We start from the raw sequence: 127,943 nt of genomic DNA, 5'->3' as shown, positions 1-127,943 counted from the left end.
GGGGCATTTTTGTCCCATTTAAGTGTTAGAATCTTTCCCCCCAAGTTATTTATCCACCTAGGAGGATACACAGGAAAATAAATTTTTCCTGGTCTTCACATTAATCTGAAAAACGAACATGGTATTCTTGGTCAATGGGAACCAAAATCCCATTGACCAACTTCCCCCCTCTCAAAATCTAAAAAAGAACGCCCCCTTAGTCCTAGAAACAACCACAGTTATGCTTGTTAGTTGGTTTAATTCAGCTCATTCATCTTTAGAAGCTATTTTGGTATTCAGTAATGTTTGGAGTTTGGACATCAGGTTGGAATCTTTGGCTCGAGTTTTGTTTATGTGGATGTGGTGGGGCACAACACTAAAATCTTGTGATTACTGATGAGTTGGTGTATTCTCCTTTCATGTTTTGGCGTCAACTTTACACTCTACATGTAAACTGCTTGTTTTTTTTTTTTTTTTTTTTCAAGTTTACATCCATAATGTGATCCAGTAGAGATTCATCAGAATACAAATAAAACTGAATAGGGTAGTCAAGATTTGCACCGCAACCAAATGCAGCCAAGGCTGTTAAACCTTTAACACAAGATGACATATCATGAACCAACTAGTAAAGGCAGCTGCATGTACATTATACACACACCCTCGAAAAGGAGAAAAAAAAAAATGAAGAAAATCAAGTCAAAGTAAACGCTCTCCGTCCCATCCCAAATCTGAGGCCCCACGGCCGAAAAAACTTAACATGCACAGAAGCTCTCATTGGTTGTACATGTCCAAGCACCTTAGGGACAAAGCCAAGGGCACTCCAACTGGATTCCTGTAACTCAAGAAACCATTCACTTTAGCTAAATTAGCCCTTCCAAACGTGACAGATGAACTGCAGCTTTTTGTAGTGTCCGTCCCTTTCAATTCAATTTCAATGGTTCCTTTCTTCCTTTCATTGATCATTTGGTTGGACACCAAAACTTTTTTTCATTTGCTCTAATGCAGAGAGAAGTCATGCAGAATAATGTAAACCCCCTTTGGTGGGCAACGCATGCAAGGGTTTGAGATTTGGATCCTAACCACTAAGCAGGCGCCGCACGTACCCTGGGATAGATGTTGGCCTTTTTGTTATTGGGAAATAAGAAAAAGAAAAGGAGATGAACCTTCCCATTTAAATCTTGAGATATAGAGAATTGAAGATTTATGTGTGAGAGAGAGAGAGAGAGAGATGCACCAAGCAACTAGGGCTGCAAGTTGGGCCGAGTTAGGTCAGGTTGAGGCCAACCCTAGTCCAACTCTAATCCCCCAACTCTAACCCTAAACCTAACTAAATTCCTTCAACCCTAATCCAATCCAGCCCAATCCGAAAGTCAATTTAGGGTTGGTTGGCCCAACCCAAGCTTCTTCCCATCCCTTAAAACCTCATAAAATTTCTCGATATTAGATGTTAAGTCAACTTTCAGTACATATATTAATCCTATGTTTCATTAGTCTTTGTTTGTTGATTTTTTTTTTGTTCTTTTGGAACAAAATTCAGAAAAACAAGTATTAGAAATGACTATAGTTTATTATGAGTTGTGACTTGCGATAGATCTTTTATGGGTGGCAAACAACAGAGAGGAGATGAAGAATAAAATTTTCAAAAAAACATAAAATAATGTTATTAAGGTTTTAATCTTTCTGATTAGGATTAAGTGAAGTGATTATCTTAAAAGAAATACATGATACTGTGTGGTGAGGGCTATACAAATATCATGCATCTAAACCAATCAATGTATGCTATATATTACATATAACACATATTTATATATGACATGTACTATAAAGTTGGGATTGGGTTGGGTTGGGTCGGGTTGCCTAAGGGGTCAACCCTAATTCAATACGAACTAAAGTTGAATTCATAAATTTCAACTCTAACCTTAACCCGAGCATCAACCTGACCCAACCCAAATTTTTCGGATTGGGTTCGGGCCAACCCGGCCCAAGTTGCAGCCTTACAAGCAACAAGTGGATTTCTATTTCAGTCTTTAGATTAGTATACCTATCGATCAGGCAACTTAAAAGTTCACTGGGTCATGTTCTTTATTTATTTATTTCTTCTATCTTAATCATCTAATTATCGTTCAGTTCCAGATAATAACACTTGGAGATTAAAGCCTCTATCCAATATACATTTTTGGCTTAATATTAAAGATTAGATATATTAGATTATCATTCAAAGAACCATCAAATAATTGTGAGTTCAACTGTTCAATCAAAACTGATTTAAAGCCTCAAGCTCACACCAGCTTAAATCTATAGGGTTCTAGGTAGGCATGAACAAACCCTAGTCTCCACCATACCATACCAAACTAAAAGCTCCAAAGGAAACCAAATGGATAGGGATTCCTTTGTAAACAGAAAGCTTGACCTTACGTTTGCGTGTAGCCCACTTGTGACTTTGTGAGCATTTATATACCAATCCACGCCGAGATAATTGACTGGAATGTGGAACTTTATGAAGGAATTTTGACGTTACGGCCTACAAGACACAAGAACTCATGTGGCGGCCCACGGCCCACCAGCTCAACTGGTACGTACTGAAAAGAATCCCACACCAGCTACAACCTCAGCCATGGAAAATGAGTGATTTTTCAAAGTTGAAGTTAGATCATCACTTGGGCCTGGTACACATAGTGTTGCAATTTATAATGCTTAGGCTTCGTTTGTTTGGTTAAAAATTCTGAACCAGATGCAAATTTTGCACTGGGTTCAGCTTTGCATTCATTTGTTTGTGATTATGATTTCACTTCTGTCTGTTGCAAAATTTGTTCTTTACATCTCATTTGTACTCATTGGTCGTGCAATACTCTGCATCTAAAATATTAATGCAAAATTTTCCATCACTTTCCTCCTACCTAAATTCTCTATCACATCGTTTTGTCTCTTACCTTACTCTTCCCAAACAAATAGCCTTCCTAACTTCCTTCCTGCTCTTATTCTTTTTCACATAAAGAGGGGACCACATCATTTTATTTCTCACAAACCAAAATTTCGAAATTTCCCACATTTACATTATGTAAATGAAATTCGTATTGCAGTTTATTTTGACTTTTCAAAATGTGTAGACTAGTGCACAAAGCTTGGTCCATTTGAAATGACATTTTATATATGAATCCTTACTGTCTTTATCGTGAGATATAGGAAATTTCTATGAACATTCCTTTTTCAATTTCAATATAGAATTACATGTGAAACTCTCTATTACATCAGGAATTTCGATAAGACAAAAACAGGTATGTAAGATAGACTATATCCTTAGGCCCATTTAGCTAAGACAGACATACAACCAGCCCCTAGGAGAAGTGAAGCATTGGCCAATATTTGAAGCTTTCCATTGCTTTGCATCCTAGGGTTCATGAAATCTGCTGCAAGCAGATCAACAAGCGCCATGTAAATCAGGATCCCAGCTGCGGCAGAGTCAAAAATCCCTTCAACAATGAGAGCAGTGGGGCTGTTCTCGTTATAAACATTTGTTATTCCCATACCAATCGCAATCCCAACTGGGGTAGTGAGGGAGAAAAAAAGTATCATAATCGCAGTGGCTCGGTTCTTAAATTTTGCCTGTATCATTTCAGCCATGGAACAAGAAAATTTTTGTCAGTGTCTAACAATTTAATAATATATGCCCCAGATGTTAGCTTTGAGCATTGAATTCATTAATTCAAAGCCCGACCCACCCTCAAATGCTAATTGAAAGAAAATTTAAGTTTATCAAAGGCAAACTTTTAATATATTTATTAAGAGTGCAAATAGCCTGTTTGTACAAAAAATAACAAACAGGGAGTAGGAGGTGCTCGAGTCAAAACGAAGAAACCAATATTTCAGAAATAAAATAGATCCAGGAATCAATTTATTATAATTAATTTGTAACAGAGACACCCCAAGAGGGAGAAAGCCACTGAATAGGTCCTAGATGTTGAAGTGAAGCATACGATGATGCTCCGAGGATTTATTTAATACTCAAACTGATGCATCCACCAAGGGAAAGATAACTGAAGTAATCAACTTCCATTAATTTGATACCTGAGTAATGCATCCACCAAGCCCCATGCCCTCAAAGAACTGATGGAAAGTCAGAGCTGCAACCAAAGGCCTTATTGTGGAAGGGTCTTCCGAAGTCCCCACGGAAATCCCAATGATCACAGAGTGTACCACAATTCCCAACTCCAAAACCTATTCATAACCAAGAAAATGTTACAAAAAGTAAGTTGACAGAGAGAAAATGAAACAGAGGAACATCTCAACTCAAACTAAAGGAAGCTTTTCTTTTTCTTGTTTACCTTCAGCAGAAAGAGTGAAGAAGAAAAGAATATGATCAAACTGATTAATCAAAACTCAAGCTTACCTGTGAGATGACTCGATGTCTCAGAAGCTCTGAGGAGGTAGAATCAGAGCCATGGGCATGACCATGTGTGGCATGGGTATGGACATGGACGTGACCCACATGCTCATCTGTCCTTTCTTCATCTCCATTCATCAGCTGAGACTTGTTAAAGTGAGACCTGTTATAGTAACTGGTGGCTGTAGTGTCTATCATCAATGTTCCGATTGCAGACATCATTGCAACAAAACCAGTGAACGGAAATTTCTCCCACGCCTTGCCTTTAAGGCACGGCGACGTTAACTGCTCAAAGGCATCAGGAAGTATATGAATAAACCCAGTAGCCAGAATAACTCCCGCTGCAAACGCCTTGATGATAAAGAAGATATTTCTCTCTGGATGCAATGCTGGAATCGTTTTCCCCAGTACCGGAATACACACACCGATTGCACTAGCAGTCAGGATGGATGCAATTGCTGCAATTTTGTACTTGAGGGCTTTACTTTTGTCATGTCCGGTGTTTTCTTCAGGGTCGCATGTACACTCACCGGAGGCTACGATGGGGGCGAGGAATAGTAGCAGCAGGGTGAAGACTGAGAAGAACTGTGATGAAAAGGGTTTGAGCTTATTCATGGAGGTGAGATGATAAAAGACAGAAGAGAAGACAAGAGAATGAAAATGCTGTGTGGCACGAAGTAACTACTGACCATTGGTTATATACTTATATATCTATCTATATATATATAGTAAAACAAGTAGGTATAGAAATTTTCTCTCTTTTTGATTTTTTGATTTTTTCAATTTCATGTTATTTTTGAAACAACGACATGCATTTTTTTTTAAATTATCTCTAATTTCTATTTATTTTTAAAATTATCTCTAATTTAGTAAAGAATTTCTCTCCTAAATTATCTCTAACTCTTAATTATCCTCTCTCTTACAATTTATCTATATCTATATAAAGATTTGGACTAAAGAATTTAACAATTATTTAAATATTTTAACAAAATTATATAATAACTTTAAAATATTTATTAAAAATACAAAAGATAATTTTATATTTTTAGAAAATATATCACAGAATTATGTACTAACAATTTAAATTACGTCTTTCCGAATTATCAATTTAAATATTTAATAATATGTAAAAACTTTAAATAAATAAAATTCAAATAACAAAAAAATTCAATAAAATATTAATTATAAGATAGATTTTAATAAATCAATAAAACTATAAGAGATATTTTAGTAAATAATCATTTTTATTATTTAACTTTTGCTTAATAAGTCAAGGGTCTGTGCTAGTTATATATAGAGAGAAAGATTAGAATGTAGAGTTCAGGTGTGAAAGAAACAAATGTCTTATTGACTACCAGAACGGATTGTTATGCATCTAAAAACCGAATCTTTAGTTTCTTTTATAAGAAAATGGCTATTGCTTTTTTTTTTTTTTTTTTGTTAAGGCTGCTTGCATTAAACACACGCAGCTGTTATATCTCTGCATACGTTGTCATCTAGAGTTCCGGGCCTTCTGGCAACCGTTCAAAAATGGTCATGTGGCATGAGAACTGGTTTACTTACAGAAACATTTTATTTGAATTCTCACATTTTTACTCTCTTTTTTTTTAAGGTTGTATTTGGATCGAAGGAAAATCTACTTTTTCCTTCAAACCAAACATAGCCTTAAATTGCATGACTTATTTTTAGAGTCAACTTCCCAATGTCAACATTCTCTAAGTCTTTTTCTCGGTCTACTCTTGTTTGTTTTTATTCATTCATTTATTGATACGCGGGTGTTATATTTTCTTGACGTGTGGACCTTATCTTTTCAGATTAATCGTTCCCATCTTGTTCCTTTCGTACCGTTTTCTTTGAATTATAAATATGCATACAATTACAAACAACTCCCTGAATTCAGCGAGAGAGAGAAGTGTCTATCTTTACAGATGAATAGTTATTTTAGGGATTTTAACTGTTCAATCCATTCCTAAAAATCTTATAAGATTTCTGAGTGGGAGTATAGTTTACTTATCCCTTACTTTTATACCGTAATGATAATAATATATCTAAGTTTTTATAAAACTTATACATTTTTTATTTTTTTAATTATTTAATTATACTAACATGAGTTTAATCTATTTGACGGGGTGGTTGAATCACTTACTTGCTACATGGACAGAAGATGGTTTTATTTTTGGGTCATTTTTTAAGTATGGATTTAAAAGTATTGAATATAGATCTAATTAATTAATAAAATTTATTTATGAGAAAATACTTTAATAGAGAGGAAAGATGATTTAATATCTTATATGGCAAGCTAGAAATGATATTGCTTTTAAAAATATTCAAAGAAATGTTCATTGGGTTCTAAGAAAAATTAATGGAGCAGTGAATATATGCAATCCTAATATAAATGTCAATGGTGACATAATTGTGTATGACATATTAAACCTTCCACCCTTGCTACATTATAGTGCTTTTATAAAGTGGAATCGAAATGGTACTTGAAATGACTTCCTGAGCTTATGGGCGTGCTTCTAGTTGATCCTTGATCCTTCAATGTCAAGGAAAATTTAAAACTGCTAATGGGGGTGAGTGGAGTGGGGCCAGTTTGATGCTTAAGACTTAAAGCTTGGAGATTTCTTATGACAAAACGCAAATGAGAACCTTATAGAGGTTGATTAGGTCCCTTTTATAGGTGCAATAGGGAATAAAAGGTCATATACTCATCCAATCACAAGGCTTGGGTTTCAAGAGAGTATTTTTATGAAAAAGGTAAGAGTTTTTCAAGTGGAGAGGATTTATAGTCAACTTTCTTTAAAGATGTAACATTTTCCCTCAATTTGGGGTTGATTTTAAGGGGTTGTGTGCATCTAATGAGATTCTAGGGCATGCTTGACATAACGCAGTCAAATTTATGGTTCCCAATGGCAAAAAATATAAATTTTAGTCAATCATAAATGGTATTTGGGGGTTTTTTATTTTTTAAGTCCAGTAGGCTCAATTTTTTTTATCAAGGTATTTTAATAGGTCAAATATAGGGATAACATCAGCCCCACCCTCTTTAAATCTCATGTTGAGATAGATGAAGGTGTGGTTTAATTTATCACATTGAAATAGAACCTTTCTATTTTAGTGGTAAAACAAGTGAGTTAGGTTGTTAAATTTGACATAGTGGGTTTTTTTTTTTTGGTCTTTGAACATGATGGTGAGATCTAATTGGTCATATGAGATTTTGATGATGGAGATCTACAATTAATAAGCTTTAATCATTGAGTTTTGTTGAAATAAAATCTTTACTTGATAGTGAATCAAATGAGAAAATCTTGGGATGAAATTTGGTGGGTGGGCATTTTTTACTATCTTGAATCTGATGAAAGAAATATATATTTAATAAAAAATGTAGATTGAAATACTTGGTTAAGATTAAGGTTTTAGCTTATGGATTATCAATTAATGAGAAGGCTTGCAATAGAACTTTGCTTTTTTTTTTAGGGGTGCGGGAGGGGGAGAAAGTTATGAAATTTAAGACTAAAATTGGACACCTGGGTTATTTTGAAAATTTTGGAGTTAATGAGAGGGGTTTGGTTGATTGGTTTATAATTTCTTTTGTTATTTAATCATAAACATCAAATTAGAATCTTAGTTGATTGGGTGGTTAAACAAAGAAAAATTAAGTTGAAATTTGGTGTGTATAGTGATTGTGCACGATCTGTAAGCTCCTAGCTGGAAGATGACATGGACCTTAGTCGTGTAGCGAGCTGGACTAAGCTGCAAGACAGAGGATCAAAGAACTCGGGGTAGCTAACCCGGCGATGTCGCTCCGATGCTTAAGTCAGTTCTGGTTGTGCGAGCTAAAAGTTTGTATGCTAGTAAGCTAGTGAGCAATTAATCGCGCATACTTGAGTCTTGGGGGTTGGTGCCCTTATATAGCTGGGATGTCGTAGGCCTCTCGAAATGTCCCCGAAATCTTCAGCCCATGATGTTGGGATCCGTTCCGCTTTGGCAGGAGAGTAATGCATCAATTAATGAGATTTATCGTTTCCCTCCGATTCGAGCGGGGAGAAGATAAGGCCTACGGTTACGCGACGTGATCCCAAGTAGTTCGGAGTCCGTTGAGAAGCTTCTAGAGTCGATTGCGTAGCACCTCAGCGTATACGGGTACCAAAGTGATTTTGGCTCCAAGGTGACCGAGTACCCGAGCTCCCTAATCTGCCGACATGGCACTTCACGCTGAGTTTTCATCTTGGTCGCAGGCCGCGCCCACATGTCCTTCACTTACTAGGTTGGGCCTAATCACCCCTCATCAATTGCCCTCCACACCCTGTGCCGGGGATCCTGACCCAGTGCAGGGAGTTCATGACGAACCTAGGTGAATTTGGCACGATTTCCAGATGGTACCGAGGGTGACTATTTGGTCGGACCTATGCGGTTGCATGGCTCAACCAGGAAATGACCCAGATCGCATACTGGGTACGCGCGGACGTCATGCCCTTTATAAACTCTACGAACGTCAAAATGTGCACTCAATTGGTTTTGACCTTGGGTGGCGTGCAGCTGATTTTAGTGGGAGTCGTTGGATCGTGCAAATCTCAACCATTGAACCCCGGTTGCGGTGGCTATAAATAGGGGCCAAAGTGGCCCATTTTTCTCATCGTAAACTGTGTGCTCGAGTTTGTTGAGGTCGCGCTCAAGTCTCCCAGATCGGTGTTAGTTGTTCTTGCATCTGGGGTCATATCGCTTCCTTCGATCTTCTTGGTGTGTTCGTCTTTCTCTGCTTTTGTTTCTTGATGTCTATTTTTTTTTCTCTAGTTCGGTATGTCTAGCTTTAGTGTAGAAAGCCTTCTTGATGGGAACGAAGAGTCCACCGAGGCCGAGGTGGGCACCTCAGCCTATGTTGAGGAGTTCAGTCCTACCGGGGCAAATGCTTCGGTTGAGGGTTTGGACTTTACTTTGGATAGGGTGGACGCGTAGCCGGAAGCCAGATCATTTCGGCCCTTCCACTATGATGTTGAACAACTGCAGTCTTTAGCTTCCTACTATTGGTTCCCCGATAACCATGTGTATAGCATTCCCTTGGGTCAGTACCCCTAGGATCACGAACTAGATGAGATCGCTGTTTACGAGGAGCAGCTCGTAGCAAGACTCTGTTTTCCAGTTCACCCTTTTATTATTGACGTCCTTCAATTTTTCAATGTTACCATAGACCATCTTCACCCGAACTCCATTCAGTCCATCGTCGGCATCATCTCTCTGTTCCACGTGTACAATAAGCCCTTAACTCTTAAGGTGTTTAGCTCGTTGTGTGCCATTAAGAAGAACTCGGCATGCGTCTTTAAAGATGAGAAGTGCAACTATTATATTTATCCCCGACTTGGGTACAAAGTCTTGCATGGCTTCCCCAATAAAGTGTCGGCCTGGAAAAAGTGGTACTTTATAGTCTTCATAGCTGGGGCGGGGGTGGCCATTCTCGACGAAGTGGAGGATGACCATTATTGACCCCGGAGTCCAACTAAATAGTGAAACTTCGGCGATGATCCGATCTTGGGTCAATCTCAACTTGCAACTGAAGGATTTCTTGTCCGAAGAGAAGCTCATAAAAGTCGGGTTGAGTCCTCCGAGTAGGTCATCACCTCGGTACACACACGTATTTTCTTCTTTGTAGTTCGCCTTTAAATTTGCAACTAACTTGTTCGTTACCTGTTGTAGGAGTCATGGTTGACATCCTTGCTGTGGAGCTCTTCAGTAGCATGAAGAGGGGGAAGAAGAGGAAGGCCTCCAAGAAGGCCCGTCTTCATGAGGTCCTCTAGCATCGACAATGCTGCCCCCCAGCATCCTCTGGTTGCCGAGCATCCTCCGGTTATCAACTTGGTCAAGGAAGACCAAGGTAGGGCTTCTCTGTCTCACCTACCCAAGGAGGCCCCAGTGTCCGAGCCCCAACCCACTTAGGCGGCCACCCCTTCGAGAGATGACACTTCCCAGGTAGCTCGGAGCATTTTGACTCCGAAGTTCGGTCTCCTCAAGAGTAAGGATGCAGTCTTCACCGAGGAGGTCGGGCATTGGGTCGATCTGTCAGTGGCTCAACTCAAGGCCAGACCTGTGACTCACTGCATGGTGGTGCGTACCTAATCTTTGGACTGTACTCTCTATTGCTCTTTCTTGGTACTTAGATTTTGTTTCTTCCTTGGCAGGTGAACTCCGCAATCCATGCTCTTGCTTATCAATCTAAGGTGTAGTTGAAGCAGGCCCTCCAGGATGAAGAAACCTCCCGAAGTGTTCAACGCGAGTTGGACTTAGCTCGCGGTGAGATTCATAAGTTGGAGAAGGATGTGCGACCTCAAAAGGAGCAGATCATATTATTGAGGGAGGAGAAGAAAAAGCACAAGAAGGAAAGGGAGGCCCTCCAGAGGGAAAAGGAGAATCTCGAGGAGCTCGTAAAGGAGCGCACAGAGATCTTTGATGATGCAATCAAGGACACTAAGGTTCAGGCCGTCGAGGAGTACAAATCTTCGAAGGAGCAGTCCAAATGACTGATTGAGACCAACACAGTTGCCTATCACAAGGGCTTCAAGCTCAGCAAGTGGTGGATGCGGCGTGAGTTTCCCAAGCTCAACCTCAACGCTAGCACCACGTCTAGAGTCACCAAGGAGATGGCCGGGGATGCTGCCATGGACCTAGACTCCGAAGAGGAGAGTGACGACGACCTCCTCAATGAGGAGACAGTGGAGGAGGGAGATGGTGCTGCCAAGGACCGCATAGAGACCAACCCACCTGCTAGAGCTACTATTGGGGACGAGGAGCCTCATGTCGACTGATGTCTATCCGCCTCTTTTCTCCGACCCCCAATACATACTTAATGTCCCGAGCCTCCTAGCTCGGTTGAGTAGTTGTAGTCTCCTTTTTTTTATGTACTTCGAACTTTCTTTTATTAATACAATGCAGTAGTTTCAAAATACCTTGTTGTGCAAAATTTTCTAAGTATAGATTACTCCTGAAGTGCCGAGTTGACGAGCTAGGCCCCAGTAGGAATAACCCGATCTCGCTGTACGCTGAAGTGAACAAACACCGTAGGGTATACGCCTGACCTGTTTGCGCATGAGCTACTTTATTTACCCATGCTGAAGCGACTGGATTTTATGTTGCCCATGCCGAAGAGGCAACTAGGTCATAGCACGCCTATGCCAAAGAGGCGACTAGGACTTATCTGCCTATGTCGAAGAGGCGACTGGGTCTTATATTGTGCCCAGGTCTTTTGTCAGCTCGACATCGTATCCCTTAGGCTCTGGGAGTGACTTACGGTCCTCTCTCCAGCTCGACATCCTTTTAACCAGCTCGGTGGTCTTGTGAACTTAGTAAATTTTTTGGTTACGTTGGAGTTGGAGTCGCGAACTCATAGATGATATCGCCTTATCGACTACCTTCCACTACTCCGAGGTGAAGTTGCATTTTCTTTGTCTAATTGGCATGACTAAAGGATCCACATTTAACTTGTGAGTAATTACACTAGAGTTGATGCCGGGCATTTCTGTCGCGGACCAGGCAAAAACATCTAAATTATTAAGTAGGAAACTTAGTAGTTGTGTTCAAAGCGGTTCACTTATCAAGGCATCGATCTGGAGAGTCTTCGCCGGCTCGGTCTTGGAAACCAGTATGTGAATTGTTTCCTTCATCGGGGCAACTCACTCCTTGGTGTAGTCTGTTGGTTGTTCTAGCTCAACATCTTTCGCTAGTTCTGCCTTTCCTTTTAGTGCAGCCACGTAGCACTTGCGAGACTCGAGCTGATCACCTCGTACAACCCCTACTCCATAATCTGTCGGGAACTTCATCGCTGGGTAGTATGTCGATACTATTGCATGCAAGACGTGTTGGATGGGCCGACCCACGACCGCGTTGTAGGGGGACGAAGTTGCGACCACTAGAAAGGTATGCTCGAATCGCACTATGTTCAGCCACGTTCCTGACTCTACTGGTACCGTGACCAGACCAAGGAGTCAAACTTCTTCGCTGCTGAATCCCACCAAGGGCGTGTCTACAGGCTCCAAGTCGCTTTGCTTTAGCTGCAACCTGTTGAAAGTTCCTTTAAATAGGATGTCAGCCGAACTACTTGAGTCCACCAGAATTCGTTTCACTTCAAAGTCATTAATGACGAGCTTCACCACAAGCGCATCGTCATGAGGGTACTATATCCCACACATGTCATCCTTGGTAAAATAGATAGGGTCCTTTACCTGAGGTCGTTTCGATGGGTTTTCTGCTTCGTGCTTCAGTTCTCTGACTGAGGTCTTCCCTACTGTTGTAGTACACCCTGCTATAATGGATCTGCCGGTGATCATGTTGATCACCCCATAGATTGATCTATCTTCTGGTAGCTGCCAAGGTGTCTGCTCGTTCTGTCTGCTTGACTCTGGAGCGTCTCCCCTCCAGTCTCCCTATGGGTCTCCTTGTGCTTTCTCTTTGCGTAAGATGTAGTTCTTTAGGTATCCACGACGAATGAGTTCTTTGATCTTGTCATGGAGGTTCCGACAGTTCTCTGCGCTGTGACCATGGTCCCGATGAAGGTGATAGTAGATGTTCGGGTTCCTAGTTGTTGGGTTTCTCCGTAGCCTGGGTGGACATTTGATGAAGGAGGAGTTCTTTATTGCCATCAGGATCTCTCCACGCTTTGCATTGAGGGGAGTATAGTTGGTTCTCTCTACAGGGGGGTCCTGGATCGCTGACCCGACCTGTAGTTTCAGGAGGGGGACTTACTCCTTGAGCGAGGTGACTTGCTCTTCTTCCTTTTGTGTTTGTCGACCTGTAGCTTGTACCTTCTTCTTCTCTCTTCCTCTTCTCGCCTTGTTGGCTTTCTAGTTTCTAGTTGAGCTCTTCTTCGATGCTTATGAGTTTCTCGATTAACGTGAGAAACTTTGTAATAGTCTTTGGCCGATTCACTCCGACGTACCACCTAAACTCCTTTCCGAGCTGCGGTGAGGTATACTGTCTAGTCGAGCTCCAATATTTGTAAGCATATTTCATTGAAACGCTTGACGTAGATCTGGATCGAATCGTCTTTCGTCTGCACTAGATTTAGAAGGCGTTCTTGTGACTTCGGGCACTTCTTACTATTGATGAAGTGGGCTGTGAACATATCCACAAACTGTCCCCAACTTCTGATGGATCCCAGCGTGAGGTTCTTGTACCAAGCCCGGGCTAGTCCCTTGAAAGCGGCGGAGAAAGCCACACACGTACATGCTTCATCTACCCCGACGAGATGCATTTGAGACTAGAATGCATCTACATGGTCGTTGGGGTCGTAGGACCCGTCGTACTTGTCCAATGAAGGTACCTTGAAGTCTTTCGGTATTGGGACAGCTAGTAGCTTAGGTGACAAGGAAGATGGCTGGCTCAACAAAGCCGGAGCTGCTCATGTAGCCACCGAGCTTACCTCTTCCCTTTCCTTGCTCTGCTCCAACGGTTGGCTATTCTTCGCTAGCGGGTCGTTCCTGGCCGAGGAACGACGAGTCTTGCGACGCCGCTGTTGCTGCTTCTTTACTGGCTCGGCATTGGTGCTGCTAACTTCTATATGGTTAAGCACTTTCATTCTGGTTTGCTCTCGCTCCGGAACACTGTTGCGAGGTGGATTAGGGTTCCTTGCTGTTGTTTCTTCTTGGTCTCGAGACCAGCATTGGATGTTGTGGGGTGCCGAAGGGTCTTGTCTTGAGCCTGCAACTCGAGCCCCAAGCTAGTGAACATCGCATCATGATCCATTGTTCTTCGGCTGTGAAAGTTGATGCTGACTGTTCCTCTCGAGCGGGCTGACTTCGGGCCTATCCTTCGGGTTCCCCCTTTGAGAGACTAGGGGAGTGTGATGCCCGTCTGTCCTACCCCGAGGTGGGGTCTGACCCTTGGGAGGGACCGATACCTGCGAGATTCTCTCACCTCGATGGGGAGACCCGCGGACATTCTAGTGGGCCTTGTGCTGATTCTGGTTTTGGTTCTGTGCTTGATACTGACCTATTCGTTATGGTGGAAACTGTTGATGGTATTGCTGGTAGAAATAGTACTGTTGGAATTGTTGAAGTTGATGAATCTGTTGCATCTGGATCTGCATAGTCCTAACACTCTAAACGAGTTCGTCGAACTGAGAATGCCCGACCCCAGGAGGGGTCACAGAAGGCTCTAAAAAGGTGGTGTTCACCTAGTGTGATGGGACATTTATCTGCTGAGTTGTTTGTGGAACTAATGGAGAGTGGATCCCCGAAGCAGTCAAGGAGATGATGAACTACCCGATGGTCACTGAGAGGCCTTGAGGGAGTGACATTTGGTGATCTTACCCTTCAGTGATGTTCATGCCAATGCCCTTACCAGTGTTGCTGGAAAATGCCATTGAGAAAGAATGCAATGGTTGATGAGATGTAGTACTTGACCTTTCAATCATTTCCCACAGACGGCACCAATTGATTGTGCACGAGCTGTAAGCTCCTAGTTGGAAGATGACCTGATCCTTAGTCGTTTAGCGAGCTGGACCAAGCTGCAAGATAGAGGATTAGAGAACCCGGGGTAGCTAACCCGGCGAGGTCGCTCCGATGCTTAAGTCAGTTCTGGTTGTGCGAGCTAAAAGTTTGTTTGATAGTAAGCTAGTGAGCGAATAATCGCGCATACCTGAGTCTTGGGGGTTGGTGCCCTTATATAGCTGGCATGGATTAAGATGAAGAGTCGCATGGAATGTTCAATTTGAGAAAGAATGTGTTGATCTTATTTGTCTAGTTTTATTCATCCAAGATTATCAAAATGGAATCTTGGCATTTTTATGGTTAATCGTCATAGATTTAAGGTGCAATTTGGGGGTTTATTTTATTTTAGTATCCTTGAGGCAATGGATGTGTCAAATTTGAATTTGTGAAGTCAAGGTTCGAACATTATGTAGATCGGGACCTTGAAAAGAAAATTGGTATGATGAGCGATGGATCTTTGGAATTTGGTTATGAAATTCAATGAATGTGCAACTAATTTTTAATTTCCTAAGTTTAAGCATTGTGTTTGATCAAGCTATTAAAACCTATGTAGTGTTAGATGCTGATCTCAATGTTATTGTTAATTAGAGGTTGAGTTTATTGGTGTAGTTTAGTCAGGTGTTCAACATATGAGTTGTATCGAAAAGAGGGAATTTTAGATTTTGGTAAGTCTTAGGTTGATCTGGTTATGTTTTCAAGTTTTAGGGTCTCAAAATAAGGTATAAAGAGATAGGGTGAAGGAACTGAGAAAAAATGGGTGCTTATGTTAACGATAGGGCAATTTTATGATTCATGTTCACTAATGTTGCATATTACATGAATAGTCTAAAGTATATGTTGAAATCATGTATTCCTAAGTGTGCTGAGAATTTAAGATATGTTTATCTTGGTACAAGATATTTAAACAGTTCTTGGTTAGAGGGTTATCAATAAGGCTTAATGATTCAAATAGACTAGCACATATTATATTCGCATTTGAGGTAATGAATCTCAAGTCACTTGTGTGGAGACACTAAAGCAAATATGTGGGTGTTTGCTAGAGAACAAGTTTATTGAACATGGCCTATTAATAGGACAATTACATGGAGTTTTGCCAATAATTGATTCTATCATCACAATTGTATAGATAACCTTTTGACTTAAGGCTTCATAGATACCTTGTGTATAAGCCTCAATAGTTTGGTAGCATGGAACATGAGGTTACATGGAGTTTTGCCAAAAATTGATTCTATCATCACAGTTGTGTAGATAACCCTTAGACCTAAGGCATCATATATAGATACCTTGTGCATGAGCCTCTATAGTTTGACAACATGGGATATTGATGCTTATACATGTTGGCTATGGTGACTTATACATGAAAGTTTGTGAATGCACAACATGGGATTTATTTCTCTCCACGAGGAGAGAGAATGTCCTATATTGGATTTAATGTAACCCGGAAGTCCTTAGGTAAGGCAACATGGTTTATGGAAAGAGTTACAAGTGTCACAATATGAGTCATCATCAATCCAATGGCATATATGATTATGCTATATAGGGTTTGACATGATAGTCACCATGACCCTCTACTCTTTCAAGACAAGGTAATGTAGAAGGAGTCTACTACATGGTAACTATAGATCAAAAAGTTCAAATTTATCGAATTCATGCTATTAGATTAGTCATGGCATACTACTAGCTGTCACTCATGACTTGTGGAACCTTGTGAATGACAACTTATTATTCACATTCAAGAGAGAACTAAAAGGGTTTTTAACTCAATTTAGTTGGAAGGATTTCCATCTAGGGTGTTGAAGTAGTTTGGCATCATTTGCTACTACCTAATAGGGTTGAACCTAAAAGAAAGTATGAGGGAGGGTGAGACTATATGAATACCCTTTATATGCGCAAGCGTATTATGACCTGATGGGCCAGGTCAACTAAACTTACACCCCACTAAGTCTGACTCTATAAGGGTGAACCAAATTGAATTTATCATTTAATTTGATCCATTAACATCCCTATGTGAGATTAACCACTCTCACTAGGGTTTCAATTTGGATTTTGGTTACGCCTCGATAAAAAATGTCATGAGGCTATTTCACTTCAGTTTTGCCCCATTAGTACCCTACAAATTAAAGAAAATGCAGACCTTCTCATTCTCCTGCAACGTGTACTATTTAATGTCATTCCCTTGTACAATCCTGCATTTTTCTCCCTGACAACAAATTTTGGCCACAAATTTTGGTTGGTTTATTTATTGCTGACAACAAATTTTGCAAAAACCCATACATGTAACAATGAGCTCAGCTTTGTATATTTTGCTTACCTATTGCTGGCGTAATATATATGTAGGACCCATCCCTATGTGGACTGATGTAATATACTAGGATTTAGGATTTATTCTTTGATGTGTTCATACTTCATAATAACTGAGTTGGACAAGAAAACCCTACCCAAGCTGGTTCTCCCTTTTATTTTTTTTTGTCTCCTTCGCCACCTCAAACCGACGTAGGGTAAATCTCTTAAATTGTTACTATTGTTCACGAAATTGAAAAACTGTATTTTTACTGTTTATATATTGTCTTAATCTATCCTTAAGTTTTCTGACAATTGTCAAAATCCTCCCTTATCGTTAGTCGATTGTTGGGTTTCATTTATAATGTGACACCACGTGATTGATAATATTGTATATAATTCCTAAAATATTCTTTTAATTTCAGTTTGGACTCGTCAGCTTGGTGAGCACCGGACGGTTTCTTATAGTAGGGCTCTTCACCGACGACCTCTTACAATAGCCGGTCTGGCTACTCGGAGTTTGCAGCAACAAAATGACTGGTTCCTTCTCTGCTCAAACGATGATAGTGCCTCTTAGAACAGCTTTCGGGCGAGTGAATAATAAGATCGATTTGTGCCTTTAATCGATCTCTCATTAAGGGAAGGATAAGAAAGAAATTTGAATAATAAGAGCGATTTGTGTGAAACTTAACAGAAGGATAAAAATGTAAAATCAACATTTCTGTCCCGTTAAAAAGCTTAAAAGGTAGCTTAAGACAATATGTAAATAGTAAGGATACAATTTGTTAATTTCGTGAACAGTAGGAATCATTTAAGAGATTATGCAAATGCACTCTTCTATTAGTCATCTGGATCCAGAAACTGTGAAACATCTGAAATTGCAAAGCCCATAACATCTTTAGTCCAGTTTGAAGCTTTTGCAGTGTGGTGTTGGAGGCAATTAATCTGACTCACAGAGATTGCATCTTTCAAAGATGGAAATTGAGAGTGATTATAGTCAGTAATCTCCTGATTGTCTAAGCCTGGGAAGATTGCCCTATGGAGATTTTCTTCTGTGTTCAAGACGCTCTCCACCTTACTAAAAACCTGGAGAGATCACTTGCAGTAAAGTTAACAGAGATTTTAATAGAATAGCTCACAGCGCAGCAAGGTCTATGGGAGAAAATGCTGTTTCGTTGGGTGAAGCTCCAGCTTGGTTAGGTGAATTATTGAGAGAAGATCTTCTAGGATTGGCAGATTTTATCTCCTGATCTGTTACTCTGTTGTGTCTCTGCGTTTAGTAGTTTGTTCTGGTTTGCTCTGTCTGGTATTCTGTGTCCAGTTGTTCTTTATCTAATTGTTCCGGTGTCTTCTCTGCTTGGTTTCCTTGGTGGATGTTTGCTTGTTATTGTTGTTTGTTTTCTTTCTGTCGTTAACCTTACTTGTTTCTGCTGTTTGTAAAGGTATTCCTACTCCCTTCCTTTTCCTACCCATTCCTTCAGACCAAACATAATATTAATGAAATACTTAAAAGAAAAAAAAAAAATCAACTTGGCCTTTGTTGTAGTGAACAATGAAACGTTAACAAAGGATGTACTTGGATGTTTACTTAAAAATGTGAAGGGAGGTTTTTGTGGAATTGGGATTTGCTCCTCACACTGACATAACAGCTACATCCCATCGTGTATTGAGAATATTTCCTATGAATAATAACATACAAGCATAGGAGATGTTCCTGATGTATGGTTGGGACATGCTGTGAGGTCGGTATAAGGAGCTCTCTATAAAGAGAAGATCCGGACTTGTTTTTGTGGGGTCAAAGCACAGGGGAGGTTAAGTTTTTTGTCAGGAAACACAAGGGAGGTTCAAATAGACCTGTTCAGGTGCTGGGCCGGCTTGGGCTTTGCCTCTATATTAACATATTATATTCAGGCCCAAGCCTGAGCCCGGCCCTCATATAAAGCCCAAAGTTCAGGCCCGAATCCAAGCCCGGTTTAAAATTTGGAAAAAGATTTTTTCCTTTTTAATTCAATTAAAAGTTGTTTTGTTTATATTAAAAGACCTCATCTCCTCAAAACCTAAAAAATAATGCAAAATCTCATTATTACTTGAAAAAAGAGAAGAAAAATATTATATATATATATATATATGATTTTTTATTATATCAAATATATTTTTATTAATATAATACATCATGAAGTTGGGCTCGGACTTGGGCCGGGCTTTTTTGAAAAATCCCAAGCCCGGCTTGAAAAAGGTCGGGCCCAATATTTTAAGTCCGAGCCCGTGGGTTTGAAATTTTGTCCAAGCCCGACTTAGATCGAGACGGGCCGGGATGGCCCATCGGGCTACTCGGCCCATGAACAGGTCTAGGTTCAAATAATTTTTTTTCCAAAATAAGGGAAAAGCAAAAGAAAACAAATCAAGTTACTGGAAAGTTGAGACAAAAAGCCTTGGTTTTGGAAAAACTATTCTCGATAGAATTCAACTTCGGTTAGGGCAAAGCCCATTCAAACAGCATTTACAGTCTTGCATCGAGAATATCTTCCTGCTTATGTACTTTATTTCATGGGAGAAATTCCCAATGTAAGGTTGCAAAAGGCGGTTGGAATGGTGTTGGCACAGGCTTGCCCTGACAGAACCAATCTCTTCTCGAAACTGCTTGAGATTAATTTCACTTCCTTGTCTATTGATGGTTTTCTCATCCAAGGTTCCAAAAACAAAATACTTGTCTATTTATTGATAAGCCTGTATTGTTTCCCCTCTCCAAGAGATAGAATTAGAGATGGGAACTACAACTAGAGCTTGGATTGTTGTTGCAAGCGACCTAGCGGTTCAGGTGTTGAAAGATCAAAGCAAAGAATTATAGATCGAAGGAGGAGTGGAGTTTAAGATGGGGAAGAGAAACAAAGCCTAAGTCCTCCTATGGTATGGTAGAGAATGGAAAGAGAAGAAGTGGTTTTGGGCCTTTTGATTGCTTCACTAGATTGGGGAAAGATCTGTTCATGGGCCGGATAAATCTGGTGGGCTTGCCTTGCCCAGCCCAGTTTCGGCCCTTTTTGAGGCCTCTACGCTCCCGTTGTAAGTATTTAGCCTAGTTATGTTTTGGTTGGGCTTAGGCTTTTTAAATAAGCCCATTCCAACCCCAATTGCAGACCAAATATATTATAAATAATAACAAATATACATTATAATGGGTATTAGATAATAACTTGTATTTTGTGTGTGTTTTGTTTGAACTTTTGGTGTACAATTTAACTTGGGTATGTGTAAAATGTGTGGTTGGATGGGAATAAGTTAATATATATATATATATATATATATATATATATATAGAATTAGAAGATAAAACTAAAATATTGAATTAAGTACACTGGGCTTTGGGCTTTATATTAGGCCAGGCTCAAGCTCAAGAATAGGCCCAATAACTGGATCGAACTCAGACTCGGGCCTAGACGATTTCTATTAGTGATAAGTAGTAAAGCTTGGATCAAGCCCAACCTGTGTGAACAAGACTATTGCGGAATAAACAACCACCCTATAAAGGGGTGCTAACACTTGACCCTCGAATTTTGTTTTATGGCCAAAAAGCCCCCAAACATCTAGATTTCATCATCTTACCTCTAATCCACTAATGGGGTTGATGGTTGTAGGCACCCCAACCTCATTTTTACACACTTTTCTTAAATCCAGGCCTCCATCAATCAACTTGTGGTGTTTTAGCGACGTCAACTTTCAATGGCATTTTAGTCATTAATTTATTCTCAATCTTTATGTCTTCCACACCTCCTTGAGGAAAACCCAGTCATTCCAGACCCCTGAACTGGATCTTGGTTCAATGACTTGATCCAGAAAAAACTCCCTATTGGACGAGAAAAACCCACCCACCCTTTTGAAAGGAAGCCAAGTTGGAAGAAACCCTAAGATTATATTTGGTTTGAAGGAAAAGGTAGGGAAAACCTATACAAAGTTTGTAAAAGTTTCCTATTGTTATATTGATACAGTACTATTGTTATATATTCACCATATTAAACAAATATAAATGTGAAAATAAGAATTAATTTTGTCGATGATGAAAATGAAATACATGATTTAAAATTAACCGAAAAAGCAAAATTGTTTTTCCATCCAAGCGATGGGTTTGTGGTTAAACTATCCATGTCAAATGGATGTTATTATTAAATAATAAAATACATAAAATTCTAGAAAATGTAGAAATTTGTTTACGAGTACATTCTACAATATTATATATTCATCATATAAAAAAGTGTGATTAATGCAAATTATTTTCATTAATGATAGAAATGAGATAAAACTTAAGATAAAAAATAAAGAGCATTAATGTTTAACACATGACCCGACTAACCATGTCAAATGGTTTAATAATTTAATTAGTTACGTCATCGTAAGCAAGTGGTTTGGTAGGGATGCAAACAAATCAAATTATATTTGAATTAGGGTATATTCAAATATGATATAATCTAAAGATTTGATTGGATCTCAAAAATATTGATTTGAATCTGAATCCGATCAAGATGTGAAATATTCGAATATGATATGATCCGATTTAAATTTCTCAAAAAGTAATAAATTATTAAAAGAAAAAGAAAAGCATAACAGTTGAAATAAAAAAAAATATATAAGTATTTTTCAAATATTTCCATCATATAAAAAGTTTACAAAAATGCAATATAAATAACATATTTATAAATAAATAATAAAAACATATATTATATATAAATAATATATATATATAATTGATTTGACCACAATATTGAAAACCAATATTCAAACAATATATTGGAATTGCATTTCCTCTTGGTAAATAAGTATTTTTATTATCTCATAAATTAAATAATAAAAATAAAAATATAGAATTTTTTATAAATTTTATAGAAAATTTTGAACATGCATTAATATTATATATTCTTCATGTTAAATAAAAATATGTTTGAAAAATGAGAATTATTGTTAGTAAAGATAGAAACGACTAAAATACAAAGAAAAAAATGAATTAATATCTTAATCATAGTCCATTTTCTTGGTTAAATAGGCTATTGGTTCAACCAGTAAGGTCATTTGGATGCTGACTATTATCATCGTCATCATTTGATATTTCCACGTGCAAAGCACATACACTTTTACTAATATATATATATGCATGGGTCATGGCATACCATGGACCTGAAACCCTAAGCTCGGCATAGCCCAATTTATACCTCTAGTTATAGGAAAATAAATGTGAAGATTTTATGTGTATCTAAAGACACTATTTTTATAACATTATTTGCCCCTACTTAATAAATTGAGTTTGTTGTTGGGTTGCAGGAAAATTTGTTTCCATAATATAAATACAATAAATCCCCGATGAGAAATTTCTACCAACAAAGAAGAACTTCCAAGAAAGCCTTTTGGATTGAGAGAGACAAGTGTAGAGAAAATTCTATGTAGGTACATTAAAATTTCTTGCCTTACACCCTTTTTATAGATTATGGGGAGCCACCTTGAAAAGTTTTTAAGATCTCTATAAAGAACTTTGTATTGTCATGAATTTACAATAAGTATCCATTGTTTGTTAGTTAGTTGTTCTAATAGTTAATAATTTTTAAAAAGAAAATTAAAATGTGTGTCTTGATCACACCCTCGATCGAAGTCTTGATAGTTGAATTAAAAGATTAAATATCAATGGTCCTCCTTACTGGCATGGTAGCATATGTACATATGTATATACTCTCCACTCTTTTTTATGGTATGTAAGAAAGTTCCTATTAATAAGTTCAGGAGAACTCTTGTAATTTTCCAATGTGAAACTGGGTAAAAAACAAAGAAACAAAAGCTTTGGTAGGAAAATTCAAAATTTATAAAGCTAATTTTTCTAAACCAAAATGTGCAATTGTCCAAGTGTCCATCCATGTAATTAATCAACATTTGAACCTACAATTTTGCAGATCTGATCCTATATAGGGGTAGCAATTGGGCAGGTTGGGTTGGGTTTGGGTTAAGCTTCAACCCAACCCATCTGACCCACTAATCCGATAATGACCCAGTTAAGAAATTTTAATGGGTTGGGTTCAACCCAAAAACCACCTTAACCCAACCCAACCCATCCAAGCCATTAATCCTACATACATAAATTATATAAAAATATAATATAATTATAGAAAATATAACAAAAATTATAAAAAATTAAAAATAAAATTTACAAGAAAATATAATGAAAGTTATAAATAAGCATAGAAAATAAAAAGTAACAAAATTTATAAAAAATATAGCAAAGATTATAAACAAACGTAGAAAATAAAAATAACAAAAATTACAAGAAAATATTATAAAAATTATAAACAAACATATAAAATAAAATAAAAAATTGCAAAACTGTAAAATGATGAAGTTGAAGAAGAGCATGAGCAAGAAATGAATCTATAGGGGTTATCATTCTTGGCCAGCCCAAAAACCCAGTCTGGCCCAACCACAAATTTCAAGGCTCGGGCCCAAGTTTTTGTGTGCAAGCCTGACCTGACCTAGGCTTGAGCCTACAGTCCAAAAAAATAGGTCGGGTTTGGCCCCAATTCCTAAGCTTATCTTGTAATATAAAATAATATATGTTTTTAAATATACAATATATATGATATGCATATTTTGATATATTATAAAATATGTATTATATTTTATATGCCATATAGGCACAAGTATATTTTATTTTATATTAAATGTTTATTATTTTATATAAAAGTTTTAAGTTTTATTTTAACATATAAATACGTATTTATGGATTAACATGTGTCAACACATATGTTCATACTTAGGCCCTGTTTCAATAAGTACTTAAAAGAAGTGTTGAGACCACACAATAAGTGGAAAATAAGCCCTCATTCTTATTTGGTAAATAAGTCAGGAATAAATGCTTATTTCGAAAAGAAACACTTAAAAAAGTAACTTGGGAGTGGCTTTTTTAAGCACTTGTTCAACACATTTTTATTCACAATTTTTGGGACGGTCCAGAGCCTAAACTATTTTGATAATACCTAAACTACCCCCACAATGGAGAAAACCCTTCTTATTCTCCATTTGCACAAACCGAGTAAAGCAGTTGTGACATCTAGCAGAGGGGTGACTGGTGATCACTGAAACGGAAAAAAAACTGACCGGTGATCAGGTCATTTTCGGCTTTCAAACCTCTTTCATCCTAAACTCCATTCTTTGTTTTTTTAAAGAATTTAACACCTGGAACATTGTGTGCATTTTTTTCTCAGATCTGATTTTTAGGACCAAAAACCCACCAGAGACTCATCAGCGACCACTGGTAAGGCATCCTAATCCTATCACTTCGATTGTTTTGGGGTTATTTACCTTTTTTTGAATATTTTTCTGAAAATCGATTTTTTTTATTTGAAAAGATAAAAAAACAAAAATGATGCAATGGTTGTATGTGTGCTTGGTTGTGTAATTGTTTGTATGAATAACTACTATTTTTTTATCGTTTTTGTTGAATATTATACAAATAATAGGTACTTGCTGAATTTTTGTTGTTATTTATTTGCATATTCCGAATTTTGCTTCATTTTTTTAAAATCAATACGAATAATTAGTGATATCCTATTTTTATATAATTCTTATTGAATATTTGTGATGCTCTTTTTTTTTTTTGCTTTTTGCATAATGCATATATGTAATTTGGAATAATCATTATTATTATCATCATCATTGTTGTTGCTATTGTTATTATTATTAATTTTTGTATTAATGCCATGTATGAGCCCATGTGGCACTCCACGTGTAACCTCCATGTGTGTTGTACAATATATAAATCTATTTTTGTTTTGTTATTTACTAGAAAATTTTCAATAATTATGGGAGTTTAAACTATTGTTATTTAGCTTTTTAAATTTAATTTATTGTATATTTTTGCTATAAATTATTAATAATTGTTGGAGATTAAACTATTGTTCACGGGTTGGTTTGGTTCAGTTGTAGGTTGTTTGGCCAACCAAATTGACCTGGTCAGGTTGGGGGTTGGTCACTCAAGTTATATTGGTTTTGGTCAATTTTCAGTTTGGTTGATTGGTTCAAAATATTTAAACTTAAAAAATTACAATGGCATTATTAAAAAAATAAATTTATGATATAAACTATTTTAGCCCAAGAAATATTGGAATTTTCTCACTTTTTTGTATTAAAAATGTATGTTTAAAATATAAAATATTAATATATATCTATGGGCGAGTCGTTCAATTTTAGTCAATTTACAAATGTCTAAAGCAAAACTAATCCAATCTAATCAGATTGAGAAATTGTTGAACCAAAGCAGACTGGAAATACTAGAAATTGGGTTGGTTAGTTTCATTAGTTTGATTCTGAATTGGAATAGGGCAAGGCGAGAACGAGGAGCCTTTTCTCATCCCCGTCCCCATGGAAATCCCCATCCCCGCTAATAGGGACAAATTTATCCCCACCCCCGTCTCCACCAAGATCTCCACTCCTTGTGTTATAAGGTCAAGCATTATGTTTTTGTCTTTATTTTATTTAAAAAATAAAGATAAAATAATTAAAATTTACAATCCTATTAGAAAAGATTCAAACATATTCAACCATATTTTTAAAAATATTAACGTATAGATGTATGTATACATATATACATATATAAATGTATGCATATATTAGTGGTGATCCCATGGGGTGGGGATTGGGATCCACGCTGGGTAGGGAGTGTTCTCCCCATCCCCACACAATCCCCACCAATGGGGATGAAAATTTCCCCATCTCCGTCCCCATGGGGGAAAACCATCCCCTTCCCTACCCCATTTGGAGCAAATCACTTGAACTTGGTATACATATTGTTGCGATTTATAATGCTTTGGCTTTGTTTGTTTGGAATGCAAATCTGAACCAGATACAAATTTTGCACTGGGCTCAGCATTCCGTCGATTTCTTTGTGACTATGATGCCATATCTATCTAATGCAAAATTTGTACTTTTTGTCTCATTTCCACATATTTTTGGTGCAATTCTTTGCATCTTAGGCTCAGTTTGGAAGGAGTACAAATGCAAATATATAGAGTGCAAAACCTTATATTTTGTATTATTTTATATATATTTTGTTGTATATATTTGTATTTATACTCTTTCCAAACTGAGCCTTGAAAATTAATGTAGAATTTGCATTACTTTCGTCCTACCTAAATTCCGTCATATAAAATGGGGATAACATAGTTTTGCTATTCATCCCAAACAAATAACCTTCTTAACTTCATTCCTAGCTTCATTTTTTTCACATACAGAAGGAACAACATCATTTTATTTCTCCCAAACAAACAAGACAATGTTAAGTAGAAGCAAAAGTAAACCAAATTTTGCACTTTCCCACATTTACACTAGTGCAAATGAAATTCAAATTGCAAATAAACCGAGCCTTGGGGAATTGAAAGGGATGAATACAAATTGTTTTGACTTTTCAAAATGTGTATCCTAGTGCACAAAACTTGTCCATTTGAGGTGGCATTTTATGTATGAATCCTCATCGTCTTAATGGTGAGACATTTTCTGTCTTAGTTATATGGGCTTAAGTATGTAGTCTTACATACTTTTTTTTATGGAAATTCCTAATGTAATAGAAAGTTTCACATGTAATTCTATAATATTAAAATTGAAAAAAGAGTGTTCAGATCTTCTACCCATGGGTGATGGGACACTACAGCTGTATAAACCACTTTAGACATAGTTTGGGAAGAGTACAAATACAAATATGTACAGTACAAATACATTTAAAATAATACAAAATGTAAGGTTTTGCATTCTACAAATTTGTATTTGTACTATTTCCAAACAGAGCTTTAATGACACTCTTGATTTCGCATTGATGAAAGTGCCAAACATCCACAAAAATTGTATTGTTCTTTGCATCATTCAAAACAAATGAGCTGAGTGCAAATTGGGCATGGAAATCTTGAACCACTTTGCACTCACATGAACCGGACATTAATGTTTTGTAGCATACATTTTTATTTTTTTGTATTTGTATTCCTTCCAAACGTAGCCTTAGGAATTTTCATAAAAAAGTATGTAAGATAGACTACATCCTTAAGCCCATTTAGTTAAGACAGACATACAACCAGCCCCTAGGAGAAGTGAAGCATTGGCCAATATTTGAAGCTTTCCATTGCTTTGCATCCTAGGGTTCATGAAATCTGCTGCAAGCAGATCAACAAGTGCCATGTAAATCAGGATCCCAGCTGCGGCAGAGTCAAAAATCCCTTCAACAATGAGAGCAGTGGGGCTGTTCTCGTTATAAACATTTGTTATTCCTATATCATTTGCAATCCCAACTGGGGTGGTGATGAGGGAGAAAAGAAGTTATCATGATCGCAGTGGCTCGACTCTTAAAATTTGCCTGTATCAGTTCAGTCATAGAACAAGAAAAGTTTTATTAGTGTCTCACAATAATTTAGTAATATATACCCCAGAATCATTCTATATAAATCTATACATTGAATTCATTAATTCAAAGCCTGACCCACCCCCGATTCTCCAAATGCTAATTGAAAGACTAACTGAGGATTTAATGCTCAAACTGATGCATCTACCAAGGGAAAGACAAACTGAAGTAATCAACTTCCGTTAATTTGATACCTGAGTAATGCATCCACCAAGCCCCATGCCCTCAAAGAACTGATGGAAAGTCAGAGCTGCAACCAAAGGTCTTATTGTTGAAAGGTCTTCCGAAGTCCCCAAGGAAATCCCAATGATCACAGAGTGTACCACAATTCCCAACTCCAAAACCTATCATAACCAAAAAAATGGAGAACCCATGTTACAAAAAGTAAGTTGACAGAGAGAAAATGAAACAAAGGAACATCTCAGACGAAAGGAACAGAAAGAAAGAAGAAGAAAAGAATATGATAAAAACAAATCAAAACTCAAGCTTACCTGTGAGATGGGTCGATGTCTCAGAAACTCTGAGGAGGTAGAATCTGAGCCATGGGCATGACCATGTGTGGCATGGGTGTGAACATGGACGTGACCCCACATGCTCACCTGTCCTTTCTTCATATCCATTCAAGGGGTGAGACTTGTTAAAGTGAGACCTCTTATAATAACTAGTGGCTGAAGTGTCTATCATCTTTGCAACAAAGCCAGTGAATGGAAGCTCCCATGCCTTGCCTTCAAGCCACGGCGAGGTTAACAGGTCAAAGGCATCAAGATGTAAATGAGTAAACCCAGTTGCTAGAATAACGTCTGCTGCAAATGCCTTGATCATAAAGAAGATATTCCTCTCTGGATGCAAAACCGGAATGGCTTTCCCCAGTACTGGAATAGACACTCCAATTGTACTAGCAGCCAGAATGGGTTCTACTGCTGCGATTTTGTACCGGAATGCCTTGCCTTCAAGCCACGGCGAGGTTAACAGCTCAAAGGCATCAGGATGTAAATGAGTAAACCCAGTTGCTAGAACAACAACTGCTGCAAACGCCTTGATCATAAAGAAGATATTCCTCTCTGGATGCAAAACCGGAATGGCTTTCCCCAGTACTGGAATACACACCCCAATTGCACTAGCAGTCAGAATCGATGCTACTGCTGCAATTTTGTACCGTGCGTATTTGGATTCGTACTCTTTCCAAACTGAGCCTAATAAGGGCTTTACCTTTTGTCATGTCCGGTGTCTTCTTCAGGGTCGCATGTACACTCACTACTGAAGGCTAAGATAAGATGGGAAGGAGGAACAGTAGGAGTAGGGTGAAGACTGTGAAGAACTTGGATGAAAAGGGTCGTCGGAGCTTATTCAGGGTGAGATGAGAAAAGAGAGATAAGAAGATGCTGGTGGCTAGTGGCACCAATCTGAGAAGTGACCCACTTATACAGAGAGAGAGGGCGAATTAGTTTCTCTGGTGTGAAAAAATGAAAATGTTTGGAAGGAGTGCAAATACAAATTTGTAGAGTAGAGCCTAATGGATTAGCCGGTTAGGAATTGATGAGTAGAGTTAGCCAAATATTGTAGAAACATGAGTATGGTGTGGGTTAGGGTTATTACTTGTAGCTGTTTCTGTTTTGGGAGCATCTACACGTGACAGCTTAGCTAATTTCCGTTCTCATTTATCTTTTCAACTAAAAATATTGAGTATAAATACTATTTTAGCCACACTTCTTATGAGATTTCATTCATAGCAGGCTCTTAATCTCTTTTTCTTACAAACAGCCAAAGTGTTTCCGGTTTTAGTATTTGCCACAATGGTCAGAACTAAAGGGATAGGAAATACATCACATGGACGCCCAAAGATTGCAGAATAAAGGGGCGAATTTCAAAAAATTTTCTCTCCCTTCAATTGGAAATCGAATTCCCCATTTAGAAAATCATATTTTCAAGGATCATTCTTGAACCATAAATTGAACCAGATCTGAACCAAATGGAGTAGGGAGAGATAATACCTGATACAGAGAAGCAGTATCTCCCAATGGAGGTGTTCACGCCCAAAGAAGGATCCAAAATATGCTCCCACTGATGATGGCGCAGTGCAGGGTGGAGAAGAATCAACGATGTCCTTCCAAAAGAACTTGACCCTTCACAAGAATCAACTGGACGGCTTGTGAATACAACTCCCACCAATCTTTTCTCCAAAAGATTGGTATCAAGATCAAATCTTGATTTCTCCCAAGAACTGGAGATCGAATTGCTGTAGGCGGCAGCTGCAGGAAGGAGGCGGCAAGAGAATATTTGTAGGGTGCAGAATTCTCTCTTCTGGTAATCTCAGCTCTGAAGACAAGAGTGTGTAGTTTGCATGTCTAAAAGTTGCCGCCCTCTTCTCCTTTTATAATCTTAAAGGGATCAGCTCCTAATCCCATTAGGAGTTGCTAACCCAAATCATATTTGGATTAGAAGTTCCTTTAAGATAAGGGTTATCTCTTATCTTATCTACAGATTAGATCAGCCATCTCCTAATCTAATTAGGAGGTTTTCATATCTAAATCTCATTTAGATCTTAGACTCTCTAAGTGGATAGGGTCTGGGCCCAATCCTATCAGTTGATTCATCTCAGAATTCGTCCCTTAAGTGACTAATTAAATTAGCCCGGTTCGAAATGGGCTTAAGGCCCATTTAAGGTTATGTATTCATTTAGCCTTCCAAACTACTGCCCAGTTGGGCTTCCTTGTATGGCGTGGGACCCAAACATTGATCTACACATCAGCCACATTGGTTTGGCCCAGCCTTTGTTACAAGGCCTGGCTGAATACACTGTTATGGATAGTGCAGCCCCTGAAACCCATCAGATGGGCTTTATGGGCCCAACACTTACCCTAAGTGGTCCCTGGGCCAAGCCACCTAGGGACTGTGGGTAGATGCAAGATTAGCCCATCAGGTATTATCCTCAATGATCTTACACTTAACCTCTCAGCCCATAATGATCATACACTGCCCGACAAGAGAGGACCTCTCCCTCGGCTGCAAGGAACAGTGTTACACTCTCTGCTTATATGGATCCCGGGAATTAAAACCTTTTGCAAATCATTTTGAAACCATAATTTATATACTTTTATATCTCATATAAAATATATTTTGCAAAACAAATCTCAACTATTGAAATCGACTTCCGGCAGTCTTGGTTTCCATTAGTGAGAGTGCATCCCCGATCATTACCTTTGTCCGACAAAAGGGCTGATCCTGTCACTATGATCATCCACTCAGATGAATTCTCAGACTGTCCCAATATACCCAGGTTTTGACCCCCGCTAAGGATCTCACTGATTGGTACATCAAAGACAACCCAATTTGACACTTAGTGCAGTATCATAATCGAGTCTAGGGGTTGGGTGTAACTTTTTAGTTTTGCCCATCAATCTCCAATGTCCAGGGCAATACTGGAAATCTGGTCCAATTCAAAGATTCAATTAATCATACACTGTATGTGCCTAGGGTCTCACCCCGGTAGCTGAGACAAGCCACCCCAACCAACTTGGTGGCACCACAGTGTCAGCCTTGTCAGGATAGGTCTCCCCAGACCGACCCACTGGCTGTGAACATTCTAAACTAACATGAGTCTCATTAAGTGTCTAGTTTAAGGGTATTACACAGAAACATACCAAGGGAACATGAATCAAATATGCACTTTTATTCATTTACAATAAACTCATAAAGTACATCATTTTGATTAAAGCTAAGGGCATACAAAACTGTCTAACAAGAACCAGTTGCTCTTTTATTTGATTTTAACTTTCTGTTGGACTTTTTACTGCTTTCCTTTTTCTTTTGGACAAATTTCCAAAACCACCCCTAAAATTTTGGACCGCTGCTGAAACTTCCCCAGAAATTTGTTAATGGCAATTACCTCTCCTGAATTTTCTGACACAGTTACTATTGAGGTTGGTTTCTATAAAAAATAATATCAATTTTATGAAAAATAAAAAAAGAGTTTAAAGTTGTAATTTTACCTTCGTGTGATTGATACTAACGCTGGTTGCGGTATAATTTTATTTGCATTAGAACAAATTCCAGGGAGTACAAATGCAAAAAAAAAATGCAAATTCTATTTTAATTTTGTTTTGGGTTTTATTCTATGTTGCTTCAGGTCTTATTTTACTTCCTTTTTACTATAATCAAATAAAATAAGGTAAATTTTAAAATAAAAATGAATCAAAATTTGCACCCAAATCATTTACACTACCATAGGTTTTCATTGCAACCAAACACAGCTTAAGGGAAATTTTGAAAAATAAATCAATTTTGAAAAAGAAAATAGATATAAAGAAAAAAAATGGAAATAAATATGCTGTTCAAAAATAATTGTATGATTGATTATTTTTATACCTCTTTTTAGAGGATTATAAGAGAGGGGATTTACTTGGAATGTGTCAGAAAGTTTTGAGGGGAGGTAATTATAATTAATTAACTTTAGAAAAGGTTACAGCAATTTGCCCTTTTCCCTTTTATTCGGTGATGATGCATCGCATGACATAATGTCGACATTCTGTGATTATTGTTGGGGTTGGCCCTACCCCTTGATATGCATATCTTTGACATAATTGGCTCAAGTTTTAAAGGGAACCCAAAGGGGTAAAGCTAATTTCAATCTGAAATCAAAATGCAGACCTAAAACCCACCTAACCAATGACCTCATAGTTGAATTGTAGTCGGCTGGCATCTGCAAGTACTATATGGTATGACCCGTCAAAGAACTTTTGCTCCTATTATATCATTAGAAAAGAAAAAGGAAATGATCTGATTCATGGTGTGGTGGATGACAAGTGGTGAATTAGACCCTTTCCACTTTTATATTAGAAGCAAAACTCAGCTCATGGCTGGAGCCTCGTGATCCTCATCTGTACCCTGAGAGTTTTAAAATACAAAGTTGCATCTCAAAGGTTGATTTCATAATCCAAAAGCACTAAATGATTCTCCTTCCATTTTTCTACATTATGACCATTTTCTGTTTTATGCATTGGCCACAACATAAGGTGCAATTTTGGCTTTAAAAGTTAAAACAAGTTGCATCTCTTTCCCCAAAAAAGGGTAAATTGATAAAACTTCTCATGAAGTTTTTGATTATTGTTGAAACTTCTCTTGAAGTTTTGGTCATTGCAATTATCTCCTTTAAACATTTTAATACAATTGTAATTAGATCCCCATTTATTAGAATAATCTAAAAAGAGGCACAAAAGTGTCCAATATACCCATGCAATTATCAATGTAGTTGTTGATAAATTATTCAGTATTTTGTGTTCTTTAGGTCAGGCCTCCCAATAATGTAGTTGGGTTTTGATTTTTACTTTTGAGAAATTTAAAAAATTCTTACTTTTGTTTGCCAGAATACTTCTCAGCATTCTAAGGATTTTCCATTTATTCGTGGTAATTTGTAACCTTGTTTTTTCTCATATATTCTTGTTAGGTTTATGTATTATAAATAGGTTTCCAAATTAAACAAAATTTTCTGTTTTGGTTTGTCAACAATGTAGTTGGGTTTTGATTTTTAATTTTTAGCAACAAGTGAGAAAATTAAATAATTCTTACTTTTTGTTTGCCGGAATACTTCTTAACAGTCTCAAGATTTTCCCCATCGCAGTGGTAATTTCTAACATTCATTTTTTCTCATATATCTTTTTAGGTTTAGGTTTTATAAATAGGTTTCTAAATTAAATAAAATTTTCTGTTTTGGTATATCAACAATGTAGTTGCAGATAAAATTTTCAATATTTCGGGTTTTTTAGCTCAGGTCTCCGAACAATGCAATTGGGTTTTGATTTTTACTTTTTAGCAGCAAGCGAGAAATTTCATAAATTCTTACTTTTTGTTTTGATTTGTCTCCTCTATAACTTAGGTTTCTTATGTTTCTTTTTAATTTTTCTCTTGTGAAAATCTAAAAATTTTGAGATTTCAGAAACTTTTTCTAGAACATGGGAGTGATTGGCCTTCCATGCAGAAAACAACTCCATAACCCACTGCAAGGCCTATTTAGGCATGCTTGGGGGTAGAAATACAGAAAGGAAAGGTGTTAGGCACTCCTCTCCGTTAAACAATACGTAGGACCATTCCCTTATAAAACAAAATCATTAATCAATTAAGACATAAAATTGCAGAAATTTAATCCCCACTTGCTAGAACATTCTACATTGTGAAGATGTCAGGTTTTGGGGAAGTTTACCCCATTAACCCTTTTCAATCTCATTACTTTCATCAAGACGTTGCATAAATATCCTATTGGCGCCCTGCCATTACTGTCATTGACTATCCATAATGCAATGTCCTGCATCTTTACACACTCATCATCCCTATCGGCCCACTCTAACAAACAAGCCCGTTTTAGATATTGAATGATATCATATCCTTCATTAATTGCATCTCTCATTTCTGTAAATCCAGTTCTTATAAATTCTTCCCCAATCCAATATTCTATGACTTGTTTGGTGGGAATAGAAAAATCTTTGAGAAACAATATAGGAAGCAAATTCTAACATTGTCATTTGGCAAGGCATCATGGCTGAACTTCGAAATTGGAAACACTTCATCCTCCATACCTATAATTTTTTTCCAGAGAGCTCCTCAACATTGTAATCGCATGTTCCCATTCTTGTGGAGGTTTCTTCATAGTCATTGCCCAGCCAAGGGCAAGCCATGACACTCCTTGACAACAACCTCAGCTCGCCGAGCTATGTGTGGATGACTCTTCAGGGTCTCCTCTCCCACCTTCTCTATAAATAGATTCCATGATCCACCAACTCTGAAATTTTTTCTTGGCCTTCATGAGTCTACATACTCTTTCAGATCTAGTTGTGAATATCACCTTCGATGACCTATCTATTGATCCTATGGGGTCAAGAATTCCAATGCGAACCAATTCGACTTTTTTCCATATATCATTAAAGAGGAGCAAGAACTTTTTTCCAAATAAAATTCTTGTGGATATCAGCAGCTCTTGCAACCTGATTTGCATTTTCTTTTGGTGTCAACCCCATAGCACCACCGACTGACTTATGAATCCTTTCCTCATTCACCGCCTTGGACACGGTAACCCAAACCACAACATCAAAATCATTATTTATTTTTCTCAAAATAGTTGTCTTTCCAACTCCCCTTGTGCCATATGGCCCAATAATTCCAGCTTCATCATTTTCTCTAATGCAATCACAAACCATCCCAAATATCATGTCCAAGCCCACAGCCTTATCGCACTTGAGTTCCTAGAACATAAGCGACTTCACTGAAATTGTAGCCCCTATCTTTTAATCCAACCACGTCTTTTAGCATTAGATCTAGTGCTTGCTGATCCTATGGTTGGCGGAGAAGTTCTTGGGACCGTAATCTCCAGGGCAATTACACTCATTTTCTATCCATCAATACCTTCTTTTCCACTGGGCCTTCCAATGTTTCAACAGGTTTACCGAAATACCGATTTATACCCAGACGGGGTGCACTCCCATTCAAATTTTAACACGTCATTCATGTACGAATCCCGATATTACATGTATGAATGCACTAAACGGCATAATTGTATTCTTTTTTTTTTTTTCATTTTGAAATAAGATAAAACCAAAATTAAAAAATAAATAAGACTTAACCGCTCAATTCGATGGTGTGGAGAAATAAAATAGAAAAAATCATCCAAATAAAAATCCTTACCCTTTCTAAGTAGTGTTCACGGTTAGGTTACCGTGGGGCTTTTTTTTTGAACCGAACCGGTACCATTAGTTTTTGGAAAACTAGTAACCGTAACCGAATTGAAGCTAGTCGGTTGACCGGTTTGGTTAACCATTGATTCGTTTTGTCGATTTTTTTCAGCTTTTAAATTTTTACAATATACATTATGAAAATATATATAAATAAATAATAACAATTTATAAATATATAAAAGACTATATTTTAAATAATACACAATATATCATATATTATAAATATATAATGCATATTTATTAATTTATAGTATATAAAATATATGTATACCTATCGGTTCGGTTAACCACCAGTTTTCTATATTGGTTAACCGATACCTTTCATTTTTTAAAAACACCGAACCGACCGATTTGGTTAACCGATTTTTCGGTTCATTTTTGAACGGTTCTATGGTCGGTTCAGTGTTTCAATTTTTTTGCTCACCCCCAAGGTTCAAAGTATCAAAAACGTAAGGCGTATTAGAAAGACATTTTTAAGAGACATATCGTGCAAGTTTCAAAATATCGGTCCATATCGGCCAATAGGTATCGTTTCGACAATATCCTAATACGCAGAACATGTACAAATCATCTGTTCCAAAGTGTATCCCGATACATCTCTTAAGATTGCCTTTCTAATACACATTACATTTCCAATACTTTGAACCTTTGTATAGGGATACACTTTGGATATGTATGGATGCGGACGAAAAATCAATATATGCAAAAAATATGATAGAAAATTCAAATAAATCCTAAAAAATATATTACTAACTATATTTATAAATTTTATACAATTGTAAATAAGTCATTTAAATGTAAAAAACCATAATTTAATGGTTTATATAATGTGTGAGATATCGAGACACAATTTGTAACTGTTGAAAAATGATGGAATAACTAAAATGTAAAATCTTACCATAAAAAAGAGAAATGGACAAATCGTCCATCACCCAAATACCCAGACTTTATAGTTCAAATCCTACCCCTCCCTGATATTTTAATTCCAATTCTATCCCCTCTCCCCTCTTAAAATGACTGAAGTGAATGAATTGTCCATCGTCCAAATACCCTGATTTTATAGTTCAAATCCTACCCCTTCCTGACTTTTTATTTCCAATTCTTTTCCCTCTCCCCTCTTAAAATGACTAAAGCGAATGGGACTAATAGATTTTGGGCATCCTACCCCTCCCTGATTTCTTATTTCCAATCCTATCCTCTATTATAATGACTGAAGCGAAGGGGACAAGTAGATTTTGGGGACAAGCGAAGGTGACTAAAGCATATGTTTCTCCCCTTCTCACCCCTGCGACAATGCAAATACCAGCTGTCCTCTTTGGCAGACACCCTCTAATTGGCATTTGAAAACAGAAAGTTTCTCTTCTGCATTTCACGAATCATTTTTGTCCTAAAAGGCAAACATGAGAAAGGTAGCGGAGCATGTTTCGGCATTGACAGTTGTCACGTATGGAACTCTTGGTGTTTATTTTCTTTGATTTCCAAGTTAATCAGACTTATTGTGCTAAGGCGAAGAAGATTGAACCGGAATGCATGTTGGAATACTTCTCAGCCGTGTCAATAATTTCTAACCTTTGTTTTTCCTCATTTATCTTTTTAGGTTTAGGTTTTATAAATAGGTTTCCAAATTCAATAAAATTTTCTGTTTTGGTTTATCAACACTATAGTTGTTGATAAAATTTTCAGTATTTCGGGCTTTTTAGCTCAGGCCTCCCAACAATGTAGTTGGGTTTTGATTTTTACTTTTGAGAAATTTAAAAAATTCTTACTTTTTGTTTGCCAGAATACTTAGCAGTCTCAGGATTTTCCCCATGTCAGAGGTAATTTCTAACCTTGTTTTTTCTCATATATCCTTTTAGGTTTAGGTTTTAAAAATAGGTTTTCAAATAAAATAAAATTTTCTGCCTTGGTTTATCAATATTGTAGTTGGGTTTTGATTTTTACTTTTTAGCAACAAGTGAGAAATTTAAAAAATTCTTACTTTTTGTCTGTTGGAATACTTCTTAGTAGTCTTAGGATTTTCCCCATCTAAGTGGTAATTTCTAACCTTTGTTTTTTCTCATATATCTTTTTAGGTTTTGGTTTTATAAATAAGTTTCTAAATTAAATAAAAGTTTCTGTTTTGATTTATCAACAATGTAGTTGCTAATAAATTTTTCAGTATTCCGGGTTTTTTAGCTCATGTCTCCCAACAATGTAGTTGGGCTTTGATTTTTACTTTTTAGCAATAAGTGAGAAATTTCAAAAATTCTTACTTTTTGTTTTGATTTTTCTCCACTATAACTTCGGTTTCTTATGTTTCTTTTTCTTTTTCTCTTGTGAAAATCTGAAAATTTGGAGATTTCATAAACTTTTCCTGAACATCAAGACACTTTGTAGAACTTTGACTGAAATAACAAGTATAGTTATAAGTCATTCTCATATATCTTTTATGTTTTTAACGAATGTAACTGCATTATTCAATTGATTTCAATTAGGTTTTATAAATAAATTTCTCGTTTTTGTGTTTTTTGTTCCTATTTTATGTGATCAAATTAAAGAATTTTTCTGTTTTGGTTTATGAGCAATAGATTACTAAATCATGAATCAGGAATGAAATTTTTATTGTTTTGGTTTAACAATAGATTTTTATTGATTAGGTTTTTTAGTTCATCAACCCCAAAGCATATTCAAAGAGGGTTAATATCAATATCGGTTTGTGTTCTATTTCTTGATTTTGTTGCATTATAACTAGCATCATTAATGATATGCCAACTGATGAAGGAAGATTTGGCCCGACCGCGCAAATCACACCACGTGGCGAAAAACAAGTAGCTCGGCACTTAAAATAGCGTACCGAGGGTACAAACGCCACAGGGAAGAGACCAGCGGTCCGAACTCCCTACTTAGAGCTCGAACTCCCCACGAAGAAACCAGCGTCCGAACTCCCTACAAGGAGCCTGAACTCCCTACTTAGAGCTCGAACTCCTCACGAGGAGCCTGAACTCCCTGCAAAGTGCCCAAACTACCTACTTGGAGTTCAAACTCCCTGCACACAAAGCAAAGACCCGAACTGGCCCGTCTTATGACAGTTCGGAACCTCCCCCCTTATCTGAACTCAAGACCGCCTCACACCGCTCCAGGCACTTCGCTTCCAGAGCATTGAACTGGATGAACCACACTGTACCTGACACCGAAGGAGTCCGTATCCAGGGGCGGCGCACTTGACTGACTTGGGATCTGACGCTTGACAGCCGCACTACAAATGGCCACCTGCCACCGTCACCTGTCACCGCTACCTCCAGTTACAGAGGCGGATCCGACAAAAAGAGCAGTGACGGTTCTGCCCCAACAGAGGTGAGGACGCCCGAACCGGCAAATGCACGGAAATACTCATTCCCGACCTGACAGGAGTCTAGAAGTGAGTGCGCAAGGTGGTTATAAAAGGCTTTCCACTCCCCTAAAGAGGAGGTATGCAAACTTTGCGCTATCTGGTTTTATCTTGCCTTTGAAGGATCCTAACTTAAGTTTCGGAGCCTTTACACCGGGTTCCCCCCGGAGCTTCCTCACCCCCTCCGTTTTAGGTTCCCTGCCACTCAGTTCAGAGGCAAGGTCATTGACAGCTAAGACCGTCCGGATTGCGCATCATCAATTGGCACCGTCTGTGGGAACCGCTTCAAAAAGCTTCCCTCCAAACTCCCATAACCCCTTTTCTTCAAAAAACCCAACACTCATGGCCTCCTCCAGCAACGCCGGACGTGGCACGGAGACAAACACCACCGGGGAACAACTTCAAGTCCCCGTAGTGTGCGTTGGACAGTTCACCATCCCCCTTTCGGTGGATGGGATCCCCAGCTTGAATGCGCCACAAGCAGTGGTGCCCGTAAACCTTCCTGCCACAAGCATCCCCTTTCCTCCCCCTATTGAAACAACCTTTACCGAACCGACTGTCGTCCCCCTGGCAGCCAGCCAAAACCGGTTGGACGACCTGATGCAGTGCATGCAGGCAATGCAAGCCCAAATGCACAGTTCCAGCAGCACCGGCTTCACCAGCACCAAGTGCTGCACAACATCTCCCAGTATCACTATCAACAGCAGTTCCCCCAACTGCCACTGAACCAACCACTATTTCCACCTCGCCACCCCACTCCGAGGCCTGTCAAGGCCTCCCCGCAGGATGGACGCCCCCGCCAACGAAAGGCCTCCCGGCCCCAGAACCCCCCTAACAGCCAGGTCCCGTCCCTAGGCCGAAGAGAGAAAAAAGTCATCTCCGCCTCGTAGCTCGCAGGCGGGTCGGGAACCTCGCCCGCGAGATCGGCACCTTGGCGCTCCAAGCCCGAGTTCCCGCTCACGGAAAACCGATTCGACGCCCTAGCGACAGACTACCAGCATTTCGGGCCCATCGAGCTTGGCAACACGGAGGCCAGCAGCGCCACTACAAGACACACTCAACAACGAAGGCGCCGGCGAAGTCGCCGAACCGCCACCCGTGTCTTGTCGGAGCTCAGAGGCCAAGAGACAAGCTCGGACGAGGTGGGAGCTGCCCCGATTCTCTCGGTTCCTTCCCCCCTCGCATCAGAACTCCTGGCGGTCCCGTTACCCAGAAATTTCAAGCTCCCACCTTTGGACAAGTACGACGGGTCCTTCGACCCCAACGACCACGTTGATTCTTTCTAGTCCCAAATGCACATCGCTAGGGCCAGCGAATCGTGCATGTGCGTGGCCTTCACCACCACGTTCAGGGGGGTAGCCTGCACTTGGTACAGGAACCTGGCCCCCGGGTCGATAAAGTGTTGGGCCCAGTTCGTGCAGGTCTACACCGCACACTTTGTCACCAGCAAACGGTGCCCCATAACAGAGGAAAGCATCTTCGGAGTAGTCCAGTGAAGCATGCTTGCAGATATCGCGGTTGGACCCCGCGGTGCAGCTCGCGGCAGCCAAAAGAGGGGTAGCGCACAAAGAATTCAAATGGCACATGGTAGCTAACCAGCCCGCAACCGTGGCCGAATTCCTCAAGCTCGCGGACAATTTCATGAGGACAGAGGAAGAAATCAACCAATGAACCGAAGGCGGGAACGAGAAAAGAAAGAGGGAAGGCGAGCCCTCCAACCCAGTCGACAGAAAAAACCCGGCCCGGGAGCCAAAGCCGAACCAGTCGCTCCGAGCTCCCCTAGCAGTTCGGACGGATTACACGCCGTTAAACACAAGGCGGACCGAGATCTTAATGACGATCAAGGACGCCCCATACGTGAAGTGGCCACCTCGCCTAAAGGGAAATCCAAACGAGAGAAATAAGAATTTGTATTGTAGTTTCCATAGAGACCATGGTCATAGTACCGAGCAGTGTAATAATCTCTGGGACGAGATAGAGGGGCTCATCCGTCGTGGATACTTGAGAAACTTTGTACAGCACAACAATAATAAAAGTAAGACAGGTCGGCAAGGGGAACACGAAAAGGATGCCCCTGAATCTAGCAGCAGACCTGCCAAACCGTTGCAGCGACAACCTTTGGAAGAGAGGCCAGTTCGGGGAACCATCCATGTAATTGTGGGAGGTTCGGTGGTAGCAGGGTGTACCTCGGCAGCAGCCCGGACTTTAGTTCGTGAAGCGGCCCTCGAGGAACGGAACCCCCCGAAGAGACCAAAGACCAAAGAACCAATCTTCTTCACGGAGGACGACGCGCGAGGGGTCCACTACCCCCACGATGACGCGCTTGTCATTAAACTAAGGATCAACGACTTCGAGGTCAGACGCGTACTCGTAGATTCGGGCAGCTCAGCGGACATCCTCTTTAAATCAGCGTTTGACCAGCTACAGTTACAGAGGAGCGAGCTGAAGCCCGCGAACACTCCCCCGGTGGGTTTCAGCGGAGAGGAAGTCAGGCCCCTCGGAAAAATAACAGTACCTGTGGAAGTCGGCACATGGCCTTGTGCGGTCAGACTCAACCATGATTTCCTGGTGGTCGCGACCCCCTTCCCATACAATGCCATAATAGGGTGGCCGATCACGCATATCCTACGGGCGGGGGTCTCCACTTACTATTTGGCCATGAAGTTCCCTACGGACTTCGGTGTGGGGGTAGCGCGGGGCAACCAACTCGAGTCCCGCAAGTGTTATGTTGCCGCCCTGAAGGGAAAAACCAAGGTGGTCGACGACCTCGAACTAGAGCGGCCTGCGGAGCAAGGTGGGGAACGAGCTTCACCCACAGAGGAAACGGTCGCAATCCCGACTTCGGCTACGGACCCAGCTCACACACTTCAGATCGGCGCTTCCGTCGAGGAACCCCTGTGAACCGAGCTGGTGAGTTTTTTACTTCGAAATTTAGATAATTTTGCCTGGTCCGCGGCCGACATGCCCGGCATTAGCCCTGACCTGATAACTCACAAACTTAATACTGACCCTGTAGTCAGACCCGTTAGACAGAAGAAACGCAACTTAGCCCCAGAACACTGGAGGGCGGTCGACGAGGAGGTCGAGAAGCTCCTCGCAGCAGACTTCATAAGGGAAGTCCATTACCCGAGTTGGGTGGCCAACCCGGTGCTGGTAAAAAAGGCGAACGGCAAGTGGCGCATTTGCGTCGACTACACCGACCTGAATCGAGTTTGCCCGAAAGATTGCTTCCCCCTCCCCATAATTGACCACCTAGTAGACGCGACCTCGGGACATGAGTTGCTAAGCTTCCTGGACGCCTACTCGGGCTACAACCAAATCCGGATGGACCAGTTCGATGAGGAAAAAACCAGCTTCATAACCGAGTTCGGCCTATATTGCTACAAGGTCATGCCCTTCGGATTAAAAAATGCCGGGGCGACCTTCCGAAGACTTGTAAATAGGCTGTTTCAGCCCCTAATTGGCACGAAGATAGAGTGTTATGTAGACGACATGGTCGTCATGACACAGTTTTCACAAAAATTAGTACAAGACTTAGATTCTGTCTTCCAAATCCTGCGCCAATTTAGCATCAAATTGAACCCCAACAAATGTGTCTTCGGCGTCACCTCGGGCAAATTCCTAGGCTACATTGTCAATCGGCGCGGTATTGAGGCCAACCCGGACAAGATAAAAGCCATTCTAGATATGAGACCACCTCGGAAAGTAAAAGAAGTTCAGAGGCTAAACGGCCGCATAGCCGCTCTAAGCCGCTTCATGTCCAAATCAGCAGACCACTGCCTACCTATCTTCAAAGCAGTCAAAGGCAAAGGGTTCGAGTGGACCCAAGACTGCCAGCTCGCGTTTGATGAGCTAAAAGGTTACCTCGCTAGTGTGCCAACCTTAGCCCGGCCTGAGGAGGGCGAGGTCTTAGAACTGTAACTCTCGGTAGGCGACGAGGTGGTCAGTTCAGTGCTAATAAAAGAAACAGACCGGGTCCAGCGACCCATCTATATGGTTAGTAAAATTTTGTAGGGAGCAGAGACAAGGTACCCACAGATAGAAAAGCTAGTATACGCCAAGTACGACCTCCAGTACAAGCCAAGCACTGCTATTAAGGCCCAAGCCTTGGCAGATTTTATCGCCAAGTGCACGTTTAGCCTCGAAGCCCCTGAGCCGGTCGAGCCTGAGATCCCAGTTCGGGCGAGCTCGGAGTTCCCAAGCCAATAGTCTGAACCCCGTGAAGTAGCAGCCAGTGTAGCATCTCTCCTGGTTAGATCAAGCGCGAACTGGGATGAGGAGCCCTGGATCCTTCACATAGATGGCTCCTCGAACCAGCAGGGCAGCGGGGCTAGAATAGTGCTACGCGGCCCGAGCAGAACAAAGTTGGAATACGCACTACGCTTTGAGTTCACGGCATCCAACAACGAGGCGGAGTACGAGGCACTGATAGCCAGGCTGAACCTAGCACACAAGGTCGGAGCAAGGCACGTAGTTATCTGCAGTGATTCTCAGCTCGTGGTCAACCAAGTTACATGCGAGTACGAAGCACGCGAGCTCACTATGATTGCATACTTGGCAAAAGTAAAGGAGGCTCTGCTCAACTTCTAGTCACACTTCATCAAGCAAATCCCGAGGTCAGAGAACACTGAGGCCGACGCCCTGTCACGACTAGCCAGCACGAGTCACAACGCCATGAGAACCGTGTACACAGAGGACTTACTTCGGCCCAGTATTCTCGGTGGGGCAGAAGAGGTCGCTCCCGTCTCTGAAGCAGAGCCGAGCTGGATCGACCCACTCACGAGCTTCCTGCTAGACGGAACCCTCCCTGCGGACCGCAATGCAGCCAAGAGGGTGCAGCGCCAGGCAGCCAAGTATGTCATAATAGACGAATGGTTGTACCAACGATCCTACATGCTCCCCTACCTGCGATGCTTGCGACCAGCCAAAGCCGAGCTCGTCCTCCGTGACACTCATGAAGGCTTGTGCGGCAGACATCTGGGGGGCAGAACCCTCGCTCAAAAGGCACTTCGACAAGGATACTACTGGCCAACGATGAAGACGGAGGTCGTCGAGCTCGTCAGAAAATGCGACAAGTGTCGGAAGCATGCCAATATCCACCATCAGCCTGCTTCCGACCTCAAGTACCTCACCAGTCCATGTCCCTTTGCACAATAGGGCATCGACCTTCTGGGGCCATTCCCACCAGCAACAGGTGGGAGAAAATTCCTAGTGGTGGCAGTAGATTACTTCACAAAGTGGATAGAAGCGGAACCTCTAGCAATGGTTACAGCCCGAAACATACAGAACTTCTTTTGGAAGAACATAGTATGTCACTTCGGGCTACCTCGGGTACTGATCTCCGACAACGGAAAACAGTTCGAGGATATCAAGTTCCAAGAATGGTGCCAAAGTATGGGAATTAGTTAGAACTTCACGTCAGTCGCACACCCGCAGGCAAACGGCCAAACAAAAGTAATGAACAGAGCCATCCTCCGTGGACTGAAAGCACGACTAGACCGAGCTAAAGGGTTGTGGGCGGACGAACTACCAAGTGTTCTATGGCTCACCGAACCATGGAAAAAACCGCCACAGGGGAGACCCCCTTTAACCTTGCCTACGACACCGAAGTGGTAATCCCGGCGGAAATCGAAGTACCTACGCTGCGACTAGAAGCATACGACGAGCAGACAAACGAAGACGAGTTACGCACCAACCTCGACCTACTGGACGAGGTGAGAGACCTCGCACGCATCCGAACTGCGGCCTACCAGCAAAAGGTAGCTCGGTACTATAACGCCAGAGTAAAGAAGAGGAACTTCCGTGTCGGCGACCTGGTTCTCCGTAAGGACATGGTACCCGAACCCAGCGTAGGAAAACTCATACCAAATTGGGAAGGACCCTACAGAGTAAAGAAAGCACTCGGGGGGGCATACGAGCTCGAAACCCTAGAGGAAAAACAAGTACCCCGAGCATGGAACATTGTCAACCTAAGGCGATACTACCTATAGACCGCCAAGCAGTGGATAAAATCACCACCAAAGCCTACGGGCTAAGATGCCAAACTAACGAAGAAACCTCAACACAGGCAAGCAAAGCCAAAGGCAAAACGGAGACAACGAAATAATAGGGACATCAGCATCTCAGAGCACCAAACACAGGCCGCGCGTGCGGTAACCCGGGCAGAATAGACCGGACGTATAGTCAGTTCGGCAAAAATGCTCAGTTCGGGAGAAAGAATAACCAGCACTTAAACAAGTCATTCCATTTCAAAAGTAAGGTAGTACAAAAAAAAATTTACAAGCCCAGAGCTATTTCTTCATCATCAGAAGGCACTTCAACAAAACCCGAAGGCTCCGCCTCGCCCTCGGAGTCTGGCTCGGCGTCAGCAGCATTAGCCATCTCCTGAGTTATGCGCGAAGTGGATATGGCGCTAACATCGAGCTCAGGGTACATATTCCGGATCATCCACCGGCTTAGTTTAAAACCCCTCCTATATGAATCCACCATCAGATCATCAAAGCCCGGCGAAGCAATATACTCATCGACGGCCTTCTTGGCATCTTCGATATCTTGAGAAAAGATTTGCGTCCTCTCCCTGATGTCCTCCTGTAGATACTCGACCTGATGCTGCAAATCCAGCCTCAAGTCCGCCATGTGCTTCACCACCACTCCCATGGCCTCGGCATCTCTCTGAGACGTCGCCTGCCTGATCCGTGAAAAACGAGCACTCTCTTCGGCAGCACGAGCAGCCTCCTCGGCAACACGAGCAGCCGGCCTCGGCAACACGAGCAGCCGCCTCGGTAGCGCGACGAGCCTCTTCAGTAGCTTACGCCTGCCTCGAGCTCCTCTCCACCTGAGCCGACAAGGCGTGAATAGAAGAATTCACCTACCAAGAGAGACCGAATGATCAAAAAGGAACCAACAAAACAAAAGCCAAAGAGCTCTAAAAAAGGAAAACACTTACCACCATGGCATGGGTAACGGCATGGTAGGCCACTTGGTGCAGAGGGAGATCAGTCCACGCCACGACCTCCTCGGGGAAGATAGCCTCTTTACTCTTTTGAAGAGCATGGGTTGGCATCAGTACACTCCTGAAATCCCCCGGGGCCCCCGAGCCCGAGGGCCTAGCTCGCGTAGGAGCAGACCCGGAGTAAGCAGGAGCCCCAGAGTACATAGGAGCCCCTGTGTATGTAGTCTCAGCATAAGGGCCCCCTGCCGGCTCCTGCATCGAAGGGACCATCTCGGGCTCCCTGGGTGGACCTTCTGGCTGATATCCCGGCACCTTGGGCTCCGCATCCTAAGGCATCTCAGCGCGAGTTTGCTTGGCAACCCGTTTTCTCCTCTTCATACTTTGAAACAAGCGCCCACCCCGGGTCCCTCGCGAATCCATCACACCTGCAAAAAGAAGTTCGCCATCAGTAAAATGTAAGAAAGACAACAAGATAAGAGTCTAAGTGAAGAACCTACCCGAGCTCAGACCAGCCGCAATGAGCTTGGCCTCTGTCAGATACTATTGACACTTCAGTCCAAGCCGCGCCCACTGCCGGAGGCCCTTCGCTGTCTCCTTGTCAAGCGTGACCCCGGAGTCAGGAGCGACCATCCCCCACCCGGTCTGAAAAGGCCACCCAGCACACTTCTTACCCCGAAATAGTCCCGCTTCCATGCTGAGACCTTGTTGGGGAGCTCGTGTAAAAGCTTAAAGTCCGGGCAAGGAGACAGGTAGTAAGCCCGCTTGTGCCCGGGGAGGGGACCCGCTTGCTTCTTAAGCATCAAGATTGAAGAAAAAATCTCCAAGTCCAACGGAAAGCTTTCTTCGCAGAATAAGGAGATTGTCCCCACCAAGTTTCGAATGGAATTCGGGTGAAGCTGGTCGACCGTCATGCCGAAGTGGTTCAAGACTTTGACAAAGAGGGGATGGAAAGGCAATCGCAGCCCCGCAGTGAGCTGCTCCTGGAATATCACGATCTCATCAGGACCGTGTTCCCAAGGAAAGCTACCCGAAGGTATGAAATAGGCATACTCCCCGGGCAAGTTATAGTAAGTAATGAGGGATTGAAGCCCCTCGGGTGTCATGGTCGAAGGGCCGAACTTGTCTAACATCCGACCCCGACAAGAGGTGGACGCCAAACTCCCCGAAGCGCCACGGCCTACGAGCTCGAACTCTTCCTCGAGCTCTACCTCTGGCTCGCTAGGGCTATTGGGGGGTGCAACTTGGTTCGTAGAACCTGCATCAGACCCACTGAAAGGACTATCTGAGCCATCCGAGCTAGACATCGGGAGTGATGAGGTCCAGGAAAGTACTCACCCGGACAGAAGCTGTAGACCATAGGAGTTCGGACGAGCGGAAGACCTTGAGCGCGAACTGAAAAAACCTGGACGCGAACTGGATGCGAGCTGAAACTTAGACGCGAGCTCTAGAGAGAAGCGACCAACTGGGGTCCCCCCCCGCTATTTATGCACACAGTGACTGAAAGGCAACGGCGTAGATCAAAGCCAATCCGATGGCCTACAGCTGCACTGACTGCACGTCCCCCGAAACCGAGGCGTGATTGGCGCACGTCTTTCTGAAACTGACAGCGTCGGCGCACGTCTTTCCGAAACTGACGGAACGCCAGCGCACGTCTCCTCAGAAAAAATGGTAGCGGCACGTCTTTTTCAAATTTGAAAAGACGTCCGCTATCGCACCCCCCAAGTGGCACGCCTTTTTTGAAATTTTGAAATAACGCGCTCTCCGCCACATCTATCAGCGTTTAGACAGGCCAGCGCGCTTCCCGCCTAAATGGACGCTCGAAGAAGCTCAAGAAACCCTGATAGCGCACCTCGCGCTAGCAGAACCAAGATTCAAAGCGTAGTACAAATCTGCCTGGCACCTTGCGAACTCCCCGCGCCAGGGCAAGACCCTTAGCACGAGGAGTGGGGGGCAATTGATGAAGGAAGATTTGGCCCGACCTCGCAAATCACACCACGTGGCGAAAAACAAGTAGCTCGGCACTTAAAACAGCATACCGAGGGTATAAACGCCAAAGGGAAGAGACTAGCGGTCCGAACTCCCTACAAGGAGCCCGAACTCCCTACAAGGAGCCCGAACTCCCTACTTAGAGCTCGAACTCCCCACGAGGAGCCCGAACTCCCTGCAAAGTGCCCGAACTCCCCACGAGGAGCCCAAATTCCCTGCAAAGTGCCTGAACTCCCTACTTGGAGTTCGAACTCCCTGCACACAAAGCAGAGACCCGAACTGGCCCGTCTTATGATAGTTCGGAACCTCCCCCCTTATCCGAACTCAAGACCGCCTCGCACCGCTCCAAGCACTTCACTTCCAAAGCATTGAACTGGATGAACCACACCGTACCTGACACCGAAGGAGTCCGTATCCAGGGGCGGCGCACCTGACTGACTTGGGATCTGACGCTTGACGGCCGCACTACAAACGGCCACCTGCCACCGTCACCTGTCACCGCTACCTCCAGTTACAGAGGCGGATCCGACAAAAAGAGTAGTGACGGTTCTGCCCCAGCAGAGGCAAGGACGCCCGAACCGGCAGAAGCACGGAAATACTCATTCCCGACCTGACAGGAGTCTAGAAGTGAGTGCGCGAGGTGGTTATAAAAGGCTTTCCACTCCCCCAAAGAGGAGGTATGCAAACTTTGCGCTATCTGGTTTTATCTTGCCTTTGAAGAATCCTAACTTAAGTTTCGAAGCCTTTACACCGGGTTCCCCCCGAAGCTTCCTCACCCCCTCCGTTTCAGGTTCCCTGCCACTCAGTTCAGAGGCAAGGTCATTGACAGCTAAGACCGGCCGGATCGCGCATCATCACCAACCAAATGGCAAATTATAGAAATGCTTCAACTCATAATGTATGCCAAGTCAATATGATGTTCCTAATTGTTATTTAAATTAAATAATTAGTTTAAATGGAAATTATATTATAATGTTTTTAAATGTAAACAAATTCTCTCAAAAAGAAAATTGAATAGAAAAAATCTATAAAAGAGAAAGAATATGTAATTGCTTACTCATTATTGATGTATATCCCGCATGCATTTTATATGTAAATTTATTTAAAATTTTTGTAACTTTTAAGCATTTTTTACATGAAATTAATAATAAGAAATTTAAAAACTAATTATTTCAGTAATAAACTACCAAGATGAGTATCTCAGTTTATTTTTACAAACAAGCTGATTACCACTCTTTCTAGACCTAACAAAAACAAATAATCAAAGATTGCTTACATCATTATCAACACACCTTGAAATAACCAAGAAATTAAGTCCAATCTCAAGCTATTCAGTTCTGCATAGTTCCATCTGCACATCCTAAACCAGAAGTGACACCATTATAACTATCAGCTCAGCTCAACTTAGAGAGAGAGAGAGCTTGTATTTGGAGAAATGGATGAAGATGTGGAGAGAGAAGGGCAGACCCAATACCCAATACTCAAAATCCAGTCCCTATGACCCAATTCCATAAAAAAAGGCTGAATTCAAAAATCACTCTTCCCCCCATCTTTTGCAAATATATAAGCTTTTCCTAACATAAGGCTGATATACATTATATATACCCAACTTGCACCTGAAACAGATCTTGTTTATATATCCCTTTGCTTAGCCAATGCATCTGTCATTGAATTGGTTATTCTTGCTAACCATTTAAAATTGCAATGCAAATCCCTTTATAGCCTTTATCTCCCTGATGATGCTTCAATATTGTGATTTACTAAGCTATCACTTCTAGACTTGTTCATAGGTCGGGTAGCCCGATGGCCCGACCCGCATCCCAGTCGGGCTTGGTCATGTAATTAGGCCCGCTGGCCTGACCTCGGGCCTAACACAATAAGCCCGACTGTGTTTCGAGCCGGGCTCGGGATTTGTCAAAAAAGCCTGGCCCGACTCAACATTATATATTTTATAAATTATACAATATGTATTTTATATATTATATAATATGTATTTTATATATTATATAAATAGTATAATATTTATTAAAATATATATTTATAATTTAATATATACATTTTTTATTATTTTCTTTATAATCTCTCTCTCTCTCTCTCTCCCTCTCTCTCTCTCTCTCTCTCTCTATATATATATATATATATATATATATATATATATATATGTTCACTTCAGTAGTAGTAACAGTATGGGCTAAATTTCAGGCTCAAGCCCAGGCCTAGGCTTTGGTCTTTTTATGAGGGTCGGGCTCAGGCCCAAGTTGTAGGCCCAATGGTCAAGCCGGGCTTGGGCTCGAGCCTTAGAAAAATTTGTTAATACAAAGTGAAAGCCTGGCCCGGCCGGCCCATGAACAGATCTAATCACTTCCTAGCCAGCCCAAGCAGCAAGGCAACATCAGTTCAACTAATAGATGATAGATCTATGAACAAATTGAAACAAAAAATGACACAAAATAACTTATAACAACTGGAGTGTTTAATGATTTTATCACTTTTTACCAGTTAATGATGAAATCAATTTAAAATGCCATGTAATTGAGAAAACAATCCATGTGGATACAGTGATGAATACAGAAACAATAAATCTTTAAACTTGTATTCTCTTAGGGGAGAGGAACTTGCAAGAAAAACTTCTAAGGAGTTGGAAGAAAAATTGCGGGCCTTTGAAGAAAAAGTAGAATAATTTGTATCCTTACATAGCTTGGTGTATTGTAAGCAGTGTTGATGCTCAAAAGAGACTAAGGTCATCTTAAGTTGAAAGGAATGGACTTGATGAGGGTGGTTAGGTGGTCTTTGAGAAGAATGGAGTATTGGGGTTAGAAAGTATCAATGCTAACTCATTGAATCCAAAGGTGCAGAACATCCCTAATGCAGTAAGATGTTTCATAAGTCAGATAAACCATTGAACTGCTAAGGTGTCAAAGGCAATGACCATAATTATAATTTTGGGACCCCTCTTTTCTAATAAAAAAATATATACTTAAAGACATTCCCAAAAACCAATTTTTGAAAAAAAAACTAAAAAAATAAAACACTGATGGTTTTTACTACTGATATGCCTTTGCCAATACATAAGGGCATATTGATACTTTGAACCATGGTCAGAAGATTTTGCTAGATTGAAAGTGGGATTACTTGGGACTAGGCCCATTAAGATGATTTAGAAAACAAAGAAAGTTCAAGAATCAAAGAGGTTTGTGTTCAAAACTCCACAAAAGTTGAATAAATGGGTAATCTGTTGAGAGGTTGATAGTCATGTTGTTGGTTTGTGTATGTTATTTAGTATAAGTTGGAGGGCTGACTTTTAAGTATGTTGTCTTCATAGGTTATTTCTGTGTTCTATTTGGGGTGTTTCGTTCTTTGTTGAGGATTTGGAAAGCTTGTTTTAGAGATGAAAACATGGTTTTGAGGTTTTTTCTTTTCTTTTGCATGTGTAGGTGATATCTCATCAATGTTTTGGTTGGTCTTGATGATGGGCCCTAAGACATGATGCAAAAGTTTGATGACCATATTCCTTCTCAAACATTTGACAGCATTCAGATTATCAATCTAAATGGTTAAGATTATGTTTGTTTTTTGCAGTTTGTGAATTTTACAGAGATCGTGTCAAAAAAATCCCCTATGGTATGAAACAAATTTGGAGCTTGGTCTCCAAGGGTAATTTTATCAGCATTCATCTTTTAACTTAGTAATTATAGATTCCACTTAGAGCAAATACCTAGAGCAACTTGGATGCCTTCAAAATTGTAAAAATACTTCACACCTAGCATTACCTAGCTTGGTTGGAATGTAATAATTTCATATTGCTAGAAATACTTCAAACTTTCTATCAAATAAATCAACTTGAAGATTTTAGCATGGTGCTAACTATATAGGTCATATTAGCTTGATTATAATTAAGGAAATTACTCAATAGTGGTCCCAACTATTTGTGGTCTCGAGAGGAGACCACACCAAACAATGACCTCTAATTAGTTTCCTTGATTTCATATTCCTATTGGAAAATTTGAACTCTTATTTCAGATTTGGGGACTTGATGCGAAACCTGAATCCATAATTTAGTTTCATAATTTGACTTATCTTTATGAGATTTTAGCTTGTATTCAAATGCTTTAGTGGTTGAAAAATTAAAATAAGGAAGACAATACAAACAATAAATTACCATAGCTTCTTTCAAGTCTATATATTCAATTTGCATCCATTTAGAACCAGCGATGATATTATTTGCTTAAAAGATAATATAAAATCAATAAAAAAGGAGCAGATTCAAGGGATTAGGATTTATATACTGAGTCCCTGGTATTGAACTTGGTATTTTTATTCTTGGATAGTTTGATAGTAGCATACATAATCATCTCTTTAGGCTAGAAGATCCAATTTGACTCACCTTATATACTATATAAAATTCGATGTTGGAATTGTTGTACTTTCAATTTAAAGTTGTGCATGTATACAATACCCCAAATTGAATTCAATTAAAGGTTATAAGAGTGAGCAAACCACACTCACCATGTTTCTCCTCAGTGTAGACATTTTTTGACTTCATTTTTTTCTTGCAAATTGTATATAATTTTGGAATTATATAGTCTTGTTTCTTTTAAGTTTCATGGGATAGGTTTTTAAAAACTTTTCTAATACAAATCACCATATTTCTATGCGACTTACTATGAGAAATATCATTTCTATGCCTGATTTTATTATATGTGTTTTCTTGTTATTTCATTTATGAGATCAATGCTCATTTTCAATTTACAAGTTTAGTTTTTTAGTTTCAGCAAACTCTAATACCTTTTCAAATGTTAGTATTTCTATTATAATTGTTTATTCTATTTGATTTATGATTTTATTTATACTTGATTATAGTGCTAAGAAAGGGCATAGACAATATAAACTCAAAAAAGGGGGAACAAAAATGGAAAAAATGCCTCTTTTTTGTGTAAATACTATACCACTTGACTATTGTTTTTCTAATAATTTATAAAAATCTATAAATATAGATGAAAAAACAGCAAAACACCGTGAACAATAACGTAAATATTATGCCAATCTAAGTGTGGGAAGGAAACGGGAAATATATCTAAGAAAGAGAGAAGCAAAGAGAAAGAAAGACTTGGCAATTGAACAATCAACAATGGTATTTTATAAAACATATAGCGACAAATGCAAATATCCATCAATAAAAACCATCTATTGCAACAGATTGTGACCATCAATAAAGATATTTGTCGGTATATGTACTTTCTTTTGTAGTGACTATCAAGTTACATGCTTTATTAAAGTTAGGAACAAACACGACTAGCACATTTAAGATGGTTTTTGTTTGTTTAGGAGGGACTAAGCGAGGCTTCTTAGAAAGATGTTAAAAGATTATTGGGTTTGATGGATGCCACATGAAGATTGGTGCAATTGAAAGCATTATTTTATCAATGTTGTGCTAGATGGAAATAACGAATTATTCCCCCTTTCTTATGGAATAGTGGAGGGTGAAAGAAAAGAAAGTTGGATTTTGTTTTTAACAAAATTGAAAAAATCTATGGATATTGATGACCCTCAAAGGTGGACATTCATGTCAAATAGACAAATTATGTATCATATCCTAGTGCATTGCATGGTCATTCAATCACTTGTGCATTGTTTAGTTTAACAATTTTAATCTTAATGGTTTACAAACTTATTGGTGACTCTTGATAGGGCATGGTAGATGGTGCTTCTATTTTCATGCCAAGGGCAAACATAGATTTCTCTATGGAACCTTTACAACAATTTCAAGAAAGTCATTAAAAGAAAAGCTTTGAAAGCTTTGGATGTCTTTCCTATTTAAATGAGAAGATGGGCTGATTAGATTTATCATAGACCGTTTATGGACACCAAGGTATCCACAACAATCATAAGTTGTAATGTAAAAGTTGTGGTAGAAACCTATTCAAGGACCTCACCTAACAACTTAAGCTTTAATTCCAATTTGTTTTTGAGATGATGTTGTATATATTGTCATGTTTCTAATTAGGCATATGTTTTCATGTATTCTTTGGTGTAAAACACCATACAGTCTTTTCATTCTTGAGTGGGAGTTATTTCATGTTCCTTTGAGAGTTTTTTAGTGTACTTGTTTTGTTCACATACTAGGTCCTCACTATACTAAATTTAATCCTAAAATCAAGAGTGTGTCTTCCTTGGGTATGCTCCAAATTAGAAGGGAAATTGTCACTATAATCCAATGTCAAGAAGTTGGTATGTTACCATGGATGTTGCCTTTCTTGAATCCACTCATTTTTCTTTAGTATTCTTTTTTATGTGTGGTGTTTTGGGGATGAGTGTCTTGTTCTTATGCATCTTCATCTTCTTCCTACTTCATCTTCTCCACTGTCAATTCTAGAGACTCTAACCCCTATTTCCTTGCCTAAATTTCATTTGATGCCCTACATGATTTTTTTCAAATGTTAGTGCAAAATGGTTGATTTTGATGCTCCTCATGCACCAATAGGAAAACCCATGCTGCTTCCAGTCGATCCATCTGACATAGACCTAGTTTTGCCTCCTATTATTAATACTTTATATTCCTAGTGTTGATCCTGTCTTTATTGATGTTGATGATCTTTCCATTGCACTTCGCATAGGGAAGAGGAAGTTTACTACCTTTATAGCTCATTATATCTCACATTATCTCTCATATAATGTGTTTTTTTCTTTATATTGTACTTTTCTGTCTTATTATGATTCTATGTTTATACCCAAGAATGTTAGTGAGGCTTAAACTTGAGAGATAGTTAACTACTTGTTGATAAGGATACCATTGATTGTAAATGGGTTATTATAGTAAAATACAAGGCTAACATATAGCAGTATAGAAAAAGGTACAAGGTGATTCTAGTTGCAAAGATGTATAAACTTATGGAGTTTATTATTTAGAAACTTTTGCCCTTGTGGCAAAGATGACATTAGTTCAAGTTCTTCCCTCTCTAATTGCTACTTACTCTTGGCCTCTATTTCAATTTGATGTGGGGAATGCTTTCCTAAATGAAGAATTACAGGCAGAGGTGTATATTGATTTTCTAGCCAAATTCTATGGTGGTGTTGATGCAAACAAAGTGAGTAAGCTAAAGAAATCTTTGTATGGATTGAAATAGTCACTAAACACATGATTTGTTAGATCTAAGGGCCTTGATTTGTTTTGGATATATGCAAAGTCAAATCATACATTGTTTGTGAAAAGGAGAGGGACTATAGTGAAAGTTTTAATAGTATATGTTGATGATATTGTTGTCATAGTTAATAATCTAGAGGAGATGATGTGCTCAATAAGTCCTTGCTAGAAGAATTTGAAATCAATGATAGGAAAATTAAGATACTTTTTGGGAATATGTGGCAAGGTCTAGACATGGTATCTTTGTCTAGGTGAAATATGTTTTAGATCCATTTCAAGAAATAGGAAAACTTGGGGTGAAAATTGTAATGCACCCATTGACTTGAATCATAGAATTAACACATCAAATGGTGGACTAGTTAAGGATGTATGGCGGTATTAAAAATTTTTGGGTCGATTGTTATACCTCTGCATAATTCACCCAAATATTTCCTATAGTGTGGTTATTAAGTATATACATGCACCACAAACTACTCAAGGGGAAGCTATTGACAGGATCTTTACTTGCCAATTTCTACTAAATTAAAATAACAAATGTCAAACACTCACAAAACCAAACATGGGTGCATAAACTCATCAGCTACGTATTTTTACAACAAAAGAAAACCTTACAACACACACAAGATAAAATCAAAATTAAGAATTTACTTTCAACCTATTTGCACTTATATGCATTTACACCTGTGCAAATGAAATTCACACTTAACTTTTTAAAGTTTAGATATCCATAGAAGGTGCCAATAATGTCCTAACTGACCATTGCATCTATACATCAAGAACTTCCCCATGAATAAATGGCATGGGAGATGTTCCCAAAGTGTGGCTGTAGTGGATTAGGAAGGAGTTGGGAGCATTTGTTGTTAGCATATCCCTACCTCATTTTAAAACCTTGGGTTACTCCCCAAATAGTGAAATTTTGGAGAGGCATGTCGAACTGGACTAGATTGAGAAATAATCCAATGTTTTCATTAAGTTTTGATCTCTTACAATTGTCTTGGCGTAAGATAGGGTGCGCTTCCATTCAATTCATTAAATGTCAGCTACATACGACTTCCACATTTGAGGTATTAAACAGTTGGTTGCTCCTACTATTATGCTCTATTTTTCATTCTTTTCAAATGTAATAAAACATAGTTGAAAAAAATGTTCGACTACCCAGTTCGACAAAGAGGAGAAATGAAAAGGGACATCCATTGAAAAATAAAACCCTAGCCATTTCTTCTTTAACTAGGAGAGGGAATGATTTATAACATCTATTTCTTCTTCATTTGCAGAGAAATATTCCAAGCCATATCACATTCCTCAATTGTAGAGAAACATTCAAAGCCCTATCCCATTCTTCAATTGTAGAGAAGTCATTTTCAATGAAGGATATGAATATGCATTGATGTTTAGGTTATTTACTAAATATGAGGTCAAGTCATTCTAGAGGCAATAATCAGATAATGCAGTAAAAGAACTCCCATTTGGTTCTTTTAATTTTGAGACCATAAGATCCTTGGGTGTTTTGAAAGGTGAATCCATAAGGATTAATGTTACAAAAAGGGTCAAAAGAGACTCAACCATAAAATAGCCTAGGAAGGATACTGCAACTACGATTGTTAAAACATCAAATGATAATTTGCAAGTAGCACTAAAAAGTTGAAAAAATTGAAGTATTTAGAATTCATCTAATTGCTTTCCCCGTAATAACGTGGTAAAAGAATTTGAAAGAGGTTAATGTAAGAGTTCAATTCATTATGTCTCACAATGTTGATTACATTAATTAAACTTAAGTAGCTTTGTGTCTCTAGAGGCTTAAAAAAGCATTGCTTTCATCATCGATGCATGGCATTTATGTTTATTCTAGACCATACCATATATGAGGGATGTTGTAGAAAAATAGCTTACTATCTTGTTCTTCTTCCTCCTTATGGTTAGAGTAGAATTTTTTGCATTTGCTATAGATCTTGATCTAAGCGTTTTTCTTGACTTCTTAGATGGTTGCAGCAAAGATGTAAGCTCCACTAACCACTTTGTCGTGGAGAAAAGGTTATTGGATGTGTAATGTCATGTTTGTCGTCTACAAAACTACAACTTGTGGTTTTCTTCCTCTCCAATTCAATAAAATATCAAATTGGGAGAGCAATCAGGTTCTCTACAGCTGAAGTGACTCGTTCCCTCCCTTCCCTTATCTAAAGAAGAAATGGTTAGGTATTCTTCGGATTCTCCCTATTTCATTTTTCCTCTATGTCCAACATGGAATTGGGTAGTCAAATATTTTTTAATTTTTTTTTTTTACATTTGAAAAAATGAGAAAGGGCGGGGCAACCGACTTTAATTACCTTGCACATGTGAGATGTGGGGGTAGTGTGTGGTTGAGTGGAAGTAAGGATGCAAATAGATTGGATCGGATTTGAATTAGGGTATATTGAAATATGTTCTTATACTATAAAACCGTAGATTTGAAGATTTGATCGAACCCACCATCATTGATCCAAATCCGAATACATTAAGGATTTCGAATATCCGAATATGATTTTATTTAATTTTTAAAAATGGTGAGAGAGGGAGACCTATTCGAATTAGGGGTGCAACTTGGGCGGGCCATGATTGAGCCCAAACCGACCCAACCCAGAATTTTACATGGGCTAGGCTTGGATTTTTGGTCCTCGGGCTGGGCTCGGACCTAAGAAGTTGGGCTTTTTTTATTTTTTGGGCCGAGGTCGGGCCTAACACTTAGGTAGCTTGAACCCGGCCCAATTATACATATATATGTATATATATAAATGTTGATATTTACATATATATACATACATATTTGTATATATAACATTTGTATAAATATTTTGCACATATATTTATATATATACATATATTTATGTATATATATTTGCATAAAATACATTTAAATATTTATAATTTTAGAGTGGGTTCATTGACCAACCCGAATGCATCAAATTACAGGGCGGATTGGGCTCGTATTGAAAAAATCGGGCTTAACCTCGGGCTCAGGCCTTAAGCCCAAATTTTAGGGCGGGCCTGGGTTGACCATAAACCCGTCCCAACCCGCCCGACTTGCACCCCTAATCCGAATTCGATCTGATTTTCCACAAAATAGGGTCGGATTTTTAATCGGATCATGACCCGATCCATTTGCACATATGCACCCCTAAATGGACGAGCACCCTGTCTCACACCAAGACAAGTGCGGGAGGTCCGAGTTCGTTTTCATCGTAGGGATTCGTTTTCTCCCAAAACTTCAGTCATTGTTGCTCGCTACTCTCAGTGGCGAAGCAAAACCCGAGAAGACGAAGTCATCACCACCCTCATTTGCTTGATGATTCAAACCATGCAAGTCGTCTCAAATGCTCGCAGGATTTCCAGGGTTTTGAAAGCTCCCGTTTTTCTCCACTTGGAGCGATTTCTCATCTCTGATGTTGAGAAGCTAGAAGATTGCTACGGTTCCTTGCAATGGCAGAAGCAGAGAAGCTTTTCAATTCAAACCTCCACGTTTTCAGGTTTTTTTAAATATCTTTGGATTTCTATTCTTTGTTTCGTTCTTTAAGTACTCATTTCAGTTGAACTAATTAGATCCTAATTTAAATAGAAATATATCTGAATGACTGAATCATGTTTATTTAGTTATTTTAGTTCTTAATTATTATTTTTTATTGCCTTCTGTTTAATGAAATCTCGATGCATCAATACGTTTTCTGAGTACATTGAACCACAGGGACCATTCATGGCGTCCGCTTGCCGGTGGCCACCGATGTTCAACACCTAGGGCGGCACCCAATATGCTCTGTGATGGCAAGGGCTTCTTTTGCATCTGAAGCCGGTACCACAGATGGAGGGCCTTCAGGTTCTTCTTTCATTATTAGTGTTACTTCAAGCTCGTTATGGTGGTTTTTGACATTTAGACGTGTAAAATGCTAGTTAAGTGTGTTAAATTTTCAGAAGATATTGGTTTGCAGAGACTGTGAAGGAGACATATGATAAAATGCTTAAGTCTGTTGAAGCTGAAACGATGCCTCCCAATGCTTGGATGTGGTCACTAATTGAAAACTGTGCAAATAGGGAGGACATTAAACTTCTATTTCAGATGTTGGAGAATCTCCGAAGATTTGTAATGCTCAATTTTTGCTTTGTTTTCATTGATAAAATTGTTCTTTTCTTTTTGGGCCATTGATTTCTTTATTTACTAGTTTTTATTATGCTTCACCATACCATGATTAATTCATGAATCATAGTACTTAAATACTTGTTTTTTTGGTTGCAGAGATTGTCAAACCTTCGCATCCATGCAAACTTTAATTGCAATCTTTGCTTAAGAGTTGCAGAGGCATGTGCTCGTGTAGGTTCCTTGGACTTTGGTATGACTTCGAAAACACTTCTTCTGTTCAGAACTTTTAGTAGTTTGAAAATGCTTATTGGATTTGGAAATGAGAGTGTTATTGTTAGCATTTATTGACAATAATTTCCTCGGTTCCCAATTTGAACGTAGAAGATTCTGAAGCTGAGGATTATATAGGTCTTTGCTGGTAGATGCTAATGAGTTGTTTTGTTTAGATAATAATAAAGAAATCTTAATTACAATGATAACTCTGTTTATCAATGACATTGATAAAAAAAACTCGGTTTATCAATGACTTTATCATCTCAGAGTTAGAAGATTTTAATGTGTTCATTTCATTAATTTCAATAGAAGCATAAATACATAGATTGCTGTTACAAGTGAATTCAGCTCCCTTAACAAGTTGAAAGGGATCCCAATTACAAATCTGTCCAAAAGAGTTGTTCCCTATGCACCCGTTGTTTAGCCAGCATTTCAGCCATCTTATTTGCTTTTCTCTTTATCCATTTTAACATCGTCTCCAAACCCTTTGCTATGTTCTTAATCTCTCTTATAGTATGCTTGTGAATCCACACACCTGGGTTATTGTCATTCATCCGAGTTATTACCAGCTTTGAATCCCCCTCTACCTCCACATATTGATGTCCCCATTGTTTTGTAATCTTCATACCTTGAAGTAGGGCCAAAATTTGGGCTCTTAGAGAGCCCTCGTTCCCATTGATCCAGATAAGAGTGTCACCACCTTCCCCTTTGTATTCCTAAAGACACCTCCTATCCCTGACAATCCCAAGATACCCATGGAGCTTCTGTCGAAGTTTAGCTTCATTCCATTAATTGAAGGCGGCTTTGATTCCATCACTATATCTTTCACTGAGGAGGAATTTGCTACTTATTTCCAAGCTCTTAAATATCATCTAATGTAACCACATGGAATGCTTCCATGGTTTTTGCCCAATGCACAGCCTTTATGCTTATCTTTGTTTCTTCCACAATATCTTCCATGGATCTGCACCTTTCCTTGAAAGTTCTTACATTTCTTTCTTCCCAAATTATCCAAACTGTTGGTGCCCTAGCTGCCTTCCATAATATTTTCCCTCTCTTTTTTGATTGTCTCATAAACTCGGGATTAAACAGGTAGAAATGTCCTGTGGAGGATTTCAACTGCATCCAAGGAGAGCAGAAATGCACACCCAAACACAATTGACAAAAGGGCAAAAGTTTAGTAAGTGAGGAATGTTATCACCATTTGCCTTGCATAAAATGCACATGTGAGGATAGAGACACCTATTTGGCCTTCTTCGTTGGAGTACATTATAGGTGTTTATCTTTCCAAGGAAGATTTCCCAACAGAAGGCTTGACTTTCGGGTGGGATAATAGGTTTATTCAAATCTCTTTCACTGGAAAGCTTTCACCCGTAGAGTTAGAAAGGACAAGAGTATCGGAGAAAGAAAGTAAAAAACACGAGGAAAGGAGCCAATAGGAGAGGGAGTCCAAATTCTATTATCCTCCATCCTTGGGTCCAAGAAGACTCTCCCTAATTTGTTGAATAGGTCAATCAAGGATTCACACTCCGTATCTCTTAGACCCCTTCTGAAGTCAAACCCCAATTTATCCTAGAGTTTGAGGCACTCCAAAAGGACACAATAGGTTTCTTTTGAAAAATGGATAGAGAGTAAAGCAAAAGGAACTAGGTTTTCAAATGGGAGTTACCCAACCAAATTGCTTCCTAGAAAAGAACTGTATTGTTGCATCCTACATCAAACCTGGTGTAATTTAAGAAAGTAGGACGTACCTCATGGATAGCTTTGCAAGGTGAGATTGAAGAAGCAAGATTTGAGACTTAGCATCCCAACCATTGTCCAATGAAAAGATTTGGCAGGACTGAGTGGGTTTCTGAGAATTTCATTCAACAGTCAGCACCAATTGTAATGGTTCACTTAGATTGCAACCGGAGTCGCTGATGAATTTCAATCTGTCACAGAAGACTGCTGAAACTCATGAAGGTTCTTCCGTTGTTGAAGTTGTAACTTGTGATTTGGTTAGATTTTGGTTGGGTGTGTGTTGAAATCACCAAATTTGATGAATGTTATTGCTTGTGAATTCTGCTTCTTGGTGAAAATCAAGTGCTGATTGGTTTGAGAACTGAATTCTTTTTTGAATCTTTCTGATAAACCCATTTGACTAAATCAGAACAGAACCAAGGCACACTGGCCAGAAGGCCCAAAACTAAAATTGGAATTGTGTATTTCTGGAAATTCAGTTGAGTTTCCAATTGTTTTCATGTTATAAACCAATTGCTCACAAAACTGCATCATAGTTTGCATCATTAAATGCCAAATGAAAAGAGCACAAAAAAAAAAAATCAAAATCCGGTTCCATTTTGTATTCACTTGAACTGGACAAGACATCATTTACAGTGTGCAAAATTGTATTTGCACCGCAACCAAACACAGTCTAAATGTTAAAAGCCTACTGGATCAAATTAAAATACATAAGCATAACATATAAAACATATTTAAAGTGACAATGTAGAAATAAAGTCAAACATGACATATAAAACATATTCAAGCATGTGGAACTTTCAATTTGTTTATTTCTCTTCCAATTGCATTACTTCAGGTGGCTAATGTAATGTTGAACATCTTGCATTCCTAATTCTATGAGCTGCCTTTGTACCAAGCCCCATGAGACAAGCCTAAACAAGTTGATTCTGGGGTCCTGAATTCTTGGCCCGTATATAACGAAATTGGTTTTGTAATTTTAGTTGTAGTTTGTTATCTTTTGGAATTAGGAATAAAATGCTGTTTGTTGAAGTGTGTCTTGTATTAAGAAGGATGAGAGAACGATAAAAGCAAAGGTGGGGGGGGGGGAGGTTCACTCACTTGCCTCGTGCACCTGAGGTGTATGCCTTAGAATCATAAATTCTTCCAGCATGCGCCTCAAGCCATTTTGAGGTGCGGTATGCCTCTAAGTGTACACATTCCACACCTTTTAAAGCACTGCTTTGTATATCACCCTTGTTTTTAAATATAGGCACCATAGTGCTCTTTCTCTATTCATCTGTTTTTTTTTTTAGATTTATGGTTTTATCTACATAAAAGTAACATGTATCTATTGGTAAAGTTAGTTTCAAAGTCATAGGATCAAGTGTCATAATGTCTTCCTGGGAAATAGCTTTGGATATTCATACGGGACTTTAATGCAATAAGATTTACAACTGAGTCAAATAATCCTAGATAGGTCATCACAACTAGTATGAAAGCTTCCTTTACTACAAGCTATCTTCACTTGATCCAACTTCCAGGAAAACCCAACTTGCTCGAAGCTGGATAGATTTCTTTTCAATGAAGGCTGGGAGAATCATTGGAGAGGATTGGTGGATAAGGCTCTACCTAGGGTTACTTCCAACCACTGCTCTATAGAAGTAGTACAAGAAGAACCATTCAGATTTGAGAATATGTGGTTAACACATCCGAATTTCGTGAATAAGGTTAAGGAATGGTGGAGTGAAGAGATGAGGGGGGTGAAATGGAAAGGGGACAGATTTCACAAAAAGTTAAAAAGATTGAGATCCAAAATAAAAGAGTGGAATAGGGATCAATTTGGAAGAGTGGAGGAAACAAAAGCTACCTTATTGACTCAGATTGAGATCCTAGATGCAAAATAGTCTCAAAGATTGATTAGTGGGTAGGACCGAGAAGCGAGATGGAAACTCAAATAGGAACTAGAAGAGGTCCTGTTGAGGGGAGGATATTTCGTGGAGACAAAAATCTAGGCATAAGTGGATGAAGGAAGGGGATGGAAACACCAAAGTTTTTCATGCTATGGCTAATGGGAGAAGAAAGAAAAGTTTGATAGTAAATCTCGAGGTCAATGGAGTTGACATAACCTCTCAAGAGGAGATTGCTAGTTGTTTTATGGCTCACTTCAAATCAATCTTTCAAAGACCTTCAGAGGATCAAGCGAGAGTGGAGGATGAGGGTTAGCCAATTTTGAATGAGATGGACAGGAGATGCTTAGTGAGAACTATTGAGGAAGAGGAGATTAGACAGACTGTCTTCTCTATGGATAAAGCTAAGGCTCCATGACCAGATGGTTTTACAATGGCATTTTATCAAGACTGTTGGGATATACTCAAAGAAAATTTAATAGGGGTCATTAGAGAATTTGAGAACAAACATGTGGTGAGTCTTGGAGTCAATGCTACATTCCTAGCTCTTGTTCCCAAAAAGACTAATGCTAAACATCCCAAAGATTTTAGGTTGATTAGCCTGGTGACTAGTATTTATAAGATATTGGCAAAAGTGCTCTCCAGGAGGATCAAAGAAGTTTAGCCTACTCTCATTAGTCAAGCACAAGGAGTTTTTGTGTAGGATAGACAAATTGTAGATCAAATCTTCATAGGAAATGAAAGTGTGGAGTAAATGCGAAGATCAGACAGAAAAGGCTTATGATCTATTGGATTGGATTTTTTGTTGGAGGTGTTAAGAAGGCAGGGATCTGGGGACAAATGGTGTAATTGGATAAGTGGTTGCCTAACTTTCTATCATTACTTAGTCTTAGTGAATGGAGTGGTCAAGGATTTCTTCCCAGCTGATAGAGGCCCAAGACAAGGTGATCCACTTTTTCCCTTCCTCTTCACGCTTGTTGCTGATGATATTATTATTTTTTGTGGCGGGAGTGACTTAAGAAAGGTGGAAAATCTTAAGAATCTAATAAGGGTCATTGAGTATGCATCTAATTTGAAGATAAGAAATTGGAAAAGGTAATGAGGGATTTCTTGGGGGAACTAGGAGAGGTGAAGAAGGATCATCTAATCAGATGGGAGATAGTCAATAAAAGTAAGCCCATTCCTCCTCGGGTTAGTAGTTTTTGCTGGGAAACTTTCTTGGAAAGAATCAACACAAGTGACCTATTTCAAAGAAAGAGACCTAATTCTTGTTTATCCCCAAATCGGCGTTCTCTCTGTAAGGTTGATGGGGAAACTGGCTACCACCTTATGGTTACTTGCTTGTTTACTAAATTTATTTAAGAGTGGGCTTTATCTCTTTTTGGGTGTAATTGGACTCCCCCCTTGAATGTGCAAAGTCTTTTCTCTTCGTCCTTCTTCAGTTGGGCCTAAGAAAAGAGGGAGTATTATGTGGAGATGCATTAGGGCTGCAGTTTGTTGGTCCTTATGGGAAGAAAGGAATTCTTCTTAATATAAAAGATTTTTATTAAAAATAAAGAAAAAATGAGTTCCCCCCTTCCTCTTCATCATCCTCCTAAACCCCCCTTCTCTTAAGGAGGCTTACGCCTCTTGCGTTCTGAACTACGCCTCACGCCTCTAGGTAGTGGAACGCGTCGTGTCATGCCTCCGCGTTTTAAAACATTGGAAAGGAACTACCGAGCTGAAAGACTTTAGTCCAATCAACTTGGTTGGAGGTGTTTACAAGATCCTAAACAAAATTATGGCCACCAAATTAAGAAAGGTGATGGATTCATTAATCTCTAAGTACCAAGGGGCGTTTGTCCACAATAAGCACATTCATGATGTAGTTCTCATAGCTAATGACTTAATGGACTCAAGATTAAGAAATGGAGAAAGTGGGCTAATTTGCAAAGTTGACTTAGTGAAGGCTTATGACCATGTTAGCTGGTCCTTCTGGGATTATTTGTTGAAAAGAATGCAATTTGGCTCTAAATGGAGAAGTTGGATGAAGTTTGCTTTTCGACCCCAAGATTCTCGGTGCTTGTAAATGGGTAGGGATTCAAATGGATTGGATCGGATTTGAATCCGATTCGATACTGTTCATGTCGGATCCGATTGGATCTGATAGGACTTGATCTGAATTCGAATCCTGTCAAATCTGATTTGATCTGACTTGTTTTCTTTAAAAATTAATAAATTATGAAAGGAAAAAATAAAATATACCAATTTAAATAAAGAAAAACAAAAAATACAAGTATTTTTTAATTATTTTCATCATATATATACATGTTTTTTATTAGAGTTCGGCTTGCCTGTTAGACTGGTAACAACCAAGGAAAAGAGAGAAGAGAGAAAGAGAGAAAGAAAGAAAGTCGAAGAGTAGAAGAGAGGACAAGGAGGAAAAGGTCTGGTTCGAATGAGAGAAAAGTCAACCCTCCCATTCGGCCATATCTGTTTTATATTACTAAAAATATTGTGGAAAAGTCACATGTGCCCCTACTTAAGTTAGGGACATTAGATCTAACATAAACTTACACATCAACACCTAACCATAAGCACAAAGACAGAATTACCCCTACATACTCGACACTAACACTCCCCCTCAAGCTGGAGAGTATATATCATATAATCTTAGCTTGTTACATATGTAGTCCACTCTACTCCGACTCAATCCTTTAGTAAACAAATCTGCCCACTGGTTCCCTGTGTCAACATATGCAGTGTCTATCACTCTACTCAGCACCTTCTCTCTAACAAAGTGACAGTCAACCTCTATGTGCTTGGTTCTCTCATGAAACACTGGATTAGAGGAAATATGAACTGCAACCTGATTGTCACAGTAGAGCTTCATCGGAGTATCAACAGTGTATCCCATCTCCTGTAGAAGGTTCCTTAGCCACACTAATTCACAAGTAGTATGTGCCACAACTCTATATTCTGCCTCTGCACTGTTTCTTGCCACAATTGTCTGCTTTTTGCTTTTTCATGTCACCAGATTACCCCCAAGAAAAGTGCAATAGCCTGTGGTAGATCTCCTATCAGATACAGAACCGACCCAATCAGAATCAGTATATCCTTCTATTTCAAGTTTTCCACCAATTCTGTATATCAAAGCACGACCAGGAGCCCCCTTTAAATACCTCACAATCCTTAGAACCGCATCCCAATGTGAAACTAGAGGTTTCTGCATGAACTGACTTACCACACTAACTGCGAATGAAATGTCTAGCCGAGTGATGGTTAGGTAGTTCAGTTTACCTACCAGTTGCTAGTATCTACCAGGGTCTTCAAACACTTCACCCTTATTACTGCTCAGCTTAGTGTTTGTTTCCATAGGTTTTTCAGCTGGTTTAGCACCTAACAAACTTGTTTCTTCAAGCAAATCAAGAACATATTTCCTCTGATACAAGTTAATACCATGCTTAGACCTTGCTACTTCTATCCTCAAGAAATACTTCAATTTACCAAGGTCCTTTGTTTGAAAATGTTCCTGCAAAAAAGTCTTCAACCTGTCAATGCCCATTTTATCATTTCTGGTAATGGCATACACCACCAATAGGATCTTCCCTGCATGAGAGTCATGACTGAAGATTGAATGGTTAACTTGGCACTGTTTCATACCAAACTTCTTTACCACCTCACTAAATCTGCCAAACCATGCTCGAAGAAACTGTTTAAGCCCATAAATGGCCTTCAGTAGTCGGCACACCTTGCCATCCTCCCCTTGAGCAACAAACCTCGGTGGTTGCTCCATATAGACCTCCTCGAGCAGATCACCATGCAATAAGGCATTCTTGATATCAAGCTGATAGAGGGGCCAATCATACATCGCAGCAAGAGAAACCACAACATGGACTGAACCAACCTTAGCAACCGGGGAGAAAGTCTCTGTGTACCATAGGTTTGGGAATACCCTTTGGCAACCAGTCTAGCTTTCAGTCACTCTACACTACCATCAGGTAAGTATTTAACCGTATAAACCCACTTACAACCAACAACCTGCTTACTAGGAGGAAGAGTGGTGAGTTCCCATGTATGATTATGGGCCAGAGCTGAGAGTTCATCTTCCATCGCACGATACCGTCTTGGAGAGGCAAGGGCTTCCTGGACATCCTTAGGGATAACAATAAAGGATAACAAAGAGATATACTGGCGATGGAAAACGGAAAGGTGAGTCAGTGAAACATAATTAGAAATAGGATGAAGGGTACAACTGCGTTTACCTTTCCGCAAGGCAATGGGAAGATCAATATCAGATACTGGGGTTGGGGCTGGTGTGGGAACAGCTGCCGGATCTGTTGACGATGATGGAGCTGGAGGATGAGCTGGTACATGTGGGCGATGTGTATACATGTGATGGATAGGGGGTCGTTCAACAGGTGGTGGCACCAGAGGCAAGGACTTGGTCACAACTGGAACAAGAGGAACAAAATCCACAACTGGAAGAGGAAGAGGAGGAGGTGATGAAGAGGAAGAAACATCACTGGACCCCAAGAAAAATGGACTAGACTCAAAGGAGGTAACATCGGCACACACAAAGGAACGTCGAGAGCTGGGATGGTAACACTTATACCCCTTTTGAATTCGGGAATAACCAAGGAAGATGCACTTAATAGATCATGCATCTAACTCGTCCTTTCTTGGCCCTAGATTATGAACGAAGCAAAAACACCTAAAAACCCGAGGAGAAAGAGGAAACAGAGACAAGGTAGGAAACAATGTGGTGAATGGTGAATGACCATCAAGGATAGACGTGGGCATCCGGTTAATCAAGAAGCAAGAAGTAAGCACTGCATCAGTCCAAAAAGATTTGGGGACATTCATGTGATGCATGAGGGATCGAGCTGTTTTCAAAGATGACGATTCTCTCTCAGCTACTCCGTTATGTTGTGGGGTGTAGGTACATGAAGTCTAATGGATAATGCCGTGTTGGTCTATGTATTCTTGAAATGATGAAGAGAAATATTCATGGCCGCTATCGGAACGAAAAATTTTAATGTGAACACCAAATTGGTTGCGAATCTCAGTATAAAATTTTTGGAAAATGATAAACAATTCACTCATTTCTTTCATTAAATAGAGCCACGTCATCATTGAATAATCATCAACAATAATGACAAAATATTTATATCCATTGTATGGCATTACTTTATAAGGACCCCAAACATCTGAATGAACTAAAGAAAAAGGACCTTTGGAGAAATTGGTCAGCAGTGGCGAGGTGTTCATCTCTAAAGGACAAATCAATTACAAGCTGATCTCCTCCATTTGAAGGATCACTGAAGTTGAACTTTGATGGAAGTAGCATGGGTATCCAGGATTATCCGGAATGAGGGGTGCTTTGAGAAATGAGAAGGGAGAAATTTTGTTGCTCTACTCAAGTCCCTTGAGAATTGGGGACTTCATCAGGGCAGAACTTTTAGCTGCTGTACAAGGGGTGCAATTTGCAAACCAGCTGGGGGTACAACACCCAACAATCGAGGGGGATTCCAAAGTGGTGGTGGATTGGTTGAAAAATCCCGAAGAAGCTATGTGGCGTTGCAAGAATGAAATGAAAAAATAACTTGGTTGACAAGGAATATGTTGGTCACTGTACAGTGGGTGGGGAGATCATCAAATACTTTGTCAGATGTGTTAGTTAAGCAAGGGGTAAATAGGGAAGAATTGTGTTATCAACTCTAGGACTAAAGGGAACACAATGATGTTTCCCCAACTGGCATGACTTACAATCCAAAATAGACAGATGACTCAATGAAGGAACCAAAGACTTCAAAACTTTCAGTAGAGGATGACCAAATCTACAGTGCCACTGGAGAGGAGAAAGAGACGATTGGAGATCTATTGCCATACTTCCACCACCATCAAGATAATACAACCCACCAGCTTCATGCCCTCCACCAATCTTCATCCCTGTCTTGAGATCCTGAAATACGCACGAAGAGGGGTAAAAGGTAATGGAGCAATTAAGAGACTTGATCAACTTACTAACTGACATAAGATTAAAAGGAAATTTAGGGACATTCAAAACTGAGGATAAGGATACAGGGTCCATGTTAACATTACCAACACCACAAGTAGAAGATATGGAACCATTAGCAAGGGTAATAGATTGTGATGTTGGGCAATGAGAGAGGGAAGAAAACACATATGGAGTTCCACTCATGTGATCAGAGGCTCCAGAATCAATAATCCAGGGATTGGGTGTGGATGCCAGACAAGCCATACCTAAGCGTGCAAGAACGGCTGTGTTCTGCTGAGATGTGGCTTGAACAAACCTTTCATACTCATCACAGGGAACACTCATCATCTCCTTCCCAGTAACATCTGTGGATGTAGAAGGTATCTGATAAGCTGATTGACTCTCCTGTTTGAAGCTACTATCACTAGTCACGGCATGATTGGCCCAAGTTGAGGGTGGACCATGCAAGTCATAGCAATAATTAATGGTATGTCCATCCATACCACAGTGTGTACACCACCTTGGACCCGAACTACGTCATCTGCCACGGGCTCCCTCTGAATCTCGACCTCCAGTACGACCACCACCACGGTTATATGTAGGTCTACTACCACCACTCCGGCCATATGCTGGTCCACTGCTGCCACTATGGCCAGACTGAGCTCCCCGAGCTCCACCTCTAACACCACGACCTCTGGATACTACAAAGGCTGATCTATCGGAAACATTAGGGTTCTCGGTAGATCCAATGGAAATCCTCCCCTAATCGATGAAGAGAAGAGGGCTGATTCGTGTGGTGTAGTGGGTGCTTTGTGTGGTCTGATTTTTGGGTGATCAGGTAAGAGGTTTTATGCATTCTCTTGGTGTGAATTAAATGATAAGTTTGTTTCAGACGGTATGGTGGGATTTTATAAGAAAAGTAAATAATATAACAAATTTATAAAAATACAATATAAACAATATATTTATAAATAAATAAATAACATATATATATTTATAAATATATAACAAATCAGATCAGATCTTCTCGGATCGGATGGGGGGTGATCTGAATTCAGTCCGAAGATCCGACCAGGGGTGATCCGAATTCGACTAAATAGGATTGGATCTCGGATCGGATCGGATCATGGTCCGATGCATTTGCACCCCTATAAATGGGACAACTAGAGGAAATTTTAGCAGTTCTAGAGGTTTGAGGCAAGGGGACCATTTGTCTCCTCTTCTCTTTCTAATAGTCTTGGAATGTTTAAGCAAGTTGGTAGATAGAGATGTGGAGAGGGAGCTGCTCTTCCAATTCTGCAATATGCTGATGACATACTCTTCTTCTGTTGGGCTTCAGAGGAGCAAGTTCTGAATCTGAAGTACATTCTTTTCTGGTTTGACATTATATCAGGATTGAAAGTAAATCTAGCAAAACGTGAGATGATAGCAGTGGGAGAAGTCTCTAACACCCAAGGTCTGGCAGATTTGTAATTTTTTGGGTTGCAAGGTTGGTTAGCTGCCAGCAAATTATTTGTGGTTGCCATTGGGAGCCAAATGCAATTCTAAAACCATTTGGAACCTAATTATAGAAAGAATGGATCAGAAATTGGTCACTTGGAAAGCAAGGTATCTCTCCAAAGGTGGAAAGGTAACACTTGCCAAGAGTGCCCTAGCAAGTTCGCCAATGTACTTCATGACCCTTTTTCCTATCCCCTCGGAAGTGGTAGAGGTTTTAGAAAAAAAGATGAGAGATTTTTTGTGGGTGGGCTTGAAGGATTCACATAAATATCATCTTGTAAACTGGGGTCAGATTTGTAAACCCCTATGTCAAGTGGGGTTAGGATTAAGGAGCTTAAAATCTTTCAACCTAGCTTTGCTTGGAAGTTGGCTATGGAGGTTCGCTACTGAACCTGACAACCTCTGGAGGAAGGTAATAGAAGAAAAATATGGGTTGGAGGAAAGTTGTTGGGGTAGTGGTCCACCCATGCCGACCTATGGATGCAGTCTGTGGAAAGGAACATGCAGAGCTTCAAACCTTTTTTCGGAAAGGGAGTTGGATTCAAAGTAGGGAATGGGAGAAGGATCAGGTTCTGGTTGGACCCCTGGACTGGGGAGAATTCCCTTAAGGAACTGTTTCCTACCCTGTTCAGTTTGGCAGAAAATAAAGAAGCCTAGGTAGCGGACACATTTGTGATAAGGGATAATGTTATTTGCTGGGATCCAGCCTTAGAAGGGACTTCAATGTCTGGGAGATTGAGCAGGTGGGAAATCTCCTAGTTTTGCTTCAGACTCAGGTTTTGAATCTGCAATCCGAGGATTCTCTAGTGTGGAAGTGGAACATATGTGGGGAGTTTTCAGTTAAATCCTTCTACAGTGTCATAAGGGGTGATTTTGAATCCCTGTTCCCAATCCGGGCCATTTGGGGGACAATGGCACCCTCAAAAGTGAAGTTTTTTGTATGGGTGGCAGCTTTAGAGAAGTGTCTCACCTAAGAGATGTTGGTGAGGAAAGGTTTTAACCGCAGTTATCTGAGGTGCAGCTTCTGAGGTGTAGACACAAAATCAGTCAACCATCTGTTTTTACATCGCAACTTTGCCTCAAAGATCTGGAACCACTTCTTAAGTAATCTGAGGTTAAGCTGGTGTATGCCAGCCTCAGTTAAAGCCTACATGGAGGCTTGGCAGATCCGAGGGATGACTAAGAAAGGAAAGATTTACTGGTCTTCTATTCCATTGGCAATTATGTGGGCGGTATGGACAGAAAGGAACAGCAGGTTCTTTGATCTTAAAACCTCTACTGAAGCTGAAGTCATCAATACGACTTTAGGTTGTGTTAGAAGTTGGTTGTCTATACTTACCGACTTTAAAGAGGTTACTTCTGATTGTTATTTTTTGAGGATGACCTTTTTTTGAGGTCCTTCTTATTTGGTGTGCTACAACTTCTCTTTGTACAAAGGACCTTTTACATCAATACAATTATACTTTGCCTTTGCTCAAAAAAAAATTGAAGGAGATTCTCAGGTGGTAGTAGGGTAGCTGTCAAACATGGAACCTGCCATTTGGGGCTATAGAGGCCTCAAAAAAGTGAGTGGCTAACCAGTAATTTGAGAGTTGATGTTAAATGGGTAAGCAGGTCGGCAAATATTGTGGCTGATTCCTTGGCCAAGCAAGGGGTATCCAGGGAAGGTCTTTTTTGGGCTGCTTTGTAACTTGTTCTAGTAAGTCTGGAAAGCTGTATCTAACTATTCTGGAGAGGTTGTATCTCATGCTTTTCCTTGGGATGCTTGTACTCCTTATTCTTTGGTACTTAATAAAATTCATTCAATTATAAAAAAAAGCAATATTTCTTCATGGGAATCCCTTAAAAATTTTCTCCCCTTCCCTCCCCCCCCCCCCCCCCCCCTTCAAATGACATTTGCAACCACCATCTTGTTAACTATTTTGAAGGACCATTCTTGGGGATATTCCTTTTAGTATTGCTTTTCCTTGCATTTTCAGGCTCTTTGATAGTTTGATTCAAATGGGATTAGCTCAAGTGTCACTACAGGTTTCTTGGTTTCCTCCACTTTCCTCACTATGGTTGGCGGCCCCTCTTGGATCTTTAATTTTGCTAGGCCTGACTCTGTTTCCTTGAGATATCCATTGTTGAGAAGTTTTTTTACATATTAACACTTTTTTGGGTCTGGGACAGAGGACCTGTTGTTGCAACTTGGGGCCCTTATAACTTGCCACATATTGGATATTACTGTGGATTGCTACACCCAAAAGTCAGCATGGTCTGATGGCTTTCATGTGTTGCATGGACTCTCCTAAGTGGATAAAGAGTGTCCATGTTGGACATGTGTTGGATTCAGACCCTTATGCATTCTTGATGGGCACTTAAAGACAATATCTTCTTTTATGTACTTGCTAATACACAAGGATAAAATTCTGAACTTTCTTTATAAAGGTGCAACTTGGGAAGGGTCAGGTTGAGCATTTGCTATAAAAGGTTGAAGGAGCCTAGGCCCAATTTAGTATAAAATTTTCAAATTGGGTATCTTGCTTGCACCCCTATTTGTAGGTATATGATGTTGGGATTCAAAAAAGGGGCTATTTTAGTAGTTTATACTTTTACATAAATGTTTCTGCAAGTCCTTTCTTTTGTTTCTTGCCAAATAAGATTCTTGAAGATTTGTTGGGTTCTGAATCTTATGTCCATGTTGGTACTGCTTTCAACCATCTGATTTGTGCATGATTGTCAGAGAATTCTAAGAGTTTTAATAATGTTGTTCTCCACCATCCAAATATCTGTTAATCTTCTTAATTCTGGTAAGTTATTGGGACCTAGACTTTCTCCAGACTAAATCTTTTTTATCAGTAACAATGATAAAAATATCTTTATTTTTTCTTTTTTTTTGAGAAAAAGCTACATATTCGTCGATATAAACAAAAATGTTACACTCGTACCAATTAATAAACTTTTAACAGTACCAAAAGTTATACATAACAATATGCAAAAGATGCTCAGAAAATTCATAAAGAGTTCCATTGTCAAATGAAAATTAGGGAGGGCTAGAGCTATGGCTACAAAAGAAACTCTTCCCAAACCCCTCCTTATTTAGCCACCGAATTTTGATCCTTGGAAATCCACCTTAAGGAAGATGAGAAAGAGGCAAGATTATCACAAACCTCATGAAGTGTGCCAATTTCCATAAAATTTTTTCTTGTTGTTGATCAAAGAAAAAATGTGCTAGTTTCCATTGGCCAGAACTGGTTCTTTATGCCCATCTGATGTATCAACTGAATCTCCAAGAACTAAAAGTGAAGGAAGTTGCATGGTATTGATAATTCTTGACTCAATTAGCAAAGCGATAAACTTAGCTTTGACAGCATATATGCTTGGTCAGTTAGACCACTGAAATACTATGGTGATACCTTTGGTTTGGAGAAAACTACCAGAATTCCATCTGGAACTTGGTTCCTCATAGGACTTCAAAGAATAGAATAATCTAGCCATTTAGAATAGGCACATGTGGCAGCTTCATTGCTAATCACGCAGTCTGGAGTCCAAATATGTATGCCATTTGTATGGAATTTAACCGAATATGCATGTAAATCACCCATATAGTTGGGACATGGCTTAGATGATGATGATTTTCATGGTTAAGTTTGACTAGAAAATTATTCGAAGGTAACTAATCTTCAATATATATTTTTAGGTAAGAAGACGCTGTGGGCACATAATGTCTATGGGTTGACTCCAAGTATTGGCTCTGTGCATTATTTACTGGTAACTGTGATTTTCAGTTTTCATATGTTGAATTTTGCTCTCTTTTCTACTGTTGCTTACAATGAGTGGTGTTATGAGACTGCAGCTGTATGCCAAGGAGCACAACAATGCTAAGCTCATGATGGATATCATGAAAAATCTTAAAAGGAACTCTTTGCCATTGCAACCTGGTACAGCAGACATTGTTTTTAGGTACCATGTCTACAATAGCTACTTAATGCTTTTCTTCTATCCTTCAAAGGCCTAGAATCATTTATTTTAGCAGATGGTAATAGCTATTTGATCTCAATATATCTTGCTATGCTGATTGTAGTGCATCTAGTAAACTTGTATTTCATGGGATATCTCCTCTCCCTGACAATAATATGGGCTTGACCCTTGTTTTGCAGCTTGTTGGCCAAAATGGTTTGGCACACTTCCTGAGAAAGGGATTTGTGCAGCACCTATAAGAAATTTTAAGAAATTGGAAGAAACGAAGGTTTGAAATATCGATATGATATGTATCGTATTAGTATCGACCATAACTGGCTCGGGATACAGTCATAGTTTTCAAGGCGTCTAGGCGACACTAGGGCGCCTAATCGCCTAGGCAATAAAAATTTTATAATAAAAAACTGAGTTTTGGCTAGTTTTCCTAGTTTTATATACCATTCAGCATGTATGTTAACTGAAAAAATAACAATTCTTTTTGTTAAGAACATTAAAGTTCCTCTAAAAATGTGACAAATCATCACATCTAAAAGATAAAAATCTTTTACATATATTAATTTCATTATTTTCAAAAATAATACTACCTATAATAAGTATTATTAGAGCAATTTCATATTAAGTAGCAGCTAAAGAAGGTTATTAACTTTATATGATAAATATTCAAGATGGAAAGTAAAATAGAAAAAAAAACAATGATGGAGTTTCTGTTTTATTTAATTAGAGAGAGAGAATAAAAAAAAAAGAACTTTATTATTCTATTCTTTCTTTCCTCTTTCTTTTCTTTTCTTTTCTTTGTTTGTTTGTTTGTTTGTTTTTCTCTCCTCAAAACCCTTTGATCTTTTAAATTTCAATAGTAAAACATTAAAACAAAGTATAATTGATATATATATATATATATATAGCATATAATAAAATGTATTAACGCATACATTAATAAGATACAACAATATAAATGATTGTATAAAAGTCGTTCGCCTTGCAATTTTTGTCGCCTAGGCAGGCGCCTAGTTGCTAAAAGTCAAGGCATTTGGGCGAGGTGCCCAATTAAGGGTGCCTAGTCACTTAGGCGATGCCTTGACAACTATGGGATACAAGGGGCGTGGTACAAATCGATACACAGTGATACGAGGGGCGTGGTACAAATCGATACATAGTGATACAAGGGGCGTGGTACAAATCTACACAGTGATACAAGGGGCGTGGTACAAAGGCGACTCATAGAATCAAGAATGCAATATATTTTACATCACATTAGCTACTTGAAGCAATGCAATTAAGGAAAAAAAAAGAGATTGTGGGTTTTACATGCTTGAAAATGCTTTATATGTTTGCTTTTATTTTTAAATTTTCATTTGAATATGCTTTACAAGTTATGTTTATGTATTTTAATTTTAGATAATGGGTTTTTTAAAACATTTATTTTAAAACTTAAGTTTATATTTTTTTATTAACATTATGTTTAATATTTTTTATTTTTTTGCATTTTTTTAAAAATGTTTTGGCATTTTTTTGAATTTTCTGAATTTTTTGATTTTTTTAGTTTTTTTTTAATAGTTTTGTGCTTTGCGCTTTTAAAGCACGGTACGACATGCCTTTCTACAAAAAAATGAGGATAAAAATGTTTTGGCATTTTTTTGAATTTTCTGAATTTTTTGATTTTTTTAGTTTTTTTTTTAATAGTTTTGTGCTTTGCGCTTTTAAAGCACTGTACGACGTGCCCTTCTACTAAAAAATGAGGATAGAGTGATCGGAACCTAGGTTGCCCAACATCCAACACGCCCAAGTCCTAAATACACCCTTAAGCCACTAAGCTATCTTGCCATCTTGCTTCTTTTGATAATAAGTAAAATAAAATAACCTTTATTAACTTTAGTATCCACTTGCAATTCAAATAAATAATACATATTTTTGTTTAACAACTCCAACTAAAAATTAAAAAGAATAATATTCAAAATTAGTATTTTATAAACTAATGGAATAAGTAATCTATCAAATCCACATTAGTATAAAAGATGATTTTAATCTCAAGAAATTTATACAATTAAATATTATAAATAGAATAATTATTTTAGTACTTCAAATTTATAAATTTGCACATATGTCTCGTAAAATTTATATATGTTAAATTATTAATTAATATTTTATTTTACATTAAATAACAAGGTATTTGTTACTTGCAAAAATAAAAAATGTTTACAAAACATTCGAGAATGTAATATTAGATTGGGTCAATCAACTCTACTAATCTACATTTATATGAAAAATGATTTTTAATTTCAGAAAAATATAGAATAAAAATATTAATAATTGAATAATTATTTTTTGTAATTAAAAATTACGAATTTTCATATGATATCTATCTTAGAAGTTTTAACATATTTTATATATTTCAATTTGAGATAACTCCAACTAAAAATTAAAAAGAATAATATTCAAAATTAGTATTTTATAAACTAATGGAATAAGTAATCTATCAAATCCACATTAGTATAAAAGATGATTTTAATCTCAAGAAATTTATACAATTAAATATTATAAATAGAATAATTATTTTAGTACTTCAAATTTATAAATTTGCACATATGTCTCGTAAAATTTATATATGTTAAATTATTAATTAATATTTTATTTTACATTAAATAACAAGGTATTTGTTACTTGCAAAAATAAAAAATGTTTACAAAACATTCGAGAATGTAATATTAGATTGGGTCAATCAACTCTACTAATCTACATTTATATGAAAAATGATTTTTAATTTCAGAAAAATATAGAATAAAAATATTAATAATTGAATAATTATTTTTTGTAATTAAAAATTACGAATTTTCATATGATATCTATCTTAGAAGTTTTAACATATTTTATATATTTCAATTTGAGATTATATATTTTTATAAATTATTAATTGATATTTTAATTTATATTTGAGAATTTAATATTTGGTTGACTTTTTTGTTAATGTAAAAAAGTAAAATAGAAAATAATTGATATAATAATTAAAATATAATAGGTGCATATGTTTTGTGTTTTGGATTCTTGATTGATGCATTATCAATAAAATTGTTTGATATCTATGCATCCTACTATATTAGTTGTAATATATTTGTTCATATACACAATTATAATATATGTTTTTTATGTATTTATACATTATTTGTGGCTTTATTACCTTAAGTTTAGTGTTATTAATGTATTTATGGAGTTCGTATGCATTTCCCTAGCGTATCCAAGTGTTTCCATATTTTTCATTTGTATTCATGCATTTCCATAGTGTATCCGTATCCATATCTGTATCTGAGTTGTTCAATATGATACCCAATATTGATACTTTGGTCCTTGGAAGAAACTACTAGAGAAATGGGAGAAGGGAAGAAGCAAAAAGATTGACTTTTATATATTGTTTTTCCAGAAATTATTAATGTTTGCCGTGAAAGAAAAAATGGAAGCAAGAAGATTGACTATGCATTTTTTTACAGATTAGTAACTGCTACCCATGAGCATGAGAGAGGTCCAAGGTTTGATCTGATTCAAGGCTGGATCTATAACAGTTTTTGAGGGAAACTGAAAAGTAAATGGCGGTATTAAGGGGTTAGGTCCAAGGTTTGGGTTTGAGGGGCTGGGGGGAGTGGGATAAGGGTTTGTTTGTAACAGTTTTGAGGGACACTGATAAGTAAATGACAGTAGTAAGGCATTAGGTCCCTAGGGGCAAGGTCTAGGGAAGCAGGATATGTTGCTCCTCATATCTGTGTTTTGTGCATGAAAGATGGGGAGTCGTGTGGTCACCTTCTTATAAATTGTGAAGTAGCCAGAAGTCTGTGGCAATTCTTCTTGGACATCTTCTACAGAGGCAGTTTCCATTGGGCTCCTCCCAACTCAGTGTCTGACATTCTTTTGCAATGGCCTGGGTGTACCTTGAGTAAAAGTAGTGCTCTTTACGGGAAGGCTATTTTCCATGCGGTTTTCTGGTGCATTTGGGAGGAGTGCAACAAGCCCATTAGGGAGGCTGAAGCTGTTGAAGCCGAGATGCAGGCCTTGCTGGTGGGGATGAGGTGCATAAAATCCCTGAATATTTCTTCAGTGGTGGTGGAAGGAGACTCTGTTTTCGGTTAGGAGAAGAAGAAGAGAAGAAGAAGATGAAGAAGGAGAAGAAGAGACAAAGGATGTGAGAGTCGAAGACAATCTTAGCTGGCTGCGCCAGTTCTATTATATTAAATAGTAGGGCGACTAAACAAAATAAAATAAAAGGAAAAGGACAAGAATGCCCCTCTGCGTCATATAATACAAATTACATTACTCCCCCTCAAGTTGGGGTGTAGATGTCAATCACCCCCAACTTGTCACAAAGATCATAATGTCATAGTGATCATAATCCTTTAGTAATAACATCTGCAAGTTGTTCATCAGAACTAATGTAGGGGGCGCACACTTGCCCCTTCTCAATTTTCTCTTTGATGAAATGCTTGTCAACCTCAATATGCTTGGTTCTATCATGGAGAACTGGGTTGGCTGCAATGTTGATGGCAGCTTTGTTGTCATAGTAGAGTGACATAGGATCATCAAAAGGAAATCCTAATTCACTCAATAGGTTCTTGATCCACAGTAATTCTGCAATTCCATGAGACATAGCCATGTATTCTGCCTTTGCACTTGACCTGGCCACCACATTCTGTTTTTTGCTTCTCCAAGTCACAAGGTTTCCACCAACAAAGACACAATATCCACTAGTGGATCTTCTATCATCCGCTGAGCCGACCCAGTCTGCATCTGTGTACACCTCTACTCTCATGTGCCCATGCTTCTTAAAGAGTAAACCTATTCCTGGGAACTTCTTCAAGTACCTAAGAACTCTGTCTGCTGCCTCCAGGTGTGCCTCCTTGGGTGCATGTGTGAATTGACTGAGGACACCCACAACATATGCAATGTCAGGCCTGGTCATGGATAAGTAAAGATGCTTTCCCACAAGTCTTTGGTATTGCCTTGGATCTTTCAAGGGCTCACCACTGCAATCCCCAAGCTTATGATTTGTGTCAGTAGGTTTAGCTCCTAACTTCCCTGTATCCTTTAGGAGATCTAAGGTGTACTTCCTTTGGGAATTGAAAACACCTTGTTGAGAGCGAGGGACTTCAATACCAAGGAAGTAGCATAAATGCCCTAGATCCTTTACTTTAAACTTTGTAGCAAGGAATTTTTTTAATCTCTGAATCTCTGAGACCCAGTCTCCAGTCATGACAATATCATCTACGTAGATAATCAGGGTTGCTGTTTTCTCTTGTTCCCTCTTCACAAAAAGTTTATGATCAGATTGGCACTACTTAAAGCCCATCTATTGAATTGCCTGGTGAAACCTAATAAACCAAGCCCTTGGAGATTGCTTTTGACTTGAGTCGAACTCGAGCTCGAGCTCGAGCCTGGTACTATTCGGCTCAGCTCGGCTTGAATTCACCCCTAGCAGATAGAAAAGCACGAAAAGAAGATGAGACATTCTCATAGGACAAGAAGTGAGATATAGGGTGGTGTATGGTGCATGATCTGACACTCTTCCTTTTTGCAATAGGAAAGTTCAAATCACAACCTGAAGTGTCAATATCAATAGGTTTAGGAATATCAATTGGAACAATAATACTTGGGTGAGGTGAAGGATCCAACCCTTGAGATTCTGATGGCATTGGTGGCATAGTTCATGGTGGCTCTGTGGCAATTGAACATTGTTGGCCTTGATTTTTGTAGTGCAATCTCTAGAAGACACGAAATGGAGGAGGATCGGGAATAGAAGACAACAAAACTTGAGTTTGACTCTGTTTCTCCTCAACTCCACTCTCCCTCTGAGGAGAAGCGGGAAAATAGAGAAAATCTTCAAAGAAAGAGACATCCATAGAAACAAAGTATTTTTTTGACATAGGGTCAAAGCAACGATAGCCTTTCTCAGAAAGGGGATAACCAAGAAAAATACACAAAATAGCTTTGGAGTCAAGCTTACCACAAGTAGGAGAAAGATCATGTACAAAACATTTACATCCAAAGACCCGCATAGGGATAGGAAACAGAGGAGCTTTAGGGAAGAGTAGCTGATGAGGGGACCCATATTCCAATACCCGAGATGGTGTTCTATTGATGACATGGGCAGCAGTCAGGACATCATCCACCCAAAATATTTTGGGAACATTCATCTGTAACATTAATCCTCGAGCAACTTGAAGGAGATGTCGATTTTTTCTCTTTGCGACCCTATTTTGTTGTGGGGTTTTGGCACATGAGCTCCTGTGTTGAGAGCCATAGGATGCAAAGAACTCTGTGATGTCTCCATGGAAGTATTCCTTAGCATTATCTGATTGAAATATTCGAATCTTGGATTGAATTTGAGTGTAAACCATACGCTGAAAGTCTTTTACAATTTTAGGTACTTCCTCCCGTGAATGCATAGGATAAACCCAAGTGTAGCGAGAGAAGTCATCAACAAGGGAAATAAAATACTTGTAACCATTCTCAGTTGGGATATTAACCGGTCCCCACACATCTGAATATAGAATGTGAAAAGGAAATTCTAATCTTTTATTACGTAAAGGGAATGAGGTTCTACAATGTTTACTCAGTTGACACACTTGACACTGAAAATCACTAACAGACATAGACTTAAACAAATATGGAAACAAAAACTTCAACGACTCAAAAGACATATGGCCCAAACGGTGGTGCCACAAAACAATCAGACTCTTACTCGACGGACTCAAAGACTCTGAAGCTATAAGACCAACTTTCTTCTCCAGCATGTAGAGACCATCCACCATGTTCCCTCTACCAATCATCCTCCCGGTAGCCAAATCCTAAAAAACACAAAAGTGTGGAAGAAAGGTTACGAAGCAATTCAAAGCATGAGTAGTATTATTGATGGATAACAAATTAATAGGTAACTTTGGAACATGTAGGACATTAGATAAGGGGAGGCCAAAAGGCAAAGATATAGATCTTTGACCAGCAATGGAGGGGAAGAATCCATCTGCTAGCCTCGCTTTATCTCTACCAGAGAGAAGAGAATATGTTTGAAATAAGGTTGACTTACTAGTCATGTGGTTGGATGCACCAGAATCAATAATCCATGGGGATTCCGGGTTATCAATAGACACATGGAAAGCTGAGGCAGAATTACCTGAAGAGGAGGCAAAGGAAGTAGAAGGTGTGGGTCTAGAATCAGCATTGCGGAGAGCCCTACCATATTGCTCTAAGTGGTCACAGAAGGAATTGATAATATCTTCCTTTGGGTCAGAAAAAGAGGGACAACTCTGAGAAGTACTTTGATGTTCATGAGATGCAAGGTTAGCCGAAGTAAACTTCTTCTAGTATGGCTTCTTGCTTGGTTCTTGTGCTAATTTCTTACCCAATACCTGTGCCCGTTTTGGTTTCCCATTCAATTCCCAACAGGTTTCATGGGTGAGCCTAGATTTTTGACGAGTGCACCATAGTTTGTCTTTATCATCTGCCTTTTTCTGATTTTCCCCTTTTCTTGGTGCCCCAGTGTTACCCCTTACAGCATGAGCAATAGTCTCCCCCTCAGGAGGGTTCATGGCAGATTTCCTACTCTCTTCAGACTGAACACGTGCATAAACCTCTTGGACAGATGGAAGGTCTTGCTGCCCAAAATCTGAACAAGAATAGGTTCATACACTGGATTCAAACCCAGAAGGAAAGCGAACACCCTTTTTTGTGACACTAACTTTTTGTATGCTTTAGCATCCTTTTCACTTTCCCAATCAATGTTCTGATAATAGTCTAGTTCTTCCGAAACTGAAGTGAGAGCAGAATAATAGGTCGATAAGTTCCTTTCTCCCTGCTTACATGTCGAAGATTCTGCTTGTAGCTGGTAAATTCTAGCATAATGCCTCTGCTTTGAATAAGTTGCTTGCGCTTGATCCCATATTTCTTTTGCTGTCTCGGCCCACATAAAATTCTGTTTGATGGATGGTAACATGGATGTCAAAAGCCAGGACATAATCATGCAATTTTCTTGGTCCCACTTATCGTATTTGGCAGTACCAGCCCTAGGTTCCTTTATTTTCCCATTAATATATCATGCCTTACCCCTGGCTGTGATATACAGCCGCATCTCCTTAGGGGTAATAGTCATTGGGAAATTCATGGAGTCATGCCTACTACTCATTCCACCTTGATTCATGGTGATTCCCGAAGTTACAAAATCTTCAGAATTCATAATTTCAGTCAATACACACCCACAAAGAGAAATTTACAGCCCTCACTCTAAGTGCAATCAGAACCCAATTTCAGCTTATGTAGAAATACACTTTGACAGAGCAAATAGGTCTCCAAGGTTAACAACTGCTGTACCAGTCAACCACAACAAGCTAATACACACCAGTGTAAAGGTCTGTCAAACATTCAGACCTCTTCCAGGCAATACCATCCACATAAAAAAGCATCAATTGAAGCTACTGCAGTACCCTGTCAATTTAACCAGGTCACTCATGACCTACGAGGTTTCAAACCTTACAGTTTTGGATCTACATATCCACAGAGAAGGGTCAAACACCCCTTACACCATTCGGTCAATGCAAAACCTAGCCTGTCCTTGGACTTACTGCCAAGAACCGAAGATACAAAGAAAAATATTCTTGCCCCTGTTCAGTACGAGCAACCTTTTTGAAGATTGCAACCCAGAAGTAATAAAAGGAAAGAAAAGAAAGCCACAGACCTCTAGAAGAAACTTCAATCAACCATCCACAGATTTCTGGAATTGCCTTCTTTTAGATTTCAGGTGAGTTCTGAGAGAAGAGGGGCCAAAGTGTTCTCAGGGCTGAGACGAGTTTGTTCCTGGTACTGTTCCTTCTCAGGGCTGGGCCGAAATGTTCTCAGATGTGCTACGACCAGAGAGTGGATTTAGAGAGTATCTTCCTGCTCTGATACCATGTTTTCAGCTAGGAGAAGAAGAGAAGAAGAAGAAGAAGAGACGAAGGATGTGAGAATCGAAGATAATCTTAGCTGGCTGCACCAGTTCTATTATATTAAATAGTAGGGCGACTAAACAAAATAAAACAAAAGGAAAAGGACAAGAATGCCCCTCTGCAGCATATAATACAAATTACATCAGACTCAAAGGTGGTAATTAGCTGGTTGCTAAACCAGCAGGAGGGGCCTTGGAGATTCTCTTATCAGCTCAATGAAATCAGGGTTATCCAATCACAGTTAGCCTATGTTTTCAGGTGGATTTCAAGAGATTTGAACTCAGTGGCAGATTCTCTAGCTAAATCTGTGGTGGATAGGGACTTTTTGTACAAGCAATATAGAGCTTCCTCTTTAATGGATTGGGAAGATTTTTTTGGTTTTTGTTTTTTCTTCAATGCTGGATTAATGTATCTCCTATATATCCTTCCCTCCTTTTGTTAATGAAAGTTACCCTTTCTCAAAAACAAAAAAGAATGAAATTTATACTTTTAACAAAAAGTAAATGTGATTACAATTTGTATATAATGATGATTTCCTTTAGGCTTTTACCCAACAAAATGGTCTGAACCTAAAGTAGTCTATAATTAAAAAGGCTCTCAGCCTACTTTAGTTTTACTTGGTGGTAATTACACTTAATCACAAGACAATTGAGCCCAACTGATAGTGAAACAAAATGCTTAAAGATGATCAAGCACCATTGTTAGTTTTGTACTTGCGACCATTTTGTGTACCACATCCTCATATGGAAATTGTCCTAATATATTGTGTCATTAACTACCTATAGGCTTAGTTCATTAGAATTTCTGGAGATGATTGTCCATATTAGAATGTAAAATTTCCAAAAGAGCTGCTATACTCTTGCATTTATGAAACATGGCATTATGGCAAACTTTTTATTCAGTTGTAAAAAGATTGTAATCTTTTTCTTTCTTTTTTTTTTTTGAGATAAGGTAAGGTATTCATTCTTTCATTCAACTTGATTCACTGTGTACAAGTATAATCCCGTACATGAGACACTATACAAGCAATCTATTATCATTTGTTGCTCACCTACTAACAATTACAAAAACAACGTAGTAGGGTAGTAGGTTCAAAAAACTATGATGGGAAATGTTACTGAAATGATCTGTAGCTGTCAGCCATGAGTATATGCTTTTTTTTTTTTTTATCAATAACAGAACCGTTTTTGATCAATAACAAGTACAACAGTAGGGAGAGGTAGACACTCTTAACTCTCCCCACAAGGAATAACAACATTACAAGATAGCCCAAAACATTTGATTCCTTCCCACCCTTTGTTTGGCAAGTTCAAGGCACATCTTTTAACCTACTGCAGTCTCACTTCCATTCCTTGAATAATCCACCTAAATTTCCTTTTTTCATTAATGAAGCTCCACAAGACATCATCCTCATTCTCTAGCCAGCCTATTGCCAATTTTGAATCTCCTTCAATGATCAACCTGCACATGTTCAGTTCCTTAGCCTGTTTGCATCCTCCATAACAGCCAAAATCTCTGCTTGAAGTGAATCCCCCACACCAATTGGGCCTGAAAACAAGGCAATAACTTTGCCATCCTAATTCGTGAGGACTCCTCCAACACCTGAAGGGTCGGGGTTTTCTTCACTGCTACCATCAAAGTTCAACTCGATGAATCCAAGAGCTGGAGGTCTCCACAGTGGAAGGGAAACAACTTTGCTAGGAGCTGAAGCTTCCACTTCCTTCCAATTATTTATCAATGCCATTGTAGAAACATCAGTAAAAGGCTCCATAGATTTCACCCACTGCACCACTCGTGTAAACCATATTCAAGCATGTAAACCCTCAATCTCTTTTTTCCTCAATTGCATTGCTTCAAATAGCTAATGTGATATAAAACATTTTGCATTCTTGATTCTATGAGCTGCCTTTGTAGCAAGCCCCTGGAGGCAAATCCAAACAAGTCTATGTTAGTCTTAAATTCTTAATCCCTATTCTAAAAAAAGGATTTTATAATTTTAATTTCCTTTTAAGAAAATATTTTATTAGGATGAATGGATGAACAACATTAGCAAATAGGGGGTTCTTGAAGCTTTGGTCAGCAAGCGAAGTGAGCAAAAAAGAACAAAAAATGCACTTTGCCTATGCACTTAGTAGCAAGCCCCCTTTTTTGATTAGTAAAAGAAATTTTGTTAATTCAGAAACTGATTTAGAATTGTAAATTCATACAGCATACCATGTAGATGCGCGAACTGCAGCCTCTCCAAATAGCTCACAAGTAAACTAGCAATAAATTACATAAATCACAGGTGAGCCCAAAACAATTCTTCCCTATTTACCCCTCGTGCCTGTTTGTTTCCTCTTAACTCTTATCTCTTAAGAGGAATCTTTTAACTTTAAGAGAAAAATGGCTGTTCATTTCCCCTTATCTCTTATCTCTTAAAGTGCAATCATACAATTTTTTGTTTTCCAATGGTACTCCCCAAAAGACACAAAATCTCTAATATATGGGGTCAAACTAGATATTTGATCATTTTCAGAATTCAGAATTCAGAGTTCAGAACAACATTTTCTGTATTCAGAGTTCAGAGGAAAGAAAAGTTCACCAATTCCAATATACCTCTTAATGTAATTATTGGCTTTCAGATATCAGACTTCAGAGCAAACGAACAGGCCCTTATGGCTAACACATTAGCCAAAGCATTTGTTGGTCTCCCCACCCACTGTATGGAAACCGACATATTCCTTGTCAGCCATTAAATTTCTTAGTTTCATTCTTGTAGCACCATATAGTATCCTCGGGTTTTTCAGCCGGCCCACCACCACCTTGGGATCCCCTTCAATGATTAAACGCTCTACCCCCAATTGGTTTGCAAATTGGACCCCTTGTACAACAGCTAATAGCTCTTCCCTAACAGAATCTCCAACTTTTATTGGTCTGAGTAGAGCAGTACCACCTGTCCAATCTCATTCCTCAGAACATCCCCCATTCTGATAACCCCGGGTTGCCCAAGCTACTTCCATCAAAGTTATGCTTCAATGGGCCTTCAGGCGGAAAGGGACCACCTTGTAACTATCTTATTCTATGGAAGAACACCTCACTACTGCTGTCCAGTTTCTCCAAAGGTCATCATATGAGAATTTATGAAAAATTTCCAAAGTCTTCAGCCATGGTATTTGCCCTATTCAACACATAGTTCTTCAGTTTCTGCCTACTCCCTTTCCTTCCTTGAAATATTCTAGCATTCCTCAAGGGTCTCAGTAGCAAGCCCCTTGAGGCAAGCCCAAACAAGTCCATGTTAGTGTCTTAAATTCTTAATCCCTACATGAAAAATATAATAATTTTAATTTTCTTTTAAGAAGATATTTTATTAGGATGAATGAATAAACAACATTAGCAAATAGGGGGTTCTTGAAGCTTTGATGAGCGAGTGAAGTGGGCAAAAAAGAACAAAAAATGTACCTCACCTGTGCACTTAGATGCGCCTTAAATCACTGGGGATTCTACAAATACAATCGAGTGGCTGGAGAGAAGGATGGTAGACATAGGAGGCTGGCTCATTACCTGATTGAGGCTAGAGACATCTTAGCTCTAAGGATAGCAAATCTGTTGTGGATTCCTAGGGAAGTGAATGTAATAGCAGAATTGCAGATAGCCTTACAGAATCTTCTGCTCATTTAAACCATTTGTATAGTGATCAGCACCTACCAGTGTAATTTCTGAGGCAGTTTCTCTGTTCTTTATTTCTTCTGTACATTTCCTCATGTACTCGTTTTTTTTTCTTTTGTTCTTAGAAGGCAATTAAAATTATAAAATCCTTCTTTTTTTGTATAGGGATTAAGAATTTAAGACCCTTACATGGAATTGTTTGGTCTTGCCTCAAGGGGCTTGGTTGGGGTTCTGGGGCAGACTGGCAGTGCCCCTGGCCCAGCCACTAGGTTCAAAAAAAGTGCAAACAATAAAAAGTCGCATGCCTGGGCTGAAGCGCAAGGCACACCAGGTGACACCTAGGTGCACTAGGTGTGTGCCTTTTGAAAGTGCTGCACTTGGGGCCTAGGTGAGGCGTATACTTTATGCACCTTGCTTGTGCGCCTAGGCATGCCTTTTAAATCACTGGTCAGACATCTGTCAAGTGCTACTGACCACATCAAAAAAGCCACCTTGTATGGTATATGAGCTTGCCAGAATTCCTTTTTATGGGAAATTTATATATTTTTTTTGATGAATTTTATGGGAAATTTATATTTGAACTATCAGTTAGCTTCACACACAAAGATTTGTAGAGAATATATCTGACCCGATCTGGATGTGGGGCAGTTCTATTTATAAGACTGCAATCTATAGTTTTCAAGGTGCCAAGATGAACCTAGGCGACAAGGGAGCGCCTAGTTGCCTAGTTGCCTTGTTGCCTAGGTGCCCCACCTAGACATCACTTAGTGTCTAAAAAGGATAGAAAAACAAAGGGCTGATCCCCTGTTTCTCTTGTAGGAAAAGAAGTAAAACGGCCAAAAGTAACATGGAAAATATGGGGTGAAGCCCCTATTCTTGTCTTTCAAAAGTGAAACCACAAAAGGGAAGACTCAAAAATGGTGAAGGGGTGGAGCTCCTGTTTTAGTTCTAGAAATAGGAGAAAGAAGAAGGGAGGACCCTCTGTTTTAGTTGCAGAAATAGGAAGAATAAGAAGGGCTGGAGCCCTTGTTTTTGTTCCAGAAGAAGAAAAAGAAGGGCTGGAGCCCCTGTTTTTGTTCCAGAAAAAGGAAGAAGGGGCGGGGCCCCTGTTTTTTCTCCAGAAGAAAAATACCTTCTGTGCATAGTTTTCAAGGCGTCTAGGCGATTCTGGGCGACACTGGTGCGCCTAGGCAACAAAAATTTTATAATATAAAAAACTGACTTTTGGCTAGTTTCCTAGTTTCATATACCATTCAGCATGTATGTTAATTGATAAAATAGCAATTCTCAGCAATGTGAGGAGGAAATTTAAGTGGCTGGTGCAAGAGATGGAAGTTAAGATTAGTTGGGTTAAAAGATCAGCTAATTCTTTTGCTGATGGATTAGCTAAACAAGGGGTGGAGAGGGAATCAATGTTTTGAGCTCAGATGTAATTTTATTGCTTCTGTTTTTTCTTTTCTTTTCTTGAGGCTCATGTTGTAATTGGAAGATAAGAAAGTTTGTCTTTCTCTTTGTAATTATTCTCATGCTGAATTAATGAATTTGTTATTGATAAAAAAAGCAATTCTCTTTATTAAGAACATTAAATTTCCTCTAGAAACGTGGTTAATGATCACATCTAAAAGATAAAAATCTTTTACATATATTAATTTCATTATTTTCAAAAATAATACTACTATAATATGTATTTAATAGAGCAAATTCATATTAATTAGCAGCTAAAGAAGGTTATTAACTTTATATGATAATCATTCAAGATGGAAAGTAAAATAGAAAAAAAAACAAGGATGGAGTTTCTGTTTTATTTAATTAGAGAGAGAGAACAGAAAAAAAGAACTTTATTATTCTATTCTTTCTTTCCTCTTTCTTTCTTTCTTTCTTTCTTTCTTTTTCTCTTCTCAAAATCCTTTGATCTTTTAAATTTCAATAGTAAAACATTAAAACAAAGTATAATCGATATATATAGAGCATATAATAAAATGTATTAACACATACATTAATAAGATACAGCAATATAAATGATATTATAAAAGGGCCCGCCTTGTCATTTTTGTCACCTAGACGGGTGCCTAGTTGCTTAGAAGGGCACCTAGTTGCTAAAAGTCAAGGTGTTTGGGCGAGGTGCCCAGCCAAAGGCGCCTAGTCACCTAGGCAATTGGTTGGTGTTCCTTGCTTAAGACTTCGAACTTTGTATCACTCAAACCCTGTTAGTCTTCTTTGGTTCTCAACTTTTGAATATCTCACTCAGAACCCTAATAAAATAAGCAGCTTGAAATAAAAGATGTTATTTTGTGAACAAAATAATAGAATGATACAGTGCATCATGCCTATATTAATATTATATACTAAAGTATAAAAACACATGAAAACATTATAAACTTTGTATAAGTGGTATATAAGCCACTTGGTGTTTGGTCGAGGCGAGCCCTAAAAAGTGACTAGACACCTAGGCGTCACCTTGACAACTATACTGTAATCTATTACTATATGTTATTGTTGTAATTGATCTACATTATGATTTCATAATTCACTTGCCCCAATTTCAGCATTTGTTACAATACGAACAATTGGGAGTTGATCTCAAAGTATTCAAAAAAGTTTATCAAGGCTGGGGTGAAACTGCGCCGAACCACGTTTGACACTTGGATGGAATTTGCTGCCAAAAGAGGTTCTCTATAACATCTCTCTTTTTACCTATTCGTATTTAAAGGAAAGAAATCTTTTTTTTTTTTTTGATAAGTTAAAGGAAAGGAAAGGAATCATTGAAACAAACTCCTAATAGAAGTACTGATTTAACATTTCATTGTGCACGGAACAGTATATTTTGTTGTTATTTATTGTATTATGTAACCTGCAGTCAATCTTAAGTGCAACGGAACAAGAATAAAATAAACAAGAAAAGAAAAGAGAAGAGAAGAGAAAATAGGAGAGGAGAAGAGAACAGAGAGAATGATGGGGCTCAGAGTCAGTTTCCTTATCTATGCTCAGGTTGTATCTATAAAAGGAAACTGTCTACAAGTCTAATGACCAGAATACCCCTACTTAAGTAATCTGTAGTAAATGGACAAAACTACCCTCTATTCTTTATACATTTATATTTCTAAGACTCCAAATCATTCTGGAGCGTAGATATCATATAACTCCATCTTGTTACATATGTAATCCATTCTGACTAGTAGAAGATCAAGACTGTAATCAGTCTTGAATCCTAAAAGGTTTTAGGTTTGTAAAACAGAAAAGAAGATGAGAGAAAAGTGAGAGAATAGAAGAGAAGCAAGAGAACACAAGTTGCTGAAAGGAGGGACAGATTCTAACAGATCTGCCGCCACCACTCTCTTAATATTTATAGGTTTATGTTTAGTACATGATGAAAGGACACATCTGCCCTTGGTACTTACATAATAAAGAAAGTAAATAAAACTGAAATAAATAACAGCTGAATTAGCAAACTGACTCAAACTGACACTACTATAACTGAAACAAATACTGCTGTCCTACGAACACAGTGGGGACCACTACAGTGGGGCCCACATCAATGTTCTCTACACTCCCCTTCAAGTTGGGAATAAATATCTATCATGCCCAACTTGGATAGGTCTGTCTCTAACTTCTTCCTCGGTATAGCCTTGGTGAGGATATCCGTGAGCTGCATATTGGATGTGATGTACGGAAGACACACTTCTTGTGATATAACTCTTTCTCGCACAAAATGTCGATCAACTTCGATATGTTTAGTTTTGTCATGCTGCACTGGGTTGTGGGCTATATTAATAGCTGCCTGATTATCACAATACAACATTAAGGGCTTTTCATAGTCAATACCCAACTCTTCAAGTAGTGACCTCAGCCATAAGATTTCAGCTACTCCATTAGCCATTGACCTGTATTCCGCTTCAGCACTGGAGCGGGAAACAACACTTTGCTTCTTACTCCTCCAAGAGACAAGGTTACCTCCCACAAGGGCACAATATCCAGAGGTAGACCTTCTGTCATCAACACTTCCAACCCAATCGGCATCTGTATAGACTTCCACCCCCATGTGATTATTGTTCTTGAGTAATATACCTCTACCCGGGCATCTCTTTAAGTATGCTAATATTCGTTCTGCCGCAAGAAGATGAGAAGTTCTAGGGGAGTGCATGTACTGGCTGACAACACTAACTGCATAGCTGATATCCGGCCGAGTGAGACAGAGATATAGAAGCTTTCCAACCAACCGTTGGAACATAACTTTGTCCTCAAGAGGATCCCCACCCTCTGCACTAATCTTGTGATTTTGTACGATGGGTGTGTTGGCCGGCTTAACACCCAGCTTTCCAGTTTCCGCCAACAGATCTAGAACATATTTTCTCTGGGAGATAAAAATCCCCTGCTTGGATCTAGCAACCTCAATACCCAAAAAATACCGTAGTGCACCAAGATCTTTTACCTCAAACTCTTGATGAAGGAGCTGCTTGAGAGACTCAATCTCATGACTGTCATTTCCTGTCACCACAATATCATCTACATATACTGCTAGTAGTGTCAGAGAGGACTCCATCCTTTTGATGAATAGTGTATGATCTGACTGGGCCTGTACATAACCAAACCTTCCAAGGGCTAATCTGAACCTATCAAACCAGGCTCTAGGTGACTGCTTCAAACCATACAATGCCTTGTTCAGTCAGAAAACCTTCTTACTTGTCTCTGTATCATAGAATTCAGGAGGCAACTGCATGTAAACCTCTTCTTGTAAGTCTCCATTCAGAAAGGCATTTTTAACATCCATCTGAAACAGGGGCCAAGAATGATTTGCTGCAAGGGATAACAAAACTCGAATGGTGGTCATCTTGGCTGCTGGGGCAAAGGTCTCCAAGTAGTCTATACCATAAGCCTGAGTGAATCCCTTTGCAACCAACCGGGCTTTGTATCTTTCAATAGAGCCATCAGCATTATGCTTCACAGTGAATACCCATCTGCATCCCACCGGTTACTTTCCTTTTGGTGGGTCAACCAGTGTCCAGGTATTATTCTTCAATAGGGCATCCATTTCAACTTGCATTGCATCTTTCCATTCTGGAACCGATAAGGCTTCTTGCACTGTTCTTGGAATAGGGATATCGGCAATGGAAGTGAGATAGGACCGGTAAGATGGTGATAGACGATCATAGGATAGGAACTGCGAGATGCTGTGAGCTGTAGAAGTGGTGCAATGTCGTTTCCCTTTGCGAATGGCAATAGGGAGATCAAGGTCATCCACAGGAGGGGAAGTGGCAACAGCGAGAGGTATCTCAGTAGGCTCTAGATCTGGAGCCGCAGAAGGAACTGGATCTGGCCGGGACTGCCGAAGACTAGGATCAACCTGCCTGCATCGCCTATGATAGACTCTCAACTCCGGCTCCCTCTGACCACCCTCACCACTACAACCTTCATTACCCAGTGGAATAGGTAAAGGAACAGCCCCACTTCCACTCTCACTACTCTCCCCTGAGGAAAGAAACTCAAAACAGCCCCACTTTTACTGCTCTCCCCCTGAGGAGAAACCCTAGGATAATAGGGTGTCTCCTCAAAGAAGGTGACATCCATAGAGACAAACCGTTTTCCTGAAACCGGATCATAGCAGCAATAACCCTTTTGAGTTTGTGCATAACCAAGGAAAATGCATTTGGATGCCTTAGGGTCAAACTTGGAATGATGAGGCCCGAGAAGCTGGACGAAACAGGTACAACCAAAGGTTTTAAGGGGAACAATGAACAACTCCTTGTCTGGGTAAAGAAGGGAAAAGGGGGTTCTCATATCAAGGACCCGGGAAGGAACTCGATTAGTGAGATAAACTGCCGTGAGGATAGCATCACCCCAGAAGCGAATAGGTACATTGGAGGTAAACATAATGCTTCTAGCCACCTCCAAGATATGCCTATTCTTCCTTTCGGCAACGCCGTTCTGCTGTGGTGTATAAGGGCAAGTGCTCTGGTGAATAACTCCATGGCTACGAAGGTAGGAGGTCAATGGTTGAGCAAAGTATTCCTTTGCATTATCAGATCTGAGGACTTTGATTTTAGTTCCTAACTGAGTGAGAATCATCTGATGAAAGTTTTGGGTCAGAGCAGGAACCTCATTCCGAGAACGCATAAGATATACCCAAGAAAACCGGGTATGGTCATCAACAAACAGTATAAAATATCTGTACCCACCCATAGAAGAGATATGATATGGCCCCCAAACATCAGTATGCACAATATCAAAAGGGAAATTACTCCTTTTATTACTTAAAGAATAAGAAGTTCTACAATGTTTGGCAAGCTCACAACTCTCACACTTCAACTCTGATAGCTCAACAGACTCAAATAAAGCAGGAAACAGACTCTTCAAAGACTTAAAAGACAAATGACCTAATCGGTTATGCCAAAGCATAACCGAACTCACAAACTGGGAAACAAAAGACTTCTTATCCACTGACTCTTCCCGTCAGGTACTCTCTCCAAGAAGATAGATCCCGTTCGTCTCACGGCCAGTTCCAATCACCTTCCTCATCTCCAAATCCTAAAAAACACATCAGTCAGGGAAAAAGGTTACTGAACAGTTCATGTGTTTGGTAATGCTACTAACTGAAAGGAGGTTGGTATCAAGCTTAAGAACATGCAAAACAGAAGATAAAGAGATAGTGTCTGATAACTTGATGTCCCCCTTGCCCGAAATGGGAACAAGAGAGCCATCGGCAATGGATACTCTATCCCGACCAGAGGACAAGTGATAAGAAGTAAACAAAGATGGCAAGCTAGTCATATGGTCAGATGCACCTGAATCTATTACCCAGCAGTGATCAGTATTACCTGGAGCTGAAGCATGGTAAGCTGAGGCTCAAGTACTTGAATGTGCAAATGCAGATGTAGCAGGAGCTGATGGGGACTGGGATGGCTGAGCTGAACTTCCAACTTCCTTTTCCAACTGTATGAGGGCAGCCCGAACAGCAGCTAAAGTCTCCAGGGATGTACCTAATGAGGATGTTGAATCAGTGTTCACTGCCATATGAGCATTACCTTTCTTATTTCTCAGTTTTGCTGGGACCAAGTGAGGATGTAGCTTCCAACAAGTATCTTTTGTGTGCTTGGGTTTCTTGCAATGTTCACATTACCAGATCCCGTTTATCTTCCTTCTTCCGGTCCCTTTCTGAGTCACCCCCTGGCTTGGGTTTAATAGCTGTCAAGGCTGGGAAAGAAGGCTGAGGCTGCATCATAACTTTCCTCCTGATCTCTTCACTATGCACCAAGGAGTATGCTTGAGAAAGGGTCACACTATCTCTTGTCAATATCTGTTGTCGCACAATGTCATATTCTGAATTCAAACCAGCCAAAAACTCAAAAACCCTATTCGTCTCAACTTGTTTTCTGTGAGTCTGTGCATCTTTGGGACTCTCCCACTCAAGGGTCTCCAGATGGTCAATCTCATGCCACAAGGATTTCAAGGTAGAGAAGTAGACAGAAACTGGCTTCTCTCCTTGTTTAAGGCTATTCACCTCACACTTCAGTTCATAGGCTCTGGTAACATTAAGGGGTTGGAAATATGTTTCTTTCACAACATCCCATATTTCTTTGGCTGTCTTTGCCCACAAGTAATTTCGGTTGATATGTGGCTGCATGGAATTACACAGCCATGCCATAACTAAATAGTTCTCTTGAACCCACTTGGTGTATATTGGGTCCTCCTTGGAAGGTTCTTTCACATCTCCCGAGAGGTAACCCAGCTTTCCCCTTCCTCCAATAGCCATCATGGCTGATTGTGCCCACTCCAAATAATTTGACCCATCAAATCTCATAGTTGTAATCTGAAACCCGGTTTCAGATACATTACCATAACTGTGGTTTCCAAAACTACTATCTCCCTGACCCTTGAACTCCATCTTTGATCAAGATTTAGTGGCTACAAACTGTTATAGCAATTATACCAGAAAACAGAGTCAAGGAAGTAAGTCTAAAAGCTTATCCGAAACTGATCTGATCTGAAACTGATATGATCCAATCAGAAATACCAACACAAAACCGATGTGATCTGAAACTGGTCTGTTCCGATCAGGAATACCAACACAAAACTGATCTGAAATCAATCGCCTATCAATCTGAGATGCTGTTATCTGAAACCACTACTATGGGGCCCACTACTGTGAGAGCAAAAATAGGGTTTCAACTGTAGGTTTGAAGAAAATTAGTGATTTGAAATCACTAAAGTGCTCAGCTGCACTCTCCAAGCAGTCCGCACCAGTGGGACTTGTCGTAGGGCACTGTGAAACCCTAAAAACTAATCCCCTTTGAAGAGGAGGGTTCGGCCCAACAATCAAACCCTAGACACAAACTTAATCACAGTTCGGCAAGCCAAACCCTAGAGCAAACTTGAACACAGTTCGGCCCCTCTTTCTAGATAGGTCCAACCTATCTCGGCTGATTGCAATCTCTAAAAATCAGTAAAGAAACAAACTTACTGATTACCTGCCTTCGGTGTACTATCTTCTAGGGTTACCTGAACCCTAACCTTCGCTGCCTCTTTCTGATTACTAGGGCTTCTCATGTGTATCTAGTCCAGCCAATCACATGAGAACTAGATAGGGCTGGAAGCCTTGGAGAAAATTTTCGGCGGCTGAATCTTGGAGATTACCAGGAGAGGTTCGCAGCAGTTGAAGACTTGCCGCAGCCTGCAGATTGTAATCAGTCTTGAATCCTAAAAGGTTTTAGGTTTGTAAAACAGAAAAGAAGATGAGAGAAAAGGGAGAGAATAGAAGAGAAGCAAGAGAACACAAGTTGCTGAAAGGAGGGCAGATTCTAACAGATCTGCCGTCGCCACTCTCTTAATATTTATAGATTTATGTTTAGTACATGATGAAAGGACACATCTGCCCTTGGTACTTACATAATAAAGAAAGTAAATAAAACTGAAATAAATAACAGCTGAATTAGCAAACTGACTCAAACTGACACTACTATAACTGAAACAAATACTGCTGTCCTACAAACACAGTGGGGACCACTGCAGTGGGGCCCACATCAGTGTTCTCTACATGACTTGAGCTCTTAGTAAACAGGTTGGCCAACTGGTCTTTGAACTTGACAAAAGGAGTGGATATATCACCAATAGATAGAATGGATTTTATTAATCAAAGTAGTATCTAGTACAAGCATCCCTAGGACAGGTGCGAGATGTGACCTCTCCCCTCATAAATATAACAATATCAGCTTACAAATGAGCCCAATACAACATATCCCTATTCACCCCTTGCTTGGCTAGAATATCCAAAAAAAACATTAGCAGTCCTCTCCTAATACACTCAGAGTTGTATTTCTTGTTAGGCATTTGAATTTGCTATTCCATTGCTGTAACTGCAAATAACAGATTCTGGATCTTTCAACCGCCCCACTTTGATCATAGTCACCTTTGATCTTTCAACCACTCCACTTCAATATGCTTTTCTCATAAAACACAGGATTTGGATGCAGTATGTGCAGCAGGCATAGTTGTCAAGGCAATGCCTAGGCGACAAGGCGCCCTTGGAGGCTTGCCTCGCTTAACCGCCAAGCAGTTTTGTACATTGTGTTATAAAATACTTTTATATTCTTAATTTCTTGAGATTATAATTATAAAGTAGACATTATTAAACTAAAATATTCATTTTGTGTTCTTATGTACTAATTTTTTTATTATTTTCTTATTTGTTAGGGTTTAATCAACACAAGCATTGCTAAATGCTGTATTTTTCTTCTTATACTTTTACTATAACAAAATAGGGGTTCAGCCCCCTTAGTTTTTGAATTTTCTTTTCTTTTTTCTTTTTCTTTTTCTTATGATTATGTTGATTTTCTATACTTTAACATGAATTTTGTACTTATGAAAATTATGGATAATTATTAAGGGCATATGGTTATGGAACCTAGGGAACTACCCTAGGATATATATTTTTTTACTTAAAAAAATGCATCGCCTAGGCAACAAGGCGCTCCCTTGTCGCCTAGCCTCGCCTTGGTGCCTTGAAAACTATGGCAGCAGCCTGATTATCAAATGATTATTAATAGGTACAATAATTGGTACCCCAATCTCACAAAGAAGATGCTTTAGCCATATTATCTCACAAATAGTATGTTTCATGGCTCTGTATTCTTCTTTGTATTAGTCCTTGCTACACATTATATTTCTGGCTTTTCCAAGTGACAAGGTTTTCCAAGGAATGTGCAATATCTTGTGATAGATCTTCTATCAAGTGGTGGTCCAGCCCATTTGCATCTGTTTATCCTTCAAACTACAAGATACTCTTCTTCTTATATAATGATCTGCATCATGGAGCAACTTTTAAATAGCACAACATTCTGAACTGCCTCAACTAACATCACATTCAATTGCTGATCGGTACTTTTAGATTCTCTTTCCAGATGACCTCATCAAACTGAAAGAAGAGAAGAGAAAATGAAGGGAAAATGCTGCTCGGTTCTTATTCCAAGGTTTATATAAGGAAGAAAGCTTATCGAACAAGACTTGGCAGGTGAAGGAGTTGGAAAAATCTAGGACCAGTCTCTTACAAGAAAACGGACAGTTGATGAAAAGAATACATTTGTAACAGTTATGGAGGGAAGATTCGTGGAGGCAGGTCGTTGGAGAAGAAATCTGAAGTTTGAAGCTAAGGACTTCCTGTTTGAGAAAGCGGAAGTTAGAGGAAAGCTGAGCTTGAAGATAAGGGTAGGAAGGAGGGCTACGGTTGTGTTGAGTGGGTTAGAAGCTGTAGAATGGCTTCAGATCTTTGTGGAAGGAACGGGTTCAAAAGGCAAACAAATTAACTGGCAAGAGTTTGGAACTGAAGAAGGTAAGAAATATGTAGTTGAAAGTAAGAATGCCAAGGAAGGAATCTTATTCAGCTTTGGTTGAGTTTTTTGGTAGAGGAAAGGAACAGCTTGCGTGCTTCCCAGAAGGAAGACATGGTCAAGGCTGGAGGGATATTAGCAGTTTGCCTAAGGAGTTAGTGAACCTTGGAGTAACAGCTACAATGAAGAGTCCAACGAGGGAGGAAGGGGTTAATCAGAGGTTTAGTATGTCTAGAACCCTAGAACAGGAGTCCATGGTCTTGGTGAAGTCTAATGGATAGTGTAGGTTGATGGGTCTTTTGCAGAAGGAAGAGTGGGATAGCAAGTTTTTAATTCAGGCAGAGGAACATATTACCAATAGGAGGGTAGTTGCCTAGTTGCCTAGTTGCCTAGGCGATGGATTTTTTTAAGTAAAACCATATATCCTAGGGTGGTTCCCTAGGTTCCATAACCATCTTTCCTTAATAATTATCCTTAATTTTCATAAGAAAAGTATAATTTTCATGTTTTTAAGTTTAGAAAATCAACATTTTATGAGAAGAAAAGGAACAAAGGAAAGAAATTCAAAAAATATAGGGGCTGAGCCCCTACTTTCGTTATAGGAAAAGAAGAAAAGAAAAGGTGGAAAAAGAAGATCTGTAAGAAGAAAATGTGTTGATTAGACAAAATTTTAAGTTCTTCCCTTGCTTATTGGTTCAGGTTCTGAAATCTTTGAGGATTCAATCTAGGATCAAACTTTGATACAATAGGCTCCATTAGGGTGTATTATATTGTATCTTTGGCGCACCAATACACATGTTTACAGGTGTTTTCAGGAACCCATTTTTTAGAATAATATATATATATATATATATATATATATATATAAAATGAAATTGGAAACCAAAGAAATAAAAAAATAGGGAGAGTATCGTTATAAGTACTGATACACCTCTGCCGATACACAGAGGTGTATCGATACTTTGAACCATGGGTTCAATACAGCAGTTAGCAATGTTTGTGTTGATTAAACCCTAACAAATAAGAAAATAATAAAAAGAAATTAGTACATAAACACATAAAATGAGTATTCTAGTTTAATAATGCCTTTTTTTTATAATTATAATGTCAAAAAATAAAAAATATAAAAGTATTTTATAACATAGTGCACAAAACTACTTGGCGACTGGGCGAAGCGAGCCTCCAAGGGCACCTGCCTAGGCGTCACCTTGACAACTATGATTGTAACCCCCTTTGACAAATACAAAGCCTTGGTAGATTTTGGGGAGAACAAAGTAGACATCTTAACTATTAATTTTCAGACTGTTTTAGGATCTGTTACAATCTTCAGATGGAATCCTCTCTCTAACTCTTAAGGAGTTTTTTGTTGAAAGATGGGGTACTGATGCATATAATAGGCTTGCCTTATCATCTTTGGAGGCAAGTAGTAGGAGAATCCATAGCATTGATGTGTGGAGGGTGATTGGATGGAGCCTATTGGGGAGATATCCACTATGCAGCTCTTCTTGTAAGCAGAGCAAAGCCTGGAGATAAAACTGGAGGGTTGTTTTTGTCAGTGTTTTGAACATTGGACCGGACAGGCCAGTCGGACCGGTTGAACCGTGACCCAGGCACTTGACCGGTTCGGCTATACCCCAATAACTGCACTTGATAAAAAACCGGTGAAAACTGGCTAATCGGCCAGTTTAACTAGAAAACCGGTGAACCGGTCCTGATTTTATGAAACTGCCCGGGTCCTTAACAATTGAAATTTTAAAATTTGTTTAGTAAGATTTGAACCCATGCCCTCTAATTTCTACAGATTGCTTACTTACCATTAGTCCTCCTCTTTACTTTGCATTAATTAATGACTCTTTATTGAACATATTACATTATTATACATGTATTTTAAAGAAAATGTAAATTAAGAGGCTTGAACCCTAGTCATTTGCTTTAAATAAGAAACTTGCCATCTATCTACCATATTTAAAGATATTAAAACTTAAAGGTTATAAAATTAATTATATATAATATTTATATGACCCATAGTATATATCCATATGCCACATCATCATGGTTTGACCTCCAATTTGACCCCGGTTGAACCTCTGACCTTTTTGGGCAGTGCATAATGATTATTCTCAGATCTTGTAAAATAAACTTCAGAAGTACTTCTGCTTTTGCTTTTTCTTTGAAATTACTTGTACACATGAGTCATTGACAGGTCTATGGCTATAATGATGAGAACCTATTAATGATTATATTTAATTATAGTCAGTCACTTATTTCTCCATTATGAAATTTCTCTTCTCAAGGTGATGCTGAGTCAATATGGAAGATTGAGGAGCTAAGATCAAATTTGATGAAGCAGCACACAGTTGTCAGTGGATTTTCATGTGCTAAGGTAATATTCTCTTTTAGGTGAGGCATGATAAGGAATGCAGACATTGATGCAAATAACTTGGATAGAAATCTTGAATTCAGGTGACATACTGGTGTCCTGTCCATTTTATGGACACCATGTATCAAATTATAGTTTTTTTACAAAGTACTAAATCTTATAAAATTCAATCTTTGATTGCTTGGTTGAAAGTCTTGTTGGATGTAATAATGACAACTACCTTCTTGGTGACCTGTGGGAATAAATTCCTTATTTTGTTCCATAGTTTCCTTTTACTTGTTCGGTATTGATAGATATGCTCTTAGTATTTTCTACTATCTAAACAAGTCGGTTGAATTTAATTTTTCTTGGAATGGTGTATAACCACTAATAGAAGTGTTCCAGTAGAAAATTAATTGTTAGTGACTTTTATTGGAAGCAAGTAGAAGTGGATTTATTTTAAGCATACCTTTATCTCTGTTGGATGATGAACAGTGGTTCATGCTATGGGTGTTTTCTCATGTGTTTGGGATAAGTGATGCATGAATAAGGTATTTGCTATTAGTTATTTTGATTACATTGGTGGATGGTGCCCTTATTTATTTGCACTGGTCATAGATGAATTGACTAAAACTAAACATATTCAGGACTGGAGGAGTTCCCATGGTGCAGGTTGTTTGCTGATAACATTGTTTTAAGGGTTAATTACTTAAATATACCCTTTGGTTTCCAAAACTACTTAAGTCTATCTTCTAGAATGGCCCCACTTGAAAGAAATAGGCTCTCTGTTAGTGAAACGTTTTGGGATGTTTGCACGTCATACCACTTGTATATTATATTTATTAAATTTCCAATTTTACCCTCATTTTCTTTTTTTTCCTGCTCCTAGCTGACCAGTAGAGCTGTTTTCTTTGTATCAATATCTAGTTTCTGAAAATCCTTAACATAGAAAAAAGTGGGGCAGAAGCTGCAGAACTATCGAAAAAAAACCTGTAGATGTCGATTGTGCCCATCTGCTGCTGCTGCAACAAGTTGCTTAAGATGTCAATCTTGACCAGTTAGTGACGTACAACAGAATTGATATATTTCTGTACATGTGTGCCTATTTTACAGTGACAGCATATAATTTGAAACTTAAATCTATCTAATACAATGAATAGAGGTTAGCTTGAACATGTATCTGTTGTAGTTGATGCGTGAATAGCTTGAGAGTCTTTTGGTGGCTTATCAGTGTCATGGTGGTGTTCTGTTCAGTGGTTGAGCAGAACTCAGTTTCTGCTGTGTTCGCTGGCTGCAGTGGAGCAGGAGAAAGAGAGGAAGAGGGGAATGGGAGGAGCGGAGACCGAAGAAGGAGAATGAGGGCCGGAGGGGTAGAAGAGAAGGGAGGAGGAAAACAAAGGGGACTGGTGTTTCTCTGCTCAGTGGTTGAGCAGAGCTCAGTTTCTGCTGTGCTTGTGAGCTGCAGTGGAGGAGGAGAGAGAGAGGGGAAGAGGGGGAGGGAGGAGGCAGAAGGCAGGGAAAGAGAGGGAGATACCTTTTTTTTGTGCTTTTTTCAGGGAGTGGGCAATTGAAACCAGTAGCAGAGCCTATATGTTTTTGAAAATTTGAAAAATAATTAAGGGCATGTTTGTCCTTTAATTAATTCCGTCAATCTTAACAGAAGAATGCTATGACCTGGTATATTGAAGTAGTTTAGTGAAACCCTTGTTTTAACTTTTAACTGATGAAACTAATGAATGATTAAATGAAACATTAGGGGAAATGCCTTAGAAACAAGAGGTTTTAAAATAAGTAGGACTAAAACAAAATATATGATATTAAATTTAATAATAATAATAATAGGAGTGTAAATCAGGGTATACTTATGATTGGAGACCAATGATAACTTACTGTGACCTTTTCTGGTACCTAGGTTCAATAATTCATAACAGGGGGGGGGGATTGAGGAGGATGTTGCACATGGAATTAGAGCAGGATGGGCAAAATAAAGAGGTGTGTCCAGAGTTTTTTGTGATAGGAAAATGCCATTTAGATTAAAAAGGAAATTCTATGAAACAATTGTAAGGTGAGCTATGCTGTATGGAGCTGTATTGGGCAGTCAAGAAATAACAGTCCAAAACATGAGTACAGCAAAAATGCGTATACAGAGATGGATGAGTGGAAAAAAATAGAAAGGATAGGATCGGAAATGAAATCATTTGAAGGAACCTAGGAATAACTCCAATTGGTTGATATTGAATTTTTACAATATTACCCTTAGCCAATTGCACCCGAACTTCGTCTATACCTTGGTCGGTAAAATTTCCCTTTTTCACCAACTCAGCCTCCCTCTAGACATCAAAACTTTCACTGCCCTTGTTCAAATCAAGCAAAACCCAGCTAGTAGCTTGGGGAAATTCAGTTATTACTTGTCCTACCGGCTTTGGTACAACTTTCATCATATGTTCCCATCTAAAGTCATGGCCTAGAAGAGCAAGTACTTCTTTGTCACCCTAGGTACCAAGTGGCCTTTCCCGACACACTAGAGGAAAGGGATCAAGGACATCAGGGAAGAGCTGGATGAGCATATGGAGACCAGGATGTGGGACCTGGTGGAATGTGATCTACAGTTGGAGGACTTTTTATCTAAGGATAAGCTTATTCAGACCAGGCTCCTCCGGGTCGGTCGTCACCTCGGGTGTGGGTACTCAATTTTTACTACTTTGCTTCATACTGTTTTAGCAGAGGTTCGACCTTCTTTTGCAGGCAACATGTCGGATCTTTCAACTATGGGGTTGCTCTCGGATATGAAGAAAAAGAAGAGGAAGAGAAAGGCATCCCAGCAGAGATACATCTTGGGTGACAGTTACTGAGCCCTTTTCCTCCACCAAGGCTGAGGAAGTTCTAGTCAACAACTTGGTCGAAGATGACCAGGACAAGAAGTCGCCACACCAGCCCTAGGTGGCCCGGTCACTCGGGGTACACCCTCAATGTCCCAGGGGCAGTTTCACGGGAGAATTCCCCGAGGAGAGGCAGTCTATCATGGATGTTCGGACATACCTTTACAACAACCGGAGGCCATCTTTCCCGAGGAGGTCTCCAACATGACTGCAACGTGTCATGCCGAGTTGGGCACCAAAGTGATGCATTGTTTCATGGTGGTAAGTCCTCGAACCCATTACTGTGTTGTTTATGGAGTGCTTTCTTAAACTTGGGGAATTTATCTTCTTCTGCAGATCAACTCCGTGGCACATACCTTCGTAAAGCAATCTAAGCGGCACTTCGTGATGGCTATTGAGGCTAAGGCAACATCGTCTTAGTAAATATCTCAAGGAAAGATGAGCTGGAGTGTGACAAATTAAAAGATGAGCTAGTGTCTGAGAGGAAGCATATCGAGGAGCTAGAGCTCGACAATGTAAAACTCAGGAAAGATCTCGAGGAAAAAGAAGCTTCCTTTTCCAAACATGAAGCCATTCTTATTGACGCGATCAAGGAGGCCAAGGCCCATGCCATCAAGGAGTACAAGGCCTCATCGGGCTTTCTCAGGAAGAGGTAGGACTTAAGCACCTCGGCTTTCCGTAAGGGCTTTAAGCTCTATCAGATGCATGTGAGGTTGGTGTATCCTGAGCTTGACTTCGGATCCATCACTTCCTCTGCTTGCACCAAGGAGATGACCTACAAGGTCAACGAAGACCCAGACTCCGAGGAGGAGGATGACGATGAGACCAATGAGGGTGTTGGGGAGGAAACCAATATGGACATCGCCAACGAGGGCATCATGGAGGAAGAAGTTGACGAGTAGGGTGCTACCGCTGCTACTGGAAACGGGGATGAGGAGGTCCGAGATGTCTGAAACCTTTGCCTCTTTTCTTAGACCCCCTTGTATTTGTGTAACATGTCGAGCCTCCGAGCTCAGTCTAAAGAACTCTTTTCCCTTTTTTTGATAATACTGATGTAAATTTACCAACCTAGTTACAAAAGGTGTCAAACCAACACTACATGGACGCCTGCGATGAATCCAGAAGCCATCGCAACTTGCAATGAGTTCATCGCAGATCCGCAATTGCGATGAACTCATACCTAGGATAGGTTGCAATGAACTTCAGCTAGTGCGAATCAGTGATAAAGCTAAGACATGCACAGGTTTGCGATGAGCCTTGGACACACATGGATTTTCGATGAACCCTAACACGTGTAAAGCTGCGATGAACCCGACACTATTACAAAACCATGGAATCATGGTAGATCGAGAATAAATGCCAATTACACATGCGTCTTTAAATTACACCTGCAGGTTCAATAAAAGTATGCCTGCCAAACAATGACGTCACCCACGACATGTCAATATAATAGAGTCACATACGGAGAGAATCCGGAAGGGATAGGATTCTCTGATAATGATCCCTTAATAGTCAAACTAAAGGAAATATCTCATTTTCTAACAGAAAAGATTCCCTTTCCTAACAAGAAAGAACTTCTTCCTTAACTTCCTCTCTATAAAAGGGAGAGAGCAATTATTCCCTAGGGAGACAACACAATCATAACTTTGACCTAGGGTTTCTCGTAATGGGATTCTCCCTTCTCTCTTCTCTTCTCCTCTCTCCCCTACATCCTCTCTCTTTCCTGCTGCCATCTCTAGACCTTCGAAGACTAACCAACCTCTGCCTTACCATGGTGATTACACTAAGTATAGGTTTACTTGAGGTGTCTAGCTCCAAAGTGACTAGACATAGTAGGGGATAAACCCGAGATAACTGTATGCCAAGGTGACTAGGTGTACTATGGGATATGACCCGAATTGCCTATGTGCCAACTAGGCATAATAAAAGATATACTCGAACTGCCTATATGCCAAAGCAACTAGGCTTTATTAGACCGTTGAGGTCACTGTTAGGTCAGGATTGGAGGCCTTTACGCACAAAGCAACTTGGCATCCCCTTTGAATTCTCTTTGAAATATGGCTTTCTAACATGCTTGACTAGGTTGCCGAAGTTGATAGTCTTTCATACTTGGTGAAAATTTTGATTATTTGGTTGAAGTCGCGGATGCTTAACTCCTGAGCTCATAGATAGTACTTTATGAGGTTATCAACATTCCAGGCACGGGGTACCTACCTCCTTCTAATGTCTCAAGCTTGTACATTCCTTCTCTGAATACCCATCGTACTCTGTATGGACCTTCTCAGTTTAATCACATCTTACCTACACCAGGCTTAGGCACCATAACTTTCCGGAGTACAAGGTTGCCAACTCGGAAGTGGCATCGCTTGACTCGGGCATTTTTATACTGAGCTACTTGTTGTTGGTAAGCCATAGTCCAGATATAGGCCAGGTTATGCACTTCTTTGATTAGGTTGAGGTTGGTCCGCAGCTCGTCAACATTGTCCTCCTCGTTGTACGCCTCTAACCGCAAGATCGGTACTTTGATCTCGGTAGGGATGATGGCCTCTGTACCATACGTTAAGTTGAATGGGGTCTCTCTGGTTGTCATTTTGATTGTAGTCCGGTAGGCCCAAAGGACATTGTGCATCTCATCAACCCACAAATCCTTAGCTCGAGAAAGGCGAGCTTTGAGTCCATAGAGGATTGCCCTATTTGTCACCTCGGCCTATCCATTTGCCTATAGATTCACTACCGAAGTGAATTCTGTTGGACCCCCATCTTGACACACCAGTTCTAAAACTTTATGTCTTCGAACTGTTTCCTGTTGTCAGATATTAGCACCTTCAGGAGTCTGAATTCTCATACTATGTTCTTCCAAAAAAGTTCTATACATCCCGGGTAGTGATTGTCCCATGTGGCTTGGCCTCCACACACTTCGTAAAGTAATCAACCACCCCAACCAAGAACCTTCTCTACCCGGCCGCTGGTGGGAATGGACCAAAAATGTCTATTCCCCAGTAGGTGAAAGGCCACGGGTTGGTCAAGTACTTGAGGTCAGCGACGGGCTGGTGAAGTATGTTGGCATACCTCTGGCAGTTATAACATTTCTGGATGTGCTCGAGTATATCCGCTTTCATTGTAGGCTAGTAGTAGCCTTTCCTTTGGGACATCCAACTAAAGCTTAAAACACCCATGTAAGCCAAACCCTCCCAACAAATCCAAAACCTCAAAAACCAAGCCCCAAAACAAGAAAAAGAACTGACATGTGAACAGCAAAACAAGCCAAAAACAAAAACCCATACAATTCCCAACATAAATAAAACCCCCCACCTGAAAGCCATAGCAAAAAACTAGACCCACAATGGATTCTGAACTACTTGTTAATTTTTTTACTACAATCTTCCTATTGTCTTCTGGATGAGGTTTTGTGTTTCCATACTTTCTTGTTGGGCCCAAGGCCAAACAAACCTCCTTTTATCCTTGTGAAAACCTTTGAAATGGTATCTGTTATTGACTTTTCTTAATCTTCTGAGTTTTGAGTCTTCTCACTATATTTAATGTTCAAACAACTTCTTCCATCTTCCCCTCAGAATTCTGACCCCTATCTGGAACAATCTCCCCCTTCAAAACCTCTTCCTTTTCCTTGATGTTATTCTCACTAGCTCCGTCAAACCTTTCCTCCACAGACCTGAAAGCTTTCTTCGCAAACTCCTCCCCTCCTAGGAAAAATAGACCTAGAATTTTGCTGACTTCCACATCCTTATTAACAACTTTTTCAATGTCACATGTGTTAAAAGCTGTTATTTATCTAAGTATAGTACCACAGGGGTACTATTGTAATTCTTCTCTTTTATTTTTTAGTTGCTGTCGCCCTAGTTTATATACAAAAAAGCTGGCGCTGCCAGCAAGCTTTTTGGCTCTCAAATCTTTCTTCTCTCTCTCTTCTTTCTTCCTCTCTTCTTCTCTCCTGCATCACAGCACTGATAACATGGTATCAGAGCGGGACCATCAGATTTGAAAAGGAGAGATCGCACCAGACTTCCAGATTTGCCGCCATCATCTACAGTTCGACCCCTGTAAAAATCTGTAAGTCGGTGAAGACCTTTTATGTGCTGAGATAACAGCTTTTATGCTGAACCTAAAGGTCAGAGTGACCTGTACTTGCTATAACAGCATCTATGTTTGATGCGTAGTTCAAGAAATGACCTGTCCGCCCTGTAACAGCACCTCTGTTTATCAAAAAAGGGACTGTTAGTGCTGTAACAGCACCTGGGTTTATCAAACAAGGGGGTAACAGCACTTGGTGTTATCAAAAGGGGTTGTAAAAAAGGGGATTCCTTTCTCCCTTGGTGTTATCCTTTCTTTAAGGTTTTGCTCCCACTTTAAGAGTTTTTTGATCTGTAACCATGAGTGGTGAAGATTCTGCTACGTCTGGTGTTTCCTCAATGCAGAATGGAATGAGTGGGGGTGCAGACCTATCCTTTCCCATGGCTGTTATTCCTCTCGACGGTTTAAATTATTTAGAATGGTCAAGAGGGATCATGTTGTACATTATTGCAAGGGGAAAGATATGTTATATAAATGGAGGAATCAAAGAACCCAATTCTGGGAGTGCTGAATACGACAAATAGAACCAGGAAAACAGCATGGTCATGTCTTGGCTTTTAGTGTCTATGCAATCTCAAATAAAAATGAACTTTATGTGGGCTGAAACTGCAAATGAAATCTAGGAACAAGGAAAATCAACCTATTCTGAGCTGGATCACTATGCAAAGATTTATCAGTTATAGGAAGAATCGTCCACTTGTAAATAGGGGGAGAAGTGCCTTTCTGTGTACTACTCAGACTTCACCTCTATCTGGAAGGAGTTAGATCATTATCAGAGTGTGGACTGGAAGTGTGATGAAGATGCAAAATTATACAAGAAACTTGTTTCTCGGCAGAGAGTTTTTGCTTTCCTACATGGCTTGAATCCTGCATATGAATCTATTAGAGTTCAGATCCTAGGTAGCAAGGATCTTCCCTCCGTCCAGGAAGTTTATGCTCTTGTACAATCAAAAGAAAGTAGAAGGAATTTGATGAACAGTTCTGGAGGGGATGCAGTTGGGTTGGCAGCAAAAGGGAGTGTGATTACAGGTGGTGGAAATACCTTTAAGAGGGGGATCTCTCAAAAAAGGGTGGCTGACAAAGACAAACTAACTGCATATGAAGTTCTAGGGGAGTGCATGTACTGGCTGACAACACTAACTGCATAGCTGATATCCGGCCGAGTGAGACAGAGATATAGAAGCTTTCCAACCAACCGTTGGAACATAACTTTGTCCTCAAGAGGATCCCCACCCTCTGCACTAATCTTGTGATTTTGTACGATGGGTGTGTCGGCCGGCTTAACACCCAGCTTTCCAGTTTCCGCCAACAGATCTAGAACATATTTTCTCTGGGAGATAAAAATCCCCTGCTTGGATCTAGCAACCTCAATACCCAAAAAATACTGTAGTGCACCAAGATCTTTTACCTCAAACTCTTGATGAAGGAGCTGCTTGAGAGACTCAATCTCATGACTGTCATTTCCTGTCACCACAATATCATCTACATATACTGCTAGTAGTGTCAGAGAGGACTCCATCCTTTTGATGAATAGTGTATGATCTGACTGGGCCTGTACATAACCAAACCTTCCAAGGGCTAATCTGAACCTATCAAACCAGGCTCTAGGTGACTGCTTCAAACCATACAATGCCTTGTTCAGTCAGAAAACCTTCTTACTTGTCTCTGTATCATAGAATTCAGGAGGCAACTGCATGTAAACCTCTTCTTGTAAGTCTCCATTCAGAAAGGCATTTTTAACATCCATCTGAAACAGGGGCCAAGAATGATTTGCTGCAAGGGATAACAAAACTCGAATGGTGGTCATCTTGGCTGCTGGGGCAAAGGTCTCCAAGTAGTCTATACCATAAGCCTGAGTGAATCCCTTTGCAACCAACCGGGCTTTGTATCTTTCAATAGAGCCATCAGCATTATGCTTCACAGTGAATACCCATCTGCATCCCACCGGTTACTTTCCTTTTGGTGGGTCAACCAGTGTCCAGGTATTATTCTTCAATAGGGCATCCATTTCAACTTGCATTGCATCTTTCCATTCTGGAACCGATAAGGCTTCTTGCACTGTTCTTGGAATAGGGATATCGGCAATGGAAGTGAGATAGGACCGGTAAGATGGTGATAGACGATCATAGGATAGGAACTGCGAGATGCTGTGAGCTGTAGAAGTGGTGCAATGTCGTTTCCCTTTGCGAATGGCAATAGGGAGATCAAGGTCATCCACAGGAGGGGAAGTGGCAACAGCGAGAGGTATCTCAGTAGGCTCTAGATCTGGAGCCGCAGAAGGAACTGGATCTGGCCGGGACTGCCGAAGACTAGGATCAACCTGCCTGCATCGCCTATGATAGACTCTCAACTCCGGCTCCCTCTGACCACCCTCACCACTACAACCTTCATTACCCAGTGGAATAGGTAAAGGAACAGCCCCACTTCCACTCTCACTACTCTCCCCTGAGGAAAGAAACTCAAAACAGCCCCACTTTTACTGCTCTCCCCCTGAGGAGAAACCCTAGGATAATAGGGTGTCTCCTCAAAGAAGGTGACATCCATAGAGACAAACCGTTTTCTGAAACCGGATCATAGCAGCAATAACCCTTTTGAGTTTGTGCATAACCAAGGAAAATGCATTTGGATGCCTTAGGGTCAAACTTGGAATGATGAGGCCCGAGAAGCTGGACGAAACAGGTACAACCAAAGGTTTTAAGGGGAACAATGAACAACTCCTTGTCTGGGTAAAGAAGGGAAAAGGGGGTTCTCATATCAAGGACCCGGGAAGGAACTCGATTAGTGAGATAAACTGCCGTGAGGATAGCATCACCCCAGAAGCGAATAGGTACATTGGAGGTAAACATAATGCTTCTAGCCACCTCCAAGATATGCCTATTCTTCCTTTCGGCAACGCCGTTCTGCTGTGGTGTATAAGGGCAAGTGCTCTGGTGAATAACTCCATGGCTACGAAGGTAGGAGGTCAATGGTTGAGCAAAGTATTCCTTTGCATTATCAGATCTGAGGACTTTGATTTTAGTTCCTAACTGAGTGAGAATCATCTGATGAAAGTTTTGGGTCAGAGCAGGAACCTCATTCCGAGAACGCATAAGATATACCCAAGAAAACCGGGTATGGTCATCAACAAACAGTATAAAATATCTGTACCCACCCATAGAAGAGATATGATATGGCCCCCAAACATCAGTATGCACAATATCAAAAGGGAAATTACTCCTTTTATTACTTAAAGAATAAGAAGTTCTACAATGTTTGGCAAGCTCACAACTCTCACACTTCAACTCTGATAGCTCAACAGACTCAAATAAAGCAGGAAACAGACTCTTCAAAGACTTAAAAGACAAATGACCTAATCGGTTATGCCAAAGCATAACCGAACTCACAAACTGGGAAACAAAAGACTTCTTATCCACTGACTCTTCCCGTCAGGTACTCTCTCCAAGAAGATAGATCCCGTTCGTCTCACGGCCAGTTCCAATCACCTTCCTCATCTCCAAATCCTAAAAAACACATCAGTCAGGGAAAAAGGTTACTGAACAGTTCATGTGTTTGGTAATGCTACTAACTGAAAGGAGGTTGGTATCAAGCTTAAGAACATGCAAAACAGAAGATAAAGAGATAGTGTCTGATAACTTGATGTCCCCCTTGCCCGAAATGAAATCAAATCCTCAATATTTCTCAACATTACTGATACTAAATATCTTCCAATCAATTCCTCATTCTGCATTTCTTCATTATTCTACAATGTGCTGATAACTTATTGATGCTGATCCCCAGGTGGTGAAAAGGCCCATCTTACTTGTTTTGTAGTCCAAAAGCTTCTCACCCACCTTTTCTCCAGGTCTTTCAACTTTGACTCTAGTATTAATGCAATCCATGGCCTCTCCATAGGACATCTTTCATTGCTTTCCTTCTAGCATTCCCTAATCCTCTAACAACATTTCAGTTTATAATGCTGATGTTAACTCTTTTGTTGTTACCTCACTCAAGAATGACTTCCCCCTCCTCTCTGCCTCCCTTTCTCCCACTGCAATCCTTATTCATCACATTTGAGCTTCTCCACTTTACTCTTCTGTTTCTTAGTCTGCTTTTTTCCTATACCTATTTGTGCCTATCCTTTGGTTCCCTCTCCCTTCTTTTGTCATTCGACTCTACCTCCGGGATATGTACCTTTGGTATTGGAGCCTTGCCCTCCTCTCCATTGGCCCTATACACCCCTGTCTCCGCCTTTCATTTTCTTTTATTAGCTTCTAATTAACTTCTCCTCCCCTTTCATTTTCAAATCACCTGCTTGTTCCTCTGTGTAGCATTCAAACTCTTCAAAGACTGGCACAAACTGGTGTCCTGGCATCCTGTTTATCTGGGCAGATATCAATGAAAGAAGTAGGGTTTAGAATCAAAACAAGTATCTTTGGTAACAGTTATTATCTTGACAAACTGAAGGAGAGTGAGTGGCCAAGAGATGATTTGAATGGTTTCATTAGGACTGTTATTAACTACATCCTTATCCAGCTTTTCTGCTCTATCATAGATCTGTTTGCTCCTGGGTCACGTCTATTGGTTAATTTCTCATAATAATCCGTACACTGTTGACTGATGACAGGTGTTGAAATCTGTCCTGCTTGCCTTTTGGGGCACTGAGAAGGGGCTTGCCTCCAAATTACATAGACCCTGTTGAGGTTCCTTATGATTTGAATTGACTTTTGTCTCCCTTTAGTGCCAATGAAGCCCCCACCTCGCTTTGAAATAGGGTTTTTTATTGTTCAGTCCACCCCAGAAATCTGAGCCCCACCGTACAGGTGGGATGAATCCTGACCGTGGGTTGATGCCAAATCCACAGGCAGGGCGTGGTTTATTGGGGGGCTACTAGTAGACTAGGAGGGGGCTGTAATTTCAGATTTGAGTGTGTTACTGCCACGACTTTGAGTAAAATAGTAACATACAGAATGTGGAAGTTAGAAGGAACTTATTTCCTTATTTCTTTTTTCTTCCTCCCCACCCCCACCCCCTCTGTTTTTAGTTCTCCTTTTGGGATAACTATATTCTTTTGCAGAAGTGTATAAGTTTTGTTTACTTCGTGCAGGGCTTTCTTCTTGAGCATAAACCAGAGTGTGCTGCTGCCATCATCCATACCCTCAGTCAGGTGACTATTATTTTTCATATGATTTAAACTATAAGACCTAAATTGTTAGGGGGCATAGTGTCTATGAACTAGTTCATTGATATATAGTTTGAAAGTTGGTTTGCTTAGGATTGAGATACATGGCAATTAAAGGGTTGCTGGAATTTAGAGCTGTAAATAAAAATTCTACTAATGGTGATAATTTTCTTTCCTATTGTCCTCTCACATATGTGAAGAATGAACATTCCAAGTGAGATCAGGTAGGATTCTCTCTCTTATCTCTATTGGTTAAGGCTCATTTTTGAGCTGAATAACTAAAGACCATAGAATGCCATAGATTGATCTAACTTTAATAGCCTTCTATATGAACTTGAATAATTTTGTAGATTGACCCAAAAAAAGCAAAGAATATGAAATATGATTTATTATATCATTTGTAATGAAAGAAAATAAAAATATATAAAGTTAGAAGCCTACTACTTGTGAAGAAGTTTTTTCCCCCTCTCAAATTTCACAAACTATGTACTGTAAATCCAGATTTGAACTGAAACAATATTTGAACTAGGTAGTCATGATTGGTACTGTTGGAAATAGAATTGTACTGCTCTCTTCCAAATAAATAAATAAAAAGACGGGCTGAACCATGCAACTGTGTATTGATTTAAGTTTTGGTTTTACACTTGAGCTCCTATTTTGGGTGCACAAGCCATTCTGGGTGGGGGGAGTTGAAGGCAGGATTTGTTTCCAGGTCATTGGAAATTACTTCTGTTGACATTACCAGATGAGCTAGCTGGCACTTTTAACTTTTAGCGCCTTGTGCATATACCTTTTTTCTGCCCAATTGGCAATTTTAATATAAGCCTTCTAGTTGGAGCAAGACCAGTGCCTCCAATAAGGTGTCATTAAATATGGTACTTATGAATCACAAAAGGATAAATGTTAAGGAGCTCTAACCCCCTACATGTTATCACAAAAGTCTTGTTTACCTTTTGCTCTTAAATGATTTGGAGGTTCTGTAGCTTTCTTTTTTTTTTTGTTTTTTGTTTTAATTGATTGATATATATGAGGTTCCATATCATAACTATCAAAAAAAAAAAAAAAAGAGGTTCCATATCTTATAGCATCACACCTCCACAGAAACAGTCTTTGGTTGCACTGTGATGCACCTATAAGTAGCAGATTTCAAGTTAAAACATCGAACTCCACACACACATGACACCTCCACAGAAACAGTCTGTGGTTGCACTGTGATGCACCTATAAGTAGCAGATTTCAAGTTAAAACATCGAACTCCACACACATGAATTTAATTGATGTACTAAGAATTTTGAGAATTTGTTTTTTGGTTGTTTGGCTTACATATGATATGATTTGGAGAGAAATAAGGAAGATAGTGCTGAAAACATTTAACTTATATCCTTTCACAGTTTCACTACCAGTATCATTTCTTCCGTTGGCAAAAACTTGGATGCATTGCTAATTTGTACTGCCTACAGAATTTTCCTGACAAAAAGAAGCCTGATGTTGCTAATGAACTTGAGAAGTTGGTAAGCAAGTGGCCTTTGGAGGTTATCAAGCATCAAAAGAAGGAAGAAAGGAAGGTATGGTTTTTGACAGATTATATTGCAGTTTTAGGCTGAGAAAGGGTATGTTTACATAAGATCTCAATGTGAAACCCATGTATAACAAGCAGTGCTTTGAAAGGTATTATTCTTATGCCTTGTGGTGAGACTCAACTACAACTAAAATGCCTTTAGGTTCAACCTTGAGGTTCGATCATATGGAACATGCTTATGCATCTAGATGCCTTGTGTGAACATGTTCTTCATACATCAAAGTAGGGGTTTAATCAAAAGGCTGGATTAAAGAATAAAGATCAATTCCAACTTCCAAGTTCCGTGCGTGCTTGTGATTTGTTTAAATGTTTTGGTTTTTCTAAAACCCTTTTGATTTACATTCAGAGTTCTCTAATGGATGCATTTATTTTTTATTTTTGAAGATATTAAGATTTTGTAGCCTTTGTTTATATGATGATTAATCCATTTATACATTCTTCTTTATCAAGGATTTAATCCTTTTTGGTACACTTGCATCATGTTTTTTTTCCCCTTGAAAGAATGATATCTCATGGGGCTCCTCAAGGCTTGCACCTCATACATGAGAAGATCCTAGTACCCCATTTCAATGTCATATCTGTTAAGCCTGTACTTTAAGCTCAGTTTGGAAAGAGTACAAATACAAATATGTACAGTACAAATAGATACAAAATAATACTAAATACCAGGTTATGCACTCTACATATTCGAATTTGTACTCTTTCGAAACTGAGCCTTAGGTAAAATTCTTCTGGTCTAAGTCTTGACATTTTAACTTATGATTGGCTTATGGGATAGCAGGGGAATTGTCAGGTTCAAGGGCGTGGAGGGATTTCCCTGAAATTTTGGCTCCATCCCTTGGTTATTGCATTCCTTGAGAAATGTGCTATGTGTTGAAACAACTCTATTACAGAGTCTTCTCAACTCATTGGTTAACTCCCTTGTTTTCCTTTAAGTCGGTCAATTTTCCATTATGATATCAACAATAAGACACCCTAAGGTCATGGTTCTTCATGTTTGGTTTCCCTCTATCGTTTCTTTCAACTCTTTTTGTTTTTCATTTGACCTGATGTCTTCCCACTTTGGATCAACCAACTGTACTCAATAAAAAGCCTTGAGAGTTTCATAAACTCCAAGTTCTCCATACTATTATGTGTAGGATGTCGTGTTTTATATTTCCCCCCTCCACTCATATCATATAACATGATTTTTTCCTGATGTTTTCCAGGCATTAGCAAGTTCCTTGAGAAGTGATATCTCCATAATGGTTAATGGCCTATTGAAGATGGGTTTAGAGGTGGGGATAAATTTGGAAGACCTAAACACGAAAGAAGCCATTCCATGCTGACTTGTTGAAGCTGGTGGGCATTGGAGACCACATCCAGCAGAAACTGAGAAAATATGTTTTGATTTTAGCCATAACTAGATGCGAATGAGCAGTCCAATAGTGGCCTATTATCTTGGGACCTTATTCCCTAGGCCTTGATATCATCCTCAGATCACTACCGAATTTTGTTTACCTTCTAGATTGCCTTTTATTTCTTGGAACCAGTACATTTTATTTAGTGTTAGCCATTCTTATCTTCATAATTTTGCAATTGGTAATTTGGTGTCTTGGTGGAGAGAGCAACTTTCAGTTAGACAGACAAGGCAAGAATAACATCTTCGGAACGCCGATTTAATGCGGCGCTAAAAGTGGTTTAGACAGCAGAGCATTTGATTGATGCAATGCCTTGAAACGATCTCAGAAACGTAAGCTACTTTGTCTCAGTAGGAATTGGCTCCGAAAGAGCGATTTTATATGGTTATAATCCTGTAACATTGGTTTGATAATGGTTAATTATTGAAGCAGTTTTAGAACTTTGTTCAATTTCTCTTTTCATCATCATCGTCAGACCAGAACTTTGCAATCTCTACGCTTATGTCTAACACTTTTCTTCATTTTAATTTTATGCTTTGCCTGCATTTTCTACCACTTTTGGGAAAAAATTGTAGAAACCATTTTGGGGTATGTGGCGGTTTTGGGTATTGTCTGGTTCCTATGATCAAATCTACAATAGTTGAGTATGACGTTAAATATTGGTTTAAGATGGACATGGATTCGGTTTGTTATGGCCGAATTAAGAATGCCATAAGACTCGTGCCTTAATTTTGCTAAATAAAGTGAACCGACCCAATAAACCGGTTAGTTCGAATTGGGACTTTAACCATGCCAAAACTTTAGCAAGTGAACCGGTCAATAAAATGACTCAGCCCTGTAAAGCGGTTAGTACGGACCATTCATTGGTATTTTACACTTGATTAATTGAACCGGGGTAATGCAATATATTTGGATGATCGAACTGATCGTTAACTCAGCCCAGACCCAGTTAATCGGTTAGTTCGAATGGTCATTGGGACTTTCAAATTGTAAGCAGATCTGGCTTAGTTGAACCAAGTTGAAAGAGGAGAGTTGATTAAGCTGAAATCTGTGACAACCTAACTCAAACCAACCTCTTAACAAAATGTTACATGATAATTTCCCCCTCTTATTTGCTCCTAACCGGCTCTCCCGATACCTACATATATACACTATCTATGTTTTCTTCATTACACCATCTGTGCTTCTTCACTACACTGTCTGTGTTTCAGTGATCCGTTATCCACTTGATTCAACTCTGTTTACACCTTCAATACCCCCATTCCTAGCTAGTTGTGTCACCATGACTAGGCTGCTTTCTAGCTTGTTCATTCAACTTCTTGAAGACATAAAATGTAAAGTAGCTGGGATTGCTTCAAGTTCGTACACATACAACCCGATGCATATGAGCAGTTAATTCCCTGTCTCAAAGGGCAGGTGTGGCCGTGTGGGAGAATTTTCCCTTCACTCTGTTTGTGGTTATGATGTCTGCCATGGGTTCGTTGATGGCAGAAACTCTGGTCACTGCTTACTTCAAGAGGTTGCATTTCACTCTCATGCCACCCCTGGGCCTTTGCATGGCTCCGATGATTCTACTGCTCCTGATCTTCTCCGGTATTTTGTCACGTGACTCACGTCTCAGGTCAGTTAGTTTGTTGTAGAAGTTATTCAAACTGAAACTGTTATATCTATTTTCTTTGGGTGTTGTGTTTTACCATGTGTTCTGCTATTTTGGGTTCTGGAATTGGGAATATTGGTACACTCAGTAATTATAGGTATTTCATCAAAATTTTTTAGGGTATGGGGCTTGGTGGATGTATTACCCAGGTATCAATTTTAGTGACAATTGTTTAACTTAATTTTTAATTGTTCTTCCACCCATGATTAATACATTCTTTGCAAAAACTCAAATGGGTCATTTTTAAAACCCATTTTTATTTTATACACGGTTTCTCTCCCTCTAGAGGGGAAGAAAATTTGCCCTCTTTTCAGAGCATGTAGCCCCATTTGCATCATTGATGGGTCCAGCCATTTCTGCAGTATTGTCATCTTTATTTGATGAAAGCAGCAATATTTCTCTTCTTAATAAAGAAAGACATAATAATTACTACTTCTTTATTCCCAACTGGCATTTGCTAGTGCATTTCATTTCGAATTCCTCACACTAATTTTTTTTTGTCAGTCACTCTACAAGTTCATGCCTCACTAATTATTACAATACAATAATAAATGCTAATGAACTTTTAATCCATTACCAGGTTAGACACTAAACTCACTCTTTATCATGGATGTTGATTGGCAAACTTCAAAACTCAAGCTGTCGTGGTTACTATTTTTCTCCCATACTACCCTAGCTGGAATTGCAGTGGGCAAGGTTAAAAACCAGACTGGAGACGGAATCGTTCTAGCCAGGTTCCTGGATTGAACGGTCTGACCATCTGGTTCGAACGGATAACATGTTCTGATTTAAAAAATAAATAAAATAAAAACGGCCAAAAACTGTTGTCCGCGTCAACAATCAATGGATTGACCATCTGGGTTAGCGGGTCGTTGATCAAATCAACAATTTTTGTCTGGTGAAATGAAACCGGTTACTTGACCGATTCTCGAGTCAATCAGTCTGACTGTCCGGTCCAATCTGGTTTTCAAAACCACAGCAGTGGGCATAGGAATAATCAATGTTTACGATGAGAACAACCCAACTGCTCTCATTGTTGAAGGGATTTTCAACTCTGTTAGAGTAGGGATTCTGATTTATATGGCTCTTGTTGATTTGCTTGCATCAGATTTCCTGAACCTAGAATGCAAAGCAATGGGAAGTTTTAGTTATGGGCAAATATTTGTCTTCTCCTATGAGTTGGATGTATGTCTATCCTAGCCAAATGGGCTTAATTTTTGTTCCATACGTGCTAGAATTGTAGGAATTATCCTCATTTGATGTTCTATTTTTTTGAATCACAAAAAAAAAAAGAATTCATAAAAGATTTTATCATGTTAAATTATAGGTGCTTAAATTATTCTTATTACTTTCATCCAAATCCTTTTTGGTTCGTCTAATGAAAACTTTTATTTACAGTTCATCTAGTAAAAACTTTTATTTACACTAACATTTCTATAATTGAAAGTTGTGTTCCATTCTTTCTTCTAGGCTTCTAACTTTCAAACAGGGAAACAATCCAAAACTCTTTCCTGGTTGTTGTGGCACCTTCCTATCAATGCAAAACTTTTTCAAATTCCCAGGTTACCCTTGTCAAGACAAAATTCTATGGAGAGCTAAACCAGTGGGGAAATTCTCCATAGAATTTCATCTTGACCAGGGTAGGTTAGGAAGCTGTAAAATCTTTGCATTGAGAGGAAGGTGCCACGACCACCATGAAAGAGTCTTTGGCTGTTTCCCTATTTAAAAGTTATAAGCCTAGAAGAAAGAATGGAACACAACTTTCATTTATAGAAATATATGTTAGTGTAAATAAAAGTTTTGAGTGGACAGACCCAAAAGGATTTGTGTGGAAGTAATAAGAATAATTTAAGCACCTATAATTTAACATGGTAAAAGTTTTCATGATTTCCCTTTTTATTTCTGTAATTCAAGATGATAGAACATCAAACGAGTTTCTACAATTCTAGCAAGTATGGAATAAAAAGTTAAGCCCATTTGACTAAGAGAGACATACAATTGGCTCCTAGGAGAAGACAAATATTTGCTCATAATTGAAGCTTCTCATTGCTTTGCATTTTGGGTACATGAAATCTGATGCAAGCAGATCCACAAGTGCCATATAAATCAGAATCCCTGCTGCAGCAGAGTCAAAAATCTCTTCAACGGGGCTGTTCTCATAAAAAACATTTGTTATTCCTATGCCCACTGCAATTCCAGCTGGGGTAGTAAGGGAGAAAAAGAGCATCATTACTACCACAGCTAGAGTTCTAAAGTTTGCCTGTCAACACCCATGTAAAAGAACGAGTTTAGTGTCTAACCTGGTAATGGATTAAAAATTCACTAACATTAATTTATTATTGTATTGTAATAATTAGTGAGGCATGAACTTGCTGAGTAAATGACAAAAAAAAATGGTGTGGTGAATTCAAAATGAAATGCGCTAACAAATGCCAGTTGGGTATAAAGTAGTGGTTTTAATTATGTGTTTTCTTTATTAAGAAAGAAATAATTTTACATTCATCAAATAAAGATGGCAATATTGCAAATGGTTGGACCCATCAATGATGCAAATGGGGCAACATTCTCTGAAAGAGGGCAACTTTTCTTCCCCTCTTTCTTTTTTGATCGGAAGATTATTTTGGTTAAAATTTTATTTAGTTTGGAAAGGTGCAATCCTACAGAAATGCTTCTAATTAAAATAAGGAGAGAGAGAGAGAGAGAGAGAGAGAGAGAGAAATCATGTATAAAATGAAAATGGCTTTTAAATTAGACCCATTTGATCTTTTGTGGAGAATGTGGAAATCAAAAAATTGGGTGGAAGAACAATTAAAAATAAGTTAAACAATTGTCACTAAAATTGGTACTTGCGTAATATATCAACTAAGCCCCATACCCTCAAAAAAATTGATGAAAGCTGAAAGCTACAACTAGAGGCTTTACTGTTGAAGATTCTTGAGAAGCACCTAATGAAATACCCTATAATCATTGAGAAGCACCTCTGTATTTCTTAGAATCTCAACATGTAGGTAACTTATTTTTTATAGTTCTTAGAAGCACCTAATGAACTATAACTTAGAGTTAGAGTTATACTTGTAATGGGAAAGAGATTTTTTTTCTTATTCCTTTTTTTTTGGTTGCAAGTGTTTCTTATTCTCTCTCCCCTCCCTCCCTTCCTCTCTTTGCCCCATCTAGACCAGGTTTTGTCTGGAACAATTTAAGGCAAATCAGGGAGGAATGACCTTAACCCTAATGACTCAAACATCATGTCAAGCCCAATTATATTTTTAGCTATACATGATGCTTAAATATGAATACCCACATGAACACGGATATAAGAAACTGAGATCTAACTCTCCACTTTCTAAGATCCCCAAGTCAAAGTTTGATTGGCACAATCCAACCATCACACATATATAGAGAGGCTGTTTCCAAGATCTAAACTCTGGTCACCCAAGTCTCAATTGAGCAACCCATCCGTTGTGTCAAGGCCCACCCTCAATTGCCTTTTATAATAACTGGAGGGATATTTTTAATCCTTAGTTGGGGTTGAGTTTCTTTGGAATGAAAACTTAGAGCCCATTGTGTGATTCTTTTGTATGTGGGTACTAGTGTACCCTCCTTTTTCTAGATTTCTTTATTTATCAAATAAAAGAAAGAAAAATATATGTATAAGAGATTCGCACAATTATCACACTAAGAAGGGGCTTAACACCTATAAAATTACAAATAGCTCTCCATAAAAAAATAATCTGAATCTTGGGGGAACAGATAAATTCCTAACTTTTTTATTAAAGTCAACCTATCAGTAGAAAAAGAAAGACCAAATGAAAAGATTTTACAAAAAAACTACCAGACTTTTAACACCCCAATATCCAGCCCTTTCTCACTATATTTTCAGATAAATGAGTATTCAAGATATCCCTCACAACTTACTCCTCAAAAGTCGAGTAAACTTTTCCCCTATCCTAATGCCCAAATTGAAATCCACCAAATCCTTGATCCTCATGTTAGCATGTTCCTTCCTGGAAGGTTCAACAGGAGCCATAAAAGATTTTATCCTTAAGGCACATTTCAAACATTAAAATCAGTGAGAAGAAACATTAAAATCAAATTCATAGACATAATCTAGTTATTGAAATCCAACATTTTTTTTTCTTATTGATTTATATGGTTCATGATGCATAAAGCACAAGAACCAATGGAAATTAAGGGGATCAAATTTTGACATATATAAAAGAATGTGCCTTTATGAGAAAGCACATACTACCCCACATGGTTTTCAAAACAGAATCAGACCGGATGGTCGGACCGGAAAAACCAGGAATCGGTTAGGTGATCGTTTTCATTTTACCCCAGAACTGTTATTTTGTCAAAAAACCGTTGATTTGGTCAGTAAACCACTGACTTGGGCATTCGAGCAGTTTTATCCGTTTTTTATTTTTTATTTTTTTTGTCAAAACGGGTGGTCATCCATTCGGTTGAACGATCAAACTGTTCGACCCTGAAACCGGACCCCTGACCAATTCGTTGTCCGGTTCGATTTTAAAAACCTTACTACCATGTGAAAACCACGCTTCCAAAAAAACAAGAATTCCACTAGCTTGACTTAACTCAGATATAGATATAGCCTTGTGATCGGGGAAACAGAAAGTAGACTCCCGTGAGACAAACGCAAAATTAGAAGTCCAACTAATCAGACAATGTAGGAATATATGTTTTATGTCCTTCTTTGGTCTCCATACTATTACTTCCGTTTTTGTGATTTCCCATTTTTAAATTATAAGCTGAATTTTATTGTAAATTTCCCCATTGATCCGGGTCTCCATAGAATTTCATTTCGTCGCCTTGACTAGGGTAGGTTGGGAAGCCGTAAAAGCTTTGCATTGAGAAGAAGGTGCCACATCCACCATGAAAGACTTTCCCTATTTGAAAGCTAGAAGCCTAGAAATGTTAGTGTAAATAAAAGTTTTGAGTGGACAGAAGGATTTGGGTGGAAGTAATAAGAATAATTAATTTAAGCACCTATAATTTAACATTATAAAGAAGACATCTATGAATTCATTTTTTTGTTTTTTTGTGGTTCAAGAAAATCTAACAATAACAATTCTAGCAAGTATGTATTGGAACAAATATTATTAAGCCCATATGGCCAGTAGTGACATACAACCAGCTCCTAAGAGAAGACAAATATTTGCCCATAACTGAAGTTTCCCATTGCTTTGCATTCTAGGGTTCATGAAATCTGATGCAAGCAAATCAACAAGCGCCATATAAATCAGAATCCCTGCTGCAGCAGAGTCAAAAATCCCTTCAACGATGAGAGCAGTTGGGCTGTTTTCATCACAAACATTTGTTATTCCTATTCCCACTGCAATTCCAGCTGGGGTAGTAAGGGAGAAAAAGAGCGTCATTACTATCACAGCTCGAGTTCTGAAGTTTGCCTGTCAACAACACCCATGAAAAAGAATGAGTTTAGTGTCTAACCTGGTAACGGATTAAATCATTAAAATCTCATTAACATTTATTACGCTAGTTGGGAACAAAGTAGTTCAAATATTAATTATGCGTTTTTCTTTTTATTAAGAAAAGAAACAATTCTGCATTCATCAAATAAAGATGACAATATTGCATAAATGGTTGGACCCATTAATGATGCAACTGGGGCAATAACATTCTCTGAAAGAGGGCAAATTTTCTTCCCATCTTTCTTTTTTGATCGGAAGATTGACTGACTGTGTATAAAATGAAAATAGCTTTTAAATAAAACCCATTTGAACATTTGCAGAGGATGTGGAAATCCGAAGAATGGGTGGAAGAACAATTAAAAATGAATTCAAACAATTGCCACTAAAATTGATACCTGGGTAATACATCCACCAAGCCCCATGCCCTCAAAAAATTGATGAAAGCTGAGAGCTGCAACTAGGGGCTTTATCGTTGAAGGTTCTTGAGAAGCACCCAATGAAATACCTATGATCACGGAGTGTACCAATATTCCCAATTCCAAAACCTGTCCATAACCCAAAATTGTAGAATCCATGTTAAAACACAATACCCAATGAAAACAAGGATAGAAAAGTTTCAATTTGAATAAGTCTGCAACAAATTGAGTGACTGACCTGAGACGTGACACGATGCCGGAGAAGATCAGGAGCAGTTGAATCACCGGAGCCATGGGAATGCCCATGGGTGGCATGAGTGTGAACGTGCAGATGACCCACATGGTCACCATGCATTTCCTCGTCGACGTTGGTCGGTAGAGACTTACTGAAATGCAACCTCTTGTAGTAACCAGTGGCCAGAGTTTCCACCATGAACGTTCCCATGGCAGACATCATAGCCACAAACCCAGTGAAGGGAAAATTCTCCCACACCTTCCCTTTGAGACAAGGCGAAGTTAACTGCTCAAATGCATCGGGTAGTATGTGTATGAATCCAGTTGCCAGAATCACACCTGCTGCAAATGCCTTGATCAGAAAGAAGACATTCCTATCCGGATGTAACGCCGGAATCGTTCTACCCAGTACCGGAATGCAAACTCCGATGGCACTAGCCAACAGAATCGAAACAAAAGCAGCCATTTTGTATTTGAGCGCCAAGCTTCTGTCTTGTTTCTCATCCTGAACATCAACATCACACGTACACTCCCCAGAGACAAAGATGGGGAGAAGAAGAACAAAAAGAGTGAACGCTGTGAAGAGTTTGGATGAAATACATGAAGGTCCTTTCATGGTGAGGAGATAGAAAGAAAGTAACACATATGGTTTTGACTTTTGGGTAAATATAGGTAACCATCAGGAGAAATAGTGAGCAGATTAATGAGTCATGAGTCAATTATGAGGTCATCTTTAGTGAAGAGGTTGAGTTGTGTTACCAGAAGGAGTTGGGATGTTGTCATTCTTCTCTAAGTGGTTACAGAGGATTGGACGAAAATGCAGAGAGTGATAAGACTGTTGACACTACGTTGTCATCTGTGCGTCGTGAGTGTGCAATCCAAATATCAGATACGTAAGGATTTGGAACATCCAGACCGTCCAATTGATCAGTGACTCGTGGACTTTTAATGATTTCTATAACTAACCGTTGAAAATTCAGCAAAATTCGTGCGGTGGTTTGGATGTGTCAATCTCTAAAATTGACATATTCAAGCGGTGGCAACTCAATCTGCGTGAAACCGATGCTCTCTGAGTTTCCAGGGAGGCTCTCTCTCTCTCTCGAGAACTCTCGAGGTTTTTGTTTCCTCTTTCTTTCTGTTTAATTTCTTTTGTTGCTATGTTCGTTTGCTTTTTGTTTCGTTTGTTCTCTGTTGAGTTTCTCTTTTCGTTTTGTCCGTTTGCTTTTTGTTTAATTCTTTTTTTCTGTTTTTCTCTTCGTTTGTCCTCTGTTTGTTTTGTTTGCCCTCTGGTTGTTCGTTCTGTTTTTTGTTTGTTCTCCTTTTAGTTCTCCCCTATCCCCTTCTGTTCTCCCTATGTTCCCATCTGTCAGTCTGTTCGATCTTTCTACGGGCATTTTAATTGGGAGTTTCTTCTCTAGAATTCTTTCTGTGTTATCCACCGGTGGAAGCTGACATTTGCATTGCCGTTCCCAGCATTTTGGAAAGTTGTTTGGATGTGCTGATTGACAGTTATGGTTTTGGCATTTTTGCGGATTGGTTCAGAGTGGGCGAAAGTTACAGATTTTGGCTTATGGATTTGGAAACCTGTCCTATCCGTTATTGTTCGCCAGCTATGGAGGTTTGGAGATGTAGTTATCCACTTCTATTGATGATTTGAAAACCTATCCTATCACAAGTTCTTTTGATTCTCCTACATTCAAAATCACCCCTAGCAATTTTGATGATTCTTATTTAGACTTTATTTCTGCAAATCGGATCAATTCCTTTTTACGAATACCGCCAATATGCTTTTGACTTAGAAAAAAATAAAATAATACAAAAAACCATCCAAAACCTCCAACATTTTGGATGTCTCTAAAGAATCATAGTTCTTGTTTTTTACTAAATTAGCTTTGATGTATGATCTCATATCACAACCATGGTATTTTGGAGGTATATAAAAGTCGGAAGTTTCAGACAATATTAATAAAATGTCAGCATGGATAACCCAATTCTTTATTTAGATTTTGGCATACTAATGATCAAATGATCAATGTGCTTCCTTGCTTTATAGTATCAATAGAGAGGGATACGGGTTTTGTTAAGCAAAAGCTAAAGAATACAAATACATAAAAGTATACAATTATTTTATATTTTAATTTTTTTAAAAAGTTAATAATAATTTATATTTTATATATTACTTTTAATAATTTTTACAATACAAAAATAATAATAATTAATTTCAATTAGGGTTGTTTATCTAATCGATAAAACCAACCAACCCAACCTAACTCGACCCAATTGGCTTTGATTCAACAATTTTCTAACCCAACCAGGTTGGATCAATTTTGTTTTGTCCATTTATAAACCACCAAAACCAAATATATATATATATATAAATTTTTAATACATAAAAGTGTAAAACTTCCCATATTCCTTGGTTTAACATATTTTATATCATAAATTCAAGATTTTAATTTGTTTTTAAATTTACCATTGTAATTTTTAAATTTAAATCTTTTGAACCAACTAACTAAATTGAAAATCAACCCCAAAAGGATACAACCCAACTTGGCCAATTTTCACTAATGGTCAATTAGTTATGGGTGACCTACTCCTAAACTTGATCAGGTTGATTTGGTTAGCCAAACAAGCTACAAATGAACCAAGGGTTCGACTATGATATTGGAAAGATATAATATCTAAATATTTTTTCTTGACAAATCAACTGTTATCATAAATGTGGTAGCCAATCAATTGTTATTTATCAAAATTCATGGGTGGGTTTTGATTAGTCAAAACTCTTCCAGTACCATATCTTTCCCACATCATAGATTTTCCCTAAACCAAACCAACCTATGAATTCTCCTAATTTCAGCCAAATTAATAGTCTAATCTCTAATAAATAATAATAGTTTAATCTCTAATATTTATTGAAAGTTTATAGTGAAAGTACACAATTATTGAAAATAAATTTATAATGAAAATACAATAAAGAACAAATAAAAATACAATAAATATAATAATAACAAAACTACAATAAATACTGAAAATATATTAAATTAGTCAATAAATAGTGTAACCTCAAATAATAGTTTAATCTCTAATAAATATTCATCAAGAAATTATAACAAAAATACATAATTACTAAATATCAATTCATAACAAAAATACAATAAATTAAATTGAAAAAGTTCAATAGTAGTAGTCTAATCTCCAAAAATTATGGAAAATTATCTATTGAATAACAAAACAAAAATAGATTTAAACATAATTATTGAAAATATTTTATCATAAAAAATAAATAATTACTGAAAATAAAAAATATTAAATTTAGTAGACATAAATGTATAATAAATACAGATTAAGATTTTAAAACTATTATTAATAAATATTATTTTTTAAATTTATTTTCTAGAATTATTAATTGATATAAGTGAAATTAGTTTACAATATTATTTAGTTATTTAAATTATAAATTTATTTAAATTTTTAAAATATTAACTATTTATTGAATTTAATAATCTATAAAACTATATTTTATACTATTATTACATAATTTCGCTCTTAATTTTCTAAAATATTAAATTATTATTAATTTGAATGTTATGAAATCTATTATAATTATTTTTCTACTTTTAATAAATTTTCTAAATTTATTACATAATTTCATTATTTTAACTATTTAAAATTTAGTTATGTTAAATATTTTGTTATTTAAGATATTTAGTTATTTAAATATTTAAATAATATGTAAAATACTTAACTTTTTTCGTTATTTGAATTTCATTTATTTTAAATTTATTACATAATGTTAAATATATTGTTATATAATTATTTATCTATTTTAATTTTTTAAGCTATTTAGTTATTGAAATATTTACATAACATTTTATATTTTTAATGTGAAATTCTTATCATTTGAATAACATTTAAATTGAACAATCCATAAAATTATAATTTTTATTGTTAGTACATAATTTCATGATGAATTTTATAAGAATATAAAATTATTTATAATATGAATAGAAAATTGTTATTTAATTATTTAGCTATTTTTAATATTTTTTATTTAAGATATTTAGTTATGTAAATATTTGAATAATAATTTATCTTTTGAATGTTAATTTTTTATTATTTGACTAACATTTTAATTGAATAATCTGTAAAATTACAATTTAAATCGTTAGTATATAATTTCGTTATAATTATCTATCTACACTATATTATAAAGCAATTAGGTCCCACGCCAGCACCCCACTCCTCCAATTCCCCCTTTTCTCTTTTCTCCTTAAACCTCTCTCCTTCTCCAATCCCTAGTGGACCCGAACCGAATGGACCGATTACAACGGTTATGGTTCTATGATTTTGTCCTGATTAATAATTGGTTCAATTTTGGTTCTTGCCTATCCCAAACCAATTTTTTTTTATTACACATATGGTTTTCTTAATTTTATTATATTTTTTATCATATTTTATGTTTGAAACGGTAAATTTGATAGAAAATATTAGTTAAAGTGTTTAATTTATTAACATATAAATAATTTAGTATTTTCCTATCATTTTTATATATTAAGGTTATATTAACAAAATTTAAATTTTAAGTTATTATTTAAATTGACATATAATTTTTTGTACAATTGGGTCTATCAGGTCTAGGCAGAGACCCAATAGACCTGACTATTAACTGAGACGATTATGGGTCTATGATTTTGTCCCGATTAATAATCAGTTGGGGACTAGGACCATCTAGACCCAACCCATTAACAACCTTAATGGAAACACAACCTTAGGGCTGCCTAGGCTTAGCTTGAGCTGCACCATAGGATATATATATCGAATTTCAATTTTTAAAATGAAACAAAATTACTCAAGTAGTCAATCAATTTTCATCTCTCCTCATTAACTTACTATTAACTCTTTCTTGTCTTGCTCATTAACTCCTTTGATTATCTCTCTTCATTAATCATTCCATTAACCTTCTCTCCTCCAATAACTCACTCCAATAATTCTCCCCTCTCAATTACTCCATTAAATTGCTTAAAATGTATTTACTCTTTTCATTTTTATTTTTATTTTTTCTTTTCCTTTTTTATTTCACTCTCTCTCCTCTCATCATTAATCTAATAAACCAAAAGCCATTTTATTTCATTCTATCTCCTATACTCATTAATCACATAAGGC

At 38.8% G+C, this 127,943-nt stretch overlaps 3 protein-coding genes and 1 pseudogene across 4 annotated transcripts; 1 reads left to right on the top strand and 3 right to left on the bottom strand.

Annotated features, from left to right (window-relative positions):
* Nucleotides 1–3,166: 3,166 nt before the first annotated feature.
* Nucleotides 3,167–5,079, bottom strand: LOC148846584 (zinc transporter 8-like). The gene is made up of 3 exons (XM_088956354.1): nt 4,367–5,079; nt 4,045–4,194; nt 3,167–3,582 (listed from the first exon to the last, which is right to left on the bottom strand). The coding sequence occupies exons 1-3, from the start codon at nt 4,973–4,975 to the stop codon at nt 3,277–3,279; spliced, it is 1,065 nt and encodes a 354-aa protein (XP_088812480.1). The 5' UTR covers nt 4,976–5,079; the 3' UTR covers nt 3,167–3,276.
* Nucleotides 5,080–26,940: 21,861 nt separating this feature from the next.
* LOC148846583 (zinc transporter 4-like) lies at nt 26,941–28,711 on the bottom strand (annotated as a pseudogene). Its single transcript, XR_016102614.1, has 3 exons — nt 28,018–28,711; nt 27,721–27,870; nt 26,941–27,481 (listed from the first exon to the last, which is right to left on the bottom strand). The product of XR_016102614.1 is annotated as a zinc transporter 4-like (transcript).
* A 29,103-nt stretch (nt 28,712–57,814) lies between these two features.
* On the top strand, nt 57,815–115,476 carry LOC148846582 (adenylyl cyclase). The gene is made up of 11 exons (XM_088955982.1): nt 57,815–58,193; nt 58,409–58,537; nt 58,650–58,801; nt 58,955–59,048; nt 73,863–73,933; nt 74,019–74,125; nt 89,292–89,413; nt 99,857–99,945; nt 111,973–112,032; nt 113,439–113,612; nt 114,835–115,476. Exons 1-11 carry the CDS (start codon nt 57,815–57,817, stop codon nt 114,952–114,954), a joined length of 1,497 nt encoding a protein of 498 aa, XP_088812108.1. The 3' UTR covers nt 114,955–115,476.
* Nucleotides 115,477–121,650: 6,174 nt separating this feature from the next.
* Nucleotides 121,651–123,449, bottom strand: LOC148846581 (zinc transporter 4-like). The gene is made up of 3 exons (XM_088955136.1): nt 122,785–123,449; nt 122,526–122,675; nt 121,651–122,106 (listed from the first exon to the last, which is right to left on the bottom strand). Exons 1-3 carry the CDS (start codon nt 123,394–123,396, stop codon nt 121,801–121,803), a joined length of 1,068 nt encoding a protein of 355 aa, XP_088811262.1. The 5' UTR covers nt 123,397–123,449; the 3' UTR covers nt 121,651–121,800.
* Between the last annotated feature and the right edge of the window lie 4,494 nt (nt 123,450–127,943).

Source organism: Nelumbo lutea, chromosome 7 (assembly GCF_056320005.1).
Source record: "Nelumbo lutea isolate HS-2025 chromosome 7, American lotus-T2T, whole genome shotgun sequence".
In the NCBI taxonomy this organism is placed as follows: Eukaryota; Viridiplantae; Streptophyta; class Magnoliopsida; order Proteales; family Nelumbonaceae; genus Nelumbo; species Nelumbo lutea.
The sequence above is the reverse complement of the archived record's forward strand: the minus strand, read 5'-3'. Positions and strand labels throughout refer to the sequence as shown.

Bases quoted from the DNA above. Each gene is read 5' to 3' on its own strand.
- LOC148846584 (XM_088956354.1), bottom strand. From the start codon at position 4,975: ATGAATAAGCTCAAACCCTTTTCATCACAGTTCTTCTCAGTCTTCACC. The intron at 4,195-4,366 runs GTAAGCTTGAGT...GGTTATGAATAG, and splicing joins GACATCGAGTCATCTCACAG to GTTTTGGAGTTGGGAATTGT. The intron at 3,583-4,044 runs GTATCAAATTAA...GAAATGATACAG, and splicing joins TTGGTGGATGCATTACTCAG to GCAAAATTTAAGAACCGAGC.
- LOC148846582 (XM_088955982.1), top strand. From the start codon at position 57,815: ATGACCCGATCCATTTGCACATATGCACCCCTAAATGGACGAGCACCC. The intron at 58,194-58,408 runs GTTTTTTTAAAT...ATTGAACCACAG, and splicing joins TCAAACCTCCACGTTTTCAG to GGACCATTCATGGCGTCCGC. The intron at 99,946-111,972 runs GTAATATTCTCT...TACTTCGTGCAG, and splicing joins GTGGATTTTCATGTGCTAAG to GGCTTTCTTCTTGAGCATAA.
- LOC148846581 (XM_088955136.1), bottom strand. From the start codon at position 123,396: ATGAAAGGACCTTCATGTATTTCATCCAAACTCTTCACAGCGTTCACT. The intron at 122,676-122,784 runs GTCAGTCACTCA...GGTTATGGACAG, and splicing joins GGCATCGTGTCACGTCTCAG to GTTTTGGAATTGGGAATATT. The intron at 122,107-122,525 runs GTATCAATTTTA...TGTTGTTGACAG, and splicing joins TTGGTGGATGTATTACCCAG to GCAAACTTCAGAACTCGAGC.